The sequence below is a fragment of the Trachypithecus francoisi genome, unplaced genomic scaffold (genome assembly GCF_009764315.1).
Source record: "Trachypithecus francoisi isolate TF-2019V2 unplaced genomic scaffold, Tfra_2.0 Lachesis_group14, whole genome shotgun sequence".
NCBI classification, from domain to species: Eukaryota; Metazoa; Chordata; class Mammalia; order Primates; family Cercopithecidae; genus Trachypithecus; species Trachypithecus francoisi.
This window is the reverse complement of record NW_022681459.1, coordinates 46,528,748-46,650,643: the sequence shown is the minus strand read 5'-3', so window position 1 is coordinate 46,650,643 and position 121,896 is coordinate 46,528,748. Positions and strand designations below refer to the sequence as shown.

At 50.1% G+C, this 121,896-nt stretch overlaps 1 protein-coding gene and 1 long non-coding RNA gene across 3 annotated transcripts; one reads left to right on the top strand and one right to left on the bottom strand.

Moving 5' to 3' along the window:
- The first annotated feature begins 17,340 nt into the window (after nt 1-17,340).
- MN1 (MN1 proto-oncogene, transcriptional regulator) lies at nt 17,341-71,444 on the top strand. Of its 2 annotated transcripts, none has more exons than XM_033233087.1 (2): nt 17,341-22,338; nt 68,597-71,444. In XM_033233087.1, the coding sequence occupies exons 1-2, from the start codon at nt 18,558-18,560 to the stop codon at nt 68,776-68,778; spliced, it is 3,963 nt and encodes a 1,320-aa protein (XP_033088978.1). In that variant the 5' UTR covers nt 17,341-18,557; the 3' UTR covers nt 68,779-71,444. The 2 variants fall into 2 exon arrangements, with proteins under 2 accessions (XP_033088978.1, XP_033088979.1); XM_033233088.1 differs by lacking the exon at nt 68,597-71,444 and adding an exon at nt 23,621-23,709.
- Nucleotides 69,216-72,895, bottom strand: LOC117096124. Its single transcript, XR_004442356.1, has 2 exons — nt 72,554-72,895; nt 69,216-69,998 (listed from the first exon to the last, which is right to left on the bottom strand). It is a non-coding gene; the product is annotated as an uncharacterized LOC117096124 (long non-coding RNA).
- Nucleotides 72,896-121,896: the final 49,001 nt, after the last annotated feature.

The following is a 121,896-nucleotide window of genomic DNA, read 5'->3' as shown; positions in this document are numbered from 1 at the left end:
AGTTGTCTTTGGTTGGAGGAGTCTTGCCTGATATTTCTCCTTCTGGGGATTGGAAGAAGATGGTTTTGATTTTCTGGGACTAAAGGATCTCACAACTGGAGGTCAGGAGATGGGTTCCAGCCTGGGTGGGGAATTGTTTCTAGCTTGCTTTGTGATCCTGCGAAGGCTTCTCGACTCTGAACTTCATCTTCCTTATGGTGCTTTGTTCTGACCAGAGTGTTATAGGGATCCAGGAAGGAGAATGTGGTCTCAGCTTGTTCTTTCAACCCATGCCATATGCTATAGAAATATGATTGTAACCACCCAGAGCAGGACCTCATCCTCTTCAGGCCAAACTGTAATTGCATGTGATTTTTTTTTTTTTTTTTTTTTTTTAGACAGGGTCTCTGCTGGAGTGCCGTGGCATAATCATAGCTCACTATAGCCTCAGTCTTCCGGGCTCAAGTGATCCTCCCATCTAAGCCTCCAGAGTAGCTGAGTAGGTGGGAGCACAGGTGCATACCACCACGCCTGGATATATATATATATATATTTTTTGAGACGGAGTCTCATTCTGTAGCCTAGGCTGGAGTGCAGTGGCGTGATCTTGGCTCACTGCAACAGTTCTTCTGCCTCAGACTCCTGAGTAGCTGGGATTACAGGTGCCTGCCACCATGCCTTTTTTTTGTATTTTCAGTGGAGACAGGGTTTCACCGTGTTGGCCAGGCTGGTCATGAACTCCTGACCTCAAGTGATCCGCCTCCCTCAGCCTCCCAAAGTGCTGGCCTTGGCCACTATATGCATATGTTTTTATTAAAAAAATTATTTTGTAGACATGAGGTCTCACCATGTTGCTTAGGCTGGTCTCAAACTCCTGGGCTCAAGCGGTCCTCCTGCCTCAGCCTCCCAAAGCTTTGGGATCACAGACGTGAGCCGCCATTCCCAGCCCAGATTTTTTAAAAGTTTGATATTTGTGTAATTTTCTGTGACTATAACACTGTCAGGGCTACTGTATTTTTTCCTAGCTTGAGTTGTTATAGTTATCATGGAAAACAATTGACCAACACAACAGAAATAGATCATATATGTATATACAATAATTATAAACTATTTATTATGAATATTATAACATGACAATTATAAAATGCTTTGAATTATTTTATAAAATAATTATTCACTGTTTTGGGAAATGTATCCTGTCATAAGCTGAATCATGATCAAAGGTTTTCTGTGTCTTGAGTGAAAGATGAAGGTATAAGCTACTCAGATCTAACCATCTGCAGTTACGTTTTATATTTTATTTTATTATTTTATTTTAGAGACAGGCTCTTGCTCTTTTCCCAGGCTGGAGTGCAGTGGCACAATCATAGCTCTCTGCAACCTCAAACTCCTAAGCTCAAATGATCCTCCCACCTCAGCCTCCTGAGTAGCGGGGATTGTTACAGGTGCACCACTGCGCCAGGCTAATTTTTCTTTTTAGTAGAGAAGAGATCTTGCTATGTTGCTCAGGCTGGTCTTGAACTCCTGGGCTCAAGTGATTCTCCTGCTTCTCAGAGTGCTGGGATTACAGGCATGAGCCACTGTGCCCAGCCCTTATTTTTGTAATTGGTGGTAGAGTCTATTAATTGTTGTGTGAGATGAAATGCAGATTGACTATAACTGGAATGAAATGTTTCATAATATTACTAGATAAAAATATATTTTAATACCTAATAGAAGAACACTTGCTGAAATCTGAACAAAATTGTATTACATTTGTAACTGTGGGTTTTATCCAGTGTATCTTGGAAAAATGGAAGACATTCTAGTTAACTCAAAAGAAACAGGGTGTGGGCTGGGCATGGTGGCTCATGCCTATAATCCCAGCACTTTGGGATGCTGAGGTGGGTGGATCACAAGGTCGAGAGTTCGAGATCAGCCAGGCCAACATGGTGAAACTTAGCCTCTACTAAAAATACAAAAATTAACCGGGCATGGTGGTGTGTGCCTATAATCCCAACAACTGGGGAGGCCTGAGGCAAGAGAATTGCTTGAGCCCAGGAGGCAGACGTTGCAATGAGCCAAGATCATGCCACTGCACTCCAGCCTGGTCAACAGAGAGACACTCCATCTCAGAAAAAAAAAAAAAAAAAAGAAAGAAAGGAAAAAGAATCAAGGTGTGCTGAGTTGACTAGTTTACCCTGAAAACTCATGTCCACTTGGACCCTGTGAATGTGACCCTTTTTTGATAATAGAGCCTTTATAGATGCAATCACATTAAAATGTGGTCATATTGGATTAGGGTGGGACGTAAATACAGTATGACTGGTGCCCTTAGAAGAAGAGGAAGATTTGGATATAGGGACACACAGGAGGACACCACATGAAGACAAAGGCAGGGATTGGAAGGACGCCTCTGCAAGTCCAGGAAAGGCAAAGGTTGCTGGGAGCCACCAGACGCTGGAAGAGGTGCGGAAAACTCTCCCCTGGAGCCCGGGAGAGAGCAAGGTTCTGCTCCCACTTTGATTGCAGAAGTCTGGTCTCCAGGACTGTGAAAAAATAGTTTTGTTGTTTTAAGCCACAAAGCAGGTGGTAGTTTGTTAATTCCTGGGACAGCCTTAGGAGGGGTCACTACCCATCCTGTTTCAGCTGCTCAAAGATGATTTTTTTCTATGTGACATAGTGTTGAGACTATGGAAAGAGAATGGCTTAGGGAAAAGAAGGAAGAAAGGAGGGAGGGAGGAAGGGAGGAAGAGAAGGAAGAAAGGAGGAAGAAAGAGAGGGAAGGAAGGGAGGGAGGGAAGGGAAAGAGGGAGAAAGAGAAAGGGAAGAAAGGAAGAAGGGAAAAAAGGAGGGAGGAAGGGAGGAAAGGAGAGAAAGAGAAAGGAAGGAAGGAGGAAAGGAGAGAAAAAAGGATGGAAAGAGGGAGGAGGGAGGGAAATAAGTAAGGAAGGAAGGGAGGGAAGGGAAGGAAAAGAGAAAGAAAAAGAAAGGAAGGAGGAAGGAAGGAAGGAGGAAAGGAGAGAAAGAGAAAGGAAGGAAGGAGGAAAGGAGAGAAAGAGAAAAAGAAAGGAGAGAGAGATGAAAAGCAGGATGTATGAAGTATGGGAATCTGCTCTTGAGAGGGTCAGCTTCGGGAGGGATGGGCCTTGTCAGTTCCATTCACTGATGTCTCTCCAGAGCCTAGAACTGAGCTACGCAAAGCAGGGCCCACAGTAGATGCTACCTGCGTATTTACTGAATGGATGGATAAATGAACGGAGGTTACTGCTCCTTAATCTTCAGAGGCTTCCTTTGGCCAACAAGTCCTGCAAACCTGGCCTTGCCACCACCCCAACCTTCTCTGATTGCCCTCAGCTCCTGAACTTTCCACACTCCTTTCTTCCTCAGGACCTTTGCATGCCATTCTCTGCCTTTAACACTACTTCTCTGTTTTTCCTTAGTTAATTTCTATTTGTTCACCCCAGTGCCCTGGCTTTAGTCAGACTCTTTCACTGAAGGCACTGTCTTTTTCCCTTTAAGGACCCTAGGGGCTTGATCTCTTTGTCATTTTTTTTTTTTTTTTTTTGAGGCGGTGTCTCGCTCTGTCGCCCGGACTGGAGTGCAGTGGCCTGATCTCAGCTCACTGCAAGCTCCGCCTCCCGGGTTCACGCCATTCTCCTGCCTCAGCCTCCCGAGCAGCTGGGACTACAGGCGCCCGCCACCTCGCCCAGCTAGTTTTTTGTATTTTTAGTAGAGACGGGGTTTCACCGTGTTAGCCAGGATGGTCTCGATCTCCTGACCTCGTGATCCGCCCGTCTCGGCCTCCCAAAGTGCTGGGATTACAGGCTTGAGCCACCGCGCCCGGCCCTCTTTGTCATTTTATACTGGTGGTGAGCATGTCACGTTCATTCGTGTCTCCCTCTGGACTGTGAGTACATAGGAGTCTGAGACCACGCCTGCTTTAATGCATTATCATATTCCTTGTGCCTGGCACATAGTAAGTGCTCAGTTAAAGTCTGTTGAAATAAATTGTCATTTGCAGCAGTCCTAACCTTAGCTCTTCCCCTCTGGGAGCCTCAGTTTCCCCAATGACAAGGGCTTAGTAGAACCCATTTTGCATGGTTCCTGGGAAGTCACTTCATGCTTAGCTCAGGGGTGGTCTGGATGTGTAGTTAGGGCTGTGTGAGACCTTCCCTTCCCAAGGGGAGGAAGGGCTGGAAGGGATCCTTCCGGTTCTTTCCTTCAAGGGATGTTGTGAATGCAGGTGCTGGATTGCATGGGGCCAGGCAGGGCTGTGTCCTCCTGCCTCCCCTCCAACTCCACAGGGTTTGCTGCCCTCCTCCAACCTGCACCCATTCTTCCACCTGCCTTTTCTCTGCTTCTTCCTGCCTCTTGGCCAGTGAGTGTATCCAGGGCATGTATGACCTTTTTCTTCCATGCAAACTAGAGTGACGACCAGTTCTCCCATCCCAGCCTGCCAAACAGGAAACCAGGAGCCATCTGGGGCTCTTCCCTGTTGGCATGCTGTTCCACTGCCTGGAACACCCTTCCCTGCTTCTCCTGCAACACTCTACTGGAGTGTCACCTCCTCGAGGAAGCCCGCCTTGACTCCCTTCCTCTCCAGGGTCTCCTCTCAGCTCCTGCAGGCCTAGAACTTCCCTCACACAGGCTTTCAGCACCTGCCCCTGTGTTTATCGTCCCAGACTGAGCAGGGCTGGCCTGGTACACAGTAGGGCTCATGAAGCCTTTGTGGGGTGAGGAAGAACTTCACTCCTCTCAAGTCCTGGGTGCTGTGACCACACAGCTTCACAGGGCAACGGGAGGTAGCAAAGAGGCCAGGCTCAGAGTCAGACAGGACTTTCTGGCCTCAGTCTTCTTGTCTATAAAATGGGTGCTGTGAGGATTCAAGAAGAGAAAGATCCGTAAAGATCAAGACACAGGACCCACTGTCCTGCTCACCTTTGAATTTCCACAGGTTTCACTGTGCCTGGCACATAGTAGGTGCTCAGTAAATAGTGTTTATAATCGAGGCAACAATTTTATGAAAATTACTGCCCAGCATATGGTAAGTGCATGAATTAGTCAATATCTATAAAGCACTTAGCCTGGCATATAGCCAGTGCTTAATAAATGACTATGGTTAATATTATTGTGTGTGTGTGTGTGTCTATTTTATTTTATTTTTTTTCTGAGATACAGCCTTGCTCTGTTGCCCAGGCTGGAGTGCAGTGGTACAATCTCAGCTCCCTATAACCTCTGCCTCCTGGGTTCAAGCGATTCTTGTGCCTCAGGCTCCTGAGTAGCTGGGATTATACACACCCGCCACCACGCCTGGCTAATTTTTGTATTTTTAGCAGAGATAAGGTTTCACCATGTTGGCCAGCCTGGTCTCAAACTCCTGACCTCAAGTGATCTGCCCGCCTTAGCCTCCCAAAGTACTGGGATTATAGGTGTGAGCCACCGCACTGTGCCAAGTATTACTGTTATTATTAATGAAAATGGAGGCCCTGAGAGGAGAAGTGACCTGCCCAAACTCACAGAGCTGGGGCTTGAAATCAGGGTGAATCCAAATCTGGGACCACTGGACTCCATCTGCATCTTGATCATTTCTGGGAAATACTGAGTACATACTGTATGTCAGGCACTGTAATCCCAGCTACTCAGGGGGTAGCTGAGGCAGGAGAATCGCGTGAACCCAGGAGGCGGGTGGAGATTGCAGTGAGCCAAGATAGTGCCACTGCACTCCAGCCTGGGCGACAGGGTGAGGGTCCATCTCAAAAAAAAAAAAAAAAGAATTAGTGGGTCTTGGGCCGTGTGTGGTGGCTAACGCTTATAATCCCAGCACTTTGGGAGGCCAAGGCGGGCAGATCACCTGAGGTCAGCAGTTCGAGACCAGAGTGGCCAACATGGCGATATCCCGTCTCTACTAAAAATACAAAAATTAGCTGAGTGTGGTGGCAGGCGCCTGTAATCCTAGCTACTCGGGACGCTAAGGCAGGAAAATCACTTGAGCCTGGGCGGCAGAGAGTGCAGTGAGCCAAGATTGCACCAGTGCCCTCCAGCCTGGACAACAGAGCGAGACTCCGTCTCAAAAAAAAAAAAAAAAATTAGTGGGCCTTGATTCAGAGTTGGAAATACATTTTTCACAAATGCAATAATTCACACACAATGAAACAAAAGTTTCAGTAGATAATTCTTACTTGTAATATAAGGTGTACTTACTTGTATAGCTTAGGCGTTGTTTTTATTGTGGTAAAATATACATAACATAAAATGTATCACTTTACCCATTTTTAAGTGCTCGGTACAGTAGCATTAAGTACATCCACATTGTTGTGTAGCCATTACTGTTATTCATCCACAGAACTTTATCATCGTCCCAAACAGAAACTGCACCTGTGAAACAAGAACTCCCTATTCCCCGTTACCCTGTCCCCTGGTCAACTTTAATTCTACTTTCTGTTTCTATGAATCTTCTTCTAGTTACCTCATGTTAGTGGAATCACATGCTATTTGTCTTTTTGTGTCTGGTTGCTTTCTTTCTTTTTCTTTTTTTTTTCTTTTTGAGACGGAGTTTCACTCTTGTTGCCCAGGCTGGAGTGCAATGGTGAGATCTTGGCTCACCACAACCTCCGCCTCCTGGGTTCAAGTGATTCTCCTGCCTCAGCCTCCTAAGTAGCTGGGATTACAGGTGCGCACCACCACTCCCAGCTAATTTTGTATTTTTAGTAGAGATGGGGTTTCTCCATGTTGGTCAGGCTGGTCTTGAACACCCAACCTTAGGTGATCCACCCGCCTCAGCCTCCCAAAGTGCTGCGATTACAGGCGTGAGCCACTGTGACCGGCCTAGATTATTTCATTTGGCATAATGTCTTCAATGTTCATCCATGTTGTAGCATGTGTCAGAATTTCATTTCTTTCTTTTTTTCTTTTCTTTTCTTTCTTTTTTGAGACAGGGTCTTTCTCTGTTACCCAGGCTGGAATTCAGTGGTATGATCATAGCTACTGCAGCCTCAACTCCCTGGGCTTGAGACATCCTCCTACCTCAGCCTCCTGAGTAGCTGGGACCACAGGCATGTGCTACCATGTCTGGCTATATTTTTAAATTCTTTTGTAGAGACAGGGTCTTCCTATGTTGCCCAGGCTGGTCTCAAACCTCTGGGCTTAAATGATCCTCCTGCCTCAGCCTCCCAAAATACTGGGATTACAGGCATGAGCCAACTGTGCCTGTCCAGAATTTCATTTCTTTTTATGGCTGATGAGTATTCCACTGTTTGTATATACCACACTCCCTAAATGGCTTTTTAATCTATAAATTGGTCACAATCTGCAGTTTGAAAAGCACCAAGTAGGGCCTTGCAGGATGAATAAGAGTTCATAAGACTGGACTGCAAGGGGCCCTTCACTCCTTCATTCGGAAAATGAATGAAATGCAAACAGAAGTGGCCAAAACCAGGAAGAACCCCTGCTGGCTGGGTGCTCCTGATGGAGTAGTGTGGACTGAGATTCATTAAGGATACCGGGAGATCACACTGCTGGATGTTGTGCTACCCAGACCTTGGGGGTAGGAGAGCATTCCAATGCTGGGATTATCTGGTAGGAGTGTCTGGGGGTGGCTGGGGGCATTTCCCTGAGGATGTGGTGGCTGAGCTGAGGTATGGCTGTGCCTTCACTGAGCAAAAAGCCCTCCAGCCATGGGCACAACGCCTGCCAGGCCCTGTGATGGGAGAAGGTGAGAAGGGCACAGTAGGGGCTAATGCAGCTCTGGTGGAGGGACTGGGGCAGGCATGGCAAGCTCACCTGGGCTGGGCATGCAGGGCCTTGCACACTGCAGTGAGGAATTTGATTGTTATTGTCAAAGGACAGATCACTGAATGTTCTAAGGATATGAGCGAAGGGGCTGTCTGTGACCTGACTTTATCAGGTTTAGAGCCCAGCTGCTGCCCAGGTCGGGAGAGTGGTGGCCAGGGCCAGAAAGGCGGGGATCAAATGCGGAGAGATTTCAACAGGACCTGGGAGTGGGCTGAATCAGCGTGGGTACTTTGTGCATGTGTGTGTGTGCATGTGGACACGTGTGTGTGTGCATGTATGTGTGTGTGCACACCCAGCAAGCATTCAAGTGGGGGGAGCATCTCTAGGCCTCCCTCTCTCCACCTGAGCCAAGAAGGTGCAGCGGACACTTCGATGACCAGGGTGCCTCCATGCCTGATGGCACACCCCTCCTCCAGGCCTGATGGCACACCCCTCCTCCAGGCCTGACCTCTGGAGCATCACTGGGTCTCTGTGCCTCCTGCTCCTGCTCTCTCCCAGCTCCCTGTGATTTAAGAGGCATTTTCCTTTTGGGTGATATAGATTCCAAAATGCTGCATCCATCTTCTGGGCTTGGTGAGGCTGGCCTGTCTGAGTTATAGCAGATTGCTTTCTGCGCAGGGAAAGGGGGCGGAGGGCACCGGTTTGCTCTTAACGTTCTCCGGGCTCGGAACATTTGAGCAAACATTCCTGGCTGCTTTGGAAGTTTGGAAACCCAGATGAGCTCATCGGAGCCAGAGGTGGGGGCAGCTGGCGCCTGCAGCCTGCCTGGAGCTCACCAGGTGGCCGGGTGGCAAATGTCGGAGGCTGGCGGCTAAGCCTCAGATGGGGTGGAGGTGGCCAAGAGAGGGTGGGGCCTGCACAGCTGGGGCCTGGCCCAGAGAACCCAGGGGTGAGTCCTCTCTCTACTCAGCACTCCCCATCCTTGCTGGCAGTGCCTTGGCATGACAAGGCCTCCGGACCGGACCGGAGCCAGGAGTCTCAGGACCACGCAGCCAGGGTCTGAGGGGAGACCAAAGAGAGCAGGCACCTCATCAATTCAGGGCTGCCCCGCAGGGAGCCACCCGCCCTGCAGGGGCCTGGCTCCATGTAGTAGCTGCCGTTTATTGAGTGTTAACTACGTGCTAAGTGTTCTGTGCTTGTTCACCGCCCCCCCCCCCCCCGACAACTCCAGAGAAGATTATCCTCCTCATTTGAAAAATGGGGAAACTGAGGCTCAAGGAGGTCAAGGTACTACATGCAGTCAAGCCTGAGGCTGACCCTGTTCACCTCCAGACCACACTGCCTTCCTGCTATGCACACAACAACAATTAAAGGAAGAGCTGGTAACACTGTCACAGGGCGAACGGTGATGATTTGTGAACGTTTCCAAGAATCTGATCAAATAAGCACATTACTCACTCCCTCTGGGCTCTGTTTCCTCGCTGGGTGGGAAGGACCATTCAAAGCCCATCAGCCCCGTTGTCGTCCACTTTACAATCCCTTAGACAGCGTGACTGATGGTGGGGGTGGGCGGTGGGGTGTCCAAGGGTTCCCTGGGGGCTCCGTTTGTTTCCTTCCTGAACCATTTGGGCAATAAGCGCAGGCTCTTCTTTTGGAGGAACTCTCCCCAAGCCCCTTCTCAAAGTGGTGTGCCACCTCTAGGTTCCCGTCCATGAAATGGGCACACATCCATCCCTGCAATACAATTGGTGCAATAATTAGAACAGTCTATGGAAAGGAGCCCACCTTATGGTAAGTGCTCAGAGATGGGAGGCTGCTTTCCTCCTCTCCTGGATCTCTGGAAGATGTCAGCAAGGCACCCCCCCCATTTCTTACACTGCGGCACACTTCCAGGGAGCCCTAGAGAGGAGGCACCTCTACTCGCGTCCCAGGGATGGCGTGTGACTGCCTTGCTTAACCTACACCATTTCATTCTGTCCTCACATATGTCCTTTGCTGTAGGTACTGCTGGAAACTGATTTTACCGATGAGGAAACTGAGGCACAGAAGGTAATGACCCGCTCAAGACCACAAATCTCAGATCTGTATGATGCTCTAAGCCACCCCAGCATACCCCTCTGTAAGGAAAGTGAAGAGAAATGGGGCACCATAGAGCAAACAGGGACGCACCTGCCACATGCCAGCTGCTGTCGCTGCTGACACATGGAGGAGTTGGCTTCAGACTCCAGCTGCACCCAGGGCTCCTTCCTGGAAGCTCAGCTCAGCCTGGGTCTTGGCATTGGGGCTGGTTCCTTCCAGCACTTGCTCCTCACCTCAGTGGAGACAGGGCGTGCAGCCATGGGTGTCCGAGAGGGTGGGGGGCAGGGGACGCGGGTGACAATTGACAGTGTGATTTGAAAGGCATCGGCTAATGACTGGTCCATCCAAAGTTTTCCCATCATAGATGCTTGTTTGGTTCTGTTTATGAGGCTGGCTTTCCAGCGAGGTTCTCGGTGGTAATGAGCCCACATTGCTGATGGCTGCAGGGAGGGAAAACGAAGAGGTGGGGAGGGAGGGGCTTGTGAGCATGCTAAATAGGTTTGTTGAATAATTATAAACCTTGCTGAACTTTTGCATTTTCTGACTAATTGTGTGGTATGTGATGCTTTATGCGTGATGGCTGTTTTTTTTTTTTTTTCCTGCTTTTTTTTTGCTGAATAGGGACTTTTTCAAGGGGAGGCTAACTGGGCCCTGGAGTCACTGGGGCCTCAGTTCCAGCCTGTGGGGCTGGTTTGAGTTATTTTGGGAGCAGGGCCTGGGTTCAGCATACTTTGCTTAGAGAATGGAAAATACAAGCTCATAGCTGGATGCTGTTTGGGGAAGAGAAACCCACGTAGATGGAGACATTGGCAGGATGGCTCTAGGACCCTACGGATCCGAGTATGAAACCAGGCCCTGCCATGCAGCCACAGTGTGGCTTTGAACAGGTCATTCTTGTACCAATCAGAGCCTCCATTCCAGAGGATAATGGAGATGCTTACTTCCTAGGGTTGCTTTCTGGATTCAGTGAGGTCTAAGAGAGTTTCTGTGTTCAGAAAAGGGGAAGTTCATAGCACTGTTGCAATTCATGCTTTCAAGCAAGGGTCTCATTTCTGATTCTCCACGTCACAAGCTAAGCGTGTTGCTGTGTGGTTGACATACTGTCTCTGGCTCTGAGCTAGACTCATGAAAATGGAGCGTTTCCTGGGAAGGTTGGGTTGTCCAGGAGATCTGGAGGCCAGAGGCAAGCTATGGAGCCTCAGCCCCACATGTCTGGTACCTGGGAAATTGAAATGCCCTATGGTGGCCACAGCTCTTCTCCTGTGCAGGTAGCTCTGCCAGGCCAAGTGCGCTGGCAATACTTCTTGTTCCAGGTATCTTTTAAGGGGAAATTCAGTGGCTCCCCATACTGAAACCCTGTGATCAGACCCCAAAGACCTCAGGGGAGCAATGAAGTAAAGCAACAGAGAAAGCAGGAACCCCTCTTAAGGGCTGGGACTCTCCAGGGGCTTAGACCCAGGGCCAAGCAGCAGGCCTGTGGGCAAGGCGTCCTCTTTCCAGGTGGTAGCCCTGGGTTTGAGAGAGGGAGAATCTTTGTGACTGATATGTGGGTTAATGGTGAAGTTGTGCCAGGCCTGGTTTGAGTCCTGGCTCTGACTCTGACTTGCCATGTGACCTAGGACAAGTTCCTTCACCTCTCTGTGCCTCAGTTTTCACCTTTATAAAATGGGGAAAAGAATAGAACCTACCTCACAGGGTAGCTATGTAATATACTAACACTATAAAATATATTGTACTTATATAATTTATATAAGTTATGTAGTGGGGACTGGGTGCTTTCTCACACTTTTGCCTCCCTCACACACTTAGAGACAGGTCAGTGGGTGGCCACACTGGGCTTTGAACCTAGGAGATCTGGCTGTCATTCAGAAATGCCCCTAAACCTACCCCAACTGAGAAATGGGCAGGAGGTCCTGCTCCACAGAGAGCAGCATCTATAATCACTGAACCAAGAGGGGACTCTTTTCTGTGCACAGGCCTGAGATGGGAGAGCCAGCAGGCAAGGTCCTGCTCTGTGCCAGCTGCTTGGGTACAAACCTGAGACCTCCCCTCTCCCAAGCCCTGTTTCCAAGGAAACCAGGTAAAGATGGCTCCTGGGGCCACATTGAAGGCAGAGAAAAGGGAGACCCTCAGGTCTCCAGGAATCTTTTAAAACTCACCTTGGACAATGTCTCTTGATCTTGCTTTAAACCTTTCCATAGCTCCCCAGAACAATGTCCAAACTTTCCTACCTGGCCTTGAGGTCCTCCTGATCCTGCCCCTTCCTTATCCTGCTCTAAACTCACTTCTGCTTGAACCTTCCTGCACCCCACCTAACATGATTACTCCTCTTGGAAAGTCCTATGACCCTATTTGATTGTCAAACTCCTATTCTACCTTCAAAACCCAACGTTGGGAATCCTCCTCTATTTTCCCTCCTTCCCAGCAGTTATTTTATCCCTTAGAAGTATGTAATGTAGTCCTTTCACATTGAATACTAGGTTTCCTTTGATTTGGCTTGAAGACTGGGACTGTGTCTTCTACACTTTTTCTTGAGTTCCTAGACCAGGCCCTGGTGTATTATAAGCATTTGGTATATAAGTAATGAACAGATCGAGGAGAGACCCCAAAAGACAGACATTGTATGTAGCGAGACGGACGAGGTGCTGTTGCTTAGCAAACAGCAGACTGGAACTCCATGAGGGTCTCACGTCTTCTGACTGTAGTCATCTGCCCTCTCCTCTGTCCTGGCCATAGTTGGGGCTTCCTGGGATTGTGGTTCTGTTCTGCATCTCCCTGCATCCAAACACAGAAGAAATAATAATGGTCATAAGAGGGGCCGCCATTTAATGAAGGTCTGTCCTGTGCTGTACTCCCTTCCACTCTGAAAGCGTTGTCTCCAGTCCCTATGCTCTATATCAACCGGCTGTGATGTCTCTTTCCAACAGGGGAAACTGAGGTTCAGAGAAAAAAGTATTTTGCTTAAGGTCACGCAGCTTATAAGTGGTGAAGACAAGATTTGAATCTGGGTCTGTAATGCCCAAGTCCTCGCCCTTTCCGCCACTGGCCCACTGGAGGGGCCCGTTCTGTCAACCCCAGGTGTCCGGCGAAGTAGCTTCCCCTCCAGTCCTTTAGGAACACTGCCTGCAAGACGGACTTGAGCTTCTGTGATCCCCGTGAGTTTCCAAGCTCAAAGGATATGGCGGTTAGAGGAAGAAGGCTAAGGCTATTGCTCTGTGTGTGTGTTTGTACTAGTTTCTCATGTTTGTGTGGGTGAGGGAGACACTGAGAATGTCTCAAAATGAATCATAATTTTGATCATATTTGGTAATAATCACAGTGGTAATAAAGGTTGCTAACACTTCTTGGCACTTACCATGTCCCCTGCACTGTGCTGTGTTTTATCTGAACTATCACATTCAGGTAGGGCAGGCAGTGGTTAAGAGCCAGTCTTCAGCGTCAGGGAGATTCGAATCTCAGCTCTGCCACTGCTCAACTTTGGGAAAGTCCCTTGACTGGTGTGAGCCTCTATCTCCTCATCTGTAGAATGGGTTCTGAGTCCCCACCTCATGGGGTTGCTGTAAGGATGACCATGGGTATAACGCACAAAGCACCAAGCCTGACACGGAAGGAGCCTTCCATGTCCTGAAACCAGTGGGCAGACTCGTCCACTATGGGGAGGGGTGTGTGTGTGTGTGTGTGTGCTGACATCCCCACGCTATGGAGGTGTATGCATGTGTGTGTGTGCTGACATCCACACGCTATGGAGGGGTGTGTGTGTGAGTGCATGGATGCTGACATCCACACACTATGGAGGTGTATATGTGTGTGTGTTTGTGCTGACATCCACACACTATGGAGGGGTGTGTGTGTGTGTGTGTGTGTGTGCTGACATCCACACACTATGGAGGGGTGTGTGTGTGTGTGTGTGAGTACATGTATACCAATATTGCTTTGTGTGTGTGTGCAAGTGTGCGTATTTGCTGACATAGCCACACACTATGGAGGTAAATGTGTACATGTGTGTGTGCTGGTGTTGGGGGCCTATGGGGCAGGCACAAGGCTATGTGTCTCCTGGGTGAAGGGTATTTTGTGTGGGTTGCTTTGTGTTTCTATAGAGTGAGAGTTCGCTGGTGGGGCTGCAGGCTGGGGGTCCTGGACTAGCTGAGCTGTGCCAGGCTCTCCACATCAGTGGCCAGTATTCTGGGCAGCTCCCTGGGGGCCATCCCAGACAGTTCCCCACTTGTCGCCAGCTTAAAACATCCCTGTCCAGCTTCAGGGCCCCATCCAGCTGTGTCTCCTCCTTCCCTTGCCCAGGGAGCCTCCTCTGGTCGTTGCCAGCACATTCAGCGACCCTGGAGGGGGACCTGGAGAGGGAGGAGGATGGAGGAAGCCTGGTGGGTGGAGGGCCCTGAGGCTCCTGCTGCTCCCCGCTCTGCGCCTGCGGGGACTTTGAATTCGTCTGAGCGCTAGGGGGCAATGTGTCTGTTCCAAAGAAACACTGCGGGACCTTGCGGGCGAAAGCACACACAGGCACACGCAGGGGAGCCCACACTGTGGAGGCGCACACGCCGGCGCATACATGGGCACAGATGGGCACAGGCTGTGAGGCACACGCCCTCACACTCACAGAAAAAACAGTTACACTAGAGCAGAGATACAGGCATATAAGGGGTGAGGCAGCTGCACACACACAGGTACAAACACAGTGGCTCACACACACAGAAAAGGGGGGTTGGAGGACAGACACTGCACGTGCACCAAGATACCCACAGATCCATGCACGCATGCCCACACAGGCATGGACAGAAACACACGCAGATGCCCTGCCACCTGCACACAAGCCAAGGCACAACATGCAGATGTGCACCACACACCCTCCCTTTTGCTGTGTTAAAGAAAGGTGACCCAGACACACATCCTGAACAGAAACTCCACCAGGCCCAAACACTCCCTTCTTTCAGCCACTCACACACCTTGTAGAGCTAACTCTTGGAAACAGCCCCAGAAAAATACTCCCACACCCCCCGCTCTCTGGAGCACACGGAATGATTCCACAGGAAACCTGCCCAGGTGTGCTGGAGACCCCCGCCCAGCCCTGTGTGAAGTCATGCCTCAGCTCTGCACACGCCCTCATCCAGGTCTCCCCAGACGACAGGCCTGTGAGCCATTCTTCCCACCCTCCTGGCCCACCCCCAGGCTCCAGACAGGTCCCCACTTTTCCCTATTTCCTCCAGACACAAAATCACAGGCGGCTCATAGGTACCTCAGGAGACACCCATAGTCGAGAGCAGACTGAGTATGTGACCCAGTGTCTTGGACTATGCCCAGGCCTTTGCCCATGTGGGGGCCTCTTCCTCACAACCAGATTTTCCTATTGCCTCCCCCTTTTTGTCCAGGAGGTTCAAGATCCCTGCTGCTCTGTCTGGGGAACCCCAGAGCCCCAGGGTCCTAAGCCCTGGAGGGAGGGTGTCACTGGAGGCCTACCCAAGCCTTTATTTCTTTGTGCCTAAATCAGCAAAGCCTCAGTCTTTTCTCTGCCTCTCACTTCCCTGTCACTTTGCTAAGTAATAATTTCCATGTCCAATTCCATTTCTTTTCTAGTTCTGAAACCTCTAAGCTATCAGCAAGAGGATAGTTCACATGAAAACTAATTACACAAAATCAATATTTAATCACAGACCAACAACCTGATCCTGCAGAAAAATCCTTTAAAAACTCCACCGCCCTGTACAAATACTTCTTCCCCTGCTTATTTATGGACCCCATTTTTGATGGGGGTAATTTTCATTTTTAATTTCAAAAAAGAAAAAAATATATATATGTCTGTAAACATCCGCAACAGGAAGGCCCCGGGAAAGGTCTTGGATCTGAGCTTGCTCTGGCTGAGTTTTAAAGTTGTTGCTTTTTCTTGTTTATTTTTAATTAAAATTTTTTTGGGTGGGGGCAATTTCTTAGGAATTCCACCACTAGCCCAAAGTTGAGCCCATTTCCCCCCACCCCCGGCACGTCGGTTCTGGGGTGGTTCTAGCATACGTCGCCCTGCCTTCCTAGCCGCAACTCCGGGGAGCAATGAATCTGCGCGTACGACATGGTAACTTTTTAACTCCTGCCCGCGACGGTGGAGTGCTTAATCTAAGGTTTTTAAATAAAAAGGGCTCAGGGGTTGGTTTTATTATAACGTTTATTTCATTTCAGATTTCATGCGCAATTTAGCAAACGCTAGACAGACTCGGGCGATAAACACTTTCTTTTGTGGGGGAAAAGGCATTTTTATACACCATGCTTAATTTTATTTAGATTTAATAGCGATATCAGGGGCACTTCAAAGAAAGTTCTTTTTTCGCCCTTCTCCTAAGAATGCGGATCTGCTAGCAAAATCGCCTCGTGCTATTTTATGGCAAGGAAAATTAAAGGCCTTCTCCCCCCTCCTTCCCCCCACACACTTTAGGGAGGAACACACACACGCATGCACACACACACGCACGCACGCGCGCGCACTCGCACACAGGCGCACAGAATAAACACCTCCTCTATCCTCCATCACCTCTAACTTCCAACTTCTAATTGCAAGATAGATTTGAGCCTCGGTGGGGATCGGGAAGATCTAAACATTTTAACTAAGATTATTAGGATAAATATTTCATAAAGAGCAGGGCAGATATTAAATTACTCCTATTGATTTTAGTATCACAGTCCAATTCCATTCCTCGGCCTCTTCAGTTTAATTGATCTCTTAAGGAGGCCAACCTCGCACCCGCAGAGGGCCTGGGCCTTGGACCTGGTGGCCCAGGGCAAGGTGCGGGCCGGCGGGTGCGCCCTCTTCGTGCGTGTCTTCTCGGGGTTCCCAGCCGCCTCGCAAGTCGCTCCGGTTACTGGGCTCAACCGATGTGCTCCCCCATAAAGTGCCTGAGTGACTGTGACTCCTTGGAGCCCACGCCGGCGGGTGAGAACCGGGAACCCCAGGCAGTGGGGAAGGGGAACAATTGTGAGCGTCCTAGTGACGGAGGAGTGAGCAAGCGCCTAGGTCTCTCGAGGATAACCCTAACTTCGAGGTTCCCCATCTGCTTTACCCTCCAAGAAAATCCCAGGGCCGGCTAACTTGGGCGCCGCTAGCGGAGAACGGAGTGTTCACCCCGGAGCCGAAGCGCAGTAGACACTTGGCGACTTTCCGTGGCGAGTCCAGGGTCTTTGCCTGGCGACCTCATTGTCTGAGCGCCCCGTACCGCTCACCGCCCACCTCCCCGCCCCCTGCCCACCCGGTGGGTCTCGCTCCAGTTGGGGGTGGGGAGTTGGGAACAGTGTGAATGGGAAGGGGGTGAACAAAGCCAAGCTCCCGCCATTCTCCTCCGCCTGCACCCTCTCCAGCCCGATGCGCCCGGAGGCCAGGGCGCGCCCCCAGCGCACTGACGCCGGACCCCGAAGCAAGGCGGGCGCGGGAGACCCCAGAGCTGGGGAAGTGCGGGTTCGTGGCGGGGGCCTCGGCAGCCAGGACCCCGGACCACCTTAAGAGCGAGCCCCGCCCCGGGCCCGGAGCTTGGGCGGCGCTGATTGGTGCAAATGTAATGGCTGAAATTGATTGCTGAAATGCAAAACTTGTTGCTGCTTCTCCCGGCGCTGGGCGAGAGGCAGACACAGAGAGGGGAGCCGAGACCCTAGGAACGCCCCACGCAGAGCCCCCCCGCTAGTCGGGAGAGGGGTGCGCAGACCCCCCAGAGCTGCCCCCGCGCCCCCTCCCCCATTCCAGGCTCTGAGAGCGCAGCGGGAACGCCTTAGATTGCTCGCCCGGCGTGGCCCCCGACCCGCGTACGCCCCCTCCCTCAGGTCCGAGAGGGACTCGCGAAGCACCTCAGCGCGGAGGCAGGGAACCGGAGCCTTGGAGGGACCCGACCCCTCGTCTCGCTGCCCTCCCGCGCCTGCAACGGTGCGCTGAGACTCCAGCGAACTCAGACACCCAACGGCGGAGGACAGAAGCGGCAGGCGGCGGACGTGGCCGCGAAGCTGCGCGCTGGGCGCAGCGCACCCGCTGCCGAGCAGAGGAGCCGCGCCTTTCCCCTGACCCTCCGCTCCAACCCCAGGCGCCTGCCGCCTCCTAGCCCCTCTGCGTCCTCGGCTCGGGGGCCGGCACCCGCGATGCCGAGCGGAGCCTCCAGTCCTCTGACCCGCTGAAGAAGCAGCAGCGGCTCGCCCGGAGCCTACGGGATTGTGCGAGCGGATCGTGCTCGGTGGAGGCTCGGGCTGCGGGGCGCGGGGACTCCGGGGGGCGGGGGGAGGGACCGCTCTGTCGGTGCCCGGCGCTAGCTGTGGCTTTGAAGGGTCTCCCTCCCCTGCCCTTAGCAGCTCTGCCACGGACTCCTGGAGGCTGCAGGCGGCGTCCTGGGGGCTCCCCAACAGACCCAATCGGACTTGAGAAGGTGATCGCTCTGCTCTCCCAACCCCCTTCCCTCCCTATTCCCCCCACTTAACTTTTTGTCTGCGTTCATCCGCGGCTTCGTCCCCTCCCCGCAGACCCACCCGCGGCTGTGACAACCGCCCGGGGCATGGGCCCCCCAACACGGCTCCTAGAGGCCCCGCGGCCTCCCAAGATATGAGAGGCCCTCCCCGAGCAGAATCGGAGCTTCGAGAGGGGAGCTGATACCCGCCCCCCGTCCCTCACATCAGGCGGGGTGGAGGTGCGCGCTGAGCCCCCGCGGTGCTGAGCGTCCCGGAGCGCCCAATCCTGGGCTGGAACGAGTAGCTTGGCCGGAGGCGCGCCGCGGAGAGCAGGCTGTCATGCCCTATTGATCCCCCTCTGCCCCCCGCCAAGTATGTTTGGGCTGGACCAATTCGAGCCCCAGATCAACAGCAGGAACGCTGGCCAGGGCGAGAGGAACTTTAACGAGACCGGACTGAGCATGAACACCCACTTTAAGGCCCCGGCTTTCCACACTGGGGGGCCCCCTGGCCCTGTGGATCCTGCCATGAGCGCGCTGGGCGAGCCCCCCATCTTGGGCATGAACATGGAGCCCTACGGCTTCCACACGCGCGGCCACTCGGAGTTGCACGCAGGGGGGCTGCAGGCGCAGCCTGTGCACGGCTTCTTTGGCGGCCAGCAGCCTCACCACGGCCACCCGGGAAGTCACCATCCCCACCAGCATCACCCCCACTTTGGGGGCAACTTCGGTGGCCCGGACCCGGGGGCCTCGTGCCTGCACGGGGGTCGCCTACTCGGCTACAGCGGCGCAGCCGGAGGCCTGGGCAGCCAGCCGCCCTTCGCCGAGGGTTATGAGCACATGGCGGAGAGCCAGGGGCCTGAGAGCTTCGGCCCGCAGCGACCGGGGAATCTCCCGGACTTCCACAGTTCGGGTGCCTCCGGCCACGCCGTGCCGGCCCCATGCCTGCCGCTGGACCAGAGCCCTAACCGAGCCGCCTCCTTCCACGGCCTGCCCTCCTCCAGCGGCTCCGATTCCCACAGTCTGGAACCCCGGAGGGTGACGAACCAAGGAGCCGTCGACTCGCTGGAATACAATTACCCGGGCGAGGGGCCCTCGGGACATTTTGACATGTTTTCGCCCTCTGACTCCGAAGGGCAGCTGCCTCATTATGCAGCGGGTCGCCAGGTTCCCGGGGGCGCTTTCCCGGGCGCCTCGGCCATGCCCAGGGCTGCGGGCATGGTGGGCTTGTCCAAAATGCACGCCCAGCCACCGCAGCAGCAGCCGCAGCAGCAGCAGCAGCAGCAGCAACCCCAGCAGCAGCAGCAGCAGCAGCAGCATGGTGTGTTCTTTGAGAGGTTCGGTGGGGCCAGAAAGATGCCTGTGGGTCTGGAGCCCTCAGTGGGCTCCAGGCACCCTTTAATGCAGCCTCCCCAGCAGGCCCCGCCACCCCCTCAGCAGCAGCCCCCGCAGCAACCGCCACAGCAGCAGCCGCCGCCGCCACCGGGGCTTCTAGTCCGACAAAATTCGTGCCCGCCTGCGCTCCCTCGGCCCCAGCAGGGCGAGGCGGGCACGCCCAGCGGCGGCCTGCAGGACGGAGGCCCCATGCTGCCCAGCCAGCACGCGCAATTCGAGTATCCCATCCACCGGCTGGAGAACCGGAGCATGCACCCTTATTCCGAGCCTGTTTTCAGCATGCAGCATCCTCCTCCGCAGCAGGCGCCCAACCAGCGGCTGCAGCATTTCGACGCGCCCCCCTACATGAACGTGGCCAAGAGGCCGCGCTTCGACTTCCCGGGCAGCGCGGGAGTGGACCGCTGCGCTTCGTGGAACGGCAGCATGCACAACGGCGCTCTGGATAACCACCTCTCCCCCTCCGCCTACCCAGGCCTACCCGGCGAGTTCACACCGCCTGTGCCCGACAGCTTCCCTTCGGGGCCGCCCCTGCAGCATCCGGCCCCGGACCACCAGTCCCTGCAGCAGCAGCAGCAGCAACAGCAGCAACAGCAGCAGCAGCAGCAACAGCAACAGCAACAGCAGCAGCAGCAGCAGCGCCAAAACGCGGCCCTCATGATTAAGCAGATGGCGTCGCGGAATCAGCAGCAGCGGCTGCGCCAGCCCAACCTGGCTCAGCTAGGCCACCCCGGGGACGTGAGCCAGGGCGGCCTAGTGCATGGCGGCCCGGTGGGAGGCTTGGCTCAGCCGAACTTTGAGCGTGAAGGCGGCAGCACGGGCGCCGGGCGTCTGGGCACCTTCGAGCAGCAGGCGCCGCACTTGGCGCAAGAGAGCGCGTGGTTCTCAGGTCCGCACCCGCCGCCCGGAGACCTGCTGCCCCGTAGGATGGGCGGCTCGGGCCTGCCCGCTGACTGTGGCCCGCACGACCCCAGCCTGGCGCCCCCTCCTCCCCCCGGTGGCTCGGGGGTGCTGTTCCGGGGCACTCTGCAGGACCCGATGAGGATGCCCGGAGAGGGCCACGTGCCCGCGCTGCCCTCACCAGGCCTGCAGTTCGGGGGCAGTCTGGGCGGCCTGGGTCAGCTGCAGTCGCCCGGGGCGGGCGTGGGGCTCCCCGGCGCTGCTTCCGAGCGCCGGCCCCCGCCGGACTTCGCTACGTCTGCACTCGGGGGCCAGCCGAGCTTTCCGTTTGGTGCAGCGAGCCGGCAGGCCACGCCGCACAGCGGTCCAGGCGTGAACTCACCCCCCAGCGCGGGAGGGGGCGGTGGCAGCTCCGGTGGCGGCGGTGGCGGGGGTGCCTACCCGCCTCAGCCTGATTTCCAGCCCAGCCAGCGCACCTCGGCCAGTAAACTGGGCGCGCTTTCGCTGGGCTCCTTCAACAAGCCCAGCTCCAAGGACAACCTGTTCGGCCAGAGCTGCCTGGCTGCGCTCTCCACCGCTTGCCAGAACATGATCGCCAGCCTCGGGGCCCCCAACCTCAACGTGACCTTCAACAAGAAGAACCCGCCCGAGGGCAAGAGGAAACTGAGCCAGAACGAGACCGATGGCGCGGCAGTGGCCGGCAACCCGGGCTCGGATTACTTCCCAGGAGGGACTGCTCCTGGGGCCCCAGGAACCGGAGGCCCATCCGGGACCAGTAGCAGCGGCTCCAAAGCCTCGGGGCCACCCAACCCTCCAGCCCAGGGGGACGGCACCAGCCTCTCCCCCAACTACACCCTGGAATCCACGTCGGGGAATGACGGCAAGCCGGTCCCCGGGGGCGGCGGCCGGGGACGGGGTCGCAGAAAAAGGGACAGTGGTCACGTGAGCCCTGGCACCTTCTTTGACAAGTACTCGGCGGCTCCGGACAGCGGGGGCGCACCTGGGGTGAGCCCAGGGCAGCAGCAAGCGTCAGGTGCAGCCGTCGGGGGAAGCTCCGCAGGCGAGACGCGCGGGGCACCGACGCCCCATGAAAAGGCGCTCACGTCGCCATCCTGGGGGAAGGGGGCTGAATTGCTCCTGGGGGATCAGCCAGACCTCATTGGGTCCCTGGACGGTGGGGCCAAATCGGACAGTAGTTCGCCACACGTGGGTGAGTTCGCCTCGGACGAGGTGAGCACGAGCTACGCCAATGAGGACGAGGTGTCGTCCAGTTCTGACAACCCCCAGGCACTAGTTAAAGCGAGCAGGAGTCCCCTGGTGACCGGCTCGCCCAAACTCCCTCCCCGTGTAGGCGCCGGGGAACATGGACCGAAGGCGCCCCCGCCCACCCTCGGCCTCGGCATCATGTCTAACTCTACCTCGACCCCTGACAGCTACGGCGGCGGTGGGGGCCCGGGCCATCCGGGCACGCCGGGCCTGGAGCAGGTCCGCACCCCGACGAGCAGCAGCGGCGCCCCGCCACCCGACGAGATCCACCCCCTGGAGATCCTTCAGGCACAGATTCAGCTACAGAGGCAGCAGTTCAGCATCTCCGAGGACCAGCCTCTGGGGCTGAAGGGTGGCAAGAAGGGTGAGTGCGCCGTCGGGGCCTCAGGGGCGCAGAATGGCGACAGCGAGCTGGGCAGCTGCTGCTCCGAGGCAGTCAAGAGCGCCATGAGCACCATCGACCTGGACTCGCTGATGGCAGAGCACAGCGCTGCCTGGTACATGCCCGCTGACAAGGCCCTGGTGGACAGCGCGGACGACGACAAGACGTTGGCGCCCTGGGAGAAGGCCAAACCCCAGAACCCCAACAGCAAAGAAGGTATATGCGCACCCATTTTCCTCTCACTTCCCGGGTGACCCGCCCCATCCCCAGGGCAGGCCTTAGCCTTCGCGCCTTGGGGTCCTTTGAGGTTTGGAGGGCACAGACCCTCCTAATCCCCAACTAGGAGCTGGTTATCCCACCTTTGCCTACACCAAGGGCTGTGAGGACAGACCACCCCCCCCCACTGCCCCCAAGCCCCCCACATGCTGCCAGGTAGATTCTAGTGCTACAGGGTGGTAAAAACTTAGATGGCAGCCCTTTGGGAATCTTGTAGAGTACACCGCGCAACCTCCCCCACACCCCCAGTTTTAGCTGAGTTGCCCCTTCCCTTTCACACTAAGACCCTTCCCCACCCTCAACATTTAGGCAGGTTCCACTTTTTAGCAGCTGTGTGCTGCCTTCCCTGGCAGGACACCTGGGAAGTTGTGTTAACGCCTCCCACCTTTTCCTAGTTAGTCCGCCTCTAGCTCTAGTTCTTTTAGGTGCCAGCATCTTTAGAAAAAAAGTTACCAGCCCTGGTGTCAGCAGCATCACTCAGAGGCAACGCCTAATTTGACATTTGTTCCTAATGAATAGCTATTTTGTCTCTTCTTAACTATCAGCGTTTCATTGAAAAACTGGAGACCTGTGGGGGTTGAGGAGGCAGGGAACCTTTTCAGGGTGCACCTCCTTGACATTTGGTGGGGTTGGGGAGGGGGAATGCTGGGGTGGGGTCGGCTTGGCAGAGACCAGACCACTCAGTCAGGACATCATTTGTGTATGGAGATATGGATACATATTCTTAAGACACAAAGGATCCGTGTTTGTCAATATCTCGCTTGGCTTTGGTGACAGATGTCCTGTCCCAGCTTTCGTTTGCATTCTAAACACCCCCTTCCCACCAGGCCTGGAGGCCTTTAAGGTGGGAGGGGTGGGGTTAGTAAATGGGCTGCCATTCCAGTTAAAGTAATAACAGTTCTCTAACCTAAGGATGACTGGGTTGCCTTAGATATTTATTTTATCTGAATGGAGCTTTAAAATGTATATATATATATAAGGTGTGTGCGTATATATAGGTGTCTATATAGGTATGTGTGTCTATATATGTATCTCTATATATCTAATGGCTTCTTAAAATCAGGTAACATCATTTTTTTCTTTCTACCTCTTTCTTTTAAACTATAGTTGAATTTCCTTGGTTTCCCTAGACAGACTATCACCATGGAACCAGTGGCTGACATTTTAACCTTGTTTTTAAAAATGTGTCCCCCCTCGATGCGATTCTTGCCCTCTTTTACAGTTCTTTCCTCCTCTGCCTTCGTTTCTCTCATCCTCCCCATATCCTGCCATGTCTTGACCCTGGATTTAAGGTGAGCGTAGGTTTTAGGAGAATGGCATGGGGGCTGGGGGAGGTAAGAGGAGAGGAGGCGGGAGTGGGCTGGGAGTTGGGTGGTTCAAAACTTGGGGCTTTCAAGGCGCCCATCCCGCATAGCTTTCCCGCTTAGGTTTTCTAATTCATGAATGCGGCCTCTCTGCTTTTTCTCTTTGTTCCGCGGTTACTGCCCAGCCCAGGACGCCCGGGACGCACTCTCTCATTTGAAGCCGGGTGTTTAGCATGCACAGCAGACGCTGCGGCCAGCATCAGCATTCTCCAGGCTTCTCCCAGGCAAGGCCATAAATTGGTTAGTTTGGGACCCTCAGCTTCTTCTCCCCTTTTTCCCCCTTTTTAAAATCGAGTTGGACACAGCATCCTGCTTGCTCCCCCCACCCCTTGATTTTCTTGTACACAACATCTCGATCTGGCCCAATCGATCGATAGCTGGTTAGCACAAATCTCAGCCCCTGTCACTTCTACCTGGCCTGCCCTGGCTGACCCTCCCCCTTCCCCTTCTCATCCTCCACCCACCCCTAGTAATTAAGAACATATTGGCCAAAATGAGGTGAGAAAAGTTAAAAAAAGGAACAAAACCCTGATTTAAAGAATCAATTTAAAGAAAAACAGTAGCACTTCATCTTCAAGTCTTTTAAAGGGCCTTCATAGGCTGGGTGGACAGGTATAGGGTCATTTTCATGAGATTTTTAGAAAATGCCTCTCCCCATCCCCTTTCCAATCCTTCCTTTAGAGATGAAGATGCAGGCTGTGAATGCAGAAATGTCACCAAAGAAATGTTTTGTTTGTGTCATCATCACAGTCAGATGAATGAAAATATTTTTTGGAAACAGATGCTAGTCACTTAAGGGTTGATTTCCCCTGTAAGCTAAAGGAAGCCCTCCCCTGCACGCAGGACGACAGGGATTCCATCAGGGACCAGCAGGGCTGGCTGCCTTATAAGCACCAACAGGGACACCCACTTGACCTCCTTTGTTTTCTACTCTGTGGTATGGGAAGGACAGTTTCCTCGATAAAGCAGCGAATTGAGGTCACTGGAAGCTTCTGTAGCCTTGGGGTTGCTAGTTAAGGCTTTATAAGGTATCTGCATCTGAATCCTGCTCCCTCACTGGTAGTAAATAAGGATGATTAAACTTTTCATTATGATAGCACCCTGTAGTTCCATCTGCACATGTTGTATAAATAGGTACACAGAGCTTTCTACAGGCCCCTGAGTCCCCTGGCTGAAAATCAGAGTGAAGTGTGCCACTTCGAAATAGAGACAGGAAAAAAAAAAAACATAGCAAAATGTTCTGCTTTTCCTTTAAAAACATGCTCATGGTCCCATTAGCCTTGAGCAGTGGTGTCCAATGGTTTCGAATAGACCTTCTCTAGGTACCAGCCCCAGCATTTTTTTTTCTACCCCCCTTGCAGGCAAAGCCCATTTTTGTAATGATATTTTATTTTGTCACGCTGTAAAACATGCCAGTACTAATGTGATTAAATATTAACACCGTTTCTGAAATTCTTCGCTCCAATGACAAAATACTAGTCGACATTTAACAAAATGATCCGTGCTCGGATTGGAGGGAACGAATAAGTCTTCAGAACTGCACAAGGCGTGCAGCCACTGGGACGTGCCCAGATTGTCTTATGGGCTTGAGATGTCCTTTGGAGGGGAGGGAACTTGACTGGCAAGTTGTCGTTCTCTCAAAGTCTAGGCCAACATCACATGGGATGATGATTTTTTAAACCAGGAAATCTAGCTAGTCTCTCCAAATCATGCTTCTCTTGACTTCTTAATCAACCCACCCAACAACTTTTATATAATGCAACTTCACCTCTGATCATGAGGCTTTATTTGTACAAAGTTGTGGTGGGGGAAGGGTGAGATTGTGAAAAGGAAAAAAAAAAAAAAATACAACAAACCCAGCCTGAGTTTGGACCTTTTCAAACATCAATTAAATTGGTGAGAATTACATGAATTTAAAAAGAGTTTGCAAAATCATCCACCTATCTTTGTAATAGGTGTGTGGTTATGGAAGAATTTCAACACAGAGAAGGAAAGATAATGATAGATTATAGATAACGCATAGGAAGTTGGAAAAAGTGCGTGTTCTCCCCTCCTGCCCCTTACAATTGTCAAAAGTTGAATTAACTGTATTCTGTAATACATGTATCCTTGCCAAACCTCCTTTCCCCTGGTAGCTCTATCTTGAAACTCAGGGCAGTCTTGAAGTACTCTTTCACATACACTGAAATGGGAGCAGTCTCGGTACACGCTCTGCAAGCAATCCTGCTCTTTTTGGAAGTATGATATTTTTACAGTGATGCCAGAGAAATTTTTGGAATTTCATGCTTCTCTCAGTGTTGCAGTCAGAACACAGTAACAGCACTGAGCAATCCTAGGCAGACATGATTTGAACATGGAATTTCTTTAGACATGGGGCAGACTTGGGGTGGGGGGGGCAAGTAGTTCCTAGCCTCAGAGCAAAGCACTGTTTTTCTGAGAGAATTTTAAAGGCTCATTCGAACTTGTCTGGGGAAGGCAAAGAGCTTTGCAATCCTGTTTCCCTGTGAAATTACCCAGCACGAGTTGCACGCCTTCATGTGACTTTTGCGCCTCCGGAAGATGTAACCCAAAACTTCGCAGGTGTTAATAAGGGATAATGTAAACAGATAGGGCCCCCTTTGTGCAGCTGACGTTTGGGCCTGCCTGCTCCCTGGATATCCCAGGACATCAAACTACTGTTCTTTGGTGCTTGTTTAATATTTCATGGCTGTAATAAACCTGTCTACTTTGCCCGCCTCCCGACATAAAACCCCAACCTAACACACATCTGCAATCATACATTTCTACTAAATATTAATAAAGGACAAGGATGTTTTAAGGGACTGAAGGCTGGCAGTGTTGAACTTGTCATGGTTTTCTACCACTGGGTTTTTCTGGCTGTTTTGATTTTAAATAGCCATTGCTTTCTAATATGCAAAATATATTTATATATTCACATATATATGCAATTTTTGCAGATTGAAGGGCTTTCCTCAAGTAGTATAGCTTTCTTTAATAAGTATTCACTTAGATTTCTTATGAGGCCCCTTCAGACCGGAAATAAGGAACTGTTGAAATGTTCTTCTAGTTTATTGAGGTTTCTAGGAAAGGAGTGAGAGTTAGTTAATCTAATTTCTCTTTCTAGCAATGAAATTCTATGATTCCTGATATGATTTTGTTTGCCTGACAGAGGTATTTAAATTTCCACAAAGAATCTTAATAGGTTTTGGAAATGTGGCTACTCTTGCCAAGAAGTTACTTGATACCTTGTGCTGGTATAAAATATACATTTTTAATAAATAGTCCGGCAGGACCAGGTGAAATCAGAGGAGGAAAATTCTTCCTACTGTGGAAGGGCCAACTCGAGTGGGTCACCGGGATTTCACGGGATCTCCTAAACTCACTCTATGCTGGAAAATGTAGCAGAATCACTTGTGACCCGTTTCTCTCCACTTGAATGACAATGACGTCGGATTGTGTTCTTTGCCCAGGGAGTGATCAGCTTTGCCGAAAGCATTTAGGAGAGATAAATACTCTTGGTAAGGAATACCGTATTTACCTCTGTTTGGTTATTTTTAGAGATTAAAAGGCTGTAGCTTTATATAATAGGATCAAATGTCTGGGGAGCGTGTGGGAGCAAGCAGGCCTCCCAAGCACACCGCAACATAAAAACACCAAATCCTCTCATGGCAGAGGGGTCCTCTGTTTGTCGGAGGGGGTGGGGGTTCACCTTCTGTCCTTTTCTCACTGCCCACTGCTTGTTCCACCCAGTTCTTTGGTCTGGAGGGGCCGGGATCGCCCAACCTCATCATTTTGATTCAAGTCAGGATTTTGACTTGCCGACGATGTGTTTGTTTTAGGATGGTGTCTATATTTAGGCGCGTCTTGGGTGGACAGATTTGAGTGTGGGATTTGATCGCTCTTGGTGGAGATGTTGATGTATACATGAGTGCGTGATTGAGAAGAGGGACATTTGGAGGAAATTTTTCAAGCCTCCTCGCCTTCTCACACACACTGGAGCCAAATGAAGTGGTCTGGGGACCAGCTCGAAAGAGCACAGCTGAGGTGGGTGGAAGCTCTGGGTCTGTATCTCAGGGGAGCAAAGCAGGGCCCCATGCAGTTCAGCATGGGAAGAAGCCCCCCTCTCTCCCCCTCATCCCATCCCAGCATCCGCATATATACATATGCATGGCCGAGTGTATTTCCATCCAATCTGGAGTCACTCCTCCAGTTTACCCTTAATCTGCTTTCTGAAGGCGAGCAGGGAAAGGAGTTCACCCTTCAGTCTCAATGGCCTTAGCTGACAGGTTCTGATTCTGTAAAGGACTGAATGAGCGTGAGTCCTAAAAATAGAGGGAGGATTTTGAAGATCCTAATTACGAAATCTCAGCCTCCCGGGCCTCCTGGGCTGTGGGTGACTTTGATCTGGAGTATTTCAGTAGCAGACGCACGTCGCCCCTCGCTGGGTTTCGTGCGTGAGCGTGCGTGGAGGTGTCTCTCTGGCTGAGTTCAGCTAACACCAGTTTCCTGCCAGGAGAGGAATCTTTGAATCAGTGCCCCCTCCCCTTCTTTACTCCCCCCTGCATCTACCCCCACCAGTTGTGGGAAGCGAACACTGCTTCTCATTTATGGAAATTCCTAGCCTTTATTGTAATCTTTTTGTACCAACGACGTGGCGGAGACGACGCTGGGCTTTCAAATTAGTCATGGCCCTGCCTGCAGGGACCCTCTGTGTCCTGATGCAGAACAGCTCAGCCACAGTCCCCAGCTCAGAGCCACCCAAGGCCCCGAGAAACTGTGAACAGGACCCAAAGGGAGAGATGGTTCTGGGATCCTGGCACATTGTGCCCGATGGACCACCCCACATGAAGGTGGCCCTGGTCATTTCCTGCCATCTTCCAATGACAGGACAGCACACAGCCTCACCTGGGTGATCAGCAGCTTTGCAGAGCATGGGTGAGATGATACCCTGCAAGTGTGCGCTTCAGGGGGCAAAACCTCCAAACTTATTTTGTGACCAGGATCGAGAAGCAGAGTTAAGTTTCATTTACTTGCGCGGGTAGGGACTTTTGAAAGGCATCATGTTCTCAGGATGTAATTATTATAGGATGCTGAGACCTGCTTTGTGTGCTGGCCTGCATTTTAATCAGCAGCCTCTGAGGTTTGAGCAGCCAGTGAAGTGTCTCCTCCCAACACGGTGTTTGCCCCTGGCACGGAGGGGAGAAACGGCCATGGGTTTCCCCCAGTCTTGAAATCCAAGGGGTTGAAGCTGGGTTCCTGATAGCTTCCAGTTTGGACCTGACAAGACCATATTGGACTGGCACCCTGGGTACCTCCTGAGTCAGGACTTGTCATAGCCACAGCATCCCAAATTGTCATTCTCTCTCGGCTGAGAAAGCTGGTGTGATTTCATAATCACCGCTTCCTTGTGAAGCCGGAGCAGAGAGAACTTTATAGTGATTGCATGCGTATCTTTTCACAATTTACGCATCATCGTAGGGATCCAAATGCCCTTTAAACATAAGGCAGTTGAATCTAGCAGTTTGGAGGTCTTAGAGCATTCGTAATAACATGCTGACTCTCTGTGAATGTCCCAGAAGGAACATCTTCCATGGAATGGACTTGTCCAAAAAGGGAGAAAAAATTCCCCAATAAACATTCCCATATAAACTCACATTGTTGAGGGAAATCGTGTTTCCGTGTTCTCATCTTGAAAGCTCCAAGTCCAGCGAACTCACCTTGCCCTACTTCCCCTGGCGTTTATAGGATCAACTATGTGACCAGAAGCTTCCATCTTATTCCCATTTTTGATCTCTCTGTGGAAAATCTTGGACTCCCCCAAAATGTTTGCTCCTAGGATTCTGCTCCTTCCGTCTATCTCTGGTTTCTTGGGCTGCAGTCTGACTTACCTGTGCCGGTATTTGGTTTGGGAGATGGAAGGTGTGTTGGGAAATAGTTTAGGGAAACAGGGAGACCCTTTGGCGAGGGCATATTTGGGACCCATTGCTATGGAAGATCTTTGGAAAGTTGGGGACTTCAAGGATACCCACAAGAGAACCAGGTCTTATTTTTATCCTGCATGTCTCAAAAACAATCTCCATAGTTACTCAGAAGTATATGGCCATGGTCATGTCTTTGGAGGAAATGTGGACTAACTTTGGTGCTGAGACAAGAGACTCTGGCAGCTTTGTTTTTCCTGCTCGCTCTTCGAGCAGCCTGACTCATGAGAACTAAGTGGCCCGTCGATGCATTCAACTGTGAGGATTGAAAAGTAGTTTTTTTCTTCTCAGTGCTGAGAAGAATTTAAAGAGTTTTGGGCATGATGGTTTTGTTTCATCTCAACACTTGGGACAAAAATTTCCCTGGAGTGACATCGTCTGGGGGGCGGCGGTCTTTCTGATGCCACTCGTTTTTCATGGTATGACTGGGAGAAATCTCTCTGCGTGAAAGTTGAGGGCCCCAGTGTGCCTGGTCTGGTTTTCTTGGTTGTATTTGGGAACTCCTGGAACGTGAGATGACAGTTAATAAGTGAAGCCCTCCACGCATGCGCACGTGTGTACACACGCGAGTGCGCGCGCGGGCACACACACACACACATGCAGCTTCTTGCTCATCCAGTCATTCAGGGCAGGGTGAGGTGTCAAAAAGAAAAAAAAAAGATATGACCCTTTTCAGTTACTGTGAAGCAGTGTTTTCAGACGCCCTTGGATCTTGGAACATAAGCATTGTTGAGTGATTGGCGGCGACCACCAGGAGTAAAATACTTCTGAGGGACCATCTTATGATCAGAGAAGAGGTGGGGAAGTCGGCAGAAAACCTAGTCTGCTTTGAAATTCCCAAAGCTCAGTCTTCCAGAGAAAGCAGGGGTTGGTGGAGAATTTGCTGAGAAGTTAGTGGGTTCTTCCTGGTCCTTGTGTGCTATTTGAAAGCGTCCTTTTAAATTGTAGGGCCCCGATCCTAATGTGGACACTCTAGGTCCTCATTTCCGAATAAATCAGAAGGCAGAGAGAGAAGCACCTCCAATGAGGAAGTGTAGATGGAAATTGGGGTGTAGTGTATTTTCTCAGGATAGGGGCATGGCAGAGGGGCGGATGGGGCAGGGAGAAATGCACCGACATGAGTTGAAGTGTCGTTTACTGACTCGTGGGGTTTGCGAGTGGAAAATAATTCATAAATGTGGAAGTCATTTATAACAGCATCACCTGGGCTAGCTGACGGTGTATGAATTACTTGGCAGCTAGTGTCGGCCATCACAAAGGACAGAAGGTTCTTGCCCAGGCTTTCCCTCTGGGGCCCGGGGCTCCCACATCACTGCACATGTGTGGGGGAAATAGATCCAGAGGACCAGCCTGAGACTGGATGAGCGCATTGTGGGCCTGTTAGCAGCAGTCAGGACCCATTTCTGTTGAGTTAGTGGCCGAGGCAGGCTCAAAGGGGATGAAGACCCAGATGGGCCCTGGGTAGGTCAAGACCCAGACGTGCCTGTGGCCAATGCCTGCAGAGGAGCTGGTCCCTTGAGGCCCAGATCTTTCCATAAAAGAGGGATGATGGGGGTGGGAAAAGGGAGTGACCTTTCCCCTGGTCATCCTGTAAGGTGGCCACTAAGACTTCCCTCCTAGCAAGACCCTTCAGGGATGATCTTGGCTTTCACAGACCTTGTAGGCAGGTCCCAATGCCTTGAAATGCAAGCGTGCTCCGTGATGCCCTCCCACACAATATATATATTTGTCATTTTTCTGAATGGTAGGGAAAAAGGGGACCAAAGTAAGTGACAAATCCAGCAAGAGGAAGATTTCCCTGACTTGAGATAAGCCAAGTGTGAAAAGGAGCTGGAGAAATTAAGAGTCTCCTCTTTTTGCCCTTCCAGAAGACCCCAGGTCCAGCCTTCAGAAGCCCTTAATGCTTTTGCAGCGAGAACTATTTGGCTAAAAACAAATTGGTCATTTTCATCCCCTGCAATGTAACTTTTGGCAGTTGTTTAGTATTTGAAGGAAGGGAGGCTGCGGATCAAAATTTGGCTTTTTAGAACAGGAGCAATTTCACGATCCTTATGCCATGACTATTTCTCTAAATTGTCTGGGCAGAAAGCTTTGAATGCCTTTTGCCAGGCTTTGCTTGCGTGCAAACACGCACGTGCACGCGCACACATACCACATAGGCCTGAGAAGTCTTAATAAGAAATGAAAAAATAATTTTTCCCCCAAGAAGAAGCTCATACAAAGTTTTGGCCTCGTTCAGTCTGAAGTAGACGCGTATTGATCTCCGTGCGGTCAATTTTTGCCGAATTTGTAATCCTGTTAGGCCTCCGGGAAAGGCATGATTAATTTACTTGTACATTTCACTATTTTGGGTCAGTTTAGTTAATAAGCATTTATTTTGTGCTCAGCGGCTGTGAAGCATTTTGCTGGGATTAGGGGTGTGTGTGTGTGTGTGTGTGTGTGTGTGTGTTTGTGCACGCATGCGCACACGCATTAATAGGGCCCCATTGCCTGGCGTAGAATAATGGTCACCAGTAGGCTAGGTTCCCATCACCTCCCCAGGACAGGAAGAGGGGGCGAGTGGTGCCTTTTACCATCACTCGTCCAGGAGGAGGGAGAAAAAGCCCAGTCGTTGAGCAAACACAGCCTCCCAGAGCCTTGGAGACAGCCAAATAACACGCGCTTCCTTCTGGTGCCTTGGTTCTCGGACCTTGAGAGTTTCCACGCATTAATTCTTAATTGACTGGGAGTTGAACACTCGTGTGGGCCAGGTCTCTGCACATGAGTGGACAATTGGGAATATTCAACCTCTTTGCAGCACCTTTTATGCCGCTTACTTGACACATGGTAGTGGTGGTGGTAGGAGGATGTGTGTGTGTGTTTAACTTTTAAGAAATGCATCGTTTGACTTCCAAAGAAGGAAGAAAAAGTATGCATAAATCTCGAAAGCTGAGAAAAGGAAAAACAAAGCAAAACAGCCCTCAGCTTTGGCCTTTCCTAACACTGAGTCTCTAAAGGGGAGCATGTGTCATTTTGATGGTGCGAGCACTTCATCCCCGCTTCTTTGGGGGCCCCCCTCTTCCTCTCTGGGCTCCCCACAGCCTTCCTGTCTCTCTGCCTTCAGATGATGGGCTAAAATTCCACTCAAAAAACAACCATCAAAATGCCAGGGTTCGGCCAGAACAGTTTTTGAGAAATGGTGTCCTCGGCATCCCCCACCATTTGCTTAATTCCAAACTCATCTCGACGGTTCCCACCAAGGCCTTGCCTTTGCAGAGTGAGGGCCAGACGGAGTCTTTTCGGCACTGAGCCAGTCTGCAATGAACTGAAGGCGCTGAGGAAACAGGCATTTGCAGAGATGAGGATACAATTTCTTTTTTTATGTGGGCCCGTTAAAGTCTAATGGACATTGGTGTCTGGCCTTAAATTTGGAGAGGGTCTTTATCTAACCCTTAAAACCAGAGTCGTTTCCGGTAATTACGACACCCCAGGCAAGACCACTAAATCTTCCAGAGGCTTGTCTGGATGGCCGTGGTGGGTCTGGGAGGGGCCATGGGGGGCACACCTGTTACCTGTACCAGCTATAATTATGACATTTCTAGACTCCTGGTTTTAAAGGAATAATTTATGGACTAGGTAACGCCGGAAGAGAGCAGCCAGAGGCGTTCTGGCTCATGGCAGCGAAATTGCAAGAACCCCCACGCTCGGTGCCCATCACGGCCCCTGCATTTCCTTAATGAACTAATTTAGTTCCCCAACATTTGGTATTAAGTAAGTAGTTATTTTGGGAACCTAAGAGAGAAAGAGCTGGAAGACTTTAAAAAAAACTTTTTGGAAAAAAGAAAAAGTATTGCATTTTGAAGTTTGAGACGTCTTAGCGTCCAGGCATAAGATGTGGGGGAGGACTCCTTTGGTGCGACGTGGCCGGACGTGGCGAAGCGGCCAGCCCCATCCCTGCCTGTGTTTTTGCTTCTCGACAGAGGGGGTTTTTCCGTTGTCAGGAACGGCGGAGGCCACAACACCCAGACTCTGAGCAGTTTGTTTGGAAGTATTGTTTAGATTATTCTCGCTTTTCAAATTGAGAGAAACTTGGTTTAATGGGAAAATAGCAGTATTACTATCTTGGTGTGTTTGCTTTAGTGTTTAAAAATAGTTTGTTTTCATATCCCAAATTTCATCCTTTCCTTGTTTGCTTGTTTGATGGAAACCCGTGTGCGTGCGTGTGTGTGTGTGTGTGCGCGCGCGTGTGTGTGTGACGGATGCCAGCACACACATCTATATAGATGCAGGCGGTCAAATAGTTGCAATTGTCCAACCAAAAAACGATTGCAATTTTACATCTGGCTAAAGGGACTCAGACCATTTGTTTTTAACTTAAACCATCTTGTCCTTTCCTCCTGCATCAGCACACTACTCCCCAACTCCCCCCTACCCACGACCCAGAGATATTTATTTCTTCCTTAAAAAAAGGAATGCCGGCCTGTTTGCTAAGGTCCCTGTTGGAATAGATTTTCAGAGGTTATGTATTAAATGTGTTTGAGGGCGATTTCAGCCCTCAGCCTGGTTGTCCCAGTACTAATGGTAGCAGGGCCTATTACAGAGAGGCAAAGAATATTGTAAATGGCTTATGCAGAAAAACCATTTAGATAAAAATGCAATTTTCCCCTCTGCATAGAGTGCTAAGAATTAATAGCACATTCTTTCTAAATGGGTATTTTTATATTATATTTTCCCCCTAATGAAATTCTTTTCCCAAACAAGAGCATGTTTCATTTTAAACTTTAGAGTAAAATTGATCTGTTTTTAAGCCTGCGAAAACTGGTGTCCTAGTTCTCAGCAGGCCCCTACCTTCCCTCCTCTGCGTCCGAGATTTTTGACATTAGATTGTGCAGCGGACGGTAATGGCGGTTGTGTTTTTTGACAGTCCATCCACATTAAGGCTGAAATAGAGAGAAAGGCTGGGTTTGCCCACATTTTGGATGGATTTGGGGGTGTTTGGTGGTTTCAACAAACAGAGAAACTGGTCCTGAAATCTGAGCTGTGTGCGCTCAGTCCTGGCCTGGCCTGGGAGGGGGCTCAGTTCCCTGCTCCCGGGGAATGCCTGTGATCCCCTAGGTGCATCCCCTGCTCCTGGCCTCTGTATGACTGCCGGGTAGATCCAGGGGCCCCAGTCCTGCTCCCTTTATGTGACTTCTGGGAAAGGGGCTGCTTCCAGCTCCCGAGTACCCTCTGAGGGGCAGTTCTCGGGGGCCAGCTCTCTGCCAAGGCCTCTGTGGCCATTTTGGGAGGAATGGAAATTCAGAACTTCTTAGAAGGCTGACTTCAGGCAGACCAGCAGGAGCCTGCAGCGGCATCATCGTGGAAAGTCTTTGAGAGCTTGTTGCACTGGCCGCCACGGGCCAGTGTCTGCTGACCCAGTTTTCCCTGCCTGGGTGTGTGTACGTGGAGATATTCGCTTAGACATCCAGACTTGACAGTGGCAGACCCTGTGACACTGTAGTAACTGAATACCTAAAACACATGCTTGCGGTTATTCATTATCAATATGGCACTAACATGAAACTTTAGGTACAATTCTAGAATGGGAAATACCTTCTCCTGTTTTTTGTACCCCTTCCCTACAACATTTTCCAGTTGAGATAATGAACGCCCAGAGAGGGCAGGCAACTTGGCCAAGGTCACACAGCACAGGCGCAGAGCCAGGACAGGACTATAGTTGACCCTTGGCCTTGGCCTTCCCTTCCTGCCTCTCAGCGCCCTCACCTGAGAGCTAGGATTTGATTTTATCTGGGTAAGCCTTGTGCAGGCCAGAGCTGGGTCTTCTTAAACTGGAGGCTTCCAAGCCTTTTTAAAAAGCACCACGACAGGGCTGGGCATGGTGTCTCACACCTGTAATCCCAGCACTTTGGGAAGCTGAGGCGAGTGGATCATCTGAAGTCAGGAGTTCGAGACCAGCTTGGCCAACATGGTGGAACCCCCGTCTCTACTAAAAATACAAAAATGAGTGGGGTGTGGTAGATGTCTGTAATCCTAGCTGCTCAGGAGGCTGAGGCAGGAGAATTGCTTAAACATGGGAGGTGGAGGTTGCAGTGAGCCAAGATTGCACCACTGCAGTCTAGCCTGGGTGACAGAGCAAGACTCAGTCTCAAGAAAAAAAAAAAAAAAGGCACCACGACGTACATCCCATGGTTGGTGACAACAGCCCTTGTTCCCTTCCTCTTGGGGAGGTGGACGTCGTGCAGGAGAGAACTCTTGACCTTGGGGAAGCTACAGTAGCATCCTAGCCTGTCAGATGGTTGCTGTGGGCCTCAGTCCTGCCGTTTTGATTCTTCTGAGCTGGGCGACCTCGGACAAGCCACTTCACTGCTCCCAGCTTTCTTTCCTCATAGATAAAATTGAAAAAAGGAAAAAAAATAGTGTCTACCTCACAGAAATATTGTGAGGACCACATAAGATGTTTTAGCTAGCATTATAATTATGTGACTAAGGGCACAGGCTTTGAAGCCAGACTACCTGGGTTCAAACCCCAGCAATTCCAGTTCCTAACTGTGTGTCCTTGGGCAGGTGACTTCATCTTTCTGTTCCTTCATTTCCTCATCGGTGAAAGAGAATAATAATAGTTCCTACCTCATGGAACTAGAAGGATTCAGCAAGTTAATAAATATATGAGTTGACACTCAGTAGCCTGCTTAACACAGACAAAGTACTATGCCAGCACCAGGTTTTACTGAGCACTGACTATATACCAGGTGGTTCATATGTAGGGCATCAGTGAACCTAGGAAGTGCATGGTGGCATTGTCGCTATTGTTTGTCCCATCTTAGGGATGAGGAAACCAAAGGCACAGATTGGCTAGCAAGTGGTGCAGGCTGGAGGGGAAACAGTGCCAGGCTGTACTTCAGGCACTTAGCCCCGGGCCTGGCACTGGGGACTTGCTCAGTAAATGTCACCATGTCATAGGGTGGGGCCGGGCTGGAACCCACTGCCCCTGCATCAGCAATTTCAGGCCTTACTATTGGGCTGCTGTGGGGCCGGGGAAGGGAGGGGAAGATTATATGTGCAGACCTTCTCCTTGTTCAGGGCAGTCAGACCCTGTGGTCTGGTCACAGCCTGCCACCATCAGGCACAGGTTCCTAGCAGCGGGATGGTAGTGCCAAGGTATTTTTTGCCACCCGACAGCTCTCCCTGTGCCCCTAAGGAACAGTTCCCTGATATGCATGAGTAATGGTAGGCCTTCTTGTGGAGGGAATCCATGAGGTGAGCTGGTCCCCGGCTCCTGATTATTTTTGCCAGGAGCCCGAGTCAACCATAAACAGCCTGGGAGCCAGCAATAGAAAAATTAAACCCCTGCGACTGGCACCTCAGGTGGGGCCTCAGAAACTTGTCAGGCTCAGGCTGAACAGAGATAGCAAGAGCAAGAGAGAGAGAGAGAAAGAGAGCTTGAGAGTGAATGAGCGTCCCTGCCCCCCGAGACAGTGGGAGGGTTTAGGAGGCAGACATGCACCTGGGTTCAAATCCTGGATCTGCCACTTGTGTGCTGTGTGACTCTGGGGAGGTGATTCACCTCTCTGAGCCTCAGTTTCCTCACCTGTTACATAGGTATAATTCTTGGGACCCTCTCAGAGGGTTGCTGTGGGGCCTGAGCATCTGGACAGGTTGGTGAGAGCATGGGCTCTGGAGTCAGCCGGAAGGTAGCTATTCTCTATTCCCACGTAGGACTCTTGGCCATATTCAGTTCCTCTCTGGGCCTCAGTGTCCCTGGCTACAAACTGGGAAGAGTAACACCCTTCCCACAGGGTAGTGGGAATGCTCTTCACCCAAGGGCAACGTTGCCCCCCAGGGCATACTTGGCAACGTCTAGAGACATCTTTGGTTGTCATGGTTGCAGGGAGGAAGAATGCTATGGGTCCCTGATGGGTGGAGGCCACGGATGCTGCTCAGTATCCTACAATGCACAGGACAGGCCTCATTACTCTCCTTTCTAGCCCCAAATGTCAATAGCGCCAAGATTGAGAAACTCTGAACTACAGTAAGTGATTGAGGTTACGTTCAAAATAATACTCAGGGCTGGGCATGGTAGCTCATGCTTGTAATCCCAGCATTTTGGGAGGCCAAGGCTCATGGATCACTTGAGCCCAGGAGTTCGAGACCAACCTGGGCCACAGAGTGAGACCCCATCTCTACAAAAAATACAAAAAATTAGCTGGACATAGTGGTACACACCTGTAGTCCTAGCTACCTGGGAGGCTGAGGTGGGAGGATCATCTGAGCCTGGGAGGTTGAGGCTGCCGTGAGCCGTGATCACGCCACTGCACTCCTGCCTGGGCGACAAAGTGAGACCTTGTCTCAAAGAAAAAAATAATACTCAAACTTGCTAGACAGTATAGTCTATTTTTGAGAGTGTTGGCATATTTATTCATTCAACAAACACTCCCAAGCACTTAACCACATGGAGATGCTGTTCTAGGTGGTGGGATGCAGTGGGGAGCAAGACAGACAATGCCCTGCCCTCATGGAATTTGCATTCTAGGAGGGGGCCAGAATGACAGACAACAGAGAAGAACGCAGAGAATCAGAGGAGGGTGTGTGTGTGAGAGTTCCTAGTCTGGGCCACCAGGAAGGTCTCTGTGAGGCAGTGACGGTGAAGCAGAACCCCCTGAGTGATGATGAGGAGCCAGCCACTAGTGTTCTGGTGACTCTACTTTTAAACATCTGGCTCTCTGGGGTAGGGGAGAGAAAAATAAATGCTCTGATGTGCAGCATCTGCTGATTCCCATGGTGTAAATACTCCCCAATTTCAAGCCACCAAAGTGATGTCAGCCGTCAGCTGGATTGCAGAATTCCTGAATATTTAACAATGGGCTCCGGCACCCTGGAGCCAGCTGTGTCAAGCTCGGCAGGAAGTGGGTTGGGCAAGGGGACAGTGAGGGCAGGTCCTGAGGCAGGACAGAGCTGGCCTATTTTAGGAACAATGCATTGCTGGTGAGAGGCGAGAGACAGTTCAGGCAGGCAGGGGCCCAACTGCTCAGGGCTTGTAGGCATGGTCAGATCAGCAGTTTAGATTCCACTCTAAAGTGTGGCCGGGAGCCAGGGGAGGGTGTGGAGCACAGACAGGCTGGGATCTGACAGCTCGTAGTAGATGTGCAACTAACGGTGCTTCATCTGAGCCTAAGGCATCTGAGAGAATGCCTGTTTCCCTTCTCTATGTTCTGGCCCTTTCTAAGACAGCAGAAACTTTTCTTCTGCTTTAGAACCCCCGGGCCATAGGTTAGGGCAAGTTAGGCTGTCCCCTAGGACAGGGTGCTGGGGTCCTAAGGTAAAGGTTCAGCTTGCCACAGGTGGGAGGGCATGGGGCATGTCAGTGGCTCCCTGAGCTGGGCAGGCCACGATTTATGTCCTGGTCCAGGGAGACTCTGTTTCCTCCTTCTCCCAGGCATTGTTCTCCAGGCCTTCATAGGTCACTCCAACAGGAAGGCACAGGCCCAGCTGGGGCCAGCCCGAGGAGGTGTGGAGGCCTGGGCCCCTGGGTGACCCAGGCCTGGTGTTCACTTTCTGAAAGCTTTTCTTTTGCATTCCTCCCCAACTCCCTGAGTGGCAAAGGAATCCTAACAGGCTACAGTTATTAAACTCCCATCATGCCAAGCCCCATTTTACAGATGAGAAAACTGAGTCCAGAGAGGCCAGGTGACCTGCCCAGGGTGCAGTGTGGATTCATATCCAGGCCTTTCTGAGCTTGTGCTCAGAACCACTTATGGGCACAGAGATGAGGAGCTGTATTTCCTACCAACAGATGCTAGAGATAAAAACCAACTCTGGGCCTTGCCTCCTCACGGCTGTCACCAGGTCATGCCATTGGCTGTTTAGGTCTTCCCCATTTGTTCCCCACAGGTGACGGGACAGTGGTTAGAACCCCTAGCCTGGGGGCTGGGAGGTGACGTGATGTGATGGGGGCAAGGCTGTGCTGCGTGGCTGATCCTCAGTCTGCTGTCTATCCAGTGGCTCAATTCTGGCATCTCCTAGGACCCCAGTGAGGAGGAAGCGCCTGCCGGTGTAGCTGGTACCTGCTGAGTGCCAGGGAGCACAGGAGCATTGTTGCAGGAGTGTATCCTATCCTGGTCCCAGGCCTGGGGGGTGAGGGCCCCATCCAGACACAGCATTCATCATGGTCACCCCGGCACCTGCTGCCTTTGGCCCGTGAGGTGTAGGAGGGCTGATGGGGATTTCCTGCAGAGGGCCCGGGCTGGGGCTGGTTCAGGGTCAGGCATCTTCAGCCCTGTCTCTGAAGGGGTGGGCAGGGAAGGAAGGGAGCCCTCTGTATGGGAATTCCTTGTCCCAGCCCCACCCACCTCCTTTCTTCCTTCCTCACCCTCAAGAACACTGGTCTTAGTCAGCTTCGCTTCTCCTTTCGTAGGTTGCATTTGCCTGGGCCACTGTGGTCTGGGCCTCAGCCACTGTCCCACCCAAGTGAGGCTTGTTACAGATGTCAGGGCCCACCTGACTGTGGTGGGCTACACGAGGATGCTCACATTTCCTCCATTAGTCACCTGACGGCTAGGCATTGGAGTCAGATTTTATGTCCCAGACCTGGGGGAGGAAGACAGTGCAGGAAGCCAGGCCTGTGGCCTTCCACTGGACTGATCTCCTCACTGCCCCAGGCCTCAGTTTCCTCATCTGCCTTTTGGGTTAAGCGGGGTCGTGGTGAGGATTAAGACAGATAATGAAAAGCACTCCGCCCAGCGTCTGGCACATCGCAGACGTCACTAAGCCTTGGCATAAATACAGATGCTTCTCCTCCTGCACAGGAGGCATCGGGAACCTGTGAGGGGAGGGGATGACATGTTGCATGAAGTGGAGAGGAGTGGGCGTCCGCCTGTAGGATGGCTCATTCTCCAGTGGGCAGTGAGAGATTTGCCTGCAGAATTTAGGAGGGTGGTCTTGGGTGCCGTTCAGGAAAGAGAAAGTGGCCGCGGCAGCTGGCAGAAATTCCCTCAACGGCTAGATGTGTTACAACGCCAACCAGTGAGAAAATGAATCTGAGACCAAAATTGTGCATTTTCTGGAACTCCTTAGAGTTTTAAATACCCTGGCCCCATATACCCACTTCTTAGATTCCCTGTTTGTGTAGGGCTTGAAAAATCAGTCCCTCGTTAGTGTTGGGAAACTTTCCTCAAAATCACGGCAACAATGCTAATAATATTTAAGAGCACATTAATCACACCTTCTACTCGGCATATATATGGTGACGAGTTCTCCACGGGCAGTTACCAGACAAACCATGTGTAGCCCTTAAAAGTTGCCTGGTGGGTAGGAACCCCTGGTAGCTGTTCCCACTGCTTTGTCATCAGCTTGGGTCACTGACTCAGGATAAAAAAGATGTACCCTGTAGGATTTTTCTTTTCTTTCTTTTTCTTTCTTTTTTTTTTTTTTGGAGATGCAGTCTCACTCGTGTCACCCAGGCTGGAGTGCAGTGGCGCGATCTTGGCTCATTGCATCCTCCACCTTCTGGGTTCAAGCAGTTCTCTTGCCTCAGCCTCCCTGGTAGCTAGGATTACAGGCATGCGCCACCATGCCGGGCTAATTTTTTTTTTTTGTGGGTGTGTATTTTTAGTAGAGACGGGGGTTCACCATGTTGGCCAGGCTGGTCTCAAACTCCTGACCTCAAGTGATCTGCCCGCCTTGGCCTCCCAAAGTGCTGGGATTACAGACATGAACCACAGCACCAGGCTGGACTTTTATTTTCTGTCTCTTTCTCTCTGGTTTTTTGTTTTTTTTTTTTTGAGGTCTAGCTCTGTCACTTAGGCTGGAGTGCAGTGGCACCATCATAGCTCACTGCAGCCTCCAACTCCTGGGCTCAAGAGATCCTCCCATCTCAGCCTCCAGAGTATCTAGGACTACAGGTGTGCAATACCACACCTGGCTAATGTTTTATGTTTTCATAGAGACGAGGTCTTGCTATGTTGCCCAGGCTGCTCTTGAACTCCTGGTCTCAAACGATCCTCCCTTCTTGGCCTCCCAAAGTGCTGGGATTACAGGCGTGAGCTGCTGTGCCCAGCCAGAACTTTTCTTCTTGCTTGTGTTTCTCTCCAAATCCATGCTCTGGTGAACAAGCCCATTTGACTGGAGGTTTCATCTCGATTTTGCTTTTGGAAGAAATCTCTTGTGATTGCCTCAAGTGTTCATTTACGGTTTAATCAAACAAAGGTGGGGTGGTAAAGGGATTGCAGGGAGCAAAATCCTATTTGTAGAGAGTGTGTGTGGGGAGATACTCATACCTTCCCTTGCGTTTTAAAGACCAAGGCAAAAACTTTTTGCATGCCAGTTCCTGGGGGACAGAAAAATCTCTCGGGCTGCGGTTCCCCAGGTGTTTGCTCTGTCTCCCTTTCCCCCACCGCTCCCCCTCCTCTCCTTTTTCTTCTTTCCCTTTCATTCCTGGAACAATCGTCCTGACCAGTTCCTTTGGACTCTTCCACATTCTTTGCCAAAAACAAAAACCATTCTTAACCCCAGATGACCAGGCCTGCAGTCGTTTTGTCTGGTATGTGGCGTCCGCCCGAGTTGGGGCGGGTGACGGGGGGCATGTATGCTTCCAATTTATATTCCAGCATGCCAGCTTCAAGGCAAGATGGGGCTGGGGGAGGAAAAGAAACCTCAAAAAGTGGGGAGGCCAGAACCACTGCATTTCAAGAGAGGAGAAAGAGGGAGAGGGTGGGGGAAAGACAGACAAGCCGAGGTGACCGGCAGATTCTAGGTCAGGCCAGGCCCGCCCTTTCAGAGCTTACCCCCAACCTCCACGCTTCTTAGCCCTATGGTAGGCTTTGGATTGTACTCTGTATTCTATTTGATTATTATTATTTTTTAATGAGGTCAGACTGAAAATCCATCTGCCTGGGCCTGCCTGCCTAGGTTTGAAGGCAATTAAACTGGAGACTAACCTCTTAATTAGGGTTTCCCTGTGTAAATCTCATTTGATAAATTCCTTATCAGCCTTGGCTTTAACTACAGCGCGTCCTCGAGACGGGATTGAACTCCCCCTGGGACCTCTCAGTGAATCCCCCCAGAGAGACTGCCCCACTGCAAACTCTTCCAGCCGGAGCCTCCCCTAGGAAGAGCCGGGAGAGAGGCCCCTTTCAGGGTTAATTAATCAGAAAATTTAGTGGTGCCCGGTGATTCTGGAGAACTTGTCTGCCACCTTTGAATTCTCCTGTCTCCCCTTCTGCCTCCCTTCTAAGTCTTGAACAATTTTTTTTTTTTTTGGATGAACTGAACTCTGCTAAAGGAAATCTGCAGCCCCTACTCCTTCCTCGTGGCTCCCCCTCCCTTCTGCCCAACTTGTTTGTGTGGATGGTTAGATTTTTTTTTCCTTCCCTTTTTTAAATGCAAGTGCGGCTGGGAGTAGAAATGTCAGGGGTCAGGCTTCAGGCGGCAGGGAGCAGAGGGGCAGCCTCAGCTGCTGTCGGTGCCATTCGGGGAGAGAGCAGAGCTGAGCTTAACCCTTTGGGGCCCAGGTCCTGCCTGTGGGTTCAGGGATACTGGGCACTTCTTTCCCCTCTCTTCACTAGAGTCGGAGGGGACTCTGGCACCTGGACTCCTTTTTCAGGATTTTAAGCTACAAATCACATCTGGGGTGGGACAGGGCAGTCATAGTGGCATCACCTAGGAAAGTGCAAAGTGGGGGTTTTGGTTCCATCAGCACGTCCTGAGCACCTGTGGTGTGTTCTGGACCAGGAGCAAGATGCCATCCATATGGATGTGGTCGCACAGGACAGGCTGGGCCATGGCCGTATGCACCGCTGTAACCTTGTCAGCATCCCAGGAGATAGCCCCATTTACAGATGGGGAAAACGAGGCCTAGAAGGGGTGGTGATGTGCTCAGTTCCCCAGCTGCTAATAGGTTGCAGTGGATGCAAGGCCATCTCTCCCAGTTCTGAACCCTTGATTCCTACATACCAAGAACCCCCTGCCACTCCCACTCTCTGGAGTCCGATCAGAGGAGAAGTCTGACTCATGTGTGGTGTTTGGATTCCTTCCATCATTCTGTAGCCATTGAAAGGGCAGGGGGCCAATTTGGAGGGTAGAGCATGTGCCATGTCACCCACAGCATCCTCCAGCCGCTGTGAAGCAGCTACCGCTGTGGACCCATTTTACAGATGAGGAGGGCGAGGTACAGAGAAAGAAGGGACCTGCCTGAGAGCACAGACGACATGTGGCAAAGCCTGATCTATCCCCCATTATTTCTGCCCACCGGGCCTGGTTGCTCCTCAGCATGAGACATCACCAGTCCCTGGAAGCAGGAACAAGAACACAGAACTGGTGCCTCCCAGCCACGGGGTCCCCATCACCTGTGGAGTTGCTCAAGGGGCTATGCAAGCTGGATGGACTGTGATACGGGGCTCAGGAAGGGGTGCAGCTGGTCTGGGTATTGTCAGGGTGACAGGGGGTCTAGTCTGCCAGCGGCTTAGGTTCGTACCTGTCAGAGCTGCCTCTGGCACACAGGGCTCTTATGGAATTGTCACGACTGTTGTTATGTCTGAGCCTCAGTTTCCTCATCTGTGAAATGAGGACGATGGCAGTGTCAACCCCCTGGGGTTCTGCAGGCATGAAACGTGTTCATGCACAGAAAGGCTCACCAGCAATGACCTGTACCTGGTAAGCCTCAGTGCACATTAATTGGCATTATTATCGTTTATTACTAATTTTGGAGGAAAAAAATGTAGGTACCAACCAAGTGTCTGAGGGAAGAAGCCCCATGTGATAATCAACACCTCCGTGGATAGCCAGGAGCGTGGGGGTTCCCAGTGGGAGCTGAAAGCAGGAGGTCCTACCCTAGTCTGACCCGCGGGGTGGACCTCCCACCTGGGGCTGTGTGGCCTTGGGGAAGTTGCTTCACCTCTCTGTGCTCCTGCTGGTGGGGAGGAAATGCCAGCTTCTTTGGTTGGTGGTGGGATGAGCCTGGACCTCAAGTCTTCAGGGCCAGGGGAGGGAGATTTGCTTCACGGCTCTGCCTTTAATTGGTCAGTGGCCTTAGAATCTGTCTTGCTGGCCAGGCCTCTGTTGCCCCGTCTGGAATATCCCCATTCACGATGGTGAAGTGTAGAGGAAGCGATACGCCCAGGTGTGTTTTGCAGCCTCCCAGAGAGCTCTTTAGACTTCAGGGACTATTATTAGAATAGTAGAAAGTGGGATCATTTCTCTGCAGAGTTGGGGGGAATCTGGGCATACGGGAGGTGAAGCATTTGGCAGCTGCAGGTTTGTGCAGGGGTCCGTTTGCTCTGTGTCTGCCCCTGAGCCCCTACCACTGAGAGGGCACTGTGGGGGTGGTGAAAGATACTCATGTACATCAAAGGATCAAGGCCGGGTACAGTGGCTCATGCCTGTAATCCTAACACTTTGGGAGGCAAAGCAGGTAGATCACCCGAGGTCAGGAGTTCGAGACCAGCCTGGTCAACGTGGTGAAACTCAGTCTCTACTAAAAATACAAAAATTAGCTGGACATGTTGGCGTGTGTCTGTGCCTCAGTAGTCGGGAGGCTGAGGCAGGAGAACTGCTTGAATCTTGGGGGCAGAGGTTGCAGTGAGCCGAGATCATGCCATTGCACTCTAGCCCGGGCAACAGAGTGAGACTCTATCATAAATAAATAAATACATAAATAAATAAATAAACCAATTTGATGTTTAGGGACCAGGGTTTGGGTCCTGGTGTCCTCTCTTGTTGTATGGCTTTGAATGAGTCACAATACTACACTATTGTCTCAGTTTCCTCGGCTATGAAATGGGCGTAGTGAGGTGGTGAGGACTAAGTGCAGCGAGCATGTGAGGCCCCAGCCTGGGGTCTGCACGGTGCACCCCCACAACGTGGGCCTAGCTGAACCTTGAAAGGTTTGGAGTCGCCTGAAGCAGAGCTTGAATTCTCCCTTTGCTGGCCTGCGGCCTCCCTCTCTCCCTCGCTCTGAAACCAAAGCCCAGCATCTGCTTCCCCAGGAGCTGTTTAATATTCTGCCGTGGTAAAATGAACTCATTGGAGCCACCCGAAAACAGCTGAATGAACCCCCTGGCGCCCGGTGGCCTTTCAGAGTGGCTCCAGACCCCCCTTGGGCCTCGGGGAGGCTGGCAACGGCAGCAGCTGTGGGAGAGGGGCCCCCTTTTCTTCTTGGTGTCTCAGGGGAGCCTCTGACCTGCAAATGGGGCTCCTCGGGGGCTGGGTAGGGGACTGGAGTCTGGGGAGGGGCGGCCTGGGCTTCCCGGCCTGTTTGGGGCCTTGGTTGTGTGTCTTGGCTCAGAGGTTCTGTGTGTGGGGCCTCCTTGGGGAGGCTGACAAAGCTAGGCCTTCCCCAAATTCTTCTCCTGATTCTCCCCCATCCCAGCCTCAAACTAGGCCTAGTGCAGGCACTAGACTGCCAGCCCCCAGCTGCCAGCCACACTGCTTGATGATGATGATAATGATGATGACGATGGCGATGGCAATAGTGACAGCAGCATCCATGGAGCAATTGCTAAGTACCAAACCCTGATGAGTGTGTTGTCTTGCTAGCTTAGTGGCTGCTGGAAACCACTGGGAACAGTTTACTATTCTTATTCCTATTTGACAGGTGAGGAAACTGAGGCCCAAAGGGGAGCAGCTGCGTGAGAGATCATGGAGCTAGGAAGTAGCCTAGCAGAGCTTCACCCGGGCTCTCGCCAGCACACCACTGTCCTGGTGTCCCACAGACGTCTGCACCTGCAGGTTGTCTTAGGGTTGGTTAAGGGATGCCAAGCCGTGGAGCACTGCCCACAGGCATACAGTTGGCACTAATTAAATGCTAGCCTCTATCATGACTTGATGACTGTACTTTGTCACACCTGTTGCCTGTTAAGTCCAAATTTCATGACCGTCTCCCTTCTCCCCACACCCTAATTGCTCTATTTCCACCCCAACTCCCTCGAAAGGCAAATGGTAACAAAGTGCTTCCAGGTAGAAGCTGGATTAATTTCATGTAATTATCCCTGATAAAATTAAATATTACTTGCAATTAGTCTTGGGCAATTTCTCTGCTGAGACACAGAGAGGCAGTGGGGTGAAACAGGACTGAATTGGCCCAGCTCCTGCTGGGCTGGGTGCTGAGTCTGTTGACGGCTGTGTGTGCTCTGCCAGAGAATGCCCTGTCGCCAGGACTTAAGCCCACAGCAGCGATTTCTCCCCAAGACGGAGAGCACTAGGGAGGGCTGGGCAGGAGGACACACACAACAGCCCCTTTCCTCCATCCTTATTCTATATCTGAGAAGCCTCAGCAAGTAGTACTGATATTGATTTTTCCAGCAGGTGAGTGGCCTGACATGTGTCGGGTCCAACAACCTCTCTGGAAGGTACCAATAACTGATATCCGGCAGTGGAACTCAAGGTGTAGGATTTCTTCCCCAGGAGTTCAAGCCCCAGCAACAACACTTTCCGCCAGCTGTGGGACCTTGGGCAAATTATCTCCTTTCTCTGAGCCTCAGTTTTTCCAATCTTTAAAATGGGGGTAACTTTGACCATGGAATGAGTTAACACAAGAGTTGGCAAACTTTTTCTGGAAAGGGTCAGAGAGTAAATATTTTGGACTCTGCATTGCCATAAAGTCTCTACTTAACTACCTAGCCCTTTCCTTGTCATGCAAAAGCAGTCACAGACAGTGTGCCAATGGATGGGTGTGGCTGTGTTCTGATAAAACTTTATTTATGGACACTGAAATTTGGATTTCATATAATTTTCATTTGTTATGAAGTACCTTCTTTTGACTTTTTTTCAGCCATTAAAAAATGAAAAAAGGCCAGGTGTGGCGGCTCATGCTTATAATCCTAGCATTTGGGGAGGCTGAGGTAGGAGGATTGCCTGAGGACAGGAGTTTGTGATCCAGCTGGGCAACATAGTGAGAACCCCTACCAACCTCTGTAAAAAATTAGCCAAGCATGGTGGCATATGCCTGTAGTCTCAGCTACTTGGAAGACTGAGGTGGGAGGATTGCTTGAGCCCAGGAGACAGAGGTTGCAGTGAGCTATGATCATGCCACTGCCTTCTAACCTGGATGACAGAGTGAGACCCTATGAGACCCTATTTTTCTCTAAAAAGAAAAAGAAAAAAAAAAAGGTTAGGGAAAAAACCCCACCAAAACATTCTTAGCTCATGGGGTTGTAGAGTTGTTGTTGTTGTTGTTTTTTTTAACCCTCCAAGACCCAAAAGTCAGATGGGGGGCCAGATTTGGCCACTGGGCTGTAGTTTGCCACCCCCAAGTTGACAGACGAAATGTACTTAATGCAGTGCTCAGCACAGGCAAACTGCCAAATAAATGGACACGACGACTATTATTTTCTGGACTCAAAATACCTTTTATGGGCATATTTAAGAGTAAGTTAAAAACAGGGACTGGATGTGGTGGCTCATACTATATTCCCAGCACTTTGGGAGGCTGAGGTGGGAAGATTTGCTTGAGGCCAGAAGTTCAAGACCAGCCTAGGCAACATAGCCAGACCCCATCTCTACTTAAAAAAAAAAAAAAAGTGACGGGGCATGGTGGCTCATGCCTATAGTCTCAGCTACTGGGAAGGTTGAGGTGGGGGATTGCTTGGGTCTGGGAGGTTGAAACTAGAGTAAGCTGTGATTGCGCCACTACTCTCCAGCCAGGGTGACAAGGTAAGACCCTATCTCTAAAATTAAAATAAAATAAAATAAAATAAAATAACCAGGTTTGTACTGTGAAGTTCAGGTGATAATCATTTCTTTTTCACTTTATACTTGTATGCTTAAACTTTTTGTATGTTCTTTGATCAAGGCAGGACTATTACTTCCATTGCAGGGAGACTGAGGCCCAGAGAGGGAAAGTGCCTTGTCCAAAGTCACACAGCTGGGACAAGGCAGAGGTGGATCCTGAATCCACATGATTCTCTGCCTGGGAGGGCCCCAGAGTCTTCTTCAGAAATTTGTGTGTTGGAAAATGCACTGGACTGGGAGCCACGTCAATCCTGTCTTCCCTGAGCCTCAGTTTTTCAACCTGGAAATGACTGCCTTTCAAACCCCCAACTGTCTATGGACTGTGACTCTGGGGTGACAAGAATCTCTCTCCGTCATCCTTTCAGTGGTTCTAAAATCCAGGTTACACCTGACCAGCATTTGCACTGCCTCGTGGCTAAGGCTTGTGGGAGCTATCTGCTCTACTGGCCAGAAAGGATTTGGGAGGGAAGGTTGTAAGATGAAGCTTGGACTGTGTTCTCTAGGTTAGGATGAGGACTGTGAAATTGTGCGTGGTCAGTGCTGAACATCCTGGATGCTCATTGTCAATACTGGATTATGATTGCCAATTAGTGACTATGTGGCCTTGGACGAGTCTCTCTGAGCCATCAACTCTCCTTTTCCTCATGATCTGGGGGATAGTAATGCATACTTTATAGATTGACATGAGAATAAAGGAAGGTACCAGTGAAAACTGAGACTTGGGGCTGGCCACATAGCAGATGATTAAAAAAAAATTGGCATCCTTGCCGGGCGTGGTGGCTCACACCTGTAATCCCAGCACTTTGGGAGGCTGAGACTGGCGGATCATGAGGTCAGGAGATCGAGACCATCCTGGCGAACGGGGTGACACCCTGTCTCTACTAAAAATATAAAAAAAAAAAATTAGCCGGGTGTGGTGGTGGGTGCGTGTAGTCCCAGCTACTCCGGAGGCTGAGGCAAGGAGAAAGGCATGAACCCAGGAGGCGGAGCTTGCAGTGAGCCGAGATTGCGCCAATGCACTCCAGCCTGGGTTATAGAGTGAGACTCCATCTCAAAAAAAAAAAAAAAAGGCTTGGCATCCTTGATATTATTGCTTTGTTATTATCATCATTCTACTTCATTCTCAGCCACTGCATTTCCAAGCCTCATTTCTGAGGATTGCGAATTTCCACCATCTAGAGCTTTAATTGGGGAGGCATGCTGGGGGAGAACAGGAGGCTGGGGGTGTGAATTTTAATCCTGTCCTGGCCTTGACTCATCATCTGACCTCAGGCAATTCACTTTATTTCACTGGGCTTCAGTTTCTCCCTCTTTGTGATTGCAATAGGTCAGATTACAGATTCCATATCAAGTGCTAATCTGGATTAGTTTTGGCGACCTGCAGCATTGTGTCAAGAAAGACTCTGAAGCCGTGTCCGGGTTCCCTGGGAGGGAGTGTTGCAGCTGATTAGCAATGTCTGCCATGGATTTAAGGTGAAATATGCTTTGGTGGGAGCCTCGGGTGGTTGATAATCCTAGAAAAGATGACCAGCTCCTTTCAGCCCTGAGTTTACATCAGTCTGTGGAACCTGCCTACTTGAAACTGATGGGGCCTTTGCCTTTTGTAAGAAAATTAGTTGTCATGGCAGCCACTGATGCAGACTGGGAGAGAGTCTGTAGATTATTTTTCTAGATCAGTATTGTCCCACAGAACTTTCTGGAATGATGGGAATGTCCTCCATCAGCCTTGTCCTGTACAGTATCCACTGACCACACACAGCTGTCAAACATTTGAAATATTGCTAGTCATGAGTGAGGAATTTATTTTTAATTAATGAATTAATTGTTTTTAGAGACAGAGTCGCACCGTGTGGCCCAGGCTGGAGTGCAGTGGCATGATCATAGCCTACTGCAGCCTCCAACTCCTGGGCTCAAGTGATCCTCCTGCCTTGGCCTCCCAAAGTGCTGGGATTACAGGTGTGCACCACCATGCCTGGCCAGTTTTCAGATTTTATTAAAAAAATGTGAAAGCTGCGCATGGCTGGTGGCTACCATGTTGGACAACCCAACTCTAGACTCATAGAACTCCTGAGCTTGTAGGAGCTCCCAAGGCATCTACTTGTTATACCCCAGTGTGCATAAAGTCTGGGTGGGTCTTTGGGTGAAAGCCTGTTGCCTGGCAACTGACACCAAGCAGCACTCTCTGTAGCTCCACCCACAGGCAGCTGGAAACCACCTCTGCAGGAGTTTTGCTCAGGTGGGTGAGCTCTGCATACGAGGGTAAACGCTTTTCACTTTTGCATTGCATGCCTCCTTGGGGGCCTCGTTCTCCATGGCTCAGACCCTGTGAGTGGGTGAGACCTGGCCTGAATCAGACCCACTCCCTAACCCCTGGATGAGTATGCCCATCTCTTACTCCCCGTGGCAATCCAGGAAACAGGAAGGCACTTCCAGATGCAGAGTCGGCGGGCCAAAGGGGAAGGCGGGATGAGGGGTGTTTGGAAGAGTGGGAGACGTGTTTTATTTTTCCCTTCCCTCTTTCTCTTCCTTCTTCCCTCCTCCTCTCATTGTCTCTCTCTCTTTCTGGTGTGGGGAAAAAGTAGAAGACGCTTTGGAAACTGATGTGGCTTCATCCTGAGTTGGCAGCTCCCTCGCTGTGTGGTGTTGGGCAAGTCACCCCACGTCTCTGAACCTGTTTCTGCATCCTTTAAAAAGGAATAACAGCCCCTGCCTTTGAAGGGAGGACCCGATAAAGTAATATACATGAAATGCTTAGAATAGTGCCTGGCATGTGGTTCTCTTCCCTGGGAAAAAATTAGCCTCCAGTGTGCTGATACTGTCTCTCTCTCTCTCTCTCTCTTTTTTCTTTCTGCCAAAACCCCCAAAACCCTCAACCAACACCTCCACCCGCCCCACCCTTCTTGCCCAGAGATGATGTTGGAGCAGTGGAGGGTAATTTCACCAATTTCCATGCTTGGAATTGACTTAAAACTCATCTCAGAGATTATCCCTGTAGGTCCAGTCTCAGGGCTGGGTGGCATGTTGGTTGGGAGAGTGGCCTTTCTGGGTGATCACCCTGGGCAGGGGGAAATTGCTGGCCCTTGTCAGCTCATGCCAGGGGATTCCTGCGTTTCTGTCTTTGTTATAGGCACCTCCATTTTGGGGTTTTTGCACACACCAGCAGGGTCTAAAATAAACAAGAAGTCGGCCGGGCGTGGTGGCTCAAGCCTGTAATCCCAGTAGTTTGGGAGGCCGAGACGGGCGGATCACGAGGTCAGGAGATCGAGACCATCCTGGCTAACACGGTGAAATCCCGTCTCTACTAAAAAAATACAAAAAACTAGCTGGGCGAGGTGGCGGGCGCCTGTAGTCCCAGCTACTTGGGAGGCTGAGGCAGGAGAATGGTGTAAACCCGGGAGGCGGAGTTTGCAGTGAGCTGAAATCTGGCCACTGCACTCCAGCCTGGGCGACAGAGCAAGACTCCGTCTCAAAAAAATAAGTAATAAATAAAATAAAATAAACAAGAAGTCTAACCTTCAAACTTTGAAGGAAGTCTGTTGGCTGGGTTGGGGTTGTGGGAAGTGAGTGGATATCATTCCTCAATCTCTAGGTGGTTTGTGAGAGAGTGTCACCCCTCTCAGTAAAGGTGTCAAGCCTTCCAATGAAGTCTTCTATTATTGGCACCCAGGAAGCCTTGAAAAGCTCCTTTTCAGGTCTGTCTGGAGGCTTGGGTGATGTGGTTTGAGTGTTTTTCATTTTAGGGACTCTTTAGGGCTTGTTCCTGTTCCCAGTAATTGATGTAGTCAGCACACTGAGGGCCTACTATATGCCAGGTGCTACGGTCAGAGTGGGAAGTAAATAGGTGATACAAGGCCCCCAGTTTCATGGAGCTCATACTGTTGGGGTCATGGCAAAGAGCCGGACAAACAGGAAAAGTTGAGCACAATTAGGGTTGGCATGAAGTGTCACAGTCTGAGAGGCACTGGAGCCCACTGAGGGACGTGAAGAGACCTCCTTGATGAAGGAAGATGGAGAAGAGTTAGCCAGGTGAAGAGAGAAAGGAAAGTGGTGGTCCAGGAAGAGGGCAGAGATGACAGGAATAGTGTTGTCACCCCTTGGTGATGGCGTACCACAAACTCCATGGTTAAGCCTTCGGGACGAGGAGGGAATCTAGTTCTGGCTTTGGCAGGGCCAAAATCCTCTGATCTAGTCACACTTCTGCCCTTGACTTACCCCTCTATGGCCTCGGCTTCCCTAATAAATAGCATCTGCCAGCCCAGTCTTCCTAGGTCTGGTTCTGCCATCCTCAGAAGACCACAGGGACAAGGGGCTGTGACTTCTGCCCTTGGAGGAAGAGGCACTGGGTCTTAATCCTGCTTCTCTATACCAGAGACATAGGCCAAATCCGCAAAATCCTGAGAGGTGGGGTATAAGTGTTGCAAAATTTGTCTTGTCTGTAGAAAATTTGACAGAAGGTGAGGCCAGGGTTGACTTAGTCACTTACCCTGCTCCCTGCACCCGCCTCTTCCCACACTTCCTGCTGGAAGGAGTGTGGCGGCCCCCACCTTCCCCTAGAGACCACACACCACCTTCCCAGGTCAACGCCAGAGACGACAGTGGGTGTTGCAGGCCCAGCGAGAGCATGGAGAGCCAAGCCAGTCAGCATCGCTCAATCCTCTCTCCCGCCCCCAAGGTAAAGACCAGCGACTATTTTCCAGCAGTCCACAGGATAATCTGGGATGGGGAACACCTACTTGGGTGGCATCTTTAGGTCACGGAGTTCTGGTCCTGGCAGCTGACATTCCTGTGACTTTCAAAGGGAGGATCAGTTCAGAGAAGGCAAGTGATGCGCCTGAAATCACACAGCCAGCTTCCGGCAGAGCCCAGCTTTGGCTTCCTGAGTTGGGGAGGAGAGCCCAGTCCAGAGGGAAAGCAAGTTGGGGGTTGTTTGCGGCAGGCGCGCTTCTTCCTGGAAAGCCAAAGGCTGGATCTGCCAGAACCCTAGGGTGGTTGCCACTGAAGATAGGTGTGCCTGGCACAGGCACCCCGGGGGGTTTTTTTCCCCGTTGTTTTAATGGAAATAATTAACCAGCTCCTTCTAAGCCCAGACCACCTCCTGCTGTTCCGCCTGTCTCTCTCCACCCCCTGCACCAGGCACACACCAGGGAGTGGGTAAGAAGACACAGCCTCTGGACTCACACAGACCGGGGTTCGAGTCCAGGCTCAGCCATTTTTGCTGCGTGGCCTTGGTTCTCACAGGGCTGTGGAGAGAATCTGGGCCAGCCCGGGCTCAGTGCTCCACCCACTACCCACTCAGTTCCCGCTTGCCTGGCCGGTCACTGTCCGCTTTGCCCATCACTCTGTCCTTTTGGAGTTGAAGCTGAGCTGCTCTTTGCTGGGCAGGCAATACAGCCCACATGGGGGTCGTCAGAGGCCTTGCAGGGGTAAGTGCTGGGAGCCCCCGCTCGAGTCTCCCTCCTGCCTGACGTGGCTGACTCACTCGGCCTCGGAAAACCCACCTTTCTCCTTTTTTATGGATGCGTTCTGGAATGATTTTTTTTTTTAACAGCAACCCTCTGCTCCTAATAATATTCTACTGATTTTTAAGTAGAAAGAGAGGTTTCTGCTATAGCCCAAGAAGGAAGCTGAGGGCCATAGCAAATGACGAGGACATTTCTGACTCCCTAAAAGTGACAGCATGAATCTTCATAGATCAGGAGCATGGACTGAGCACCCACTGGGTGCCTGGCTTGCAACCTCCTCTTACGCGAACTCGGACGAGTGACATCACGTCTCTGAGCCTCAGGTTCAAGGGTCAGCATACCTTCTCTGCAAAGGGCCCTATCTATAGCAAATATTTTAGGTTTGTGGGTTATACACTGTGATGGTTAATTTTATGTGTTACCTTCACTGGGTCATGAGGTGCCCAGATATTTGGTTAACTATTTCTCTGGAGAGCTCTGCCCCAGTGCTTACAATCTGATGTACCTCTAGGAAAACAGCCATAAACAAAATGTAAACAAATGAGCAGGGCTGTGTTCTGATAAAACTTTATTTACAAAAACAGGGAGTGGGCCAGTTTTGACTTGTGGGTTGTAGTAGGTTGACCCTAGCAGGGTCTTTATCTGAGAAATGGGACTAGGAGAATAGATGCTTCCTCCAAGGTTACGTGAAGAATTATTGAATTTGAAAGAATGAACATGTGATAGGTACTAGCTGTAATTATGTTATTGTTAATATTATCATATGTCATTCTCCTGGCAGCCCTGCCCGGTAGGTCTAAGATCTCATTTCACAGATGGGAAAACCAAGACACAGACAGATAAAGTGACTTGCCCTCAACCCTTCTGCTCACTGTTGGATGACCTGGCACAGGTCCCCATTCCTCTCAGGCTTCCGATTCCCTATCTGTAGCCTCAGAGAGGACTTGGTGATGTAATGCACAGAGCATGATGATCACATCCATTGTGCAGAGGGGAAGCGGAGGCACAGGGAGGTGGAGTCCTTTGTAGAGGTCACCGCCTGAGATGTGGCAGGGCTGGAATGAGGAACTAAGCTGAATTTCTTAGGGCCCCAAGTTAGAGGCATCCGACTCAGAAGCTGCCTTGGGCACCGGGCCAGTCCTGTGAGACCCAAGCTCTCGCAAGGTACTGTTCCCATGGAAGTGGGACTCTTTTCCCCCACCTTGCTCAGAGTTGGAGAATACAAGGGACTTGGTTCTCAATATGGGAGTATGTTTCTAAGTAGGTGTTCTGTGGCAAGGCTAGATGCATGAGGTGCAAGCCTCTTTATTAATTTTGATGGATTCTCGATGCTCCTTCTCTGCTCAGAAGCCTTCCTTGGCTCCCCATTGTTGGCAGGAACACGGTCTAACTTCTTGCAGTGGTCTCTGTGACTGACCTCATTTGAATTTTGCAGCCTCCTCTTCCCTCGTTTCACACCCATCCGTAAATCAGGGTCCCTGGGCCAGTCTCTTGCTTTGGAAGGAGTCACGCCTGGATTTGGAGTGCTCCTCTTGTCTTCTCTTCCTGCAGAGCTTGCTACTCATTCTTAACCCCCAACTTGCACACCCCCTCCTCTGTGAAGTCTTCCAGGATCCCCAGTTCTCCACTCAGATCTCACAACACGGGCCTGCCTTTTGCTCTGGTGGAGTTCCTGCTCTGTTTTGCAGGTTCATGTTTACCGGAATACCTCTCCCATAGGCTGGGAGCTCTTGGGGGTGGGAGCTGTGTTGGGTTCCCCTCTCTGAGCTCAGTGCCCAGCACATGGCTGGAGGCACACGTGTAGCTGTGATCGGCTCATTGCCACGTTGTTAGTGGCCTCATGAGGACTCCCTTCCTCCAGGCTGCCCTAGGCCCAGGCTTGAGGAATTGACAGTGGTAGCAGGACTTTGAGTGTCGGTTGGGTACCAGTTCATCCCCCTCTTTGCAAGGAAGGAATGACCAAACCCATTTTTCAGAGGAGGCAATGGAGGCGTCAAAGTGGTTGATCCAGGATCCCACAACCCCACAGTGGCAGGGATGGATTTCAAAGCCAGGCCTCTGTCTCCAAAGTGTGTGACTGTGCACAGCTGACCCCTGTGCAAAGCCCTTCTCCGGGGATGAAGCAGTGCGTGGGAACTTATGCGGGTAAGCCGGCCCCTTGCCAGCTGTGCTGACCCGACACAGGAAAACACCCCAGAACTCCTGGCAGACCCATGGATGGGGGGATGAGGCAGGTGCTCCACAGGACCTGCACCCAAAGTATCAGCACTTTGAAAATGTGTTTTCTAAAAATCCAGACTTGCACTGAACCTCATTTTTCCTCCAATGGGCTGGAAGCAACGAGGCTCTAATTCCAAATAAATGTGAATGTTGTTTTTTCTTTCTTTCTTTCTCTTCCTTCCTTCCTTCCTTTCTCTCTCTCTCTCTCCCCCCCTCCCTCCCTCCCTCCCTCCCTCCCTCCCTCCTTCCTTCCTTCCTTCTTTCATCTTCTTTCTTTCTTTCGAGATAAGCTCTTGCTCTGTCATCCAGGCTGGAGTGCAACAGCACCATCACAGCTCACTGCAGCCTCGAACTCCTAGGTTCAAGTGATCCTCTCACCTTAGCCTCCCAAGTAGCTAAGACCATAGGCACACACCACCACACTTGGCTAATGTTTTATTTTTCATTTTTATTTTGAGACAGGGTCGTGCTATGTTGCCTAGGATGGTCTTGAACTCCTGGGCTCAAGCAATCCTTCTGCCTCGGCTTCCCAAAGTGGTGGGATTACAGTGGTGAGCCACCGCACTCGGCCTCTATTTGTTTGCTTGTTTTTTTTGGTTTGTCTGTTTTGTTTTGTTTAAAATAAATAGAAATCATTATTTGTTGAATGACTTACCACTTGCCAGGCAGAATGCTAGGAGCTCAGTGAGGTGTCAGCACTGGTGCTTAGTTGCTCCAGTTTCTATGTGAGCATGCTGGGGCTCAGAGAGGTACAGCATCCTGCCCAGGGCCACTCAGTATGGGGTCTAACACTATGTGGGTGAATCTTGGGCAAGAAGGCAAGAAAACAGAGAGCGGGAGGACTGTGCTGGAGACAGGGCTGAGGGACTCTCAAATATAATAATAGTACTTACTGGTAATACTATTACCAGCACTACCGGTATTACCAGCAAATACTATTATTATATTTGAGAGACTCTCCAGAGTGGCAGCTAATATTTATGGGGTGAGGCCAGTCCCTGGCACTGTGCTAAGCACTGTGCTTGCATTGCCCCCAGGCCCTCCCTCCTATGAGAACGATACTGTCTCCATCCCCATTTCGTAGATGAGGAAATTGAGGCTCAGAGGAGTGAATTTCCCCCGAACTGACGGGCTGTGCTGTTACATAAGCACCCTGGCAACGCCGCCATCAAGAGGAAGGTGCAGGCTGAGCGACTGGCCCTCAGCCCCCCGGGGCCTGTCACATCTTAGCAGCATACAGGTCAGGAGTGGCCCGGGGGTGTGCAGGGCTGCATCTGTCACAGGTCACTGGCTGCATGGCCAGAGGTGCCAGGACAAGGAGCCTAATCAGAGACGCCCAGGCCTGGTGCGAGGAGCCTGCTCTGTCCATCCTGCCGTCCGGGGCTGTTGCGCACCACCTCATCCCCTCCTTCAGGGCCAGGGACAGTCCCCAGGACCCAGCTTCCTCCCGCATTTCCCGGTCCTGCCCCCAGCTCCTGGCAGCCTAGTTCCAATGATGTCCTTGCAGCCTCTCCTCCATGGAGCCCTCGGCCAGTTCTCAATCTAAATGACAGCTGCCCTCAGCCAAGTCAACTCAAATTAATTTCCGAAGGTTTCCAGGGGCCTGGCCCAGTCTCTCACCAGACTGCACTGCTGCAGCGGCCAGCGCCAGGCCTCTGCTTCACCCTCGTGGGGCCTGGAAAGGGGGGGCCTTGTAGGGCCCTCCCGCCCATCATGAGTTGGGAGGCTGTCTTTGCACCTGGCTCTGTGCCCAGGGCAGAAGGGGAATGCAGGCCCTCCCTGCCCCCAGGAGCCCCTGTCCCTGCCGTGTGCTGTCTCCTGTCAGATGGGGGAAGGTTGCAGCTGAAACTTCAGTGACATCAGTGGTGAGGGAAGAAGCGTTGAAGGGGCGGGGGGCTGTCGGGTTTTGTCCTCAGCTTCTGTGTCACCCTGGGAAGTTCTCATCCCATCTGTGAGCCTCGGGTTTGTTTTCTTTTTCCCCAAAAAGTGAGAGAGAGAGAGAGAGAGAGAGAAGAAGAATTAGAAAGTAAGAGGGAGGGGGAGAAGGAGAGAGGGAGGGAGAGAGATATGGATGGAGGGGTAGAAAGAAGAAGAATAAGAGAGAGGGAGAAAGAGAGGATGGATGATGGACAGAAGGAGGGTGAATAAGAGCAAGACATGAGGGAGAGAGAGCAAGAACAAGACAGATTGAGAGGAGAACGCTTACAAGAGAGAAATTGGGAGTGGTGGTGGGGTGGGAGAGGTTGTGCCAGTCACTTTGGCCAATGATGTTTCCCTTTTTCATGCAACTTTGATAAAAACCACACACTGTGACATCAGACATCTCTGGGTGTGACCTTGGCTCTGCGGCTGGCTGGCTGTGTGACCCTGGGCCTGTGGCATCACCTCCTTGAGGCTCAGTTTCCTCTGCTGTAAAATGGGCTAGTGTGTCGGGCCCTCTCTCCCGCTGGGTGTTGGAGTCATTCACTGAGACTGACTGAGCCTGCAGGGCATGTTCACGGTCACACCCTGGAACTGACTGGCAGAGAGACGTGGTCTGCTTTCCTTTTCCCTTTTCTTGATTGCACGGTGACATTATTGCTGGAAGTTGTCATTGATGGGGGTGGAGAGAAAGGGCAGGAGACACAGGCACAGGGCTGGGCCAAGGAGTGGCTAGTCCCTTGGGCCTGCTTCGGGCTCTGCGTGGCCCTGGTGGGGTGCTTGAAGTGTCACTCAGGCTGTTGGCCACTGTCCCTCAGTCCCCATCCTTGGGGTTGTGGGTGGTGGTTCCTTTAGCTCAGGTCAAGGTGTCTCAGTGGTCTTTGCTTAGGGAGAACTCCTGGACCAGCCTCTTGCCTATATCAAATGTAAAATATTTCTTTATTTTTTTTAGAGACAGGGTCTTGCTCTGTTACTCAGACTGGAGTGCAGTGGCATGATCCCAACTCACTGCAGCCTCAATCTCCTGGGCTCAATAGATCCTCCTGCCCCAGCCTCCCAAGCAGCTGGGACTACCAGCATGCACCACCATGTCTGGTTAATTTTTTTTTTTTCTTTGAGATGGAGTCTCACTCTGTGGCCCAGGCTGGAGTGCAGTGGCATTACCTTGGCTCACTGCAAGCTCTGCCTTCCAGGTTCAAGCGATTCTCTTGCCTCAGCCTCCCAAGTAGTTGAGAATACAGGAATGCGCCACCACTCCGGGCTAATTTTTGTATTTTTAGTAGAGATGGGACCATGTTGGCCAGGCTGGTAACGAACTCCTGACCTCAAGTGATCCGCCCACCTCGGTCTCACAAAGTGCTGGGATTGCAGGAGTGAGCCACCACACCCAGCCAATGTCTGGTTAATTTAAAAAAGCTTTTTATAGAGACAGGGTCAGGCTGGTCTCGAACTCCTGGCCTTAAGCAGTCCTCCCACCTGTACCTCCCAAACTGCTGGGATTACATATGTAAGCCACTTCACCCAGCTGAAATGTGAAATCTGATTGCCCCAGAGGGACAGAAGGGATTTGTGGGGAGGGTTGTACATTTACCCAAACCACTAGTCATTTTAGTGACTTGCCACATAGGCTCAGAGAGGGGGATCACACAGCAAGCAAGGGGACAGAGCTAAGATGAAAATGTGAGCCATTCATTAAAACATTTAATAAATACTTACCAGGTGCCTACCGTGTGCCAGGAAGTAGGTGGGAGCCACATGGGCATGTTTGCCCTCAGGGTTTCCAGGCCATTGCCACTAGAGGGATTGTTATCCCCTTCTACAGATAGGGAAACTGAGGCTCAGCAAGTAGACCCGCCCAAGATCACAGAGCTAGTGAGGGCCAGCGTTGAGATTCAGACTGTGATGGGCTTTGAACTCAGACCTCCAAGCTCAGAGCTGAGACAACCTCTAAGCTGATGCGTGTCTGGGAGGGTTGGGGTGGGGACCAACCGTGAAGTTTAAGGTTTGCTGTTTTCCCGCTTGGTTGGTGGCCGTGTAGACCCTCTTTCTGATCTCTGACTTCTGGCTGAGATTTACTGTTTCTGCCCCTGAGCCCAGAGTCTTTGAGTTTCCCAGGCCCCATCTATCTTTCTATGGAAGGGGACATGGCCCAGGGATCAAGTGTGCACAGGCAGCCAAGGCAGGGTCGTTCTTGGGGTTGTGGGGCCCCGCAGATGGGTTCTAGTTGGGTCGTGGGGGCCAACTCCACAGGGGTCAAGTCCTCCACATTTCTCAGTGGTGGGTTCTTGGAGACAGGTCTTAGCGCTGCCGTCAAAAGCCTTTGACCACCAAGCACGGTGGCTCACGCCTATAATCCCAATGCTTCGGGAGGCCGAGGCAGGTGGATTGCTTGAGCTTATGAGTTCGAGACCAGCTTGGGCAACATGGTAAAATCCTATCTCTATAAAAAAATACAAGAATTAGCCGGGCGTGGTGGCGCACGCCCGTAGTCCCAGCTACTTGGAAGGCTGAGGTGGGAGTATTGCTTGAGCCTGGGAGGCAGAGGTTGTAGTGAGCTGTGATCACACCACTGCACTCCAACCTGGGTAATGGAGCTAGACCTTGTCCGAAAAAAGAAAAAAAATAAAAAAAGCCTGCAACTGTACTTTCTACTGGGCAAGACTGTCTACTCCTGTGACTTCTGTCTGCCCTGATAGCTGGTAGCATTTTCTTGGGCACCTGCCTTATGCCAGGCACAATAGAATCTTATCCCCTTCCCATTTCGCAGAGAAGGAAGGTGAGGCTCAGAGAGGGAAAGTGACTTGCCCAAGCTTGAGCTGCTGGGAAAAATGCCAGGGACCAGGATACAGACCTTGGCCATCTGACTCCAAAGTCCCCCATGATGTTTTCTGTGTTTCGTGGCCTGTTGGTGAGGGGCCCTGACCTCAGAACACCCCCCTGCCAGAGCGAGATGTGTGAGCATGACCCTGAAGCCAGCCAGGCTGCAGCAACAGTATCATTACCGTCATGGTAGCCGGGGCCAGGGTGCCATCTGCCAGCAGGGAGAGAAGTGTACGTATCTCAGAGTAGGGGCATTGGAGAAACATCGCCATGGGGCTGAACAGTCAGGTAGGATGGCAGGAGTCACCTGGGGTGAGGAGGGGCAGGTGCTCTAGGCAGAAAAATCCGCAGCAGCAAAGGTGTGGAGGTGGAAGGATCAGGACTCTGTTGAGGGAATGTATAGCTGGGGCTTGCAGTGCGGGAGAAAGCGCTGAGAGATGAGGTTGGAGGTCCGAGAGGGAGTTGGGCTGGGGCATGCAGAGCTAGGAGGTACTGGGGAGCCATGGAAGTTTCAAGCAGGAGAGAGGCCTGCTGTGGTTGCTTCAGGAAACTCCCCCAGCTCACAGGTTTGGAGGGCAGTGTGCAAGCAGAGAGTGGGGCAAAGTGGCAGCTGCAGGCAGGAGATGGTGGGTGTGTGGGCCAGGGTAGGGCAGTGGGGCAGGAGAAAGGTGAGCAGACTTTGGAGGCAACCTCTTCCCTCCTTGATTCCTGGGCTGACTGTGGGGGATGGGGAAGAGTGAAGAGTGACCTGGAATGCCTGGGGCTGGCTTAGATGCAGTGGCCCTGCCCTTCTAAGGAGGTGAGGAACACAAAAGCTACCAAGGTCTGGGGGTCACAGATAAGTGTGTGTGGGGGGCTAAGGGACTCCCAGGCTGTAGCACGAAGGCTCCAAGTGGTGGTGGCTCAGCCCTGTGGCCACCAGACCTGCCTCAGCTCCCAGGCCCATCGCCCAGCCCCCCAGTTGAGTGGCAGCTGTCACAGAACCCAGTGTCTCCCCGCACCAGGTCCAAATAAAGGAAAAACCAAAATACATTTCCCTTTGTCGGAATCCAGCGAGGGTGAGTTGGGCGAGAGTCATCCGCTATTGTGTGCTGGGGCCCACACTGCTTCTTACATAAGCTCCGAGTTAAAAATACGCCTGGAATTCTCATTCTCTGGCTCGGCCTGGGATTGCACCCTGACCCCAGTCTCGGCAGCTTCCAGCACCCACAGGGACGAAGAAACTGCCCCATGGCACGAAGCTAGCACATGGCACTTCTAGCTCTGGCTGCCTCCAGTGCCAAGAACAGTAAGAGTGGGCTGGGCGTGGTGGCTCACGCCTGTCATCCAGCCCTTTGGGAGGCCGAGGTGGGCAGATCACTTGAGCCCAGGAGTTTGAGACCAGCCTGGGCAACATAGCAAGACCCCATCTCTACAAAAAACAAAACGAAAACCAGAGGCTGGATCGCAGGCCTGGCTCTGCCTCTGACTCCGTGTGACCCTGATCAGGCTCTGACTCTCTGGACCGTCTTTCAGTTCATCTGTAAAGAGCAACAGTAGTACCAGGTTAGGGGATTAGAAGGAAAAATGTGGCCAGGCATGGTGGCTCACCCCTGTAATCCCAGCGCTTCGGGAGGCTGAGATGGGAGGATTGCTTGAACCCAGGAATACAAGACTAGACTTGGCAACATAGTGAGATCCTCATCTCTACAAAATAAAATTTAAAAAATTAGCCAGGTGTGGTAGTGCGCACCTATAGTCCCAGCTACTTGGGAGGATGAAGTGGGAAGATTGCTTGACATCAGGAGGTTGAGGTTGCAGTGAGCTCTTTTTTTGTGTGCCACTGCCCTCCAGCCTGGGTGACAGAGCGAGACTCTGTCTCTAAAAGAAAAACAGCAACAGCAACAACAAAAGAATGGTAAGTGTCAGAGCAGCTACCCTTTTTTGACAAAGGGCTCACCATATGTTGAAGGCTTTCCAGCTATCATCTCACTTAATCCTCCTAGCAGCCCGTGAGGTAGGTTCTCTTGTTCTTCCCATATGACAGAAGAGGTTGGCACCTGGCCCGGGCCATGCTCTGGGGGAGTACCCAGGGAGCCCTTGATATGGGCAGTTGTTGGGCTCTGTCCTTCCCCCCAAATACACCTGGCTTTCCCTCAGGTAGGCAGCGGGGCAGGAGGTGGCTGGGTCAGGAGTCTCCTTCCTTGGGGCTCAGTGGTGGAACTGTGGCTGGGAGAACCACCGAGGCAGCCCTTTGCCTGGTGTGGGAGGTGGCAGCCACCTCCGCCTGGCTCACGACGCCTGAGCACGTGGCTCACCCACATTGGAACCTGGTCCGGGGATTTTAGTGCAGAGCAGGGTGATGATGAGGCCTGTTTTGCTGACTTTAAAGAAAAAAAGAAAACTCGGCCCCCTCTATGGGTGGGTGGCATCTCTAGAAGCAAAATTTAAAATGCAACATCCCCAGGTAAATGTCCCCTCTTTTCTATTCTCCCTTCACCCCAGGCACAGCCTGCAGAAGGGTCACTCAGCCCTCCCTGGACCCAGCCCTGCAGGTCCCCGTGGTCACCTGCAGGCTGGCCAACGGCATCAACAGGCTGTACTCAGAGCCAGTGTTGGCAGGAGCGCCCCATGTGCTAAGCATTTTGCATGGATCATTTCACTAAATTCTCCTAACTGCCTCCATGACGGCCGGTCCTATTATTTTCCCCGTTTCGTAGAACCAAGGTTCTGAGAGCTGAAGTGATGTGCCCAAAAGTTTCTTGCTCCACGAATGGTGGCCGCTATCATTGTTGAACCTTATAAGAGAAACGGAGTGACTTGAGTTATTCACGCAATTGCTTTTTTTGGCACCTGCTCCTGGTTCTCTCCTTCCCTTAATGGAACTTACTGTCTCCATTGTGGACGGAGAAGTTTGGAAGACGGAATCCGACGTAGGTCTTGTGATTGCAGTGGGGTGAGCAGGGGGCAGCCTGAACCTCTGCAGCATGATGACCAAATGAAATGCTGTGGTGTTCAGGGCAGGGGTGATGGGGTAGTAGGAAGAGGCTGGAAGATCAGCGAGGATTTGTGCCATGAAGAAAAGCTGAGAAGTGCTTTTGGGAGGAGAAACAGCAGGGGTGTCTGTCTCAGCTCTGGGCCTTGACCCTGGGCATGGGGCGTGAGGTGGTTCTTTCTGACCATAGCTGTCCTTAAAAACTGTCCTTCAGTCTTTCCTTGCTGGGCAGGCGTGCCCATCAGTCCCCAAGAACCAGAGGCCCCTCCCCTGGCCCCCCCCACCACCCCACCCCGTGCTGCCTGATTCAGGTGAGGCACACAAAGAGTTATCTGTTTTGAGACAACGTTGCCCCAGCCTCTGGGACTGCCCCCCCAACATGTACGTGGTATTGCCAGTCTCTTGTGAGGTCGTCCCACGCTGCTGTTAGCCAGACTCAGCAGGAATCACTATCCCCAAGTTGCAGATGAGGAAACTGTGGCTCTGCAGACAGGAGCTGCCCAGGTACAGGGCATTTGGGATTCCACCCTGGCCTGACCAGCTGGGAATCCTGGGCTGAGAGGAGAGATCCACACCCCTAGAGCTGGTGACCTGACCCTGGGTGACCCCTGAGTAGCTCCTGCCCCTTAGAGCCTCAGTCTTCTCATCTGTCAAATGGGGATGAAGGGCGCTTCACAGTCAGTGCACTGGACCCCACTGAGGGCCCAGCGTGTGCAGGATCCAGAGGTGAACAGGCCAAACCTGCCCCTCTCCACATGGCCACAGTCTGATGGCGAGGCTGATAATCAAGTGGAAAACAGAACAGCACCCACTGGGTTCTGTGGTGTCTGCCAGTGCCGGGCGCTGAGTGACTCCAGGGTCTCCCTCAACCCTGGGAGTGTGGTAGGGGGTGGTTTTGTCTCTGGGTCCTGGTGTGGGGCTGGCATGCTTGCTGCCTCGAGGAGTGGAGACTGAGGGCCTCTCTGGAGCTGGGTCCTGGTGTGGGGCTGGCATGCTTGCTGCCTCGAGGAGTGGAGACTGAGGGCCTCTGGTAGGGGGTGGTTTTGTCTCTGGGTCCTGGTGTGGGGCTGGCATGCTGGCTGCCTGGAGGAGTAGAGACTGAGGGCCTCTCTGGAGCTGGGGCAGGCCATGACTTGAGGCGGCTTCCGTGAGACTGATTTATCGGCAGCGACTCGGCAGCCCTGGGGAGCCGCGGTCTGAGGGCGTGTTAGGTCCCCCTAGCTGGAATGAATCCGGCGGGAGGATGAGTTTGGTCATGCTTGGGTTGTCAAGAACTGAAGAATAATATTCTCTCTTAAAAATATTCCCTGTGGATACCAGACTGGTAGGCTCTCTTGCTCATTCTAGGCGGAGGCTGGGGAATCCTGCACCCATGCTTTGTGACATCTGGCAAGCCTCTCACCTTCTCTGAGCCCAGGATGGCCCTGCCAGGGTGGGGAGAAGGGGCACCCCCACTAATGGGCTTGCTGGGGGATGGAGTTAGATAATACACGGAAGTGTTCAGTTGTGTGCCTGGGACACCCTCATTAAGTCCACCCCTAATAAGAACAGCAATGGTTTCTGGCATTAGTGCACCGCACGCTGATGTCTGTAACCTGGGGGTGAAAGCATCTTTAGAAAATCTGGCCATTTGGGTCTGTCTTACCCATCGCTTGGCAGATGCAGCTTCCTCTGCCCGGTGTGTTGCTCACGAATTTTCTTTCACCTTCTGGGTGCTTGCAGCGCCAGAGCAAAGAGTTTCTCTCTCCTTTGGCAAGGAGCTTTATCCCTCGGAGTCTGTTTCCTCATCTGTAAAGTGGGCACAAGCATTGCTATGTTCATTCCTTGAGATAATGTGTGCAAAGTTCGGGAAATAAACCCCTTTCAGATTTTCTTTCTTTCTCTCTCTCTGTGGCAGATACTACTTCCCTCACCCCACTCCCACCAATCCAGATCTTGCAGTGCTGGAGTAAAATTCCTTTGGAGACATTAGGCAGGGTAGGGTGGAGGGGTCACTGGGAACAAGGCAAGCATGGGTTCAAGAGCAAAGGTTGGGGCACTGTGCCTCAGTATTGCCAGAATCCAGGGCCTGCCGTGTTCCTGGAAACCCTGCATCTGATGCCTTAAGCTTCCTGGGGTACCTTCTCCCCAGGAAGCCCTGGGTGGGGTATTAATAGCATCCAGATTTCACCACTACGAACTAGCTTTGAAACCTTGGATTCAGAACCTCAGTTTCTCCTTCTGTGAAATGGGGCAAAGACTCCTGTTTCATGGCCAGGAACATGCCCACCTGGCTGGGCCCCAGGAAGTAATGGGGCTTTAGGGGCTTCTAAGTGGCTGCAAAGCCCCCCTCACCCCGTGACCCTCCCAGATATGAAAGACAGTCCCAGCAGCACTGTTTGGGGGTCTCTCTGTGTGTCAGGCCATTACAAGGCCCCAGGGGAGATGACGTCATCCCCATTTTACCAATGGGGAAACTGAGGTCCAGAGAGGGAACATGGTAGAGCCTTGGCCACATAGTAGTGGGGCTGTGACTCCAAAGTGACTGTGCTTTGGTCACAAAGAGATACTGTTTCCTGGCCTCACTCTCAGCTCCAGGAGGAGGGTGGGGACAGTGTCTGTCCTGTTCCATGCTAGATCCGCAGGGCTTGTACCGTGCCTGGCATATAGAAGGTCCTCAGTAAAGGCATGTTAATTGCATGAATGAAGGAAGTGGCCAAGGAAGGCGCCTTCCTCCCCAGCTCCGGCTCCTCCCAGCATGCAGATCCCAAAGCAGGGTGTCTCTGGGGCTCCAGGGTGGGGGCCCCAAGTCCAGTTAGTCATGGCCTGTCCTCAACTGCCTGGGCCCATCCCTCTGGGAGGATTTTCTCTGCACGCAGTGGCTCAGCTCCTGGGGGAGGCCTCCTGCTTAATCCCAGAGGGCAGGGCGGGCGGGTGACTCCTGCCTGGCACAGGGCCCTTGGCTGGGCTTGCACAGAGGATTGAGGGCAGGCCGGTCATGGAGTTCAGTATCTGGGTGTGCTCCCGCAGCTGGAGCAGAGCCCCCCACCCCCAATCTCAACTTTTTTTCACTTCTACTGAGGCAGAAATTCAACATCAGCCCATATTCAAAACCAGCTTTCTGTCCCTTCCAGGCTGCGTGACCGTGGGCATACTCTAAAGTCAGACTCTAGGAAATGAGAATAATGAGACTCTTCATTGACATATGGCAGGTCTCAGGACAGAGCCAGTGGTCACATGGTAGCCGTAAATGAGAAGTCCTGCAAATTGCCTGCTCTGGTCTAATTTATACTAAGATGTGAATGGTTGTCAGACTACTTTCTCCTCAAGCACGTCTAACACAGACATCCCTGTGATCTGTGGTGCTTTCTGGCATTGTGTGACTCAATGAGAAGGGGGATTGGGGGATTTTCATTAAGGATATGGGAGAGGAATAGACTCCCCCACCCCAGGCACCCAGAGTCCTTTCATGTAGCAGCTGAGAATAGTGTTTTTGTGCTGGTCTGACTGGGGAGCTCAGATTCTCTGTCTTTCCTGCTCTGAACACTTCACCCTCTGTCCTTGTGAAGACAGCACTTTACAGTTTATACAAACACCTTGTACATATCAACAGCCTAGTTGACTAGCCATCATAAGGAGGTGCATGAGCCGGGCAGACACCCCCATTTTCAGAGGAGGGGACTGGCCTCGGGTCCCTTTGTGGAGCTAGAACTGCATTCTCTCAGCTGTTAGGTTGGAGCTGTGTGACCCCAGGAAAGTTTCTGTGCCTTTCTGGGGCTCAGACTTCTCATCTGTAAAATGGAGTATGAGAAAGCTCTGGCCAGAGCATAGGAGGGAATGAAAGACATAGGCAGGTGTCCTGAAGGGCTCCTCCTCTCCCATGTCCCCACTCTCAAAGTCACTTCCATGGAGCCTCAGCCCCTGCACACCAGTGAGGGGCAGAACCTTCAGAGGTGGGAAGGGGCTGAAAAGGGAGCAATTGGAAAGTCCTGGGGAGTGCTTGGGGCTTGGGGAGTGCTTGAGGATAGGGGAGCACTTGGGGCTTGGGGAGCTGTGGGCTTCTAGTCTTTGTGACTCAGCTGTGCCAAGCTGGGTGTCCACAGGCACCTTCTCCATCCTTCGTGCTCCTCTGGGAAGGGTGCTGTGACTCCACACTTTCTCCTGTGTGACTTGGGGCAAGTCATTTTCCCTCTGAGTCTCAGTTTTCTTAGCTATAAAGTAGAGGTGATCATCCTTACTCTTGGAGTTGGTATGCAGTCTGGCACATTTTAAGAAAGTTTCCAGCTCATGGTAGACCCTGAGCAAATGTCTCTCCAGAGGATGACACACAAACAGGCTGTGTTCTGGACCCAGACAATCCTCCCCTCCACCCTTTCATGGCATGTGGCGAACTCCTACACATCCTTTGATGCCCAGTTTAGATGCCCCTCCTCCAGGAAGCATTCCTGACTTAGATCATGTCCAGTTAATCTTTTGGGAACTCTGGTGCATCAGAGATGGGCAAACTCTTGAGTTTATCCTGACTCACTTTTCTATTTCCCAGTGGGGAAACTGAGGCCCAACAGGGTGGGTCTTCCCTTGGCTGAGAGCTCACAGATGAATCAGGGGTAACAGCAAGAGGATTCGAAACAACACCTCTAGATCCTCCGGGACCAGCGTTAGCCATGGAAAGAGGGCGTGGACGGTGCCTCTCTTGTATGCCTCTGCCACTTTGGCCTCCATTATGGTGTCCCTCAGAGATGAGCGTGCCACTAATGTCCTCTCTTCCTTCTCTCTCCACAGCCCACGACCTCCCGGCAAACAAGGCCTCAGCAACCCAGCCTGGCAGCCACTTGCAGTGCCTGTCTGTCCACTGCACAGACGACGTGGGTGACGCCAAGGCTCGGGCCTCCGTGCCCACCTGGCGGTCCCTGCATTCTGACATCTCCAACAGATTCGGGACATTTGTGGCCGCCCTAACTTGAATGACAAGAAAGAGCCCCTCCTCTACCAGGCCCTTTCCCTCCCCTTCTCTGTCTCCTTCCCTCTCAACCTGACCCCACCCCTCTGTTAATTTGAAAGGGCCACTATTGCTGAGTGTATGACTTTTTTTTCTCTCTAGGTTGGTACCTGCTTAGTGGCATATGGACCGGAAAGGGTTAATTTAAAATCGGGGGGGAACCTCAAAAGTTTTTTTTAAAAAAGAAACTTGTCTGCCACAGTATGTTACCAGTGTTAACCCTTCTGCAGTTAGCAAACTTTTGCTTAAGCCTTTTTCCTCTAGATACTCCCCATGTTTCGGTAATCTTGGCATACATTTTTTAGATGACCTCTTTCTTTGTTTTATTTTCATGCTGCTGTATGTCCAAGTATCGTTATTTCATAATAAGACAAGAGTTGCTTTCTTTTTTATTCTTTTTCCTTTTCTTACCCCCTCCCCTTTTATTTTCTTTTTGCTTTGTTCACTGCTTATTAAAATGGAAATCCTGGAGAATAGTAGTTCTGGAATATTGCCGGGTGAAAGTCAAATTGTCTTCACAATATTATATATTGACACCCAAGTGTCATCAGTTAGGCAGGAGCCAAACAATGAATGCCCCCCTTAGGTATTCTGCCTGGGATTTTGTTTTGTCTATTCCCTAAGAAAATATATTTTCGTTCCTGCAAACACAGTGCTCAGCCTTCAGTTCCTTTCCACTTGGGTTCTCTCTTCTCCTGCTGGAAGCCGCCCCTCTCTGCGATGGACGTGAGGACGTGTCCAGCTTTGCTCTGTGGGAAGGAGTTGGAATGTTCGACAGTAGTGTTTTCTCTCCTTTTCTGGGCCTCCTCGCAAATGCCCAGGCCCTGCATTTTCACGCTGTGCTAAGCAGCCTTTGGTCTGCATGGGGGATGGTGTGCTCCCAGCCTGCAGTCTTTGGAGCCAGGCTGCTGCCCTTGCTGCAGTCAGGCCAGCTGTGCCTCGGGCGCTGGAGTTGGAGGAGGCTGAGTTCTCAGCCCTTTCACTTTTCTGAAAGCTGTTCCTGGCCGGGCATCCCAGGGAAGAAGGAGGGGACTGTGTGTATCTCCTTCATCTCTCCCATTCCATCCCCAGTCCAACCTGGGCAACCCCAGCCCCGGGAGGGATGAGGCACCCTCTTGCTCAGCCTGCTCAGCCTTCTCTGAGCCTGGGTGTCTTTCTTTGCAGGGATCTGCAGACACCCGAGGGCTAGAGGACAAAGAAAGAGAATATAACAAAATGACTTTGATTCCTACGCCTTTTAGTTTTGAACCCTGGAATTCCTCTGCCCCCTCCCCAACTTTTGATGGAATCTCACCCTGTTGCAAAACTAGAGCCATGTCCCAAGCATCTCACAAAGGAATAACTGCTTTGAGCAGAGATGAGTGGTGGTTGGCATGGACAGGCACCTTTGGGTGCTGTTGATGCCTGCAAAAGCCGTTTATGGCTTGTGGTGGGGGGCACATAGATTCCCGGGTGGGTTAGACAAGAAGTGACTGATACCACTTCACCCAAATCGGTGATGGTTATATTTAATTTCAGTTATTGTTATCGAGCTTGTCTTACTAAAACCCTCCACTTTGAGCTCCTCCACCCCCTCCAGGTCCTCAGAGTTTGTAGATCCAGGCTTTTTTTAGCAAGTGACCTGAAGGCTCTGGGCTCACCATACAACACCCACATTGTTTATTTCAAAGAACTTTTCAGCAAAGGGAGAGGAGCTTTCAGAAAAACCTCACTCCTTCCCCTCCCTTCTCCCCTCTTTCCTTCTGCCGGCCCTTTTGGCTGGGGTCTGAGTCTGCGGTTCTCGCCTGGGCAGTGTTGACCTGGGGCAAACCCCGGCTTCAGAGGGCAGACAAAGCAGGTGGCATGAATTGATCAGCGAGAAAGGTATGAGCCGAGGCAGTTCCTGCGTTCTGCTACAAAAGGAATGGAAAGGGAAGAGAATTTTCCCCCACCGTGGGCTGTGGGAGAGTTGACCGTATTCTGGGCAAAACTCCATGATACCTCTGATTCTGCAGTGTACAGCTGTTTGAGAGCTTCATCATTTTACTTTTGAAACAGGAATGATTTCTCCTTAATTGCTTAAGGCCGGGGAGCAAAGTGTCTTAACTTCTGTCTTTGACTTTCCCAGCGTTGAGTCATCAACACTTTGCCAATTAGCTCATGGTCCTGGCAACCTCGGAAACCCCTGAAGTTTTACAAACTTTCTCGCTCCCCACGACCCCCAGAATGAAACAGCTTTAAAAATAGCCTTAAGCAAAAGGATGTTATTTCATTAAATTTGGTTTAATGGAAAGAATAAAAGTAAATGAAAAACACACCCAACACACTAGACTCCGAACACTGGTAATCAGTACTGCATAGCAAACTCTTTAGAAAAGAAAACGAAAATGTTATTGCACATGTAAAATATGAAAACTTAACTCTGCTGTGTGTTAGGCAATCCTGTAATCTTTTTTGACTCTTAAAAGAAATTCATTTCTGAAATGCTTGGTTGGAAGACTGTGACAATAGCTCATGAAATTGAGTGTTATTTTTTTCTTTCTTTTTTAAAAAAATATGTAAAGTGCAGTCTTCTGTATTCCTGCATATTGTATATACCTGTATATGTTTTCCTGAGCAGTTAAATAACAATAAATATGACGTTAATGGTGACTGTGGTATATTTGTGGGTGGGGCTTGCTTGCTTTGTTTTCCCCCAACTCTATCCCCTTTTTACATCAATCTCTTCAGATTCTATAGGATGTAGGGGTGTAGGTTTGGATGCTGTAGTGTGTGTGTGTGTGTGTGTACTGATGTTGTTCTAAGTTGGGTCATTTCAGTATTTCTCAGCCTTGGCACTATTGACATTTTGGGCCTGTTAATTCTTTGCTGGAGTGTAAAGGGGGCAACTAGGCATTTTAGGAGGTTGAACGGCATTCCTGACCTCCACCCACTACATGCCAGTAGCACCTCCTACCCTTGTGGCAACCAAAAAAAAAAAAAAAACAAAACTCTCTAAACATTGTCCAGCATCTCCTTGGGGAAAGATTCTTTGGGGGCCAAGAACCCTGTATCTGACTCATGTAGGAGGGAGGGGGCAAGGGAAGTGCCCCCCAAGTGGCTGTGTAGGGTGATGCTTACGCTTCTGAGTTCTAGTGTTGAGTTTCAGATCCTAGTAAGCCTGGAAACCTCCTGCAAGTCATGCAGCTTCTCAGCTCCACCTTTTCCTCATCTTTGAAAGGGGTCTAGCTCGTGGGGTTGTTATTGGAGACAATGTATTGGACACAACACGTAGCAAGTGCTTCATAAGCATAAAGTATCAGCATCAGCACCATGATCTGACCACAGGGCAGCTGATGGCGGTCTGGAGTCGCGCCGTCCTGGGGCATGCTGCTTCCTCCGCTTACAGCCACGAACCTTGGACAAGCAGCTTAACTACAGCCCCCAGTTTTTTGCTTCTAGAGTGGAGCAAGTAACATCTAGCTGGAAGCTCACTGTGAGCACCAGCCCTGTAAAAGGATTGGTTTGCCTATGGGCCACGCTTTGGGCAGTGGCTTCACTCCAGCATCTGCAGCCTCAGACCTGAGGCCACTACAGACCCTCCCTGTTCTTCCCTTTTGCACCTTTACCTCTCAGTGTTTCTCAAAGCATGGTCCACAGAACCCTGGCCGCAGAAACACTTAAGCGCTCTTGTTAACTCCAGATTTCTGGCCTTGTGCTAGACTACTGAATCAGAACGTCTGAACTCTTATTTTACACCTAATTATAACAGGTGCAGTTACCTTCTTTCACAGCCCGCAGCAGATCAGAGGGCTAATGTAGGTGAGCCCGATGCCAGGTTGGAGCGGGAAGATGAGTCAGAAATGATGGCGGCAGATTGAGAGCTGCAGTGCAGCCATTCAGTGTGGAGGCAAATAGCTTACACATGTCTCCAATGACTCTACCCCAGAAAACATCACACTAACGCAGCGTGTTAACAGAAGCTCCCAGACTGGCATTAAGCTGGTAAAATGTATAATTACATCCAGGAAATTCCCTCTCTCAGGAGCAAAGAACACATTTAGGAAGATTACCCGCCATAGTTAGTTGCTTTGTCACTGGGGCTGGAATCTTGAGTGGAAAAACCTCTGCAGGCACTGGGTCTCCAGGCGGTAGGCAGTGTACTCTCTCTGAGCCTCAGTTTTCTTGGCTGTAGAGTGGACAGAAAGAGTATTATGACCCCACAGAGCTATTTATGAGAAGACTCCTGAGCAGAGTGCTAGGCACAGAGCGGGAACAGGCAGTGCCAGCCCCCTGCGGACACCTGGTGACACCTTTCCATTGGCATTTGGTAGGACACATCTTCCAGACCCTTCAGAGTTAGACATGGCGCTTCCGCTTCCTGTGACCCGTCTACAGGATAGAATGACCGTGGAGGAAATTTGCTTCCCTGGGACTGACTCAGAGACCTGGGTTCACCCCTCACTGGTAACGAAAGGACACCCTATAGGTGCAGGCAATTCAAACTGTTTCATTCCAACTCAACAGATGTATTCAGCTCCTATTATGTGGCAGAAGCGGAGGATCTAGGTAATAAAACTGCCATGAATCGAGAGCCACACTCAGTACTAGGCACTTTACAGACTAATATTTTCTCATTTAATTCTCATGGCAACCTCATGCCAGGGCAGATTCATCCCATGTCCCAGACGAGGCAATAGGCTCGGGGAGATGAAGTGTACAAGGATGTGCTGTCAAAAAGTGTCTCTGACTCCAGTTGTCATGGAGATCATGAATCATCCTGCTCTTAAAATACAGTCTAGAAAGAGGGAATAGGAGTGGATGGACAAGTACATTGACAGTTAAAAGTGAAGGGAATATGCCCAGGAACCCATGGTGGTACAAGGTATGGATGCCACTCAGAGATTCATGAACCCCATGTGGGAGGCTTGGAAAAGGCTTTCTCCAGCAGGGCATGTCCAGAGAGGGTTTTGAAGGATGAATAGGAGTTCATCCTAGTCATCCCAGCACATAAATTGAGCCTAATTTTGCAGAAGTTTTATTGTATTTTTTTTCCTTTCAACTTTTCAAGTTTTCTTTATATAGGTAATGGCATATTTATCAGAATATAAAGTTTTACAGATGAAGCCTCTATAGTCACCTACATTTGGAAGAAGCTTAAAAAATCTCTTTAACCTTTAAAGGTCTCCTGCTCAGAGTGACAGTTGTATATGATCATGATCAGAACCCAAGGAAGGAGAAAGGAATGTGAAAGAATGATGAGTATTGGGTATGGGCATCTGGGAGACTTCAGGTTGGTGTGAAACGAACACATGAGTGAATGAATGAACTCTCAGAGGCCCTAGGAACCAAAGGACTATGGCACGGACTGGCACATTGTGGGGGTTGCACATGACATTGGGATACATGTTGGCCCTGGGGAGGACCAGGATAGGGGTCTAGCAGTAGGCTGGCCCACCTTGCTGGTGGGGTCTTTCCATACTAACAGAGAAACATCCATCTCACACCTCAGAAAGAATGCCTTCTTCATTCTGAGTTGACAGTCCAGGGGAACGAGGGGTAGAAGGCAGCCGAGGACCCTGGCCCAGCTTGGATTAGGAGGGTGGTGACCCTACCTGGACAGGACCCATGCATAGTGCAGAGTATGAGGAAGGTACACTATCCATCTGTGGCAGATAGATGTTGAGCGAATTCCATTTTTGCAGCCTCGGAAGGGGCCACGTTATCTGAAGAAAGATTCTGGACTAAATACCACAGGAAATTCAAAGTGTATCTTGGAGAAACACTGCTTTGGGCTTCCATTTTTCTTTCTCTACAGTAGGGTTGCACCGTGATGGTCCCTGAGGTGACAGGGATCTGGTGGCCCAAGGCCCCATTGAATTTGGACATCTGCGGCCCTATGCCCTCAACTGCAAGTTATCAGAAGCTTCATTCTGAGATCATATTGTTTTTAAGGGATTTAGAAAAAGAGAGGACCCTAGTTAGAGATGGGTCAGTCCTTACGAGGGAAAGCAGAAAAGAGGGGGCAGGGAAGTAATGACAGCAGCCCCTCTTGACGCCTAGGAGACATTTTCATGGGTGTTTGTGTAGGGCTTCTTAAAGTCACTCTGGGTTGGGGTCACCTGGGTTGTGTGTGAAGAGAAGAGGGGGCTTTTGGATGTGGTGGGATGCTGGGTGGGCCTCAGATTCCTAGGGTGGATGGATGAGCAGGTCATAGCCCAGGGTCTGGACTGCAGAGTCTTGACTCTTTGCACCTCAGTTTACTCATCTGTAAAGCGGAGAGAATGTTCACAGTAATGACCACTTCATAGGGAGATAGTGAAGCTCAAGTGAGGGTTTTGCACAGGTCTTGCTCACCGTAAGTGCTCAGTGACTATCAACCTTTTGTAACTTCAGGAATCATGGGTTCCTTTGAGCACCTACTGTATGCTGGGCACTGAAGCAGAGGTGATGCAGGTGTATGGTAACAGCCCATTAAATGTCTACACATGTGCTGCCCAACACGGTCACCACTAGCCACATGTGGCTCCTGAGTGCTTGAAATGTGGTTGACCCAAACTGAGATGTTTTGTAAGTATAAAATACATGCCAGCTTTCAAAGATTTAGTATGAAAAACACAAAAGAATGTAAAGTATCTCATTAATTACAGTTAAAATTTTGTGTATTGATTACATGTTGAAATAATACTTTGGATACACTTTTAAAATGTTGATAAAATAATCTCACTTCTTTTTCTTACTTTAAAAATGTGCTGTATTAGGTGTTTTTTCGTTTGTTTTGTTTTTGTTTTTGAGACAGAGTCTAACTCTGTTGCCCAGGCTGGAGTGCAGTGGTACGATCTCGGCTCACCGTAATCTCTGTTTCTCGGGTTCAAGTGATTCTCCTGCCTCAGCTTCCTGAGTAGCTGGAACCACAGGTGTGTCAAGCCCAGTTAATTTTTGTATTTTTAGTAGAGACAGGGTTTCACTATGTTGGCCAGGCTGGTCTTGAACCCCTGACCTCAAGTGATCTGCCCACCTTGGCCTCCCAAAGTGCTGAAATTACAGGTGTGAGCCACTGCGCTCAGCATAGTTTTCTATTACTACATCACAAATTCCTACAAACATAGTGGCTTGGAGCAACATCCATTTATTATCTCCTAGTTTCTGTGCATTGGGAATCCAGGTCTGACATGTTCGGGTTTCCTGCTCTGGTTCTCACAAGATGGCAATCAGGATGTTGGTGGGCTGTGTTCTCATCTGGAGACTCAACTGGGGAATAGTCCATTCCCAGGCTCATCCAAATTGTTGGCAGAATTACTTGGGGGCTGTATAACTGGGGGCCTTGGTTTCTTACTGGCTGATGACTGGGACTGCTTTCAGCTCCCAGACATCTTGAAAGTTCCCTATTATATGGGCCATCGGCTGTTCACAGCATGGCTGCTTGCTTCTTCAATGCAAGCAGGAGAGTCTCTCACTCTAGCCTGCTGAGACAGAGTCTTATATAACATAATGTTATCATGGGAGTGACATCCCATCACCTTTTGACATATAAGGCAACCTAATCAGAGGAGTGACATCCCATCACCTTTGCCATATTCTGTCAGTGAGAAATACATCATTGATTCCACCCACACTTAAGGTGAGAGGATTATACTAGGACATGACTCATGGGGGGTCAACTTAGGGTGTGTACACCTACACATGTGACTACTCAAAAATTCAAATTAGAGTATTATGCATGTGGCTTTTATTTTATTTCTATTGGACAGTGCTAGTCTAGAGGCTCTATTAAATTGTGCCTTGAGGATTACTCAGCCTTTGAATGGGGAGGGAGAGCAGAGTGGATATGAGAGTGGACTGCCAGGCTCACATCTGTAATCCCAGCTACTGGGGAAGCTGAGGCAGAAGGATTGCTTGGGGCCAGGAATTCAAGACCAGCCTGGGCAACATAGTGAGATAATGTCTCCAAAATGTACTCTTAGTAGTAGTAACTTCATTTTCTTGATCACATATTACCATTGTATTCACAGGGTTAAATATGCTAATTACTGCCCTCTATTCCCTACATATATTTATTACAACCCAACGAGGAATATTAACCTCCCATATCATTAGCATATACAAAAAAAAAATCAGCTAAGTGTGGTGGTATGCACCTGTGGTTTCAGCTACTTGGGAGGCTGAGGCAGAAGGATTACTTAAGACCAGGTATTGGAGGCTGCAGTGAACTATGATTGTGTCACTGCACTCACTCTGGTCTATAGAGCAAGGCCTCATCTCTATAACAAATTAAAAAAATAGAGTGGGCTTTGGATAACTACTGGGTGTCCCTGGGCAAGTTACTGCAACTCTCTGGACCTCAGCTCCCTCAGTTATAAGATGAGCTATAAGGGGTAGTGGCACTTACCCCTTGAAAGATCCAAAGAGGTAATGTTTGTAAAGTCTTTCTTAGCCTAATGCCTAGCACTTAGTAGGTGCTCAATAAATCCCCAATCTGAAACTTGGCTCTGCTGCTTGTTGGTATGAGGCTGAAGGACTTCACATCTCAGGGCTTCAGTTTCCCCATCTGTGAAATGAAGAAGTCAAACCACGTGATCTCCTAATGTCAGTGGATGCATTCTAGGTGCTTTGGGAAGGGTGAAGGTGGGTAGGGAGTCTAGTGGGGCCGTGGCCACAGGCTGCAAAAGAGAGAATGCTCACCCACAAAAGGGAGCAGGAAAATGTAAAGAGGTCACCTAACCAGGTGACAGCCCTAGCATACCCCAGTGCCTCATGGGAGGGGATGGGAGAGGAGTCACGTGGACACTCTGTCCTTAGTGAGCCGGAGGAGGTTCAAGGAAGGATGCTCATCCCAGTGTATTTTTATGAATATTAGAAAAAGATCCCAAGACCAGAGTGAAGCACGGATTTTCCTAGCTGTCAAGAGTTTCAGCTGGGAGGACTCCACCCTGGGGCCACTATGATTGAGCTGTAGAGGAGACAGAGGGTGTGGGAGATGCCAAGCCTTTACCTCCACTCTGACCTCACCCAACCTGGAGGTGACTGGGGGTAAGTATTAAATTCTTCCATTATAACACAGTGTAATAGGATAAGACCCTAACTCTGCAACAAAAACATAGCCTGATGAGGTGCTCCAGGAACCCCGGAAGAATCTTTTTTTCTTCCAAAAATGTATGGAAGAAAAAATGTATGTACATTTACATAAAAATGTATATGACATAAAATTCTCCATTTTAATAATTTCAAGTATGTAAGTTGGTGGCTTTTTAGTATATTCACAATGTTGTGCAACCATCATTACTATCCAATTCCAGAACATTCTCATCACCCCAAAAAGAAACCCTGTATCAATTAGTAGTCACTCCCCATTATCCTGTCCTTCTCCCAGCCCCATGGCAACCAGGAAGCTACTTTTTTTTTTTTTTTTTTGAGACAGAGTCTTGCTCTGTTGCCCAGGCTGGAGTGCAATGGCACGATCTCAGCTTACTGCAACCTCCACCTCCTGAGTTCGAGCAATTCTCCTGCCTCAGCCTCCTGAGTAGCTGGAATTACAGGCATGTGCCACTACGCCAGGCTAATTTTTGTATTTTTAGTAGAGATGGGGTTTCTCCATGTTGGTCAGGCTGGTCTCAAATTCCTGACCTCAGGTGATCCACCCAGCTTGGCCTCCCAAAGTGCTGGGATTACAGGCATGAGCCACCGAGCCCAGCCTTCTACTTCCTGTCTCTATGATTTTGCTTATTCTGGACATTTCATATAAATGGAATCATATATATGTGGTCTTTCATGTCTGACTTCTTTCACTTAGCATAATGTTTTCAAGGTTCATTTAAATTGTAGCATGTAACAGTACTTCATCCCTTTTTATGGCTGAATACTACTCCATTATATAGATAGGCCACCTGTGTTTATTCATTCATTAGTGGATGGACATTTGGATTGTTTTTACCTTTTGGCTATTACAAATAATGTTTTTATGAAGGTATACAAGTTTTTGTGTGAACATGTGTTTTAAATTCTCTTGGAGTAGAATTACTAGGTTGCATCATAATTCTGTGTTTAAGTTTTTGAGGAACTGCCACACTCTTTTTTTTTTTTTTTGAGGCGGAGTCTCGCTCTGTCGCCTAGGCTGGAGTGCAGTGGCCGGATCTCGGCTCACTACAAACTCTGCCTCCCGGGTTCACGCCATTCTCCTGCCTCAGCCTCCCGAGTAGCTGGGACTACAGGTGCCTGCCACCTCGTCCGGCTAGTTTTTTATATTTTTTAGTAGAGACGGGGTTTCACTGTGTTAGCCAGGATGGTTTCGATCTCCTGACCTCGTGATCCGCCCATCTCGGCCTCCCAAAGTGCTGGGATTACAGGGTTGAGCCACTGCGCCCAGCCTTTTTTTTTTTTTTTTTTTTTTTGAGACGGAGTCTCGCTCTGTTGCCCAGGCTGGAGTGCAGTGGCGTGATCTCAGCTCACTGCAAGCTCTGCCTCCTGGGTTCATGCCATTCTCCCACCTTAGCCTCCTGAGTAACTGGGACTACAGGCACCCACCACCATGCCCGGCTAATTTTTTGTATCTTTTAGTAGAGACGGATTTTCACCGTGTTAGCCAGGATGATCTCGATCTCCTAACCTTGTGATCCGCCTGTCTCAGCCTCCTAAAGTGCTGGGATTACAGGCGTGAGCCACCGCGCCTGGCCTGCCACACTCTTTTCTACAGCGCTGAACAATTTTATATGTTGCAAGGATTTTTTCCTTTGTTGATTTAACCCAGAACTGCCCCCGCTTTTCACATTTTAACAATGGTTGAATTTATATACAATAAAATGCACAGATCTTGTGTATAATTTGATATGTTTTCATGAATGTATACACCTGTGTAACCTAAACCACTATTGAGATGATATGACAAGCCCTCTAGAAACTTCTCCATTGCTCCTTCCCACTCAGCCCCTCAAACCCCAAAGCAACCAGTGCTCCGATTTCTATCACTATTGATCAGTTTTGCCTGTTCTTGGGTCTCAAATGTCATATAAATGGGTGTGCACTCTTTTGGGTCTGGCTTCTTTCACACTGTATAATACTTTTGAGCTTGTGCATATTAGTTGTCATTTGTTTCTTTTTATTGCTGAGTAGTAGTTCACTGTATGGACATACCACAGTCTATTTATCCATTCATCTGTTGATACACATTTGAGCTGTTTTCAGTTTTTGGTTATGAGGAATAAAACTACTATGAACATTTGTGTACAAGTCTTTGTGTGGACAAAAACTTTGTGGACTTACACCATATGAAAATCAAAATCAAAATTTGTCGTAGAGTTAAACATCTTTCTAAAATGGCTGAGCTATATAAGAGGTATACATTTCACTTCTTCAGATAATGCCAAGTTGTTTTTCAAGGTGGTTGTACCATTTGCATTCCCAACACCAACGAGTGAGCATTCTAGTTCCTTCTCACATCTTTGCTAACACTTGGTTTTGTCTGCTTTTTAAACTTTAGCCATTCTGGTGTGTGTGAGGTGCAATCTCATTGAGGTTATAATTTGTATTTCTCTAATGATATTGAGTATCTTTTCATGTGCTTATTTGCTATCTGTATATCTTCTTTGGTGAAACTTTCTGTTCAAATCTTTTGCCTATTTTTTTATTACATTATTTACCTTTTTATTATTGAGTTGTAAAAGTTTCTTTATCTATTCTAGATACAAGCACCTTCTCTGTGTTACAAATATTTTCTCCCAGTCTGTGGCTTTTCTTCATGGTGTCTTTGGAAAAGCAAAAGTTGTAAAATGTCACAGTGTTTGTTTTATCAAGTTTCTTTTGTGCCCTCTCTAGGGTCTTTTTTAGTAGCTTTATGCTTTTAAGTTTAGCTCTTGTGTTTAACTCTATGACACATTTTGACTTACGTTTTCATATGGTGTGAGGCAAAGGTGATTTTGAAAATATTTCCATGATATCTAGTTGTCCCGGCACCATGCATTGAAGAGATTTTTCATTCCCCAGTTGGATTGCTTTGGTGTCCTTGTTGAAAATCATTTGACCGTGAATGTGGGGGTCTGTTTTTGGACTCTCTGTTCTACTCATCTGTTTGTCCCATCCTTTTGCTGCAAGGACAGATTTTAAGCTGGGGTTACATTGGAATTTTAGTATGCTCCCTCTGGAGAATGGATCAGAGAGGGAATCTAGAAAAAAGACACCAATGTGTCCTACTACAATCCTAAAATGACCACTTTGAAAACTCGGCAACGTCACCATTGCCTGCTGAAGGTCTCTGGCCTGAGACCTACTCTCTCTACATGATCAACGTGTTCGTGAGAGTATTGAAGATCTAGCAGCACTGAACTGAGACCTTCTCCATATAGCAAGAGGAAGTCTTGGAAAGACTTGGAAAAGGAGTGACTTCATCACTGGGTGGCTGGGAATTGCTTAAGACTGCGTTTGGGCACCTCGTATGCCACCCTGCTCCAGACTTCCGAGAAACATCGCTCAATTTCTTTATTTTACACGTGAAGAAATAGAGGTTCAGAGAATCACGTGTCTTGCTCAAGGTCAGCAACAAAACAAGGGCCAGAATGAAACATCCCACCTCTTTGCCTCCTCCCTTGCACTGTCTCCTATCCTGTGGCCTGGCTCCAGGGTAGCTGGAGAGGAGAGCAGCTCCACGTGGCACGAACCTTGTTTTGTTCACGTCATGGTCCACAGCAGGTGGCACAGGTCCTGGCACCCAGTAGGTCCTCACTAGATATGGGTGGAATGAAAGGGGCCACTGGTGGTTTCCCCTTGCTTCCTCCATGCCCTCTGCCCTCCCCACCTTTGGTTGTTGTTGAGGTTAACGAGTGGAGACCTGAGGCTTGGGGCTGGGGACCAGAGCTGATGGTTTAGGCTGACTCTGGCTTATGCGTACTCCTGCGGCCGCTCATGGTTGTGCTCACAAAATCGCACAACAGGTCCTGCGTGAATTCTGCTATGAAGATGAATACAGCGGGGAAGGCAATAGAGGGTGATGGGGGATTTCTCTTCCCTGAAGACGGCCAGGGGAAGAGACTGAGGAAGTTGGGGAGTGAGCCAAGCAGATATCAGAACAGCAGGACAAAGCCCCTGTGGTGGGAGCATCTCTGGCAAATTGGAGGACCACCAACATGGCCTTGATGATAACGATTCCACTAGGCCCAGAGTTTGCAAAGGGGCAGGATAGGAAGGGGCTTCCAGAATCCAGTCTCCATCCCTTGAACGTCTTACTGTGGTGCATTTGAAAACCCAAGCTGTGCCGGGTGCGGTGACTCATGTCTGTAATCCCAGCACTTTGGGAGGCTGAGGCGGGTGGATCACCTGACGTCAGGAGTTCGAGACCAGCCTGACAAACTGGGTGCGGTGGCTCATGCCTGTAATCCCAGCACTTTGGGAGGCCGAGGTGGGCGGATTACCTGAGGTCAGGAGTTCAAGACCAGCCTGGCCAACATGGTGAAACCCCATCTCTACTAAAAATACAAAAATTAGCCAGGCTTGGTGGCACATGCCTGTAACCCAAGCTACTCATGAAGATGAGGCAGGAGAGTTGCTTGAGCCCAGGAGACGGAGGTTTCAGTGAGCCAAGGTTGTGCCACTGCACTCCAGCCTGGCCGACAGAGCAAGACTCAAAAACAAAAAACCAAAAACCTAAAAGAGACCAGCCTGACCACCATGGAGAAACCATGACTCTTCTAAAAATACAAAAAATTAGCTTGGTGTGATGGTGCATGCCTGTAATCCCAGCTACTCAGGGGGCTGAGGTAGGAGAATTGCTTGAACCCAGGAGGCAGAGGTTGCAGTGAGCCTAGATCGCACCATTGCACTCCAGCCTGATGACAGAGCAAGACTCCGTCTCAAAAAAAAAGAAAAAGAAAAAAAAGAAAACCCAAGCTGAAGTGCCCTGCCAGCTCCATCACTGCTTCATCATTGTCTCCCGGGACCCCAGACTGTCCCCTTGAAGTTGTCTGTCTTGGTCCTGACCTCACCTGCTACCTCATTACCTGGGCCTCATCTATTTCCCAGGTTCTCTGTCTTCACTCAACAAAGCTCGTTAGGTGTCAGCCACTCATCTCACTTTATTTTGCCAAGGAAGGTGACACAAGGATCTGTGTGTGCAGAAGTGGATGGGCCCGAGGGGACAGTGCTGGGGTCAGGGATTCAGGAAAGGAGACCTTCAGATCCACAAGGGAATGGCCATGCTGCTTTTCTCACTTGAGCCGGGAGCTCCACATCATAAAGCGTCCGGGGTTTCCACTACCATTCCTGGCTTGCTGGGATAGGGAAGGGATTGTACGTGCTGCCCCTGACACCAGCTGCCACTCATGGAGCACATGTCCAGGGACTTCTCATGCAACAACCCCATTTTCTGGGGAAGGAAATAGAGGCTTGGAGATAGGGAGTGATTTGCCTTGGGGTCACACACAAAACTGACTCAAACCCAGGTCCATCCACCTCCCCATCCAAACCTCTGCTTGTTGCTCTGCAGCCACCCGAAGGCCCTGGCCCGGCAGGGCAGGGTACATGGTGGGCTTTGGACAGATGATGCAAGGAAGCCCGCGCTGTGGGGTATCCTAGGCTTCGGTTTTCTCATCTCACAGATGAGCTTAAACTGGCATCTGTCCCGGGTACCTCTCAAGGCAAGACTTACCTGAGATAAAGATGAAAAGGGGGATGTTGAAAATGGTAACTGTCTGCCGGGCGCGGTGGCTCAAGCCTGTAATCCCAGCACTTTGGGAGGCCGAGACGGGCGGATCACGAGATCAGGAGTTCGAGACCATCCTGGCTAACATGGTGAAACCCCGTCTCTACTAAAAAAAAAAATACAAAAAACTAGCCGGGCGAGGTGGCTGGCGCTTGTAGTCCCCGCTACTCGGGAGGCTGAGGCAGGAGAATGGCGTGAACCCGGGAGGCGGAGCTTGCAGTGAGCTGAGATCCGGCCACTGCACTCCAGCCCGGGCGACAGCGAGACTCAGTCTCAAAAAAAAAAAAAAAAAAAGAAAATGGTAACTGCCGCTAGGGGTGGGAGGACACTCCTGATCCCCTTGGTTGGTATCAGAATCTGTGCAGCCAGGGGTTGTTGATTACCTACCGTGTACCAAGTGCTGGTGAGCCGCTCACTGCACAGTCAGCGCTCAGGCAGCCACGCAAGCAAAGGCCTCAGAATCCTTCCTCGTTTGCAGATGGGAAACTGAAGCTTGACGATGTGCAGTCTTTTGGCCAAGTTTGTCCAGGAGGTGAATGGCTGGCCAGATACACGTTTGGGAAACTCTGAGCTCCAAGCTTGATGGACTGGCAAGGGGGCCTCTCCTGTTGGCACCTTGGTACGGATTTGAGCAAACAGGGATAACCCTGCCCCCACCCAGCAAGGCCCTGTGGTCACCTTGTTTTTTTACAGGGAGGGAGGACCCAGGGGGGAGTAGAGCCTGGGTCTGGCAGTGGGCTTGTTATTAACCTTGTTATACCAAGGTAGGGTCTGGGTAGCAGACAGATCATCAGCTGTATATGCTACTCACGAGCTGAGTGGCCATTCTCCAAGCCTCAGTTTCCTCAGCTGCAAAATGGGACTGATTTCTGCATATAATGTAGAAATTAACTTAAATGCAGTAAAAAGGCCTTGCACAAGGTCTGCTCTGAGGGAACATTTGGTACTTGTCAGCAGCTGTTGGTGGTAGGATTAACCATTCCGTGCCTCAGTTTTCCTCTTTGCAAAATGGGGGTACTAGTAATTAACAATAATGGGAAACGCATGTATGATGCCTGCTACGTGCAGAGACCTGATCTGAGCATTGTACATTCACTGATGAGTTATATTCACAGCCCTAGGAGCCAGACTGTATTATGAACTCTACTTTCCAGAGGAGGAAACCGAGACACAGAGGTGAAGACCGTTGACAGAGGTCACCCAGGCAGACAGTGGCAGCTCCCCTCTTCGGGTTACGAGGATTCAATCGGACTGCAGCCAGAGCACATACCTCACAGGGCCAGGTCGGGCTAGCTCCAAAGTCTCCACCAGGGGACACAAATGAGGCTCAGTGAGGCACAGCCACTTGCCTGAGGCCACACAGCCAGTTAAGGGCAGAACACGACCTAACTTGGGTCTTTCAGGGTCCAAGCAGCCAGGTCTTTTTTACTCTCTCTGCCCTGTTCTGTGCCTCACATGCAGTAAGCGCTGGATAAACGCACTGTCCCACCCCCCACCTCAAGCCCCCTATTCCTGCAGGTCCAGGTCAACTCTTTTCCTGTCATTCTGGCTGCTGTTTACTAGGGAGGCAGGGAGGACAGGCTGACACAGAAAGAGGCACCTGGTTTTCATGGCTCTCTGCTCCTGGGTAGCACAAGGCTGAGATCCTGGGCCCAGAAAGGAGCTCCTGGCAGCCTCCCTCCTATGGGGAGGTGGGAACTCCTGCTTCTCTGGCCTCTCCAGGTCAGGCTGGTGGGGTGGGGGCTAGTGAGCCTTGGAGACTGCTCAAATCAGTTTCAGTGTGTGCTGTGGCTGCAGCCGTTGCCCCCACCATTTCATCTCCTCCTGAAACGCTGGAGGAGTCTGACCCCACGGAAATCTCACCTATAGGGGCTCATTCTTTCCAGCCATGCTTCTGGAGCCCCCTTCGGGCACCCCAAGCAGCCCCCACCTCTCTATGGCTTTGTCCCAGGAAGGGACCTGCAGGAGCTCCCGGCCCTTTGGAGAACAAAGGGCTCATTGAGGCACCAAGGCCAGGCAGAGGTGGGGAGGAAAGAGGTGGGTGAGCAACAGACAGGAGCTGATAAGGCAGGAGCCCACAGGGACTGGGTTCAAATCCTACTTCTACCATGCAAACCCGGCATGAACCCTAGCATCTTGACTCTGGGAGCCTCGATTTACCCATCTGTGAGATGGAGATGACTAGGGGACAGTGAGATAACGTGCATTGTTTTCAGTGTCTGGTTATTACCTCTAACTGTTCCAGTCATGAAGTGTGGGGTTGAATACTGTTGATATAGGTACAGAGACCATCATGGTGTACTGGAACCCCCTGGGGCCAGCTCTATCTTAAAATTCAGAATTTTGGAGAACCCAGAAAGGTGAGCAAGCTAGGGCTATAGAGCATGTGCTCTGTGACATCCCCGGGAGGCTGAAATCAAATATTACAACTCATTGGAATATTCACATTAGGTTGGGATAAATAAAGACCTTCAGGCATGTGAGTTTGAGAAGACCTCTCTGTTTTGAGAGCTATTTTAGATTTTAGGATTGCACATAATAGAGTGTGAAGCTTTACTGCCATCATTCATTCATTCAGCAAATATTTATTGAGCATCTACGTGCCAGATTCTGTTTCAGGCTTGGGGGATTGATTAACTGGGAGACGGAGCAAAGCCCCTGTCCCATGGGGCTCACGATGGGGTGTGTGGGGCAATGTCTACACCTGCGTCTACATGGACCTGGGGGTTTGTGGAGGCATCAAGCCTTGCTCACACATGAGGAAGCCAGTGTGGAGGGAGAGGATCTGCCCGGGGTCAGTAGCCAGAATCTGAACCAGTGCTGTCCATCCAGAACACTTGTGTTTTCTTAGAATCTTCTTCTCGTATTGAGTTAAAGGTGGGCATGGGGATGGGATGGTGAAGGGCTCCTGACGTGGCCGACTTGAAGATAAAAGGCCAGGGTGTGAAGGGACTTGCCACGGGTGCCCACAGCCCGAGTCATCTGTGATTCCCTGAGCCTGGCTCTCCCGGGCTGGAAGAATGCTGTGTGTGACTCCGGAGTATCGGATGATCCCCGGTTGGAATTCCACTAGGCTTCCTGCTCATTGTGTGGCCTTAGGCAAGCCAGGTGGCTTTGGAGGCCTCAGTTTCGTCAGCTGTACGATGGGCTCTGTGGCTCCCACTGAAGGCCCTCTGGAAGGACTGAATTTGCTGATGGGTGTGGAAGGGACCTAGAGCTGCTCAGGCTCCAAAATGAAGTGGCTTTTCTCCCTGGAGCTTGGAGCAGGGATTTCCCCCTTCAGAAAGCAGCTGTATCAGCTGCTTGGGGCTGGGGACACGGGGCCACTTAAAAGACCCCAGAGGCCCAGGCTCTTGTCCAGACTTGCCCCGCTGGATATAGGCTCTGGAATTCAGTCTTCTGAGCAGGCAGCATATCCCAGGTTGAGAGATTACCCTGGCTGCCCAACTGTCCCGTCCTGGAGCCTGCTGACCTCCTGTGCTGGGCAGGTGGAGAGGTGGCCAGGCCAGTGTCACATGGGGGTGGGGGATCAAGGGCTGTGAGCTGTGAGCTCAGATTTTGTTGGGCTGGGCTTCTTGCCATTTCAAGGCAGGTTGGCCACATCATTTGCAGGTCCTGGTACAAAATAAAAATATAGGCTTTTGGATTACAGGTGTCACGGGTCACTTTCAGAGGCCAAGGCAGGAGGATCACTTGAGGGCGGGAGTTCAGGACCAGCCTGGGCAACACAGCAAGACTCCGTCCCTACAAAGAATAGAATAGAAAAATTAGCTGGACGTGGTGGCATGCACCTGTAGTCCCAGCTACTTGGGAGATTGAGACAAGAGGATGGCTTGAGGCCAGGAGTGGAGGCTGCAGTGAGCTACGATTGTGCCACATCACTCCAACCTGGGCGACAAAGTGAGACCTTGTCTCTAAGAAAAACAAAGAAAAAATTCCAGGCTCCTCGTTCAAAAAGCAGAAAAAAAATGGCATTAAGAAAGGTACTAAAATATAAAGACTTTTTCCTTTCTTCTGTAGCCTCTCTCTCTTGCCTTGTCATGGTATTTTTTATTTGCTATTTAATATCCTTCTAAGTAAAGAAAAATTAAACTTTTATAAGTTATTAGCATGAATTTTACCACTCATATTTATATTATACAATGCCTGTTTTAAGTGCAAATATTAGAGCATTTAACTTGTAAGCAGAATCACTGAAATGACACAATTCATATTTATAGCTTGCACACATATAGGTATTTCATTATTACCAGAATGACAGAAATGCTGCTCAAAACTAACTTAACAGTTATTATTATTATTGTTATTGTTATTTTGAGGCATTGCCTCGTTCTGTCACTCCAGCTGGAGTATACTAGTGCTATCCTAACTCACTGCTGCCTTGAACTCCTGGGCTTAAGAGATCCTCCTGCCTCAGCCTCCTGCATAGCTAGGACTACTGGCACACGCTGCCACACCTGGGCTAAATTTTTAAATTTTTGTTGAGATGGGGGTCTTGCTATGTTGCCCAGACCAGTCTCAAACTCCTGGCCTCAAGTGATCCTCCTGCCTTGACCTCCCAAAGTGCTGGGATTATGGATGTGAGCCACTGCGCCTGACAAATCAACTGTTTTTATTTCACTTCTTGCCACATGCATACTGTTCGAATACTCTCTACTTTTGGCTTACTGAAGAGTGAGGAAAGGCTGAAAGAAAAGGGAACTATGGGTTCTCTGTCTTCCTCTTTCCTCCATTCTTTTCCTGCAGAAGTAAACATGAGTCCTTTAATTAAACATTGGTCCTCCGTGTGTCTTAGAACATCATTGCCTCTTTCTGCCCTCAAGGTAAAGAAAAGTGTGTGGAGAGTGGGGCCTCCTGAGGACGTCACCACTCCCATCTAGTCTTAGACACAGCCTGCTTATGACCGCCCCCATCACACACTCGTGAAGCTGGCCCTGCTTCAGGGGTGCTACTTCCCATACAGATGGGGAAACTGAGGCTCAGAGAGGGACAGAGACTCAGATGAGATCAGAGATGGCTAAACTAGGACCTCCCCGAACCTCAGTTTCCTCCTGATTGGATTGGAAATAAGATTTGTGTCATGGGGATGGGGTGTTGGTGAGGGCAGAAGTGGGGTTAAGCTCATTCCTCTGCCTCCTACAGTTCAATCATTTGCTCATTTATTCATTCAACAAACATTAGCTGACCACCACCTCCTGCGTGCTGGGCAAGGTGAACCTGATCCCACTCCTTGAGGAACTTCTAGTTTGGTGGGTGGGATTCTCTATTCCTAGCCTAAGTGCATTGATTGGAAACTTTCAGACCCTGAGACAAAGGTCAGGACTATCATTGTCCTGTAAGTGGCCAGAGGGTTGGGCATTAGTGCTAGTGCCTGACTGAAGTGCCACTGGAGATGGCTGAAAATTTCCTGGGAGTTTCAACAGCTGGAGAAAGGGCATTCCTGGAAAAGGGTGCAGCCTGGTGGGCAAAGGGCAGCTGAAAGAGTTTCAGGAGAAACTACTGAAGTCGGGAACCTTGAGGATTAGGTGAAGGCAAAGACAGAGGTTTAAGCCAGAGTCTCTCAAAGCATTGCTCAAGGGTCATGTGATTCCAAATTCTAGGCCCGCATTTCTTTGGCCCAGGCCCCCAGCCAAGATTTCAACTTGGAACTTGGCTCTCTGCATGAAGCTGAAGGAATTCCTGACAGCCCTGCTGATGGCCTAGATGTCTCAGCTTTCTTTTCTTTCTTTCTTTCTTTCTTTCTTTCTTTTCTTTCTTTTCTTTCTTCTTTCTTTTTCTTTCTTTCTTCCTTCCTTCTTTCTTTCCTTCTCTCTCTTTTTTCTTCTTTTTTCTCTCTCTTTCTCTTTCTCCTCCTTTCTTCCTTCTTTTTTCTTTCTTTCTTCCTTTCTCTTCTTTCTTCCTTCCTTCTTTCTTCCTTCTCTCTCTTTTTCTCTCTTTCTCTTTCTCCTTCCTTCTTCCTCTCTTCTTTTTTCTTTCTTTCTTCCTTTCTCTTCTTTCTTTTTTCTTTTCTTCCTTCCTTCTTTCTTTCCTTCTCTCTCTTTTTTCTCTCTTTCTCTTTCTCCTTCCTTTCTTCCTCTCTTTCTTTTTTCTTTCTTTCTTCCTTTCTCTTTCTTTCTTTCTTTCTTTCTCTCTCTCTTTCTTTTTCTTCCTTCCTTCCTTCCTTCCTTCCTTCTTTCTTTCCTTCTCTCTCTTTTTTTCTTTCTTTTTTCTCTCTCTTTCTCCTTCCTTCCTTCCTCTCTTTCTTTTTTCTTTTTCTTTCTTTCTTTCTTCCTTTCTCTTTCTTTCTTCTTTGTGTCTTTCTCTCTCTTTCTTCCTTCTTTCCTTTCTTCTTTCTTTCTTTCTTTCTCTCCCTCTCTCTCTTTCTCTCCCTCCCTCCCTTCCTCTCTCTGTCTCCTTCTTTCTCCTACCCTCTCTCCCTCCTCTCTCTCCTAGCCTGGGGACCAGAAGTCCCTCAGCTGAATCCCTGCATGAAAATAGCAGCTGCCTTATTTATACAGCTGACTATGTGTCCAGTACTGTGCCAAGCCCGTGTATCTTTTCTACAAATCCTCACCCAACCCTATTTTAGAGATGAGGAAACAGAGCGCAGAAACCGGTTACAACCCCAGGATCATTGTGAATGAGGGAGCTGGGCTTCAGCCCACGCCATTTGAAGCTCACCTGTGGGCCCTGAACCTCATGTTTAGGCCTGCATGGTCAAGTTTCCCTGCTCTTTCATTCATCTGCCTCCATTTCCTTTATTTTATTCATCTGCCTCCATTACCTTCTCCCCTGCCCATGACCTCCTAACCATCCTTCAGAACCCTGCTCAAATACCTCTTTGTTTTTTCAAGCACCCAAGCAAGGAACATTTCATTTCTCCCTCCTACAAATAATTGAGTACCTTCATATTCTAGGCATTGTGGTAGGCCCTGGGGAAACACTGAATAATACACTGACTTGTTGCCACCAATTAACAAGGAAGCACAAACCAATACATTGTTATTAGCTGTAGAAACAGTTATGAAGGACATGAACTGTGTGCTCTAATAAAGAGTGATGAAGTGGAACTACTGTGTACTGGGTGATCAGAGAAGGTCTTTGGAAAAAGGAAGGATTTGAGAACTTCCAGGCAGAGGAAGGCAAGAGCAAAGGCCCAGAGGTAGGGAGAGTTTGATGTGTGTGAAGAAACAGCAAGTTGGCCAGTGTGACTGGAGCAGAAAGAGAAAGGAAAGACTGGTAGGAGGTGAATCAACGAAGCAGGTAAGCCTCCCTTAGCATAGTTCCCTAAGACACTGAAGTTTTAAGGTATCTGCCTCCTTCCTGGGGCAGAGGGGTCAGATCAAATCCTAGTGGTGTCGCCAGGGCAGGGCCTGACACCTAGGAGGTGTGCAGCTGAGATGGCGTGAAGCAGGGTCAGCCAATAGGTGATAGACAGCTCCACCCCCTCCCTCCTTTCTTCCCTTCAAGAAAGAGGCTGGGCCCTTCCCATTTGTCTGTCTCCCTTGGGCCACCCTAAGGTGGCCATAAGTCAGCTTGGTGGGGGTGGGCAAGAGGGATGCTGCTGCAGGACCTGGGAGGGGCCAGGGCCGTGCTCTTGTGGGCGTCAGGCACCATCTGCAACTCGTTTTCTTGTGTCATTTGCATTTTCTCTGAAATTATTTTTTTTTAAGGATCCAGTCAAATGCACTGTCACGCAGGCTGCAGATTTAAAAGAGTGTGGGGGGTTGGGGGAGAGCAGTAGGCACTGGGTGTGGCCCTTCCTGGCGTCTGGCTTCCCTGAACTCGCTCTCCAACCCCCTCCCAGCCAGAGGCCACCAGGGCTGGGCTCTTGTTGTGGAGCGGGTAAGAGTCGTGAGTCATGCACAACTAGGGCTGCAGGGGCGTCCCCTGTGCCTGGCTTCATGTTCAGAAAGAACCATTCAGATTTCACAAGAGTCCTGTGCAAGAGGAGAGCCCATTATCTGCCCTGCTAGGGACACCAAGGCTCAGAGCCTGCTCACAGCAAGCAGAGGGCTGGAACTTCCGGCAAACTTGCAGGGTGACTCTCATTCTCACATTAAGGTGGCCAGATCTGTCAGATGGAATACAAGTCTGCCAGATTCACAGGCTATTGTCTCTCTGCTTAGGACAGGAAGGGTTCCCAGAGGTCCTTCAGCACAACCAACCATTGTAAAGACGAGGAAAACTAAGTCCTTCAAATAGACGGGAAGGGGTGGGGTCAGGGTTTGAACTAAGAATGTCTGCTTCAGAGAAGGATGAGTTATATAACTTCAACCATAAAACAGGTATGTCTCCTACAAATGTGGGGCTGGCTCTGTGCAGAGAGGATTGTGGGGGAGGTAGACTTCTGTGTGAAGCCCTCCCTGGTACATCATGCATGCCAGTGTGTCCTCACCAAAGGGCTGGGTGCATTCGCCTTAGTGGGACATGAAATAAATAATTTTGAATTCCCCATTGAGACAGCTATTTCCTCCCAATTCCTCTCATGGCATCAGGGAAAGACTCCTGTTGGTGCTAATACCTCTTTTACACCTGTCTCCAACTCATGCTTGTCTCCCTTTTTGACAAAGAAGTCCAGAGCCTTCTACGGGCAATGCCGTCCAGCTAGGATAGAGTGGAGTTTCGTTGAGGAGCCATTTGAACTGAATCCTGAAAGGTCACTGGGAACTTGAGAGGAAACTGGGAAGAATATTCTGTGTGGCAGGAACAGCAGGTATATCGTACAGGAAATATAGGGAAGCATGGCATATTTTGTAGAAAGGGGAGCCACTTGATGTGATTGTAGGTGTGAGTGATAAGGCAGAAAGGGGCACAAGGGGAAAGGCCCGTGATGCCACGTGATGATGGAATGGCTTTGAGCAGAAGCAAGGTTTTGGGGGGAGTGACACTAGAGGCAGCTAGGCAGTTACAGGATTTTATCAGTGCTCCAGGCTAAAGTTGATGGTGACCTGCAGGAGGACAGTGGCTTTGGGGATGAAGTCATCAGAGCTGGCCTAACCACTAAGTTTTGTATAATGGTAATAGCGATGATGATGATGGTAAAGATATGGTGAAGATAATAGTGATGATGATGGTGGTGATAATGGTGGTGGTGATGGTGATGATAATGATAATGATGATGGTGGTGGTGATGTGATCATAATGATAATGATAATGATGGTGATGGTGATGGTGGTGATGATGATTGTGATGATAGTGATGGTGGTGATTATGGGGATTATGTTGATGGTGGTTGTGATGGTGATAATATTGGTGGCGATAATGATGATGATGATAATGGTGATGGTGATGATGATAATGGTGGTGATGGTGATGATGATGATAATGATAATGATGGTGTTGATGATGGTGATGATGATTGTGATGATAGTGATGGTGGTGATATTGATGGTGGTTGTGATGGTGATAATGGTAGTGATACTGATGATGATGATAGTGATGGTGGTGATGACGATGGTGATAGTGATGGTGGTGATGATGATGAGATGATAATGATGGTGATGGTGATGATGGTGATGATTTTAATTATGATGGTGGTAACAATATAATAATAGTACCAACTGATGTTTACTTTCGTATTCTTCATCTCAATGTCATTATGAGGCCACTTTCCCATGCGATTGACACCACTTTAATCCCCATTTTTCACATGAGGAAACTGAGGCTTGCCTGTGGCCATCTGGCTACAGAGTGGCAGAGTAGGGATGGAGTGCCAGATTGGCCTGACTTCTGAGCACTGAGCTCTGGACTTCATGCATTCTGTTTTCAGCCAGCAGCTGGGAAGGGCTGTGCCCTATCCTTCCCCTGTGCCCAGGGTGCTGAGATGTCAGATTTCTCTCTTCCTAGGCCTTTGTCCTGCTCTGACCCTGTGGGCTAAGCCTTTGAAGGCTCTGGTTGCACTTTCAGCTGGGGGCTCGTCATCCCCTTGGCATCAGTAGCTGTGCTCTGGTCCCAAGCAGGAGGGAGGGAAACCTTTCCATAGCCCACAGCCCTTTCATGCCAAACCCTGCCTGAGTGAGATGAGTGTGGAGGAATTTGGTCATATGGATCCAATTTCTCTTGAAATATGTAGCGAATGGTGCTGGACAAAGGCAGGCTGCATTGGCTGGACCTGAAATATGTAGGTGACTGCTTCTGAGATGTTTGACAACTCCAAGCCTCAGCAGAATGGGCCTGCAGTACCTGACTGTGGCAACTGGTCCAGGAGGGAGCAACTGAATGCCATAACTCATTCCGTATGTGTGCCAAGGACACATGGACAGAGACCAAGATGCAGGGAAATTGGGCCAGGCTGGGTGACGTACAGAGCAGGGCTGTGCAGGCAAAAGGGACCCTTCCAGATGGCACAGCATCACATAGTGTCAAGAATGAAGTTTAAAAGTTATTTTTACATTTTCCTACTTTGTGACCTGAGTCTCTTGACCTTGCTGAGCCTTAAGGGTTTCTACTGTCAAATGGGGAAAGCAGATTTAGAGGGAATTGAGCAGAGCCAAAGTGAAGTAGGAGGCAGAACTCAACTCCAGAGGTGGGGCTCAGACACTGGACGAAATTGAAGACTAGCTAAAACAGGGCCAGGATGGAAGCAGCTTTCCACAAGACTCACCCACCAGTGTGCCATGTCAGTTTGCCATTGCCATGGCAACACCTAGAAGTTATGCCCCTTTCCATGACAACCTCAGAAGTTACCATCCTTTTCCTAGAAATTTCTGCATAAACTGCTCCTTATTTTGCATGTAATGAGAAGTGGGTATAAATATGACTGCAGGACTGTCTCTGAGCTGCTACTCTGGGCACACTGCCTATGGGGTAGCCCTGATTTTCAAGGAGCAGTACCTCTGTTGCTGTTTAACAGTACCTCTGTTGCTGGCTTGTGCTTGAATTCTTTCCTAGGCAAAGCCAAGAACCCTCCCAGGCTAAGCCCCAATTTTGGGGCTCACCTGTCCTGCATCAAAAGCAGGCCTTTTGGTTTCATCTACACAGAATATACCCCCACCAATCCCACAACCGTCCTTTCCTTCCAGGCATCTGTTCTTCCTCTTCTCAATATGTGCTTCTGATGGGGGCTGCCAATCATATTATCCTACTCTCTGACTGCTGTGACTGGGCTAAAGATGGTCATGTGACTCTTACTGGGCCAATCAGAGCTCTTCTCTGGGATTTTTGCTCTTGGGCTGGATGAAGGCAGTCCCTTTTCCTCCATGAAGGTGAGTCCTGAGCTGTCTGTGGCTGTGTTTCCCACTCTGTGAAGATAAGGAAAAAGGAAAGTGACCAGTAAAAAGAGAGGCAGATGAAGTCAAAGGCAAGGTCTAGATGAGGTTGGCATCCTGGAAGCCTGTCTCACACCTGTCCTTCCCACAGAATGTTTGGTAACAAGAGCTAAGAACAATGCCTGTTTTGCTTAAACTAACTGAATTTGTGTTTCTGTGTCATACATCTAAAACCATACTGATAAATGCAAGCCTTTCCTGACTTCCAAGGCATCTGTGTGGTTCATTACCCTTGTTGTTCCTCGGGGTCACTCTTGAGATGGGTATCCCTATTTCTGTTTACAGATGTCAGTAATCATAATCATGTCAATTTCCCAAGAACTCAATGCTGTGCCAGCTACTGAGCTGAGCTTCTCGTGGAAATTATTATACTGAATCCTACAGTGTCCCTGGAGGTAGTGTTTATTATTTTCTCCATTTTGCACATATGGGAATAGAGGTGCAGAGGGTCAAGGGGCTTACTCCAAGTCACACAGCTGACAAATGACAGAGCTAGAATTTAAACTCAGGTCCAGTTTTCAACCCCCATGTTACTGGTCTGTGCAGGTGGTATTGATGATGAAGAGCAAAGATTTATTGAGCACCTACAGGGTGGCAATTACTTCAAACATGTTGTCTCTTTTAGTTCTCATGATGGCCTTATGAGGTAGGCACTATTTTTATTCCCATTTGGCAGACAAATACATAGAGGCTTAGGGAGGTTGGGTGACTTACCAAATACAAAGTGGTTAGAAAATGGCAGAGCCACAATGCCTGCGTTATTTCAAAGTTGGTGCACAGAAATTCTACATTGTGAGCTCTGTGGTGTTAAACTGACTGGAAAAGTCCTCAGTTTATCTTTACCCACTCCTTCCCTTATCATGCCCCTTTATGATGTGGCTTTGCAACTCCTTCCATCAAAAGATGGAATCTATTCCCCATATCTTGACTCTGGATGTCTTACTTAGCCCAGGCTGCCATAACAAAGTGCCATAGACTGGGTGGCTTAAACAACAGAAATTTATTTTCTCATAGTTTTGGAGCCTGGAAGTCTGAGATCAGGGTGCCAAACATGGTTGGATGCTGGTGACGGCTCTCTTCCTGGCTTGCAGACAGCCACCTTCTTACTGTGTCCTCACATGGTGGAGAGAGGGAGAGATCTCCCTGTTAATTTTCTTATAAGGCTACAGTCTGATTGGATTAGGGCCCCACTCTTATGACTCCATTTACCCTTAATCACCTCTTAAAGACCTTGCCTCCACATATAGTCACACTGGGGGTTAGGGCATCAATATATGAATGTTGGAGGGAGGCAATTTAGTCCATAGCACTGGACTTGTGTTAGCCAGTAGAGTGTGGCAGAAATGGCATTGTGCTACTACCAAGGAGGGCCTAAAGGAAATTTTCAGTTTCTATGCTTTCTCAAAATACCTTCATCTGCCATGAAAATAAGCCTGGGGTAACATGATGGAGGATGAGAGCCAAGCTGTCCTAGTTGAGGCCATCCTTGACCCACCTGGTAGCTGACTGCAGATACATGAGTGAGCCCAGTCATGACCAGAAGAACAGCCACACTGAGCTCAGCCCAACTGCAGATCAGTAGAATTGTGAGCTAAATATGTTTCTTGTTTTAAGCCAGCAAGTTTTGACATAGTTTGTTGCACGCAAAACCTAATTGATACAGAGACATTCTTGTGAGTGAATCCAACTGGGGTTGTTTCTTTTTTTTTTTTTTTAGATGGAGTCTCACTCTGTCTCCAGGCTGTAGTGCAGTGGCATGATCTCAGCTCACTGCAAACTCCGCCTTCTGGGTTCAAGCAATTCTCCCGCCTCAGCCTCCTGAGTAGCTGGGACTACAGGCACCCGCCACCACATCTGGCTGATTTTTGTATTTTTAGTAGAGACGGGGTTTCACCCTATTAGCCAGGATGGTCTCGATCTCTTGACCTCATGATCCACTTGCCTCGGCCTCCCAAAGTGCTGGGATTACAGGTGTGAGCCACTGCACCCAGCACAATTGGGGTTGTTTCTAAGAAATTTGGGGGCATGGAGTCAAGCCAAGGGGAAGTGAGAAGAGGTAGGGCCTTGGGTTGGAAAGCTAGAGAATATATTTTCAATGTATCAAGCTGGGAAAAGGCATTTAGGAAAATAGAAATCAAGACAGTATGAGTCTGTGTTGATGAGCTCTAAGCAGATAAGCAGGTTGATTGGGCCCTCAGTCCATGGACACTAGATCTGCAGGTGGGCTCCTCTGTGGGTCTCCTGTGACCCACTGTGGACTGGGCTGGATGCTTACAACAGCCAGCTTAGGCCTGGCATCCCCTGTGCATTTCCACTGCAGGGAGGCTAGGGAAACAGCAGCAAAGGCTCTGGTATTGGACCTCCTGAGCTTGCATCCTGCCTCCCACTTTATTACCAGCTGCTAATCTTCCTTTCTCAGCCTCAGTTTCATCACCAATAAAATGCAGACAAAAATAGTACCTACTTCCCAAAGTGGGGAGAATTCAAGGAGATTCTCTTTGTCAGCGTTGGCTTTCTTATTGTGGGGGTGGGGGTAGTTGGAGTTCTAGCTCTGGGTCCAAGATCTTGTAATTAACCTCCCTGAAATGGGGGTCACCCATGCCAGCTCTCAGAATGACTCACATTTCAGGAGAGGTGCAGGTTCCTCCATGGGTTGGGCCCATGGCAGCGTTCTGCATGAAATCCTCGCCAAGGCAAGCCAGAGGCTCAGTAAGGACTCCCCAGGCAACAACTTCCTAATGGACCATTTGTTTTAGATTGCCGGAGATTCCATGATTGAAATCTCAGCATTGGTTGAATAAAAGCAAACCAAACATTCCTAGATTTTTGCTTTTCAGACTTGATGAAAAAAATGTGTGCTCCTCATGCTGCTGCAGAACAAACAAAACCAATCTTCAGTTCTGCCCTTTAGATGCTGGATTTCATGTCCTTTGCACAGTTCTAATATACGCCTGTCAGTTAATATTCTAGGCTGGGCATGGTGGCTAACACCTGTAATCTCAGGATTTTGGGAGGCCAAGGCATCAGGATAACTTCAAGCCAGGAGTTCAAGACTAGCCTGGGCAACATAATGAGACCCGCTTCTACTAAAAAAAAAATTTTTTTTTTTTTTTGAGGTGGAGTCTCGCTCTGTTGCCCAGTCTGGAGTGCAGTGGCACAATCTCGGCTGACCACAACCTCCATCTCCTGCGTTCAAGCAATTCTCTGCCTCAGCCTCCTGAGTAGCTGGGATTACAGGCGCCCACCACCATGCCTGGCTAATTTTTGTATTTTTTTTTTAGTAGAGACGAGGTTTCATCATCTTGACCAGGCTGGTCGTGAACTCCCGACCTCATGATCCACCTGCCTCAGCCTCCCAAAGGGCTGGGATTACAGGCGTGAGTCACCATGCCCGGACTAAAAAAAATTTTTTTTAAAATTAGCCAGGCATGGTGGCGTGCAGCTGTGGCTCCAGCTACTCAGGAGACTGACGTAGGAGGATGGCTTGAGGCTAGGAGTTCGAGACCAACCTGGGAAACATAGGGAGACCCCTGCCTCTACTAAAAATATAGAAAAAAAGATTGGCTGAGTATGGTGGTGCACATCTGTGGTCCCAGCTACTTGGGACGCTGAGATGGCTTGAGCCTGGGAGGTTGAGGCTGTAGTGAGCTGTGATTATACCATAGTACTGGGTGGCAGCCTGGGTGGTAGAACTGACCCTGTCTCAAAAAGCAAACAAAACAAAAACCACACACAACACATTCTATCCCCGTATTAAAAGGCTTTTCTCTGGTGCCTATTCTCCCTTTCTCAGCTCTGTGCTTTTGGACCAGGAAGAGGTTAGGCAGTGGTAGGCTGATTACAATAACGGTCCCATTTCCCACCCCTCCCTGTGTTCACACCCTTTGCCATGTGACCCTGTAGTGTCCTCCTCTTCTGACTTTGGGCTCAGCCATGTGACTTGCTTTGGCCAACGGGATGTAAGCAACAGGACTCAGAAATCGTGTTGTGACTGGGCTCATTCGCTCTTGCCTCCTGCCCTTGCCAAGAGAAGGACATGCCTGGGCTAGTGTGCAGCCACCTGGTCAAGCATCCTAGATGTGCAAGCAACAAATAAATGCTTAACACGGGCACCACTGAGGACATGTCATTATTTTGTCATGCAGATTTATTGTGACAAAGAGAACAGATAAGGATAGTGGGAGAGAAAGCGGGGGAGAAAATGTCTTCCCTAAGCCATCTCTGTGTCTCCTTTGCTGGATGTCACAATGGAGGACCCTGAGACCCCTTCTTGTCCGCTCCCTGCATCCACCCTTTCAGGCAGGGAGAAGGTGTGACATTGGTTTTCTACGGCTCTGCTTAAGTACCTGTAATTAATAGCAAGGATGAATCCAAAGCCGCATCCTAGCCTGTGCGCCCCACCTGCCCACCCCACTCAGAGTAGAGTTTGCAGGAGTTGAGTAATTGTATTGTTTATTGCACTAAATGGAACATTAATCAAACTACTTGAAGGCACTCAGGCTGTCCCCAAGGGCTGTGTGCTCTGCCGACTGTCTGGATGGAAAGTAGGTACTCGCTGGACCTGTCTAGTGGATGTGGGAGATTCCAGCTCCAGCTTTTCAGATACCAGCCCCACGCCTCCCATGCCTCTCTATTCTTCCTGTGTTTTGGGCTCCATTTTACAGATGTGGGAGTTGAGGCCCAGAGAGGTCAAATCACTTGCTCAACATCACCCAGCAAGGAAGGGAGAGGGAGAAAATTTGAAGCCAGGTGCACACGTGTACAGAGCCAGGCTAGAAGCAATGCCCTTGCAGGGTCTCCTGGGTCACCAGGTAGACCTGTGAGCTGTTTTTCTCTGCTTTGCTGAGTCCTGGGAAGAGACAGAATGAAGCAGGCAGACAACACTGATGCACAGAGACGATTTGTTTAAAGCAGCAGAAAGACTCCTGAGCATGGGACATCAGTAAATCTCCATAAAGTTGTCCTGATCAGGTGCAAGGTATGGAGGAGAGAGTGGCATTGATGGGCACAACTCCAAGAAGTCTTGGGTGACTCTCCACCTCATTCCTTTGCGTGGGGAGGGGGTGTCTCTCCTCCCTGTTCTTCGTGACAAGGTGGTTATTTTTAAACCCCTCTTTTTGTAGTGTTCATGTCAAAGTCACCATGCAAAAATACGTCAGGCGTCCTGGGAAGTGACGTTCAGGCAGACAGAGCTCGGTAGAAGTCTGGGGCAGATGTTGGAGCAGCCAGGCGTGCAGCCTGGGTGGGGCTCCGATGAGTCACTCCACTCTTCCTCTCTGCTGCCCTGTCGCTGGGAGCTGTCTAGTTGGGAGTTTCCTAGGAAGAGAGACAGTAAGTCCAGCCAGAACTGACCATTCACTCCGTCTCCCAACCTGAGTCCTGGGTGCCCTCTCTCCACCTCCACGGAGCACCAAGAGCTGATGGTGCTGTCCACCCCCTGCCACCAGCCTTAGGATGTGGAACCCTGGCAGTCCAGCCTCCTTCCCACAATCTATTGTCCACACCTTGGCCAGAGTGCCCCTTCAAAAGACCAAATCCAATCACGCTCTCCCCTGCTCAAAACCCTTCCACGGTTCTACTCCCATTGCCTTCAAAACAAAGTTCTCCACTCTGTGCTCTCTGATCCTGCCTTCCTGCCAGCCTCATCTCATGCTACTCCCTGCTCATGTCACTCCCTGCCCTGGCTGCCCCGTACTCCATGGTTTGGCATCTGGTGGTCCCTCTGTTTAGACCACCCTTCCTCCAACTTCCTTTACCTGGCAGAGTGCTGTTTTTGTTGTTGTTGTTGTTTGTTTGCTTTCTTGAGATGAAGTCTTGCTCTGTTGCCAGACTGGAGTGCAGTGGCGCGATCTCAGCTAACTGCAACCTCTGCCTCCCGGGTTCAAGTGATTCCACTCCCTCAGCCTTCCAAGTAGCTGGGACTACAGACGCGCACCACCATACCTGGCTAATTTTTTGTATTTTAGTAGAGATGGGGTTTCACCACATTGGCCAGGATGGTCTTGGTCTCCAGACCTTGTAATCTCCCTGCCTCGTCCTCCCAAAGTACTGGGATTACAGGCATCAGCCACCACGCCTGGCCAGTGCTGTTTGTTTTAAACATCACTTCCAACAAGAACTGGGAGTTGGGATGAGGGTGGCAGGTATGGAGAAGCCACCTGGGTTGCTGGGATAAACTCAGAGGGGGGACAGTGATACCGTTTGGCTCTGAGTCCTCATCCAAATCTCATGTTGAATTATAATCCCCAGTGTTAGGGGAGGGACCTGGTGAGTGGTGATTGGAACATGGGGACAGATTTTCCCCTTGCTGTTCTCGTGATAGTGAGGGAGTTGTTGTGAGATCTGGTGTTAAAAAGTGTGTAGCACTTTCCCCTTTGCTCCCTCACTCTCCTTCTCTCCACGGTAAAGACGTGCTTACTTCCTCTTCATCTTCTGCCATGACCGTAAGTTTCCTGAGGCTTTCCAGCTATGCTTCCTGTATAGCCTGTGGAACTGTGAGTCAATTAAACCTATTTTCTTCATAGATTATGCAGTCTCTGATAGTTCTTTATAGCAGTGTGAGAATGGGCTAATATAGGTAGCAATCCAGGAAGCCCATAAAACAAGATGACAGGAGCAGAGTCTAGACGAGGTAGACCAGCCAGACGATCGAGGGGAGTTTTCCTTGTCGCCTGTTAACTTGGAGAGCAGCTTACCTTGGGATTTTCAAGCTTTTTTGGAAACTTGAGTTCCTGAGAAGATCCTGGAGGCAATGGCAGGGTTCAAGTCCCCACTCTCTCTGTTTTGACCTCCTTTCACAAATCTCTCCCAGAATATTTTATTAGGAGGATATGTTTTGCAGCTAAAAAAAAAGTTTGAAAAACCATATGTTTTGAAGTCAGACTGCATATGTTCATAACCCTGCTCAGCCACAAAACTGTGTGGCTTTGGGTAAATTACTTAACTTCTCTGAATGGCTTAAATTCTCAGTTTCCTAATCTGTAAAATGGAAGTAATAATCGCACCGACCTCCCAGTTGTTTTGAAGAATGTGGCAGATTGTGTTTTTCAAAGATGGTCATAACCACATCTCTCATTCCTTATGCCCTTGCAGAATCTCACCATTTCCTCATCAAGAAGTTAAATGGAAGTCCCCTCTCCTTGAACTTAGGTGGGCATTTGAATTGCCTAAATCGGCAGAGTAGCGTGGAGGTGGTGCTATAACTTCTGAGGCCAGGTCATGACCATGCCATGCACTTGTGCCTGGTTCTCCTAAGTTCCTATTTCCCAGAACCTGGCTGCCATGTTGTGAGGAAGCCCAAGAAGCCCATGGAGAGGAATGGAGACCCCACCCCCATGCCCCCAGTGGATAGCTCCAGCTGAGATCCCAGCTAACAGCCAGAACCAACGTGCCAGTCATGTGAGTGAGCTATTTTGGAGGTGGGTTCTCTACCCCACAGTTATGTTGTCTCAGCTGATGCTGTGTGCAGCTGAGATGAGCTATCCGGCTACACCCTGCGTAAATTACAGATTATAATTGTTGTTGCTTTAAGGCACCATGTTTTGGGGTGAGCTGTAATATAGCAGTAGATTATTGGAACAAGGAAGAGGTAAGATAATGCACATGAAGTGCTTAGCACTAGACCAGGTGCATTAGAAGCACTTTTTACACAGGAGAAATTGAGCACAGAGACACTGATGGTTTGGCCCAAGGTCACACAGCTACTGGACATGTTTTCCAGTTACTGCTTCTGCTGCTTCTCTGCATGGAAGTAGTGAGGATGTGACTGTTGAGTTCTGAGCTGATCCTGGGGCTGGGGACCTAACTCCTCTCCCCAAAGACTTGCACCCATTGCTGAGAGCAGGGTTTATCAACCAGGCCTGGGTGCTTCCAGACAAGCTTGCTGCAAGTCACTTCCTCCCTGCCTCTTCCCTCCTGGGCCCTCAATGGCTGCCCCAGGAAGGTGGGGAAAAGTGGTTCCACTGGGCATTGGCAAGTGAAGAGCCCTGGAGGCAGGGAGGGGGCATCTCCTGGCACCAGCCCCTGCTTCCTGTCTGCTTGCAGCTCCTCTTCCCAAGCATAAGTGGCTTTGAGGGAGGATCTGGGTGACTCTTTCCTCTAGGCTTTAATAATACTGTTAATTAAGCAGCCAAGAGAAGAACACGGCTGGCGCCAGCGAGGGGACAATGGTCTGAAAAGGGGACAGAGAGACACATCAACAGCTTCCCATGCAGGGCTTTCAAAAGAGCAGCTGTGGGGAGCAGGCGGGCAGGGGACAGAAGGGACCCCGCCAGAGCTGAGCGCAGCGTGGCTGGGCAGGGAGGCGCTGGGATGAGCCCGTGCCAGCTGCCCAGCTGTGCTTCTCTCTGGCACCCCCTGCCTGCCCAGCTGGATGAGGGCTTCTCTGGAGCTTCTGGACAGGCTGGATGAAACAGGCAGCCAGAGGGCACCAGCTGGTCCACACAGACCCCCCAGGAGACCTTATTTTGCCTTCATTTCCTCATCTACAAAATAGAAGGGTTGAACTAGTTTCCATTTCTTCTTACGTACCACTCTCAATTGAAGGTGGCTGCTTGAAACGTTGACTTGAGAAATTAGAAGCTGAATCAATGCTCCACGGAGAAGCAGGCTGGGATTGATTTGTGATGTCTGCCATGAGTATAGGATTGGCCATTTAGGGCATGAATGCTATCCATGGATTGGATCTCCGAAGGTCCATTCATTCATCCAATAAGTAGTTAAAAACCACCTACTAAGTGTAGGTCTTTTCATTCTGATCTAGTTTCCTTATTTATGCAATGAGTACCTACAGAGAAGTAGAGCCATCCCTCAGTATCCAGGGGGAATTTGTGCCAGGATACCCCATGGGTATGAAAATCCACAGACGCTCAAGTCCTTTATATACAAAGGGAATACTATCTGCATATAACCTACACATATCCTACCACATACTTTAAGTCATTTCTAAACTAGTTATAATACCAATACAATTTAAATGCTATGTGAAAAGTTGTTATACTGTATTGTTCAGGGAATAGGAATAATGACAAGGAAAAAAGTCATGTTCAGTACAAACACAACCATCCATTTTATTTTTTCCAAATATTTTCACTCTGCGGTTTGTTGAGTCCATGGATGTGGAATCCACATATATGGAGGGCCAAGTGTACTTTCTTTTTCTCTGGGCTGTGATCTTTGGAGACAGAGAAAATAGGAAGAAATCAGGGCCAAGAGAGAAGAGATATCAGGAGTGCTAAGAAGAAAGTGTTGGCATTTGCATATTGCCTTAAATCAGGTTGGCAAACCACAACCCCAGGGCTAATAAAGTTTGATTGGAATACGGCCCCACCCACCTGTTTATGTACGGTCTGTGGTGCACAGTTGAGTGGTAGGAGGGACAGAGAACTTATGGGTCACAAAGCCTAAAGTAGTTACTATCTGGCTCTTTACAGATAACCTTTGCCGACCCTGCTGTATATAATTCAAGACATTTTCCCAGTCATCCTATCACTTGCTTTTCATGCCAACTCTCTGAGTTTAGCAGCGCAGATTTGATGAAGTCCCATTTTTCAGAAGAGGAAACTGCATCCCAGCCCCAGAAGGCTAGGCCTTGAACTTGAGCGTCCTATTTCTTTCCCTGGGCCTCCTCCACGCTGCCTTCCATCTGACTCAAAAACCTGCCAAGCTTTTCGATTTTGCTTCTGAAATCTCTGCCATCAGTCTCAGCTCCCAGTATCACTCACCTGATTGATGCTAACGTCCTCTGGGATTTCTCCTTTGAAGCTATCCGATAGTAGCTAGAGAGGTTTTTCTTAAATCCAAATCTAAATCAAATCTAACTCCACATCTAAAGCCCAAATCTAACTCCTTTGCTCAGAGCCCTCCCATAGCTCCCCTGTGCTCCAGCCCAAAGCCTGAGCTCCTCAGCATGATCTGTAAGGTACTTGTTACGCTTGGAGCTCGTCAGCTTCCCTGTATAGTCTGGGGGCATGTTGCTCCTTTGCTCCTCTCAGGAATTTCTCTCCACCCCATCACACAGGACTTCTCATTGCTAAGACCTCATTCTTTTAAGGCTCAACTCAGTCCACAAGCAGCCCCAAGGAAGCCCTCTCTGGTCCCTCCCCACGTTCAGCCAGGTGAGTGCCGCCCCTGCCCATACTGACCTGGCCATTTGGGGCGTGAAGGCTATCCATGGATCGGATCTCTGAAGGTCCACTCTTTCAACCAATAAGCAGTTAAAAACCACCTACTCAGTGTAGGTCTTCTCTCTCTGATCTACTTTCCTCATTTCTTCTTATTCACTACTGCATAGGCCTTGCATCCAGTAGGCATTCACTAAATGCACTCACAATCTTGCTGATGGGAACTTGCCCAGAGCTCTCAAACTCCAGGCCCCACTGTTGGCCTAATGCAGAGGTGCCCAGCCCCTGAAGATCCCCGAGGGCTCTCTACTCCTCCCCTCTCTGTGGCTGCCCCAGGGCCTGAATGGTTTGCAGCTGTGAATTTGCCAGGCAAGGACCGCGGCAGCTCTCTCGGCCTCATTACTTTTGGCATCTGTCTTATCCCTTAAGCATCTTCAGTGGGGAAGAAGAACAGCTTGATGGGAAAATGCCCTGACAGACATTCTACCATTAACACATTTTTCTCATGCCCTGACGTGGCCCCACAATCCTTCTGGAAGCATCTATAATGGACAGAAAAAGAGATGGCAGTAAGGCTACAATGTTTCCAGGGGCAGGGGAATGAAAGAAGGCAGGCACTAACATCACCAAATACCTACTGTGTGCCATATCCTATTCTGCTAATTACAGCTACCATTTGTATAGCCTTTACTTATGTGCCAGCCACACACACACACACCACACACACACACACACACAGAGCTCAGGACTAGCTTCAGGCATGGCTGGATCCAGGTGTTCCAACAATGTCTGCAGGGCAGGACCTGGTCCTATTTTCCTCTCACAGGCAAGCTCTTTTTACAGAATCCTGAGTAATCCCAGAACTATATTCTCTTGTCAGAACCATGACAAGAAAAACATAAAAAGCTTTTTATTAATAGTTTCAGCACAAGTTCCAGGACTCATTCTCACTGATTGTACTTGGGTCACATGCATGTTCCTGAGCCAATTACAGGACTAGGAATGGAGCTCTTTGATTGGCCAAGCCCAGGTCATGTGCCCTTCTAAGAGCTGGGGACTGGGATAAGTTTCTCTTAAACATCACAGAGGGAGGCCAAGGCAGGAGGACCACTTCAGGTCACAAGTTCTAGACCAGCCTGGCCAACATGGTGAAATCTCGTCTCTTCTAAAAAAATACAAAAATTAACTGGGCATGGTGGCACATGCTTGTAATCCCAGGTACTTGGGAGGCTGAGGCAGGAGAATCACTTGAACTCCGGAGGCAGAGGTTGCAGTGAGCTGAGAACGTGCCACCGTACTCCAGCCTGGGCAACAGAACAAGACTCCGTCTCAACAAACAAACAAACACAAACAAACAAAAAAAATCGAAAAACAACTAACATCACAGTCCAAGGGAGGTGGGAGAATGATGGATAATCCCTGAGGGAGAATCAGGGTGCTGGATAGGCAGAAACAATTGTCTATCACAGAGGCCTGCGAATCTCACTTTTATGTTACTAATGAGGACACAGAGTTACAAAAAGGCAAATGGACTGCCCAGACTCACAAGGCTGATATGCGGCAAAATCTTGATTGGAGCTCAGGACTCCAGGACTGATTTATAAAAATCCTGAGGAGGGCGGGCACGGTGGCTCCTGCCTGTAATACCAGCACTTTGGAGGGCTGAAGTGGGAGGGTCGTTTGAAGCCAAGAGTTCGAGACCAGCCTGGGCAACATAGTGAGACCCCATTTCTAAAAAAAAACCCAAAAGCCCTAGGGAACAATAAACTGTCCTTCTTCTCTCTCCCCTGTATTTATTGAGCACTAATTATGTGCCAGGTACTATACTTTGGAGATTACAGTGGTGAATACGACAGATGTGGTCCTTGCATTGATGAAGCTTAAATTTAAAGAAGTCAGTTTCTTGCTTCCCTTTCTCATTGCTCTACTCTCCACATGGACAGCCCTCTCCACCCCACCAGTCTCAGTCCCCAGTGACCTGTGTTCCAATCTTCCCTGAACTTCTAGGTCTAATTAGGGTAGTGTCATCCCTTCCAAGCCTGCCTTGCTGGTTGCAGCCAGACCTTCCTTTCCTTGCCTGAGTTCTGCAGCCCCTCTCTCCCCTTAGGTCACCCCTGCTTGCCCCTGAGATGTGCAGAAAAGATGGGGAGGCTGTCCCATCCCCTGAGGTTCTTGTTGGGGGAGGGAGAGGCACAGAAGAAAGAGCATGGGCCAGGTTGGGTTCTAGAAGCTGTCACTGCAGGGACACACCCACATACACATCACACCCACATACACACATGCACACATGCATACTCACTTATTTGCTCATTCGCAAGCATTTATTGTGTGCCTACTGTGTGCCAGGCACAGTACCAGTATTAGGGACACAGTGGTGAACAAGAGCAGGTCCTGGCCCTACCCAGTCCCCACTCCCCACTCACCAACAGGGAGCTCACAGAGTAAGCACACAGTGCTTCAAGAGAGAGACATATAGAGTGATGAGAGTGTATACCAGGAAGGGCTTCCTGGAGGAAGTGGCAGCTGAGATACGAACTAGGTAAAGAGCAGAAGGGACAAGCATGCTAGGCTGGGAGGGAACAGCATGTGTGAAGCATCTTCGGGGAGAGGAAGCATGAGCTCTGACAGGTTGAATGGAGGTCAGTGTGGCAGGAGCCTGAGAGAGAAAGGGTGAGTCAAGACTTGGCTATGGGGAGGAGAGTGATGGGGCCACGGGAGCCATGGAGGGTTTTAAAGAAGGGAAAGGCAGAGTCAGACTTGGGTTTAGAAAGAGCCTTCTGGTTGCTGTACCGAGAAAGGCCTGAAAGTGCGGGTGCAGTTGGAGGGGGCAGCTGTGCCCTCCAGATGGACATGATAGGGGCCAGCAGTAGGGAGAATAGGTTAGGTTAGTAGGTGGCATGATGGGGAGGAGAAGCTGAATGATTTGAGAGAAATTTCAGTGGCAAAGAGGAAGGAGTGCAGGTGCCACTGGTATCCGTTGTGGGCAGTGGGAGGATACTCTGTACCACTCCTGCCTGGAGCCCCAGATACAGAGAAGGTGCCAGGTGGGGGAAGGTGCCCCTTACACCCTTAATACCTCCTTCAGACCTCCCTCACATCCCTACTCACAACCTCACTCACTCACAGCAACTGGACATAGTCACGTGCACAGTCTCATTCACAAATTCATCTTCCCACATTCCCTTACTGACCAGGATGCATAGTCCCTGTATCAGTCAGCGCAGGATGGATTATGCTACAGTAACAAACATCCCTCAACACAGCATTGTTCAGCCATAGAGGTTTCACTCACACCTATGCTATCTTACTCTCTCTGCCCTATCCACTCCCACTTCCCCTCATTCACACCCAGTCCCTGTATCAGTCAGCCTGGGCTGGATTTTGCTGTAGTAACAAGCAGCCCCAAACCTTAGCACCACACAGCAGTAGGGGCTTGTTTCCTGCTCACACTCTATCCATCATGGCTGGGTGAGGGCTCTGTTTCACTTTATCTTTCCTCCCAGCACACTGATATGCAGACTCTCTCTTCTCGTGGTCATGGAAGAGCAAAGGAGACAGTGAACCAGGGAGAGGCTCTTGAAACTCCACCTGAAAGTGACACATGGCATTTTCACATTTTATTGGCCAGAGCAAGTCCCGTGGCCATGTTGACTGTCAAGACAGAGTGATCCTTCTGTATGGAGGGGCAAAGACTATCTATGCCTGTGAATTCTACAGACCACCAATGCGCCCACGTTTCTTCCCATGGGAACCCCTTCACTAACACACTCGCTGTCCCTAACTCTGCCAGTGACACACACATTTTCAGCCACACACTGTTTGTTCACTATGCCTACCCTTGGTGACACATGTGTGTACTTGCACTCAACTCATACCCATCCCTCACTCATGAACACACTTTTTCAGAGTGGCTCTGATCGACACACCGTCTTTGTCACTGCTCCACACATTCACAGGCACACTTTAATTTTGCACACATTCCCACACTTAACCTGGTTAACACCTACATCTACCCCACTAGAGACCGAATGTTTGTGTTGCCCCAAAATTCATATGTTGAAACCTAACCCCCAACGTACTGGTATTAGGAAGTGGGGACATTGGGCGGCGATTCGGTCATGGGTATGGAGCCCTCATGTCATGTACAGCATCAGTGTTTGTCTTAGTCTTGTTTCTCATGTTATCACAGAATACTGGTGACTGGGTAATTTATAATAAAAAATTTATTTCTCGTGGTTCTGGAGCTGGGAAGTCCAAGAGCACGGTGCTGGCATCTGTTGAGGACCTTTGTGCTGCATCAGAACATGGCAGAAGGCATCACATAGCAAGTGAGGGCATGAGACCGAGAGAGTTGGGCAAAACTCATCCTTTTATCATTCCCACCATAACTGACCTACTCCTGTGATAATGGCATTAATCCATTCATGAGGGCAGAGCCCTCATAACCTAAGCACCTCTTAAGGCCCCATCTCTCAATACCCTTACAATGGCAATTAAGTTTCAATGTGAACTTTGGAGGAGACATTCAAACCATAGTAGTGCTGTTATAAAAGAGGTCCCAGGCCAGGTGTGGTGGCTCATACCTGTAATCCAAGCACTTTGGGAGGCCAATGTGGGAGGATTTCTCGAGCTCAAGAGCTTGAGACCAGCCTGGGCAACATAGTGAGACTGCGTCTCTACTTAAAAAAAAAAAAAGTTAGCTGAATGCGGTAGCACGTGCTTATAGTCCCAGCTACATGGGATTCCATGGGAGGATTGCTTGAGCCTAGGAGTTGGAGGCTGCGGTGAGCTGTGATTGTACCACTACACTCCAGCCTGGGTGACAGAGCAAGACCCTGTCTCAAAAAAATATTCATTAAAAAAGAGGCTCTAGCCCGGGTGCAGTAGCTCATGCCTGTAATCACAGCACTTTGGGAGGCTGAGGCAGGTGGATCACTTGAGGCCAGGAGTTTGAGACCAACCTGGCCAAAGGGGTGAAACCCCATTTCTAGTAAAAGTACAAAAAATTAGCCAGTGTGGTGGCACATGCCTGTAATTCCAGCTCCCTGGGAGGCTGAGACATGAGAGTTGCTTCAACCCGGGTGGTGGAGGTTGCAGTGAGCTGAGATCACACCACTGAATTCTAGCTTGGGCAACAGAGCAAGACTTCGTCGCAAAAAAAAAAGGCCCTGGAGAGCTTCTTCACCCCTGCCACCTTGTGAAGACACTTTGAGAAGGAGGGGCCATCGCTCAGCCAGGAAGCCAGCCCTCACCAAACATGGAATCTACCAGAGCTTTAGTCTTGGACTCCCCAGCCTCTAGAACCATGAGAAGTAAGTTTCTATTGTTTGCAAGCCATCCAGTCTACAGTATTTTGTTATAGCAGATTGATTGGACCCAAACATGCCCACAGTTGCAATAACACGTAGCTTTCAGACACAAACGTGCACACTCATCTCTTCAACCATACATCCTTCCAGTCATGCCCCCACACAGACTCACTCACTAGCACCTGCAGCCACCTCTTCTGCACATACACACACACACACCTGGCACAAAGACACCTCATATGCACACATGGTAGCACACTCAGAAATCAGGCTCGTTTGCTCCCTCCCGAATGAAAAGGTCTCAGGGTCTTCTGCTGTCTGGGTGTGAGTATGCAACTCCATCTGGCTTGAGTCTGCTGGTGCCACACCCCGAAGGCAGGCAGGTGGGTTTGCATGGAGCCTTGCTTGGTGAAAAGTCTCTAAAACCCCCCGCTGGCACCAGGAGTGGCCTCTTTACCTCTCCAGGAGGGCTTGATCTGCAGTGCCTCCGTAATTGGCTGTTCAGGGCGGATCGATCAGCCTCTGTGTACACTGGCTACAGAAAACATAATTAACAGTGTTTGGGATCCATTAATTGCACTGGCTGGGAATTCTGAACAATCTCATTTGAAAAGTCACTTAGGAGTGTACTTTTGCCTCGATGGAGCACAGGGTGCCTGAAATAGCTGCAAGGGACCAGCACACCCAGGCCAGCTCCCAGTGGCCTGTCTTCGTTAGGAGGAGTTTAGGTCACTGAGGCTGTGGGAGGAGAAACTTCCCTCCTCCATAAAGCCCTCCTGGATTGCCACACGGCCCTTCCACAGCCTCTGAAATCTCCTCACACCCCAGTTCAGCGCATGACCTACTGCCTCGCTGGTTTGAGGTTGTTTTATGTGGATTTGTGCAGCCTCTTTTGTGGTCAGAAACCTTGTCTGTAATACCCCTTCCTGGAGCCCTGACAGCCATCGTTATCATTATTGTTGTTGTTATTTACCCATGTCCTCCATCTAGTGCAGGCCTCTAGGGGGTGGGTTCTGTGTGTTTTCCTTCTTTGTGAAATAGGGCTTCATTTGTCCTAAGTGCTCAAAAAGCTCAGATCTGAGTGAATAAAAAGAAAACCAGTTTGGCTGTCTTGAGGCACTAAGAAAGATTATCATGGAAGATGTTTTGAGCTTCTTAATCTCTGAAATATGAAAATCTAATTTAAAAAAGAAAGAAAGAGAAAAAACTCTGCAAAATGTTTTGGGGTTGCCTTGTGGATGTGTTTGAACCTTAAAACCCCTGCACATTCCTGCCCCTGTCTCATCCCAGAGCATGAATTTCTGAGAAACCACTGAAGACCTGACCCCAATGCTTAATTATTTCTCCCTTTCCAAGCATCTCTCATGGAAGGCATTTTGGATGAAAAGACCTTTGGCAGCATGGGTTTGGCAGGATGAGTAGGAGTTTGACAGGTGGAGAAGGGGGTTGGGAAAGGGACGTTCAGGCAGAAGAAATGGTGCATGTAAAGGTAAGGCAGTGTGAGGGAGCTGGGTGAGATTACAACAGCATTGCAGATGCAACTTGATATGAGAGTTGGACAGAACCTGAGAGACCTGGAAACTTTAGTCTTTAGTCTTAGGGCACTAGGGAGCCAAGGCAGGGCTTATCAAGAGGGTGATATCAGATTTGCATGGTAGGAAAGTCCCTGAGGCTGTAGAGGGAGGTGAGTAGGTCTGGAAGGAGTAAGACTTAAGTCCAGCAAGGAGCCCTGCAAAAATGCTGTTATTTTGGTACAAGGAAGAGATGAGGGTGGCCTGATTGGGGTGTGGGGGAGGAAAGTGGAGAGGACAACAGGACTTGAGTCCAATTTAGGAACCTTGGTATCAGGGCATGGTATACATCTGTACCTTCGCCTGCCCTAAGCCACCTATTTATGCCTCTAAGACTTTGCTGCTCTGTTCTCTCTCCTGAAAATGTCCTTTCTTACTGATATGGTTAGGCTCTGTGTCCCTACCCAAATCTCATCTCGAATTGTAATCCCCATAATTCCCACATGTCAAGGGAGAGACCAGGTGGGGGTAATTGAATCATGGGGATAGTTTCTGCCATGCTGTTCTCGTGATAGTGAGTTCTCACGAGATCTGATGGTTTAATAATGCTCTACCCCCTTTGCTCAACACTTCTCCTTCCTGATGCTTTGTGAAGAAGGTGCCTTGGTTCCCCTTGGCCTTCTGCCATGATCGTAAGTTTCCTGAGGCCTCCCCAGGCAAGATAAACTGTGAATCGATTAAACTGCTCTCCTTTATAAGTTACCCAGTCTCAGGAAGTTATTTACAGCAGTGTGAAAACATAAGAATACACTTACTTTGCCTGCCAAGAACACTCATACTTATTTGCTGGGATCCAGCCCAGGTCTTTTTGTCTGGGAAGCCTCTCTGGTCCACCTTCTCCCCAAGGGCTGGTTGATCTCCTCCCCTTCCCTCTCCCATTACTGTGCATACCCACCTGTTATTGCATCAATCAGACCACATCGTTACCTTGAGCTGAGGGCCAGGGACTCCTTCTTTAACTTCATACACAGACACCTGTTGCATGCCTGGCTCCCAGTCATTGGCTAGTAAATATGCGGAATGGACAAACGTGCATGAGAACCTCAAGCGGTCTTTCTCAGCTGCCTGCAATCCTACCATCACTGACACGTTTGGGAATGGGCACAGATTGCACACAGGTGCATAGATGAGTGTGTATTGTGTATTGGAGCATGCGTCTCCACGAATGTGTGAAGTGAGGGTGTGTGCACCGTGTGTGGTGTCTTTGAGGCGTGGCAGGGACTGTGAGCATATGCATGGTCCATGTCGGGGACTGGATTCGTGGTGTACCAGGCTTGCATGGCTTGTGCCCTGCTATGGTTGGAATGTGTGTGTCACCCTAGAATTTGTACGTTGAAATCTAACACCCAAGGTGATGGTGTTAGGAGGTGGGTCCTTTGCGAAGTGCTTAGGTAATGAGAGTCCATCCCTTGTGAATGTGACTCGTGCCCTTGTAAAAGTGGCCCAGAGGACTTCCTTGCCTGTTCCACCAGGTGAGACGAGCAGTCAGTCTAGGAACCAGGAAGTGGGCCTTCACCTGACTCTGAACCTGCCCATGTGCCTTGAAGACCTTGGATTTCCAGCCTCCAGAACTGTGAGTAGTGAATTCCTGTGGCTCATAAGCCACTCACTCTGTGGTGTTTTGTTACAGCACCTCCCAGAGACCAAGGCATACTGCATCCTGTGCTTCTGCCAGCGCTTCTCAAGCGTCACTCTGGCCACACACCCCTGGAGTGGGGACCTGGTAACGTGCAGGTCTGGATTCAGTGAGGGTTGCTGAGTTTCTGCAGTTCTAACCATCTCCTAGATGCTGCTGGCCAGCACACCACACTTGGCATCGCCAGGACACTGGCACTCAGAAAGGGCCGAGGACCCACTACAGGTCACCCAGTGAGGCAGCACTTGGAGGAAAACCCAGTTCTCTGCCCCAGCTCAGGAGGCTGCTGTGGTCCTGGGGGCCCTGCGGCTCCCAGGAGGGCCCCCATTCTCTGCCATTCCCTGTTTTACAGGCGCTGTGAGGGTGGTTCCAGCATCAAGGGGTGTTAGCAGGTGGGTTTAATGTTCCCGGGCAATTCTCATGGCTCAGGTGCCAGCAGCCATAATTCACCTACTAAATTACGGCTATAAATTTCCTCAAAGAGATGGGTCCCCAAGCAGGTGAGTGGGCTGATGCTGGTATCATTGAGCAGAGTTCAGTCTTCTGTCCTAATTAAATGGGAGCGTGAGACGGTGCGAGGCCTGGTCCCTGCCACACCAGGTGCCTGCTGTTTCACCAGGCACCCTGGGTTTGTGGGTCTGAGGAGGTGGGGTGGGCAACCCATGGTGGTATGGGCAGGGGAGGTGGGCTCCGCTGTGCGCCTGTGTGTCCAGTGAAGGAAACCAGGCTCTGTTCTAAGCATCAATCCTGATATTGCTTATTGTAGGTTAAATGGTGACTCCACCCACTTCCCAGAAGATGTCCCCCAGAAACTGTGAATGTCACTGTTTGGAAAAAATATCTTTGCAGATGTAAATAAGTAAAGGGTCTTGAAATGGTATCAACTGGGATTAGGGAGGGCCTGGAGTCCAGTGACTGGTGTCCTTGGAGAAGGAGAACGAGGGAGGAGGCCGCAGAAGAAAAGGCCGTGTGGGGATGGAGGCAGAGACTGGAAGGAGGCAGCCACCAGCCAAGGAATGCCGGGGGCCACCGGAAGCTGGAAGAGACAAGGAAGGATCCCTCTGAGAGGCTTTGGAGGGAGGATGGCCCTGCTGATGCTTTGATTTCAGACTTCCGTTTCCAGACTGTCAGGGAATGCATTTCTGTTGTTGTCAGCCAACGAGTTTGTGTGAATTTGTCACAACTGCTGCAGGGAAAAAAACTGCCCTGTGACTCTTGGAGCCTCAGTTTCCTCTTCTGGCATGTGGGGTCCGAGTTGTGTCTTCCACTCAAGCCCGGTGTAGGGCGCAATTCAGCGATGTCTATAAAGTGCCCGCAATAGTCTGTGATTGGCAGCTGGGATGCTTACAAGACGTGGCCATGGCTGTGGGTGAGGCCCTGGAAAACAGGGTCACCGGGCATAGGATGCATTGACTGAGACTGTGCTTGGAAAAGCCTTTTGCAAACTGTGAAATGAGGGACTGCTCTTTATGTTGATTGGGCTGTGAACCTGGGAGCCCCCAACTGCCCCGAAAGAGCCCCTCCAGCCCATCATCCACTTTCCACTTTGCCATTTTTCCTAATTTCTCTTCTACCGATGCTCATATTGATTCGGTACTTTTCATGAAACCAACTCATTCTTTCAGCTTAAATGAGCGTATTTAAAAAGGACACTTTATACTGCTAGAGTAAATGAAAAGCACGTTCCACTTGCCCTGAAAAGACGGTGACCTTAAACAAAAGTGCAACAAAAACAAAGCAGAGCGATCTGTGAAAGTCCAGCCAGGCGCTACCGTCCACTGAGGGCTCTCAGCCTGAGGTCTGCTTGGTTTTTGTTAAAAAGGGAGCTAGCAAAAGGGGAGGCGTTAAAGACACATCAGCACCAAACTGAGGTTTTCTTCTTGTTAGTAATCAGGAAAGTGATCAGAAAGGAAACAATGATTTCATTTACAATTTTTTTTTTTTTTTTTTTGAGACAGGGTCTTGCTCTGTCACTCAGGCTGGAGTGCAATGGTATGATCATGGCTCACTGCAGCCACAAACTCCTGGGTTCAAGCCATCTTCCTGCCTCAGCCTCCCAAGTAGCTGGCACTATAGGCACACACCACCACACCTGACTAATTTTTAAACTTTTTGTAGAGCTGGGGTCTCGCTGTGTTGCCCAGGGTGGTCTTGAACTCCTGAGCTCAAGCAATCCAACTGCCTCAGCCTCCCAGAGTGCTGGGATTTCAGGCATGATCCACAACACCTGGGCATTCATTATGTAATTGTTAATGCTGAGTCAATCCCAGAGACTCTCCAAGTGATGTCATTCCTCTTGAAATTCTTTTTCAGGCCTTCTGTCTACACCGGGGAGAAAGTCTCAGCTTGGTGCTGATGTGTCTTCACTGCCTCTCTAACTCCACTGAACTTCCTTTACAACAAAAAGAGGGAAGACAGACCTTGGGCTCGAAGTGCCAGGAAAAAACCAGTAATGGTTGTCTGAGATTTAGTGACTTTTTTATTTTTATTTTTGAGACAGGGTCTCACTTTGTCACCCAGGGCTGGAGTGCAGTGATGCGAACACAGCTCACTGCAGCCTCGACCTCTCGGGCTCAAGTGATCCTCCTGTTTCAACCATTCAAGTAGCTGGGACTACAGGCACACGACTGCAGGCCTGGCTAATTTTTGTATTTTTTGTAGAGACGGGGTTTTGCCATGTTGCCCAGGCTGGTCTTGAACTCCTGAGCTCAAGTGATCCGCTCTCCTCGGCCTCCCGAAGTGCTGAGATTATAGGTGTGAGCCACCGTGCCTGACCTAGTGACATCTTTTGTTTGCATTGTGTTTATTTTCATTTCCTTTTCAGTGATTATTACATGGTGTTTCCAGTTTTCAATAATGATGATCTAAAGCTTCCTTGCAAGATAAGGTTATTTAAGAGAATTAGTTTGAAGAAAACATAATGTCCAGAAAAAGTTTGTTCAGGGGCCACATGGATAGAACAGGACTCAGGAAGGAGAGACTAGAGCCTGGCAACTGCCATTCTGTGGGGGTGGGAACCACTGCAGGTCTTGAGCAGACGAGGGACCACCCGTGGCTGTCTCCCTGGTGATGCTGGGTTCCCAGAATCAGGCCCAGGCCCATCCTGAGTCCATGAGGCCCCAGGCCCTGAACTTCCTTGGTGATGGAGAAATATAGAGAGACAATAAGGCAGTGAACCGTGGCAGAGGGTTTATGAGGCAGCCATGCTCGACTGGTCAAAAGTTAGGGAAAATGTATTTATTACAACACTTTTCATGGGCAAGTTATCATTTTGTCAAACTTTATTAGAGGGACTAATTAATGGGTTGTAAAAAGTACTAGTGCGTGGCCAGAGAAAGAGCTGGTCCCGGGGACATTGGCAGCACCAGGATTTATGACCCCACTGTTCCCCATTTATTAATGTGGAGAAGGTGCTGGAGTGGGTTATATACGGGCTGGTGCAGAGCTGCCCTCCCTCCCAGGAGGCTGGGGGGCCTGTGAGGGGGTGAAGGCAGGGGTCCTCTAGCCGCTGCTTTCTAGGGAAAGGCAGGTGGAGAGGCAGGTAGAGAGAGGCAGGAGGCCTGGGCTAGGAGGGAGACATCTGCCTGCGTGACCTTGGGTGACATTTTCCTCTCAACCTCAGTGTCCTCATCTCTGCACCTCAGGGCAGATGTGAGGAGCTAGGAAGGTCTTGAGTGGGAATACGCGATACAAACTGTGAAGTGCTCTGCACTGCATAAATTATAAAGCGCTCGGTGGCTGAAGGATGGTGTGGCTATATGGTGTTATATTAGGCAGACACCATGAATGACATTGAGGGAGCCCCACTGTATGGCAGGAACTGTGCAAATGCTTCTCTTGTTTCATTAACGCAAATCCATGCTCCTCCCCCAGACCCTTGCTTTCTCATCTCTAAGCATTCAGCTCAGGTGCCTCTTCCTCCAGGGAGCCCTCCTGACTGCCCCCACGTGATGCACAGTGCTCAGTTCATTTCCTCTGCAGCTCCATGCAATCTTGACTTATTTAGCGACTGGTTCACTTTGCTGTGTATTGTGTTTCCTCCACGTGATAACAGAGCAGAGACTGTTCACCTTGTCCCCTGCTGTCTTCTCAGTGCCTGACACAGTAGGGACTCAATGCATGTCTGCTGAGTAGATGAGGGAGGGCCTGTGGGCATAAAGACTGGGAGGTGGGGTCATGTGGGACACACGCAAGGAAGTGAAAGCAAGCCACTCGTTGGGTGGCGACTAGAGCAGGCACTCAATAAATGCAGTCGCCAGGTGGGAGGGTGGATCTGGGCCCCTTCCTGACCCTCTCCACACAGCAGGGGGATCAGCTGGGGCTCGATCTTCTGGCACAAGCCCCCTGTGTCCGGGCTGTGAGTTATGGGCTGGCTGAGCTAGGCTCCCAACCCTCTGACCCTCGGAGGAGACAACATCCCAGAGCCTTTGGGTGAGAACCTGTATCGTTACCTGCTGTTTCTCAAAGGCCCACTCAGCTGCACACCTGAATAAAGGGTGTGGATATTGGGGAGGGGAGGGTGTTCCCAGGCTGAAAACACCCACAGCAGAAACTGACCAAGGTCAGAAAGTGGAGAAGACTGGAATGTCCTAGGAACATGGGTTCAAATCCTGGCTCTCCCACTTAGCAGCTGTGAGACCTTGGGCATGTCCTTCAACACTCAGCCTCATTTTTCCCATCTGTACAGTGGGGATGCTAAGGGTGCACCCCTCACCAGGCTGGTGCAGGGATGTGAGATGACATCTGGGAAGCTCCTGGCACCAGGAGGTCTTTGGGACCTGGGAGAGCCTCACCCTGTTCTGTCTGAGTCCTGCTAGGACTGCGCTTCCGTGACTCAGGCTCAGCTTTCACCTGTGCTGAGCCTCGTGACTTCTGTGAGGACAGCTGGCCCCTGGCTGGGAAACGAGTTCTCCTTTTGGTCTCTTGACCGGTGTGGTATGAGGTCAGTGAGTGTTAACCTGGCAGCGACTGCTCCCTCTGCAAGGCCAGGGGGAGGACAGGAGACGAAGGTGGCTTTGAGCCACAAGGAGTGAATGACCCATAGTCTGTACCTCTGCAGCAGGGGACTGATGCATACTGGTCGTCATCCTCACTCCCCCCAGGTCAGGGCTGGCACTGTTCTGCCCAGCCCTGGGACTACTATGAGGGGCAGCTTCTGGTGGAGCTTCACAGGACTTGCTCATTCCCTCCTCCCCACGATGCTACGAGGTTGGCATGGAAATCCCATTATCCAGTTGAGGAAGCTGAGGCTCCAAAGCTTAAGTGACGTAACTCCATAGGACCGTCTGGTACCAGGTGCTGGCCAACTGTGAAGGTGTAAAACACAAAGTTCACACCCTCAAGAACCTTCTAGCCCAATGGGAGAGATGGACCCAGAACGTCAGATTAAGGTGAGAGACAGACTCAGGACCAGAGGAGCTTCCTGGAGGAAGGGACATTTTAGCTGGGTATTGCACATGAATTTACCCGGCACAGAAAAAGGAACCAGCATGTGCACAGGTGCAGAGGCTGAAAAGGGACTGCTGCCTGGTCTGATGGGGCTGGAATAAAGAGGGGAAGTTGGGATATGGAAGGATGTGAGTCAGACAAAGTCAGTAGGTACGAGTCCATGAAAAGCCCTGAAAGGCGGGCCAAGGAGTTTGGCTGAGAGGAGAAATCTGATGGAAAAGGCTGCCTGCTGTAGCTACACCATTGACTCGTTTGTCAATAAGATGCTTCCAGAATGAGTGCACAGATCTTCACTATTCGTGACAGCTCCACCTCTTCCCCAGCAATGTGGACAGATCTTCTAACTCTTGGTGAGAAGGTGGCCTGGTAGCAACTCACATGCCTGAGTCTGGGGGTGCAGATGGAGGAAGAACAGGAATCCCCACGATTCCCAAGTCAGTGGTCATCAACAGATGGCTAGAAACCCTTCCCTGGGAGGCTGCTAATTTTTGTTTTTTTAAACAGAGTCTTGCGTTGTCACCCAGGCTGGAATGCAGTGGTACAATCACAGCTCACTGCAGCCTCGAACTCCTGAACTCAAGAGATCCTCCCATCTCAGCCTCCTGAGTAGCTAGGACTACTAGATACACACTACCACACTTGGCTATTTTTTATTTTTGTAGAGAGAGGGTCTTGCTATGTTGCCCAGGTTGGTTTTGAATTCCTAGCTTCAAGCGATCCTCCTGCCTCAGCCTCTAAATTTTGATCACCCACTCCTTGCGGCCAACTGGGTTTCATACCAACATGGCATGTACTGAGCAGGTTTGGTTAATAGCAAGGATCACCTCTTGAAATAATCTGGAAAGAAGGGAAGTGCAATGCCAAACTGACCCAAAGAAAGATGATGCATTTACTAGAATGCATGAACTCTCCTTGGGAGTATATAAGAGAACCAGGGCATGGCAGAACAAGGTGCCTTCCACCCAGACAGTGACCAAGGGCTCAGTGTCATGGCCGTGGATCCTTTGTTACACCTTGTTGTGGTTCTTGCTACTATCTCTAAGTTGTTTAACTTTGTTTTTGAGTGATTTAATCCCTTTGAGAGGGTGGCCAAGGATTCTAGTTTTTGAGACTGAGCCAGGAACATTCAAAGGTTGCAAGCAGCTGCCTATAGAAAGGGGAGGCATGGTTATTAGGGGGAAAAGGCCAGATACCCATGGATGCCAAACAAGGATATACCAGTTTTGGACACCTTGGAGGGGCACAAGTTGTGAGAGGCTGCTATTTTGTTAGAAATTTTCTCTGGGCGTCCTGTTTTCTGTCTCTCTCTCTTTCTCCCCTATGCCTCTTTCTTTCCCTTTCCCTTTACTTTCCTTCTTCCCTCCCTCCCTCCCTCCCTCCCTCCCTCCCTCCTCTCTCTCTCTCTTTCTTTCTTTCCTTCCTTCCTTCTTTCCCTCCCTCCATCCCCTTTTTTCTTTCTTTCTTTCCTTCCTTCTTCTTTCTTTCTTCTTTCCTCCCTCCTCTCTCCTTCCTTCCTTCTTTCCCCCTCCCCTTTTTTCTCCTTCTTTCTTTCCCTTTCTTTCTTTCTCTTTCTTTCTTTCTTTCTTTCTTTTTTCTTTCTTTCTTCTTTCTTTCTTTCTTTCTTCCTTCCTTCCTTCCTTCCTTCCTTCCTTCCTTCCTTCCTTCCTTCCTTCTTCCCTCCCTCCCTCCTCCCTCTCTCCTTCCTTCCTTCCTCCCTCCCTCTCTCTCTCTCTCTTTCTCTCTTTCTCTCTTTCTCTCTTTCTCTCTCTCTCTTTCTTTCTTTCTTTCTTTCTTTCTTTCTTTCTTTCTTTCTTTCTTTTCTTCTCTCCTTCCCTTCCCTTCTCTCTTCTCTCTCTCCCCTTCCCTTCCCTCTCTCTCCCCTTCCCTCTCCCTCTCCCTTCCCTTCCCTTTCTTTCTTGTCAGGGTCTCACTCTGTCATTCAGGCTGGAATTCAGTGGCACAATCAGAGCACACTGCAGCCTCGGCCTCCCTGGGCTCAGGTAATTATCCCACCTTAGCCTCTCGAGTAGCTGGGACTACAGGCATACACCATCACACCTGGCTAATTTTTGTATTTTTTGTAGAGACGGAGTTTCACCATGTTGCCCAGGCTGGTCTCGAACTTCTCCTGGGTTCAAGTGATCCACCTGTCTCAGCCTCCAAAAGCCTGTTGTCTTTAGAATCAAACCCAACCTTCTCAGCAATCTGCCAGACTCTGAGGGACTGCCCTGCCCACCTCTTTCTCCTTTTCCTGTTCCCCTCCTGTCCACTCTGCTGTGTCCCATCTTCCTCTTCCTCACAAATGAAGGGTCCCTGTCTGTTTTGTTTTTTTTGCCCAACCCTGGGGGCCTAGCACAGTGCCTGGTACACAGTAGGTGCTCATTAGATGGGTGGAGATAGGATGAGTGACGTTTTGCAGGTGAACACATCTCATTGAACACATCTCATTGAATCGTGACAGCTGCCCTGTGGGAAGGCTGAGACAGGCCAGGACTTACCAAGGAGGGACAGCCTGGAGGGGCATTTGGAAGCTGTCTGTTGGTCTCTTCCACCTTGGGTCGTGGGACTTGTCTGAGGCTATACGGTGGACTAAGTCTTAGACCTTCTGCCCCAAATCCAGAACCTGGGGTCCGTGTCTCCATCTCTTTATTCAGAAATTTGCCTGCCAGTAGGATGTTGTGGCCAGGATGGACAGAGTTCTTTCCAGGTTTTTTGCAGTATTGATGGGTGATAGGACGAGGGTACCCAGTGCTGATGTGGCACCCTAGGATCTAGGAGTGGGTTGTTGGTGGTGGGGCGTTGTCCCTTGTCCAGCCATCCCAACTCCTTTGCTTTCCCACCCCATCTCTTCTTTTCTTCTTCTACAGAAGTCTATCCTCTTGGCACCTCACTTTGGGCCTCTGAGAGCCCAGTTGTGACCAGGTATGGTGAGGGCATGGGGTGAGGCTCCAAGCTTCTCAGGCTTAGAGCCAAGGAGGAGGAAGCTGTGCATGTCGGCAAGCATTGGACACCTACTGTACACCAGACATTGGGGCATGGAGAGAAACAGACAGGATTGCTGCTCCAGATGCAACATCCTGAAGTGTCAGAGACATCCAAAGACATCCA

Coding starts and splice junctions, on each gene's coding strand:
- MN1 (XM_033233087.1), top strand. CDS start 18,558: ATGTTTGGGCTGGACCAATTCGAGCCCCAGATCAACAGCAGGAACGCT. Junction 22,339..68,596: donor GAACCCCAACAGCAAAGAAG/GTATATGCGCAC, acceptor CTCTCTCCACAG/CCCACGACCTCCCGGCAAAC.